Genomic DNA, 105,280 nt, shown 5'->3' with positions numbered 1-105,280 from the left:
GACATGCAAAAAAAAAGCAGAGTTTTGTGCAAACATTATCCAATGTTGACACAAATCGACATTTCAGGAGTGACTGTGTTTAAACTGAGATTTTATGAATCATGATTTTTGATTGAATAATACATGTTGTTGTTTTGTCAACCTTAATGAATTCAACAATCAAGGCAATGGTAGGTGACCTAACCACCGGTTACCCAATGTCACCTCTGATCCAACGCCTATGCTTAAGGGAGCCTGCTCATCTCCACAGCTACAGTAAATAAAGACAGCTGAGCTCTAATTGTAAAGCAATGCTGCCCTCTAGCGCAGATGCTGCGTCCTGCTCCTCCTGCATGCCCTCTACTCCTCTGCTCCTTCCACTAATCCCTCCTCCCCTCCTTCCTTTTTGTCTCCATACCTTCAGGTTATTTTGTCTCTCATCTCTAATGATCACATATCCCAACTGCTCTTCAGTTAACTACTTTATTGTTGTTTGAATGATCCTGATTCATTTATTTGCTTGAGTCTATTAAAAAAATGCTATTTCTAACCCTCCTCCTGACCACTTGCATTGGTGAGAAAGCAATCCATGGAGCAGTGGCATAGAGCAGTGGATAATGTTATTTAATCATAGCCTTACGATGTGTATATTTGTGTAGTCTTATTTGTCATAAACAAGAGCTTACCGGTTATGGGGTGTGTTTGTATACCGGTACTGCCAAGAGGAGGAGAGTAGAGCTGGGACACCGGCGGAGGCCTTGATCTTGGTTTTCGGTCAATGGTGGAAGGCAGAGAGCCTCCATTCTCCCTGTAACAAGTTAGTCATTCATTTAACCATCACAATTACTCCAAACTAAAGCTGTTTAATTAAAAGGGATATTTCACCCAAAATAAAATTTCTACTCACCATCATGCCAAGCATGGACGGCTCCACACCGGGGCTAGGGGGTGCTATAGCCCCGTCAAAAATCTGTTTAGCCCCAGTTAAGCCCCCTCAAGAATTTTATTTCATATTATAATACATGTATATTAAGTTAAAAAACAATTGCAATCATTCCATTGTATATTTTAATATATATATATATTAAGTTTAAAAAATCCAATCCCCGCTTGCCTGTTTCCCATTGATTAGTATAGCCCAGAGTGTAGACGTGTGTGTGAGCGTCTCTTGTCACCATGGATACACGAGCGTTCGGCTAGGCTGGCTAGCTAGTCGCTGCCTGCAATCTCCATGCCTGCAATATGGATCGTTTCCTTATTAAAAAAAAAAGAGTGGTAGAAGAAGATGAAAAAGGAGGAGATAAACCAAAAAATGATTCTGAGGGAGGAACTGCTGCCGCTGAGCCAGAACCTGCAGCACCAGAGCAGTCCATCGCCGCAAGCTGCTCTACCGGCCCTGCCGGCCCTGCCGGCCCTGCCTGCGCCGCTGACACAGGTACCGCTCCCTCTGATCTAAGTCAGTCACCTGCTGAAGAACCAAGGCGGCCTCTTCTCCGGCGTTATCCGGCCACGAAAGTGGGACACCAAGACCGCTACTTCAATCGTAGGTGGTATGACGACTACAAATGGCTGGAGTATTCAATTTCAAAAGATCGTGTTTTCTGCTTTGCCTGCCGCCACTTTCAACGCCCAGGAAACCACGGAGAGAAGGCAGCATTTATTCATGATGGCTACCAGAATTGGAAGAAAGCAACAAGTTCATTCAAGACACACAATGCTGGTGTGGAGCATAAATATGCTATGGCAGCGTGGAATGAGTGGACTATTCATAAAGAGTCTGGCTCAACAATATGCAATGCTCTGAGTGATGGACATGCAAAAATAGTCCAAGAGAATAGAGAGTATATGAGAGCAGTTGTGGAGTCACTGCGTTTCACTGCATACCAGGGGCTTTCACAGAGAGGAGACACAGAGGATGACACGGCTGTCAACCAGGGAAATTTCCTCGAACTTTTACATGTCATAGGGAAATTTGACAAAACAGTTGCACAGAAAATATCAGATAATCCAAGAAATGCGAAGTACACGCATCATGATATACAGAATGAAATCCTGGACATCATGGCAAATATGATTAGAGATCAGATAAGTGGTGAAATACATAATGCTGAATTATTTGCCTTGATGGTTGATGAAAGTAAGGACCTGAGTAAAACAGAACAAGTGTCTGTCGTGGTGCGCTACCTGAAAAATGAAAAGGTTGTGGAAGAATTTCTCCATTTCACACCAGCTGATGGTTTAGATGCTCAGTCACTTTTTGCTACGATCAAAGACACACTCAGTAAATGTAACATTGATCACACCGCCTGTATTGCTCAGTGCTACGACGGCGCTGCCGTAATGTCCGGGGTTCACAACGGAGTCCAAGAGAAATTCAGAGAAGAGGTACCGCAGGCAATATACATTCATTGTCATGCACACCGCCTCAATCTTGTTTTGGTGGACTGTGTCAGAAACGTGAAGACAGCCGGGGATTTTTTTGTTATTGTGCAAGACATGTACAAGTTTTTCTCAGGCTCGTTTGTCCATGCCCATTTCATTAAAAAGCAAAGGGAAATTGAGCCCTCACAGCAGCCAATTGAACTTAAAAAACTGTCTGACACGCGCTGGTCCTGCCAGTACTACTCGTTGTGGGCTGTGCAAAAAACCCTACCCGCCATCATTGCAACCTTAAATGACATTAAAGCGCAACCAAATCCACGCAGAGCCACTGACGCGCGGTCATTACTCTCACTCATTGATGCTGAATTCATCCTCAACCTCATTCTGTTTGAGGATCTTTTTCGTACAGCAAAGTTCATGTCTGACACTCTGCAGTCCCCCAGTCTTTTGCTGGAGACTGCCACTGACCTCGCGCACTCGGTAATCGCGGGCCTAAAAGAAAAGCGCACAGAGGAGTCTTGGAGAGCCATATGGAGCAAGGCAGAGGCCCTGTGCGCCAACGTCGGTGTCGCAAAACCACCAAAGCTCCCACAAGAAAAGAGACAATCCCAAAAACCTCACCACCTGCAGGACTATGTAGTTGAAGCTCCAACTCAAACAAAACATCCATCCATGTCCTCTCCAGAAGAACTGAGAGAATCCTCATTCTACCCTGTCATTGACCGACTAGTGAATGAAATGACACGACGGTTTTCAACAGAGGCAGGTGCAGTTCTAATGGGCACGTCAGCCCTCAACCCGCAAAATGCCACATTCCTCGAAAAGGAAAGCCTTGAACCCATGGCACAGTTATATGGGATCAAAAAGGACAACCTGCTGGCTGAGGTGCACCAAATGCGCCGGCTCTTGCAGAGAAAAAAAGAACAAGGTGAAGCAGTCAGCAGCACAGTGGAATTTCTGTCCATGGTTAAACCTTTCAAAGACTCATTTGAGGACATATATAAACTTTTACGCATAGCTGTTACACTGCCTGTAACGTCCGCTTCATGTGAGCGCAGTTTTTCCTGCATGCGGCGCGTAAAAACCTACCTGAGGAACAGGATGGCAAACCCGCGACTCAGCAACCTGGCCTGCCTGTCCATACACGCAGAACGAACCAAGGCCCTGGATGTCCAGAAGATTATAGACTCATTTGCACTTAACCACAGCAACAGACGCATCGTCCTCTTATAAAACAACTCTGGTGAGTTTTCCCCTGACGTTGCGATACATTTGATGTGATGATGTGAGATTTAATCTGTTACACTGTAACGATTTGCACAGCAGGACGTGCCATGTATTTTTTGTTTGCAGTATGTAATCACCAAGATTGTGATGAGCATGTTCTAAGTGTGTGCTTTGCCAATTTAACAGGCACAGGGTGTTTGTTGTTTCTTCTCGCTGTGGCTATTAGGCCTAATTCCATGTTTTACTGTAGCCTATGTTGTATGAAGTTGTTCTCGTTGCGGCTGCATTTTGTAGCCTTGTTAATTTCGTCCTCTTATAAATCAACTTTGGTGCGTTTTCCCCTGATGTTGCGATACATTTGATGTGATGATGTGATGAAACTGTTCTCGTTGCGGCTGCATTTTGTAGCCTTATTAATTTCACTGTTATTTCATGATGTTGTGATCAAAGACAATATTGCCAATGCACAGTTGTTAGTTTTCATTAAATGCAATGGAATAAATACATTTGTCGCATTTTGGGTAGTCTATTGTTTGGTTATTGGCAGGCGCGTGGTCGCTGTCTAGTGCTGAATCTGTCACCTTTGCAAGTGATGGTCGGCCGCTGTCCGGTGCTGAATCTGTCACTTTTTTACTTTTGTGAAACATTTTTTCCATTGCTTTATTGTGGTCGCTTGTATGAGGCTTAGTTATTTTATTGAATATTCTTTGGCCAGATTCAATTATAAAATACTCCAATATGCTTGTGCTGTGTATCATATACTGCTTTTATTGAAAAAAGAGAACCATAAAGTTACCAATCATGTAAATCGATTATTTTTTTTAGCACCCTCACGTATTGGTCAAGCCCCCCCTTAGCACCGGTAGAAAAAAAATCCTGGCGCCGTCCATGATGCCAAGGAAGGGTTTGGAGAACTGGAGTCATTGGAGTCATCAAAAGGCTTTTGGAGTTCCAGGGGGGTCCGGGCAATGGATTTTCTAATGGTGGCGGATGCTCACTTTTGAATCGTCCTGACACTAGAAACATCCAAATACCTCCATACTGCTCGTCCATACTGACCCAAGTGTCCCGAAGCCGCAACGTGAAAAAGTTGTTCGAAAAAAAAAAAAAAAAGAAAACTCTGTTTTTTTACAGTCTATGGTTTTTAGGCTCTGTTGATGTTTGTGCGCATGCGCAACATTTGCTGCTGCGAAAGTTCTCCAAACCCTTCCTTGGCATGACGGTGAGTAGGAAATTGGTGAATTATCGATTTTGGGTTAAGTATCCCTCTTAAGGTGAAAATATACCATAGTTAAGGTAAAAAAAATCCCGCATAGTTCCTCTTTAAACTGACCTTTGAGTGAACAACCCCACACAGGCTAACCCTCATTAAATAGGTTCGTTGCTATAGCAATGCTAACCCTAGCTAGCTAGCTAGCTAAGGAAATTCGCTATCGGTAATTCACCTTTACTGTGAAAAGCAAAAAGAAAAGCAGGCGTAAAACAAAATGCATATACCGGAGAACAGTCGGCTGTCGTTTTTTATGACCAAACACTAGACGGTTAAAGCAAATAACACTTTGAACCAACTTTGCTGAACTGAAAACACAGAAGGAAAATCACAGGTGAGAAAGACCGCTCCGACAAGCTAGCCGTCTCTCGTTTTCGCGTAGTCAAGCCAGCCGCTCCAACATGTGCGCCCTTATTATAGACTTTATGGCAGATACATGGAGACAGAGCGACAGAGATCGCTCTGCATCATGGATGTATTATATTAAGCTCTGCATGGAGACAATTGGGAAAATCGGCGCTAACTTAAGAGCGTGTGGGAACTTCCGGTTTTCAAAATAAGAACATGGGTGTTAAAATGATTTAAATTTCTTTCAAAAAAGATATCAGAAGTGTTAAAATGTGATGGAAAAAAAAGACGTGCGTCTCATACAACAAGTGTAGCTCTACTATCCTACACTGATTTTGAGCCAATAGGTCACATGGCCTGGAAGTTATTGAGCTATAATGCTCATATTTTCATTATGAAATGTATTAAAAGTTTATAGACCATATGAGAAGTGTTAAAATGTGATAGAAAGAGGTGCGTCTCATACAACAAGTGTAGCTGTCCTACACTGATTCTCCCCCCTCATCTGTTCCTGGATCAAGAACTTTCTAACCAACCGGCCGCTGGTTGTCAAGGTGGGTCAGTTGTAGGCTATTCATCGACCCCGATTAGCATGGGGGCTCCCCCATGGCTGCGTGCTAAGCCCCCTCCTGCACACCCTCTACACCTCTGACTGTACTCCTAATCACCTCCAAAACTCCATCAAGTTCACAGAGGATACTACGGTGGTCGGCTTGATCAGGGGGGGGTGACAAGACAGCCTACAGACAGGAGTGGATGCTGGCCAAGTGGTGCACCAAGAACAACCTGGAGTATACCACCAAGACCAAGGAGATGGTCATTGATTTCAGGAGGAGAGCGTGGAGAGAATGGCCTCCTTTAAGTTCCTGGAGGACGTACCAGGAAGACCTGGACCTGGACAACAAACACAACGGCACTGATCAAGAAGGCCCAGCAGAGACTCCACTTCCTGCGGGTGCTCCGTAGGCACCACCTAGAGGAGAAAGTAATGGTGTCATTCTATCGTGCCACCATTGAGTCTGTGTATTGTGTTACAATGTGGTTTAAAGCAGAAGTAAGCGATCCGGTCGTTTTGGCTAATGCTGCGTTCCAGGCAGGCTTTTGAAACCGTAAATTACAGCTTCAAGTCACAACTTACGACTTTGTAGCGTTCCAGGCAACCCACTCGTGTTTTTCCGACCTGTTTTACCGGTGAAAGTGCACTATAACGGCCACTCGTAACTTCCGACCCGTGAACTCGTACCAGATCGAACTGGTACAACTTCACAGGTCGGAAAAACACGAGTAACGGGCTGCCTTGAACGCACCATAACAGTCCTCGTCCCTACGTCACCACATTCACGGCGTCCCTTGGCTGCACACACAGCCCTGCATGCCGTTCTCTCTCCTCATTGGATAAAAACTGTAGGATACGATAAATGTTTTCTCCTCGGCTCAGAGCAGAGCAGAGGGACTGACAGACCCGTGTTTCGGTCCAAACACTCTATGTAAGTGATTGCTGTCGGAAGATATAACTATTTAAGACTTATATTAACACAAATATATCACTTACTGCTTTAAATCCTACTTGGCTGCAGACAAAAGGGTAACGAGGACTGCAGGAAAGATGATTGGTTGCTCCCTTTTTTAATAAAAATATTTTTAATACATTTCATAATGTAAATATGAGCATAGCTCAATAACTTCCAGGTCATGTGACCTATTGGCTCAAAATCAGTGTAGGACAGTAGAGCTACACTTGTTGTACACCTCTTTTCATACAGTAGCATAGCATTTATAGCATTTTAACACCAAAACCAAAGATATTCAATAAATGGAAAGATACTCCATGAGCGGCTGCTCCAATGATATGAAATGGTATACACTTCCTGTCTCTCTAAATGGGCGTGGCCAACCGTCACCCCACCTCGTCTGTGAACGTGTGTGTGGATTTATACAATTTTTAGGTAGATGAAAGTGAGATATTTATATTTTCTTATGATAACATTAAATATTTACACTACTAACAGTAATATTTAGCATGCCAAAAATAATTTAAATCATTTTCACGGGAGTTCGCGGCCGTTTGTTTGACGTTGCCTAGGAGATCGGTGCCAAATCTCGCGAGAGTGTGTCGTAGAGACAGAGACAGGTCTGGAACAAAGTGGATTTTCTCCGGATCTCTCCGTCTGAAAATTACCATTTTGGTGTCAAACCCGACCATAATCGGTGTTCACATTAAATTGTCCCATAGGAATCAATACACTCCAAGCTGCCTCTGGTCTCTCTAAAGGGGTGTGGCCGTGCAGAAGCCCACGTGACATGCATACAGGAAGCTGACTCGTCATGAAAGGTCTTGGTTTATAAACCGTCTTTGACCAAAACCAAACTCAAATGAATGAATACATAACACCCACGTTTTATTTTGAAGACCGGAAGTTCTCACACGCTCTTGTAAGTTAGCGCTGACATAGACAAATGTATGTCTATGTCACTGACTTTCCCAGTTGTCGCTGTTTGTTTGCCATAAAATCTGTAATAGGGCGCACTTAAAATGTTGGAGCGGCTGGCTTGACTACGCGAAAACGAGAGATGGCTGGCTTGACTGCAGTCGAACACCACACATAGCCACGCCCCCAAATGTACCATTATGGCACTTTATCGCCTGTGTCTTTTAAATAGGACTGCTATTTGAAAAATAAACAACTGACAACTTCAAAGTAAACTAAGGTTTGACACCATAAACTTGTCAGGGAAACAGTGAGCCTACTTTATGGAGCCGCTGGTGTCGCCCCCTGATGGTAATTAGATAAGATACAATCAAAAAAATTAATAAATTACATTTTCCATTAATCTCACAATATTATTAAACTCTTTTACAATTTTTATTCATTAAGTTGAGATGGTGAACTTGTCAGTTGTTGCTTATTTCTACATTTGCAGGTTGGCATTTTATACACCTTGCAAATTCAGTAAGCTATTCCCTCTGTTTATACTCTATTTCTGATCCAAACCAACTCCTGAGTAAGCTGCTCAACGCTGTACCGTTCACCTGTCTGACACATTCCTATTTAGTGTTATTAAAAACGTTTAGTGATAGATAGCTACTTTAATGTTCAGTGCTAAAACAATGATGTCAACTTTTACTCTTTCCAGCCGTTGATTTCCTTGTCCTATTTTCATTGTACATGTAGAAAATGCAGAAAGTATAAGCTATAAAGAACAAGCTCATAAATATCAACATGTGTTTGCAGTAGCACAAATAGGGCAAATGGGCAATACCCTATAAAGTGTTTTATTTTTCTATACAGAATGAACAAATGCATTACCTGATCCATGGACCTCTAGTACTCTCCATGGAGGAAATTAGATGAATAAAGAATTATGGCTTATTTCGCCACAAGAGGGTAGTGTAGAGCTTCATAAGACGCTAACCTGATACACTTCATCTTTTCATTGGTTTACTCCCTGCATATAACATCGACTTCTCAATGTGTCAGTCTAGGTGACAACTGCAGCCCTTAAATCTGATCAGTGTGTATGAACCATCCACAGTCCTGTGGCTGTAGGTCATTGTACACATGTACAATATGATATCACAGGGGATCAGAGCCAGTCTATCTGCAGTGTGTAGGCCTACCTGTTCTGTGATGACATGACTAGGGTGACCACCACATCCCCCAGAAATCACAGAACGGGGTATTGGCACTGAAGAAAAGCATGGTCTTTTTCAGTTATGTGAGTTAAAAGAAATAGAAGGCAATGAAGGCAAACAGGCACAGCAAGGACGTGTAAATACAATACAATACAATACAATACATATTTATTTATATAGCACATTTAAAAATACAACCCAGGTTGTCCAAAGTGCTGTACAATAAAACACACAAGCAAAACTAGTGGCAATACAACTAGATGGGTTACAGGTAATGTAGCTACAATAAAAGCATGCAATAAAACAATAAAACAAGAGTGAAGACATATAAAAATCATATGTAAAGCATAACCTGGACATAGTCTGGCCATTCACTAATTGACCTGATCAAAACAATTGCGTTTTGTTTCGTAATTAGTAAGTATTATTAGAAAGTGTAATGTAAGATTACAGTATGGTGGACCTGAGGGTGCAACACATGCAACTGGGTGGCTCAGTGGGTAATGCCTTTGATTTTGGACTGGAAGGCTGGGGTTTGAATCCCAGTTAGTCCCCCAGTCAGGACTGTATGGCCATAGAGCTAATATTAACTGAGTGAACAGAAGAAGAGTTTATTATTGGGCCAGTTTAGGCCGATGGCTAGCGTCTGGGTTTTGGTCCTTGCAACATGGGTCTGCATGCTAAGGACCTGCCCAAAGAGACAGCAGTCAAGCTGGTGGATAACTAGAGCCGCCGTCTCTGAAGGAGACAGCAGCTGAGGGCTCAACACGTGCAGCTGGATAGGTCAATGGGAAATGCATTGATTTGAGAGAATGGAATACCGGGGTTTGAATCCCAATCAGGGCCATACGGATTAGTATATATTCAACAGAAGAAGAGTTTACTTTTGGGCCAGGAGCAGTAAACCTGTGTGAGTGTCAGGTGCATGAGTGAATGATCTGTGTATCTGTGTGTGTGAATGTGCTGGACTTGACAGTAAAAGTAAAGTAGATGTTCTTAATAACCTGATTTAAAACACCTGTGTGTCAGCCTGCCCTTGGAGGTGGAAATGTACCTCGAGCCCAGGCTTAAATATCCTAATGTATCACACAGATCTACCCCGTGTGTGTGTGTGTGTGTGTGTGTGTGTGTGTGTGTGTGTGTGTGTGTGTGTGTGTGTGTGTGTGTGTGTGTGTGTGTGTGTGTGTGTGTGTGTGTGTGTGTGTGTGTGTGTGTGTGTGTGTGTGTGTGTTGTGTTTCACAAAGATTTCATATAAATGTAGAGGGGAAATGGGGTCAACCTAATTAATGAATGGGTCTCAGCTGTGGTTCTGGCCTGCAACTCAGAGGTTGCAATTTGAGGGGTTACTATGACGAAAGACGGACTCAAGGTAAAGGCATGGCAAAAACGCAGAGAAGGAGGGTCTCCCGAACATGTTGATATGTATTTGGTGTTCCTAGAGTAAATATTTTTGGAAACTCATTGGAGTCTATGGGCAGCCGAAGGGGATCTGACCACACTCAGAGCAGGCTCATAGTTCAAATGTCTCTCTGCTTCTTTGAGCACATTGTGAGAGAGAGATGACAAGTTTGTCAACAACTGTGGAACAAATCTTCTGTGTTGAGTGTAATTTGTAGTGTATAAAGAGAAATATTTTCAAACCCACAACTGTACGCAATATTTTTCACACTTTTAGCATATTAGGCTACATTGTGCGGGACGGCAACATGGTCTCTCAACTAGTTCTACCAGGGACTGAGTGGGATAGCAGATTTAGTTTAGCCTTTACTTTTCCACTTAGGAGTAATTAGTTTCAGATTATTTACCCTGAGTAGAGTTTATCAGTCAGTCTTCTGTCTCTTGTTGCTTCTGTCATGGCCAGACCAACTATCCTCATCTCTCATTTGTTTGAGGAGGCAAACAACAAAACACATTGTTTTTATGTTCAGTGCTTTAAACTGTGTTATCATGTTGGTGTAAGTTTGTATCTTTCTGTCCAGATATCTTCATCCAACAGTGTAATTTCTTGTGTCAGTTTCTCTGTTCTGGTCTCTTTCTGATTAACTTCTCTACAAACAAGAGAGAGTATATAGGAAGAACTAACCACCAAGCAACTGCTCTTTTTGTCTAAAAAAGGAATGCAAATTTCCTATAAAATGTCTAATGAAGAAAAATAATTTCAACAAGCTATTTGTACAGTACCAATCCGGTAATCTAAATAAGGATGAAACTAAGCCCTTTCTTTATTTTATCTCATAAATAATAACAATAATAGCCTAGTGTGTGTGTCGTGTGGGTGTGAAATTCACTCATCAACATTTAGAGTTAACAGTAGCAACATAAATCAGTTGAAATCGTAGCCAGTTTGACGTTATCCTTGTGTACGTGTTTCAGTCGTGACGTGGTTGTCCCCTCCTGCTTCTTTTATTCCCTGTGCTCTTGAGCTAAAGAACCTGATTGGACGACAGGCCGGTCCGTCATCTTTGTGGGCGGGGCTTAAGGAATAACAGTACAGCTCCATCTTTGTAGGATTTGACAGAAGCTTTGACCTGGAGCCGAGGAGGACCGAGAGCCCGGGACCGAAGAAGTACAAGCAGGTTCTCACAATGGTTCTCACAGCAGCTTAGAAACTCGCCTCACAAACAAAGACAGAGGGCTTTCATCCTGTCAGACAAGAAGACTATTCACTCACACGACCCTCAAAGAAAAAAAGAGAACAAAAAAATGTCCAAATTCAGTGCTCTCCCTGGACTGGTGGCAATCCAGCGGAACTAATGGGACACGCGGGCTTAAAATAAATCCTTTTTGGTGAATGACACTGTATCAGAAAGCCTACGTGATAGCGACAGAGAGACACACGGAAGTGCGGACATGGCTGACAGGACTGCTCCCAACTGCCACCTGAGACTGGAGTGGGTGTACGGCTACCGGGGACATCAGTGCCGCAACAACCTGTACTACACCGCCGCCAAGGAGATAGTCTATTTCGTCGCCGGTGTGGGGGTTGTGTACAACACCCGCGAGCACAAGCAGAAATTTTACCTGGGACACAACGATGACATAATCAGGTATGATGATAATAATAACAATAATGAAATAATATTAATAATACACCACACATTCATGTAACAGTTAGTTTCAGCACGTCGGACAGCGCCACACAGACTCATGGTTGGCAGCTGAGCATGAATTGATCCTGTAGTGTTGTCATTGTAGGTGCTGGTGTCACCTTGTGTAAGGTAACATGATATATCCAAGCCCCGCAGGGAGTCAACAGGATCACGAACCTACACAGCAGCATCCATCCCTCATAGTTTCTTAACGGGGTAGCCTACAGTGTCTTGCTCAAGGACACTCCAGCACGGCAGATGCTTTGAACCAGCTCTTCAGATTGAAGCTCCCTCTCTCTCTCTCTCTCTGACTACTGAAGATTACTCTGCTGCCACTCCTCATGCTATCTCTCCTAGTTTTGCAGGGCTGCTTGGTTTTTATAACCAGGCTCATTATTAAACCCATATTAATCATTTAATCTATAAAACTGGAGAAATGCTGCTCATAATCTTCCAGAGGTCAAGGTGATGCCTTAAACTGGATTTTTAAAAATTAGGCTATTTGTAACAACATCACACTGAGCAAAAAGCGGCAAATCTGGTCATCAGAGACTGTGGGCAAAGACAATATTTGTCTATTTTTGGCATAATAATTTTGATAGCTGACTTGACTTAATTCATGAAGTCAATTCAGCTATCAGAATGGTTGATTTTTCATTTTCTGTGGTGTCTAATGATAACTCATTTAGTTTTCCTTTGGTTGCTGGTACAGTACAAGACACGTTTCAATATGTTTTAAAGCTTTCCAAATCTGCAGCCTGCATGTCTCATCCTCCCATGACAACAGGAGCAGTAAAGTACAGATCAGAAAAATGCAATTGAATGTAGCTGTCCTTGATTGGCTCCTTGGATTGGAAAGCAAAAGCGTTAACTCATCTCAGCGTGGCCACACAGACCCGTTCTTTTGATGAAACACGGCAAAGTAACCAGTGTTACATCACACATCTAATGATCCTGCCTTTCAAACTGTTTTCTCAGCATGCCGCACAACAGCGACCTGTGTCCAACGCTCCAGTGCTCGCGTTGACATGTGTGTGTGGGTTGGCCTGGAGATGACTAACATTATATTCTGTGTCGGTAGTCAGCTGGGCTCCTGCTCCATTATTAATCAGACAATAGAGACACTAACCCTCAGCTGCCCTTTGGGTGAAGTGCCTGACTCTTAGCCGGAGGAGTCACTGACTGAACCATAGTATGATATGTCCCTCAAATACACCACATGCATTATGCAAAACTAATAGATATGCAAAAGCACTGAACTGTAAAACAAATTCATCATCTGTGCATCTGTTACATACATCTCCTCTATTTCTGCCCATTGATGTCACATGTTTTTTTTCCTGAATACAAGTGGTTCAAAATACATTAAAAGGCTGTTAGTGCTGACACAGTCATAGTCATACAAGCCATTTTAAAGTCAGATCTCAGTGGAGTGTTTGTGAAGCTCTCATAAACACTTCTTCAGACTTGGAGCTGTAATGGCACCACTAGGAGCAATCCTCAGCAGATTCAGTGCTGAAGAACTGCTGGACTGCTCTCACGTTGCACTAACTCATGTGGAATAGATGCAGCCCCCTCAGATGACACTGCCATTCACATCCCTCTCTCTTCTGCCCGGATGTGTTATTTTTTCTTGGCCTCTCCTCTTTGCTGCTGTATCTTGTTTTTCAGCTGTGTTTTACTTCACGGGTTAATTGCGGTCCTTGTTTTTCACTCTTGGTTTTAACTTGCCCAGCAGCATCTTTGAACTGGTCTCCCAGTCTGACATGGTAGAGCTAATAGCCAGTTTCTCACATGAATGAAAGGCTGGTCCAGTCTGCGTTTCAGTAATTCTTTTTGAGGATTGTAAATGCACATACTGTATCAGGCAACAGCAGAAAAGACAGAGGAGACATTTTATAGCGTGTAATAAAAACACAGTTCACATTGAGACATGTTAGTAAAGTGAGTAGACGATTTGCAATTCTTCCCACACATCTGGTATTTCTCCACACTCCTTTTATTCCTGTGTGAAACTCAAAGAACACATTTCTCCTGCTAAATAGCCTGCAGGTGTTTGTCCTTATAAACCTAATCTCTCCTTTTTGCGGTGATGCTGTCACACAGGAAGCGTACATGCATATTTATGCAAACTTGTATTTTGCAAATACCTCACAAGCTGGAAATGTTTTGTTGTTTTGACAAACGTCAGTGATTAGATGCTTCATTTTGTGCTGTTATTCGAAATCTTGGTTGGTTGTTGTGTTGTGATAGTGAGTGAGACACAGGAATAAAAAGCCTGTCTCATATTACAATATCTTGTTAACTTTATGATGGAGCACAGCCAGAGTTATGGATTATAGATGCCAGTCCGAGGCCGGTCTGGTTTCACTTAGCTTTGAAAGATGCCCTGAATATATTTCTGTTCATATTGTGGAAGAATTTTCATTCAGCTCCTTATAAATTATTTTTTTCACCTCGGAATCAGTGTGAAGTTTCGTAGTGTAAAATGTGTCAGGATTGCAGGCCAATGTCTCGCAGCTGTGCTCTGTGAACTGCACCAGCTGATGGTGTGAACTAACTCTGCATAATAATATGCAAGCTGATGTCTGAAACTGACAACCATGTCGTGTTAAGTCACTCAGCCGTTCACACAATGATTTGGTTGTTTTTATTCATTCCATGAACAAATAACCTTCTATCACCATAATCACAAGGGAAACAGCACGTCATACTAATCACCTCTCCTCTTAGTGACGGTCGACTCTGCTTGCTTTCGTGCCTCACCTTTGCAAACACTTGCAGGTGCTCTGTGCAAAGTGTCAGAGAGATGCTGAGGTCTCAGGTCTCCATCATCACCGCCTGTAGCTGCCAGGCCACTCGCTCTGTGAAAGGCAGCTTGGTCTCTAAAGAGCAGATCTGTCTTCCTCAATTAGGATCCTCCAGAGTTCAGTACAGTTACTTAGCGCCATGGTGTGATTCAGCAGAGTTGGTGCTGGGATATGAAAAGTAAATTCTCACAGGTGTTTTTTTCTTTTTGTGATGGTGCAGTTATGAATGTTTGATGCAGGCGGAGTGGAGGCAGCAAAACATGTGCAGGTCTTTTTGGCGCTTTACCCTGGTGGTGCCAAACTTAGTGCATTTAGAACTTAATAACGATTAAGTACTGCATTATTAATAATGTATGCATTGGTATATTCTGTATTGTGTAAATAGATATAGGTGCTTTCAGGGGTTATTTACACTATTGATTAGAAATGTAGATACAGTGATGAATTATTCATACATATTTTACTAGGAGACAATCAATAAAGGACATAATGCAGCTGTAGCAATTACATTACTGTTTACATTTATCATTTAAAATGTCAAACAATATCCAGCTCCAGTTTCTTAACTGTGAGGATTTCCTGGTTTAAAGTTACAGTAAACTGTAACTATATAGGGTATGTAGGGTTAAAGGTGTGTACTATACATATGAGCTTTAGACTGGAGGAAGAATATGAGCAAACTGAACATGTGTCATTGTTTCTTGACATTTCTAAAACCAAATGATGGATTGATTGCTGTAGGAGATGGGCAGCAGATTAACCAATCATGAAAATTAGCCTTGGAAATACGTTTAAAAAATCTGAGACAATATAGTCAGGTATCAGGAGGATATTATATTTCTAATATTATTTAATTTATCAATAAATCTCCCACTTTTTTGCACAAAAAGACTGTAATCTATAAAATGTCAAATAGTGAAAGATCCTCAAAATCTAAACTTTATTCTCACCCAGTGTTTTTCTCTCATTATATCCCCTCTATTTTTAGTTTCAAGTGCCTGGTCCATGGTTTTTCAGATGGGGTTTGGTTTTGTGAGTAGCTGTATTTAAACACTTTGTGGGGTCCTGGGAAGTATCATGTACCTCAGAAATGTGCTAATCCTCCGCCTTCTTTAAATCCACTGTAGGCGAAGCCAGACAAAAGAAACCACTGCTGTAGAATGCAAATTAAAGTTCAATGTCTCAGTAGCTCGTAATATCGTGAGGAACTGGCGTCATTCTTGCCCATACGCAACCATGAGTCAAAGACAGATTAAGGTGTATTCTTTTCACTTCTTTCTGGCTGAGTCGACCTTGGTCTCCTCCTCCTTGTCTGTATCTCGGCATCTTCACCGTGTGAAATCAGGTCTCCGGGCTATTTATTTACCTCGTATCTACAGGAAAACAGGCTGTTTAATTGCTGCAGTGTTTAGCTAGTTTTGTCCTACACTTTTTGCCAGATGGAAGGCAGCCGCATCAAACAGCCGCAGCCTATATCAAACAGGAGAGCCGTGGTGATGCACTGCAGGCTAAGTCATTAGCGATGGCATTTAGCAGGCTTTTCAGCTGACAGACATGTAAGTGAAACAGCAATCTTGTTTTAGCTGGCTTAAAGGCCACACTGATTTTACCAAGCTGTAACATAGACACATTTTACTTATTAAAGTCATAATGAAAGTGGTTCCAAATAAGTGCCAGTGCTTCCTACACATACTTTTGATGTGTGTCAAACCAGACAGATTTGCTGTGCTATACCTGCTTGTGCCAAAGCAGTTTTCTCTGCTGTGTCTGTCTGCATCTCAAAGTGCTCCAATCATTTTTTTTCTCCTCTTCCTCTGAGTGCTATTATTAGCTCCTTTGCTCTGATTATATAATTCATAAAAAGTCAGATGAGAAATTGTGCCAGGTTGGAGTGAGGTTCAACCAAGAAGGTGGGGAAGCGGACGTGATGAGATAGAACAGGGGGGGGGTGGGTTGGGAGAGGACGAAGTTCGGGCCTGTCACATCGACACCCACCTTCAGCTTTGAGAGATGTTCCACCGCCACAGCTTTGTCAAGTCCACGGTGACGGTGGGGGTTCGAAAAATGCAAATGAGGTGTCAGGAGTCGGAAAACTCAGAAGGGAAAGAAAGTGAAAGAAGGCCACGTCTGTCGTGAGTTGCTTTGACTCGGCAGGTTGACGCCACGCAGCCTGCGAAGCCTCTCTGACCTGCTGTCTGAATACACACCAGGATTAGAAATTCTGGAGAGCAGTTGGCAAAACAGGCAGTCTGATTATAATGGAGGGGAGCTCCATCGCAGCATGAAATATATAGGCCAGGGTGAGGCAGGAAGAAGAAATGCCCAGTGAATCACTCAGGCCTGCCTGGAACGTGACTGGCGGCCGTTGAAAGGATGGAGCAGAGTAGGGTGGGGGGGGGGGGGGGGGCTGGGGGGTGGGTGACAGCTTTGTACAGCAGGCTGTTGCTCAGCTGTAGAGTGGGAAACGCTCGTAGGTGGGGGGAGGTACGAGCGCAGAGGGGAGGTGGGGGAGATTATGTAACAGTGTTACAAACATATGCCTGGTGATGCGAGGAAACCCCAGATGAATTAGAAAAAGGTGAAGGGGGCTGAGAGCGGTCCAAAGGGCTGCTGGGAAAATGAACAAAAGTGGAGAAAAATGGAAGTTCACAGATTCACCAATGGGTGTTTCTTTTTTTTCTTCTTTTTTTTAAAAATATAAACATATTACGTGAACACCCTGTAGGCATGCATGAAGCCAGGCTGCATGTGTGCGTATTTGAGCATGACTGAGTTAATTGAACCATGTCACCTAATCAAGCTGCCCCTCTGCTTCCATACTCAGGCCCATCACTGACTTAATGTGTTCATCTCATCCCAGTGGTTTCTGCCGCCTCTTTGCTCTTAACACACACACACACACAAGCGTGCAAAAATGGTTAATGCTAACCAGATGTTTTTTTCCCTCCCTTTTCACTCTCTCTGTACAGTTTAGCTCTGCATCCGGAGCGTGTGTTGGTGGCCACGGGGCAGGTGGGCAAGGAGCCTTACATCTGTGTGTGGGACTCCTACACCGTGCAGACTGTGTCCATCCTCAAAGATGTGCACACGCACGGCATCGCCTGCTTGGCCTTCGACCTCGAGGGACAGGTACTGTTGAGACCCAATAATACAAAAAAAGTCCTAAGAAAAAGAATATATCACAGAATAAAGTGAGCAGTGCTCTCTTTGTTGAAATCAGCGCTGGTTTCAGAGGATATGAACGGAGATGAAAGCGTCGCAGGAAAAGTCGAGCTTGAGCCACAGCAGCAGCAGCAGCAGCAATCAAAACTCCACTCAAAAAGCTGTGGGCTTTTTGCAGCTCGCCTGCTGGGCCGAGTTTCTGAATGACACATCTGTGATTACTCCAGCAGTATTAGCTGGACAGCTGCACCCAGACATGCTTTGCTTGGGAGATTTTTAAAGGAAAACAGCCACATAAAGTGTTTGCACTAGTGCATCACAGAAGTCAGCAGCACCTGACAGTGTTGTGTGGCGAGACCGGTGTTGAAATACTCAGTGGGACAACAGCGCAGCACATAAAACATTGTTTGTTAATAACCAGAGCCTTATAGGAAAACCTGCTTTTCAGCCTCTCTCTCCTCTTTTTAGCCAGCTCTCTGCAGACCTGCCACCAGTTAGTGTTTACCCATTACAGCCTCCACCTAATAAAAATCGATACTGTGCGGAACCATCTCTAGTTTTTCATCTTTGCATGTCTCTCGCTTCCTCCCGCAGGAGTTTCCAGAGCGGAGTTTTACCTCCTGTATTTCGCAGTAAAAAGACAGGGAGATGACCCTGTGCTATTTTCCTGCTCGGGTAGAGAGCTGGGGATTTAGATGGAATGTGACAGTGTTTAAAGCCAGAGGAGGCTCCATCGCTTCTCAGTTTAGCGGCTCTGTTTATTCTCCATCTCTCCTCTTCCTTGATCAGAGGGAGTCAGAGCTGAACTAAGGACAATCCAGAGGAATCCCTGTTGCTATTACCCCATCTATCTATTAAAGCAATACTGAAAAACACACTGATGTTCGGGACATCTCTTGTAGATATTTCAGTCGGAGATGCACTTGTGGTGTATTATAAAGCTCATGACCTTTGTTTTCACTTTATACTAGTTGTTCTTACTCTTCTAACCAGCTGGGGTTGAGGCCATGTTTTGGATACAGTATCTTTCCGCATGGTTTCTTATGTCTCAATTAAAATATTTCTGCACAAAACTCTCATTAACAAGACAGTGTACTGTATCTGCAGCCAGGCTCTGTGATGCGGTGCTGTGGCATTGTGCCGTGAGCTAAATGCTGCTAACATCCACATGTTGACATGCTCACAGTGACAACTGTAACACACTGATGTTTAGCTGGTATCATCTTTACCCTATGACCCATTTTTGATTTGCGATGTTAGCATGCTAACAACAGATAATTACTCTAGCGCAACACAAAGTCAGGGTGAGACAGATGGAAGTTTTACAAGTCTTTATCATGATGCATCATGGTATTGAACAAAGTTTCAGCTTGAATCTGGTTGATGACCAGTGAATTACTGTCATATACATCAGATTTGCTGCTGAAAATACATTTTGTAGGAATATTATATCTATTATTATGCAATATATTTTCTTACTTTATCTATTTTGCAAGTAAAAAACATGTTAGCACTGTAAGAACCAGCAAAACATCTGCCAAAAATATCCAATCTAAAACAATATGAACTTGTGGCTACTGGATCAATAAACTTTTTAAAATTGATTTCAGGCAACAAAAGCATTGGTTAACATTGGGGAACCTTGGCCAGGGTTAATACTGTAGTTCGGTAGGATGGGAACTTAAAGCAGAAGTGAGTGATATATTTGTGTTAATATAAGTCTTAAATAGTTATATCTTCCGACAGCAATCACTTACATAGAGTGTTTGGACTGAAACACGGGTCTCTCAGTCCCTCTGCTCTGCTCTGAGCCGAGGAGAAAACATTTATCGTATCCTACAGTTTTTATCCAATGAGGAGAGAGAACGGCATGCAGGGCTGTGTGTGCAGCCAAGGAACGCCGTGAATGTGGTGACGTAGCAACGAGGACTGTTATGGTGCGTTCAAGGAAACTCGTATTTTTCCGACCGTGAAGTGGTACCAGTTCGATCTGGTACGAGTTCACCGGTCGGAAGTTACGAGTGGCCGTTATAGTGACTTTCACCGGTAAAACAGGTCGGAAAAACACGAGTGGGTTGCCTGAAACGCTACAAAGTCGTAAGTTGTGACTTGAAGCTGTAATTTACGATTTCAAAAGCCTGCCTGGAACGCAGCATTAGCGAAAACGACCGGACCACTCACTTCTGCTTTAATTTCTAGGAGACAGGATTGCTCATCCTGATGAACGTTAATGTCTGCAACAAATTTCACATCATGGCAGAAAAGCTGACAGACGAACATCACTCGAGCCACATCACAAAAACATGACTTGAGTATTGAAAATACTTCACAAAGCACTTTTCAACACATCGCCCTATAGTTTCACTGGATTTCGTCACACAGGACTTTTTTTTTTTTTTTTTTTTTTACTTATCATTAAAACAGAGACTTTTCAATTTCAAGTTAAAACAGTGCCTCACCAGAGACTTCTTTTCGTACCCAAACATTGATTCAGCAGTAGATCAAAGAGGACATCGTCTAACACGTAAAGCAAGCTGCAGAGTAGAGATGGCTTTCCATAAGAGCTGCTCTCTTCTCTTCTCTTCTCTTCTGCTCCACTGCTGCTGCCGCTGCTGCTGCTGCTGCTTCCTACTCACTCAGTCAGCTATAGGAGGCTCCTCCAGCAAAAGCACTCAAATGTGCTCACTAGAAGAGCCAGGGGCTGGACAACTGTTCTGTTCTGCTCTGTAGCCGTTATTAGCCCTTTTCATCATGGTCTGCCATGCTACAGTGGAGGTAGCTAAGTTTGTTTTGCAGTGATTAGTGCAACAGAGCAGAGTCTGTTCAATCTGTGATGTGCGTCTTTTTTCCTTTGCTCTCTTTGCAGTGTTTGGTGTCCGTGGGCTTGGACTCTAAAAACACAATCTGTGTGTGGGACTGGAGGAGAGGGAAGGTTCTGGCAGCCGCTCCCGGCCATACAGACAGAGTAAACACTTTCTTCCTCCCCTGTCTCCATCACAAGCTCTGTATCGACTGCCTCAATTAGCTACAAACGTAGGATGGACCGCCTGCCCAGAGGGGACGTAAATAAGTTAGGCCTGATTGATTGTGAGCTTTTTCAGAGCCCATCTGAGAGGGTGCACAGCTAATGAAAAGGAATTTTAAAAAGATGAAATACAAGCAGCTGTTAACCACATACATTATAACGCAACCAGTGCAAACACGTGCATATTTTCCTTTTTTAAATTTCCTCCTTTTGCAGCAAAATCGAGACTCCATTTATCACGTTGTTTAGTTTATGTAACAATAAGCCAAGATGTAATGCATTGTCTGTTTTCCTTCCTCAGATATTTGACATATCATGGGATTTGTACCAGCCGAGCAAACTTGTCAGCTGTGGCGTCAAACATATCAAGGTAAGGTCATTTTACACCCTGTAGATTTCAGGCTTCATTAGCATAAATATCTGAATACATTTTTGTTTGTTTTTTGTTAGGTTTAGGGTTTTTTTTCGGGGGGGGGGGGGGTTGAAAATTCTCGTGGCTCCATGACCCTTTCTTCTTTCCCTGCCTTCTCCGCTTTGTCACCATGACCATATCAAAGCCTTAAAATAGATGTATGCAAATTCACTTTATTCCAGAGTCCATGCTTATTAGGCACTTAACATAAGTAGCAGAGGCAATGACTCACAGTCTCTGCTCTCAAACCGGGAGAAAGCTGCACTGCAGAGAGGGAAATGTTCTCTTTTTATTGGGGGACCATGACTCTGCTACTCACTTCCCCCCTCTCAGTTCTCTCCTCCTTCAGCTCAGAAGAAGAAGAAGCCTCCGTTGTACAGACTGCAGCTGTGCTCGCTTCCCTTCACGGGCCTATCTCTAACACTGCTTTTTCACAGAAGAGTGGTGTTCATAAATCTTCAATGAGTTCATGCAGGGTGTCTTCACCAAGCCCTCCCTAGGGATGTGTAGTACTGTAGTGTTCCTTGAGTGGCACGGCCATTAGGAAATCACAAGGAGTTCAGGAAGCTTAGTGTATTTCCCAAACACTGGGAAAAAGAGTGAATCACACTCTGAGAGGAAAAACGTGCCCACTGGTCCTGCGAAGGGGAAAACGTCGCGGCGGCATGCTCAAATGGGTTTGATGCAGTCGTGAGGCTTAGCCTACTGTACGCATTCCCCAGTGGTGTAACGTCTCACTGATGACTCCCTCCTCTCAATCCAGCTTGACCTGCCTCTTCTTGTAGTAATTCCCCCCTGAACTCTTCCCCCATCGCCATGGCACAGATACCCCCCCCTTCAGCCACCGTACCCAACTCCCCCCCCCTACCCTCAGTCCCTGCTGAATCCTCTGGTCTTTCTCCTCCTCCTCCTCTCTTTCCCTCCCTCCTGGTTTTCTGATGCCAAGGCAATCCAGCAATTGTCCCACATAATTCCTCAGCCTTCACCCTGCAGACCATGTGACATCTGCTCCCCGGCCCTGTGCGCGCTCAGCGATTATAGCACTCAGAGCATCCAGGAGATTTAGCCCCGGTAATCCACTCACTAGCAGGCTGAGGAAAACACAGCCTCTATGATGAGGACCGGGGTCGCTGGCAAACGCTGCAGTCCTGACAGGCCTCCTCCTGGCTAATCATATACACATTTGTGTTCCTTTTAGACCACTTAGACCTTAATGTGCTACACACACATACAATCCATCTACAGTACCCGTCATACATCTGCTATCTGACTGTACAAATAAAACTGTTTAAAGGACCGGTGCCACTCATTTTGTATGATTCTCAACATTTTTGTCAACAAATTAATACCTATTAATCATTATTTGCATTTATTGTGATTTTAATTGGTAAGAAGAACATTCAAAAAGGGTTAAACTGAAAAAGTAAACACAATTTTATGAGACAGTATTGTCATGACTTAATATCCTGATAATTATCTCAGGATCCAGCAGATTTTGTGAACTGTCCTGAACCACAGGTTGTGAAACACTACTCTAGCCCATTTACTATAAACCGTGTGTACTCAGTTCACTGTTCATTTTTGCAGATCGTGCTGATGTGTTTCAGAGGTTTGTGTTTATTGTGGAGATAAAACTTGAACACACCCACATGGAAAGAACCTATAGGTTTTAATATAGGTTTGAATATATATGACATACATAAAATTGGCCGTTTTAATATATACGCATATATGCTAATATATATGGTGCATATATGCACAGATAAACTGCATATGGTCCTCTAAGGAAGCTCCCAACACGTGCCGTATGTTGCGTGTGTTTTCTGGACCTCGATGCCACAAACTGCCGGGGACGTGAGCTGGAGTCTGACAGCCGCTCTGAGGCAACAATCTTCCGGCCTCGCCGACATCCAGTCATTTAGATTTCCCCCCAGCGAGCTGCCACTGAGCTGACCTCTGTTAGCAGAGCATTTAAGGCTCTGACACCAGTCAGGGTCATCAGGGTTTGACAGAAGGGATATTATGAGGGAGATAAAGGGGGCGAGGGGCGGGTTCAGTGCAGCATCTCAGCGCAGAGTTACAACCTTTTCTGCATTAATTACATTTAAGAGGTTTCCTCAGAGCCATGGTCGAGGTAACCGAGCTAATGACATACCACTAATCCTGGGTTAAGAGAAGCAGCTTCAACCATGTGAGGGGCCAAATGGGTAACGTGTAAGAAATTGCATTCAGAGGAAACCACAATGTTTACCAGGTCTTGATCTGAACTCAAAGCAGTTTCATTCTCCAGCACATTTCTACCTTTCCACTGTGTCATGACTCTCCCTCTGTGCCTTTCTCCCCTGCGCCTGGCCTCATTATAAACCCTTCCAGCATCCCGTCTCCTCTCAGTAATTCAGCAGCTAAGGGATTAGCGGGCGCCCGCGTCTCACTGCCTTATCAGTTGCGGGCAGGGAGGGCTGTGCAGTCACGCCGCATCCATCCCTGCTGCCTCTGCAACAGGCTGGGCCACAAAAACCTCCCTCCCACCCCTCTCTCTCCCCTCTAACCAACCCCTTACACATACTCAGCACTTGACACACTTCAACCAGCCGACATTTCAGCGCAGCTTCCCAGATTACTCCCTCACCTATGATCTCGGCTGCTGCTTAACCTTCAGCCGCGACCCTGCAAGGAAGCTCACGCACGCACATGCAAATGCTCGCTTTAATAGTTCAGTCAGGGAGCTCAGGATCAAAAAAAAAAAAGTCCTGTTCTGTTGAGGTGCGTACAAGAGGATGTTTGATGGCAGAGCTGTATCTGAGGCTGTGATGTCTGTCTCTGATAATCGATCCCCTCCTGCCAGCGCACAGCAGCCCTATCAGTCAGGAGGATAGGTGTTAGTGAGGCTGTGACAGGCCGTCGCTGTCGAGGAGCTCATTTCTCCTGTCTGCAAGTGACTATCAAGCCAGTGCAGATCAGTTTTTCTGCACATTACCAGCTATGTTTTCTGCCTTTTTTTAGCACACAATCAATACGGTTTAAGGAATCACTAGATCCACCTTTAGGGAGAGGTGGAAAAGGGGCCGTCATTTCTGTCATTTCCCTGCTGCTTGCCAGTGATGAGCGTGTCTCATTTTCACGTGCCGACGCCCTCGTCTCCGCATCCGAGACGCCCTCCGTGAGCTTTCTCCCCCGTGATCTCATCTCCATGCAGACAGAGCGTCGTCTCTCTTTTCGCTCTCTCCTTGGTTTGATGGATTTAGCCCTCAGACGAGGCCGTGCCCATGCATCCCGATGACCTTGTTCATAAATAATGAGCCCGCGCGTATGCGTGTGTGTGTCTGTGTCTGTGCATGTTGATCAGGTGGTTACAGCAGCTGACCCCCAGCAAGAGTTCCCAGTATCACATGCAGAGGAGGTGGGGTGGGCGAATTTGAATTTGACTTTGCTTTTTTCAAGGTCTTTGCCTCTCTGTATGTGTGTGTGTGTGTGTGTGTGTGTTCAATGAACCATAAATTACTTGATGACATTCATTCTGTTGTATACAAATGATACATAATTGTCCATTTACTCTCCCAGGAGAGGATTACGTGGGAGATTATATTAGCCATCATACTCTCTCACTCTTCTTTGTTTGTATTTTGTATTTTTCAGTTTTGGAGCTTATGCGGTAACGCCCTCACGCCCAAACGTGGTGTTTTTGGCAAAACGGGGGACCTTCAAACCATCCTCTGCCTCGCATGCGCCAAGGACGAGATCACGTATTCAGGTGCCTTGAACGGTGACATCTACGTGTGGAAAGGGATCAACCTGATGAGGACGGTGCAAGGAGCCCATGGGGTGAGTTTACCAAATCGAGGGTGTGTTTTTCTGCCCATATTATACCATATACCATATTATAGAGGAGACGCAGCAAAAGCATCCCGTAAACTTACCCAGGGTCGAAGCCATGCATGCTGGCTTCGTTTGATTTCGCTCAGTAGAACAGGATCAGCCTTTTGCTCAACAGGATTAAATGATATCTATGGGATCAACAGCTGGGTGAGGGGATGGGCGGATGGGGGAGGGGATAATAACTACAGTACACGGTTATTCCTGCTTTTTGTACCACCAAATGCCTCACTGGGGTTTCAGCAAGGTGCCTCCCAGGGCATACAGCGTCTCCTAGACAAATTAGGCCATCAGTCAAGCTTTGCAGTAATAACAAAAGAATATGGCACATCCCGTTACCTAGTTCTTCACTATCTTGAGGCCACAGTAGCAGGTTTGTAATTGTGAAAGCCTTGTTAAACAAATGGCAGGCTGAGCAGCAGCAGCAGCAGCAGCAGCAGCGTACCGCGGCCTGTATCTGGGGCTTGTACTGTCGTTGCTCATTTATTGTGTAGATCCTCACTGACAGCCTGTCATTTCCTCCAGTCAGGGATTTTCAGCATGAATGCCTGTGAAGAGGGCTTCGCCACCGGGGGCCGGGACGGCTGCGTCCGGCTGTGGGATCTCAACTTCAAACCAATTACTGTCATTGATCTCAGGGAAACAGATCAAGGATATAAAGGTGATGTCAGATTGTCTCCATCTCTTTTTTTGCTTTTAATATCCGGACAGGAAAGGTTGCAGGCCAAACTGTGGTCTCCTGAGGCACTGGGAGAGTGTATAAAATCCCACAAGAAGAACAAGACGAAAAAGCTTTTCTTTCTGCCATTTCTGTTCTCCTTACTAACATTTTCTTTCTTGTTCTCTATTTTCTCCATCTCCTTTATTTGTAATCTTGGACCTAACAGTAGCTAGAGGTGAAAATAGCCGAGGTGGGTAAAGCCATTGAGGGCGGAGTTAACAACCATGTCAGTCTGTTTGTAACAGTCCCCACATTGTTCTGCTGTTCCTCTTGTTGTTAGTAAGTCCAAGCTCTGTTGCAGATGTCCTGTTCACATGTGTAAACAGCACATGCTTCCTCCATCTTATTCTTGCTGTATTTCCCAGAGTTAGTTGCAGATTGGCTTGACGACGTGTGCTGTCATTGTACTTCCTGTTAAAACCTCCGTCCTAGGTAGCTTGCGGATGGCTATTATCACCTCCTGTTGTTATTATCCCTGTCGTGTCTCTTACAATGACTGTACAAGCATCGGCAAATGTCTGTCTGCTCTCATGTTTACGCATGTTTCCTTGTTCGTTCGCTCATTGCGTTTTGCTTGTTGCTTAATTTGTTATGTGCGTGTTTTCCGACAGGACTGTCTGTGCGGAGCGTGTGTTGGAGGGGAGATCACATCCTGGTGGGCACGCAGGACAGCGAGATCTTCGAGGTGGTGGTCCACGACCGCAACAAGCCTTTTCTCATCATGCAGGGTCACTGTGAGGGGGAGCTGTGGGCGCTGGCCGTGCACCCCACCAAGCCTCTGGCCATGACAGGAAGTGACGACCGCTCAGTCAGGTGAAGCCTGAGAGTGGCGCTGACAGTGGGGGATGAACACATGTGAAACGCTGTCACATCACATTTATTTTATTAAATTGAGGGCATTTGTACTCACTGAGTATCTGAGCATCTTATTACATCAGGACAATAATCTTTTTTTAATGTGTAAAGTAAAAAAATATGTTAGGCTCATCTTCCCTAATTATTTTTTTTAGAAATACTTTGGGAGCTGGAACTGGGAGTATATTGATACCATATTAGGAGTGTGAATTGATTTAAAGGGAGAGTTCAACATTTTGGCAAATTGGCCCGTTGCCATAATCCCTATAGTCATAGCAGTAGGTTTGTTACTTTTATTTGTCGGTGCAAGCTATTTTTAGAACGATGGAGCAGAGCCGCGAGCTGCTCAGAGCTGCGCTGCGGAGGCTCATGGGATTTCTTGGTTTCCCTCATCAGACTCATACACAATCCAACAACTCCAAAACGCTCTCGTGGACAAGTTGTGACCCGAATAATAACGGAACGTTACGAGACGGTGGCTGGGCCAATTTGACAAAATGTTGAACTATCCCTTTAAACATTTAATAATAATTAATTGCATCAGTGTCCATTGCTAATCACAAATAATCACATATTAATTGCACCTTTTTTGATCAAAATGAATGCCGTCTACCAAGAGGGAATAATTTGTTTGACAATGTGCTTGACAAATATGTTGCTTCATGCATATGAAACTTTAACTTTTATAATAACCAAAAACAATGACAGTCATTGGCCAGAAACCATAAAAGGCCTCACTGCAATTATCACAAAAATGAAACAAATAATTAAATAGAATGAATAATAAATGATAACTTGGTGGCACTATTTGAGAAGTAACTGCTGGGTGAGATGGATAATCATAATAGTGGCATTAAAAGGTATTTGCATTATTATCACATTAACTTTGACAGCCCTATTTTTTGTTTTCTTTTTGCAAAAAAATCCACAGTTGTAAATCACATCTAACTGTCGGTGTTCAGGCACAAACCAAATACTCCAGAGGACAGACACCGCAAACATCATCCCCTGTTCAATTTGTACTTGCAGACTTTTCTCTTATTGCATCTGTGCCCTGGTTGTCTGAACCTCTGTAATCTCATCACTGCTTCTTCTCTTCATTTATCCCACTCCTCTGTGCCTAAAGGATATGGAGCCTTATAGATCATGCACTGATAGCTCGCTGTAACATGGAGGAGCCTATCCGCTGTGCCGCTGTGAGCACTGATGGCATTCACCTGGCGCTGGGAATGAAGGATGGCTCATTCACTGTCCTAAGAGTCAGGTGGGAACACAACACAGAGGGGACAGGGGAACATTTCTGATCCTCAACGCTAATTCCATAAAATGAAAGAGCTCCATTCACTCAAACTACATTTGTCTGCTTCCCTTTCAGAGATATGACAGAGGTGGTGCACATCAAGGACAGGAAGGAGGCCATCCATGAGCTGAAGTACTCTCCTGACGGGGCCCATTTGGCCGTCGGCTCCAACGATAACTCGGTGGACATCTACGGCGTGGTCCAGAGGTACAAGAAAGTCGGCGAGTGCATCGGCTCCAACAGCTTCATTACACACATGGACTGGTCCACGGACAGCAAGTACCTGCAGACCAACAACGGCGTCGGCAGGAGGCTTTTCTACAGGATGCCAAGTAAGTCCATGTCAGAAAGAGGAGCGAGTCTTGGATGTAATGTTGCTGCAGAGCTCCATTGTGAGATAAAACCTGTCTGTCCTCTGTTGAGGTGGGAAGGAGGTGACCAACAGGGAAGAGCTGAAGCTGGTGCAGTGGGCTTCATGGACGTGTGTGTTGGGCCCCGAGGTTAATGGAATATGGCCCAAGTACTCAGATATCAATGACATCAACTCGGTGGATGCCAACTTCAACAATCAAGTCTTAGTAACAGCTGACGACTATGGATTGGTCAAACTTTTACGGTATCCATGTGTAAAAAAAGGTAAAGAAAATATCCGTGTATTATAAATTTAAGTAAAGTTGAGTGCACACGCTCTGATATTATCATCTGCTGTGTCATTGATGTGTTTTCCTCTTGATTTTCAGGTGCAAAATTTAAGAAATATTTAGGTCATTCAGCCCACATCACCAACGCTAGATGGTCACATGACTACCAGTGGGTGATTACTATCGGTGGTGCTGATCACTCTGTGTTCCAGTGGAAGTTTGTCCCTGAAAGAAAGTCTAAAGAAGCTCTGCACATAGCACCGCAAGGTGAGACGATCCCACTTCTTATACCATTATTTACTGTGATGTTTGGGGGATTTTACCCCCTGATCAATCCATTTAGGAAAATTGCACGGGTACATTTTGATGCAGCTTCCTGTAGAGGCCGGTGACTTGCATCACTGATATTACTACACAAAAATCTGTGGCTCTTGCCAACAAGACATTATCAAATTAGGCCAAGTGGTGCGCCTTGATGGAAATTTTGATGTCTACTCAATCTCCCACTCTTATAGCGCAGAACAGAGTGTACAGTATAGAACAGAATATTTTTTCTCAGTGAGAGTTAGGTGAGGATGATACCACTTTGACTGCATGTGTGTCATTAATGGAGTTGGAACTAACACTGCTAACACACACTATTATTATTATTGGTCTTGTACTGTATCCATTACTTCAACAGTATTTTTTGTAAAGTCACTGCAATAAGAGAATTAATGTGTCACAGTACATTTCTTAGTTACCTATAAAGAATGGTATAAAGGTGTGTGCACTCATACTGCTCCCAGCGGCCTCATGAACTTGATGTGCTAAACCACCAGAGACAAATCTACTAGATTGTTCCCTGTCCTTCCCGTTCTTTTTTTTTTTTTTTTTTTTCTTAATGAACTATCATTTCTATACAGCTCTACAAAGGAACGGCCATTGCATTAATTAAGACAAATCCAATAAAAGTGAATGAAGCTTGGAAAGTATAATTGCATTGTCATTCCCAAGTCATATTTCTTCCAGCGGCAGAGTGCAGCTGTGCTTTCGGAAATTAAAGCACATCCTAACTGCCTTTCCTTTTAATTTTCCTAATGGGTCTTGTGAGCAGCCGCCCTTAGCTGCCAGTTCTGCTTATTGCCTTGTCTTGGCACGGCTGCACTGTGCTGCGTCAGCATTTTTATACATTCGTCTTCAGCGATGTCACTGTGAAGCACAACTGCCTGATAAATGGGAGATGTCACGGTATTATTACATGATCGACCCTCACTTCTACTGAAATGAGGAGTGGTGTTTTTTTGTTTTTTTTTAGTGTGCATGTGCAGCGGGATATTTGTCTGATTTAGAGGCAGGGGAGGATTTTACACATGAGCTGTGATGCAACCTTGTTTCCACCCACAGAGACCTTGGCAGACTCTAACAGTGAAGAATCGGACTCTGATCAGTCGGACGTGCCCGAGATGGACTCAGAAATTGAGCAGGAGACGCAGCTCACATATCGACGACAGGTTAGTGGCAAAAATCGAAACGTGCTCCCCATCTGCGAAACATCTGTCTGTGGAAATCTTAATTAAAAAAAAAAAATAGAGACAGAGCAAACTTTTTCTACGTGCACCCAGGTGTATAAAGAAGATCTACCTCAGCTCAAAGAGCAGTGCAAAGAGAAGCATCGAGCAACGGCCATGAAGAAGAGAGAGCGTGCACCAGGGAGCGGGGTGAAGCTGCACTTCATCCATGGGTAGGCAGAGTCTGTAACATCACAAGGCCGATATCGGAGATGAATTTGAATTAGCCAAGCCTTTCCAAAACTCTTGCTGCCTTCCTCCCCTCAGTCATTCTACATACATCTTTTTATTTTTGTTTTCAGCTATAGAGGCTACGATTGTAGGAGCAACCTGTTCTACACCCAGACCGGGGAGATCGTCTACCACGTAGCTGCTGTCGGGGTTGTGTACAACAGGCAACAGAATACACAGCGTTTCTACATGGGCCATGACGATGACATCCTCTGTCTGGCTATCCATCCCCTCAAAGACTTCGTAGCAACAGGCCAGGTAGCTGCCCAACACATCTGATTTAGGTTCATCAACATCAAAATTCTAGAGTAAAGTTAAAACATTAAATGTTTTTTTTTCATCTGTCCAGGTTGGCAGAGATTCCTCCATCCACATATGGGACACGGAGACGTTGAAACCCATGTCCGTGTTGAAGGGTTTCCACCAGCTCGGAGTCTGCGCTCTGGACTTTTCCGGTAACAAACTGCTTTCACCTCGCCTATCAAAATCAATTCGATGTAACATATGTTTTCCATTCAGACATGCCCCCGGACATCCTGCTTCCAATTAGGGAACAAAAAAATTTAACGCAACACATAAAAAGAAACGGACAAATTCACAAGACACCCAATTTACCGGCAACCCTGCTGTCTCTCCGTCGCTGCGGTTTGACGGCTTCAAGGTAGAGCCGTTCATCTCGCTTCCCTTAATTGGCCCCAGACAGACACAGAGCGGTGATCTGTATGTCAGTGAATCACCTGCCGTAGATCAAACCCACCGAGGCTGCTTTCATGTTGCTAACAAGGGGCAAACTTCACTGAACCAAAGCGGGGCTCGCTCGCTTTGTGCTGCACTGAACTCTTTTTTTTTTGGGTTTTTCCCTCCACAGCGGATGGCAAGCGGCTGGCCTCGGTGGGCCTGGACGACAGTCACACCATCGTGTTGTGGGACTGGAGGAAGGGGGAGAAGATCTCTGCCATGCGGTAAGTACTGTCATAGCGGCTGCAGGTTGGCCTGTCAGCACACAGCAGCTGCTGTCCCCACATCTGGACAGCTTTGACAAACCCCCCTGTTAATATTAAAGATGGTTGGAGCGCTCTTAGTTTAAATATGGACATTTATAGATGAGGGTTAAATTGAAGCCACTTTGCTGCACAGGGCCGACAGTATGACTGATGGAGAAGAGCAACGAGGGGGAATTACCTTTTAGATTACAAGGCTGCTCCGCTGCAGCACTTAACCCTGACAGAGACTGAATGGTAACAGTGGGATTTTGTGCCATGGCCTCGACTGTAGATTCATAATTAAAGAGAATTATTTTAAATTAACATTTTCCATGGGGATATCCTTGTGATTTCTGGGCTGCTTAATGGATCAGATTTTATTTCCTGAAGAAAAATAACCAGAAAAATGTGCTTTAAAGAGCTCTACAAATAATACATAAAAGCAAATGAGGTGTAAAAAGCAATGAGTGAATAGAGGATAATAGAAAGTAACAGGAAGTAGCGGAAGCAGTCAAACACAGTTTGTCCTGATGGCTGCAACAAATTGGACCATAAAGACTGAGTGCAAGTCTAAAGTCGTTTTGCTTGTAGTGCATTAAAATGAAAGGAGACTTACTTTGAGCCGTATTTGTTGTGAGCACAAGTGTGACAGACTGAGTTCCTGTTCCGTCCAATGAAACAATGATGCAAATGATTGCTGCACACACACGATGTAAGGATACACGTGACAAGATATGGGGCACGCACACACACAAACACACACACACTGGGCATGTGCATCTGATGTAAATGCATTACTGTACCAGACCTGGTTCATGAATTGCTGCATGAGAGGTGCTAATTTGTCCAGAACATAATGTAATGCTCAATTTGCATAATGAATTTCAATTTCATGGCAGATGAAGTTATATAACCTGGACTCCAGAAGGTCCCAAAAGTATCTAACTGGAAAAAACATCTGCATCCAAAAATAGCTTTGCTCTTGCTTTGTTGCTTGATGTTCATATTCAGTATCTACTCCATTGAAACACCCCGTGGCTAGTGTGGAGCAGAGCATTGCGGGTTGCTCTCCTGCGTGTTGTGTGTGCCAGGCTCTCGCTGTAGCTCAGGGACAGAGTGGATCAGAGCTGCACTGATCTCCTTTGCAGACCCTGGTGGGCAGTGCAGTGAGGCGGGCAGAGGGAAATGGGGCCTGACAGTGGCTGGCTTGTACCGCCGCTGCCGTCTCATCCTCAGCTGGATGTGTGGATGCGAGAGGGAGGCCGAAAGAGGGTGCGGGGTCGGACAAATGAAGAGGTGGGAGACGTAATGAGGAAGAGCGAGGCGAGGAAACGGAGAAACAAAGAGGGAGGAGAGAGGGGCGTAATGTTTCTCCAGCTTCACTGAGGATGAGAATAACGCGGCAGCACAAAGGGCAACAATTAGAGAACTTTAAGTGTCAGGCACGGTCCACTGCATCAGACAGGACCAGCCACTGGTCCTTAATGTTCAATTTGTGTGAAATAGCAGGAAGAAACAAGGAGACAGTCACAGCATGCTGGATTCTTCCTCTGGTGTGTTTTGTAGTACGTGACAGGGAGCTCATAAACAGAGGACGGTCATTTTGTTATTATTGTAAGTTCAGTTTCCTGCCTAGTATTTATTTGGAAGCTCACAGAACAGATCATTTTGAATGAAAAATGATGCATCAGTGGGATTTAGTCCATAAAATGCACGCTCATGTTTTTTCCAGTGCCGTGTAAGTCTTTGTTCTTGAAGATCTTTAATAAAATCAACACTTCAGTCCTTTGAGTGTAATTGTGTCTTTGGGGTGCATAGATGAGTCAGACGAGTTGGTTCACTGGGATGCCTGTTCACTTTTGTCATAATAACATACACTGTCTATGTGTTGGATTTATTATCTGAATTCAGTTGTATTCATACGACTCAACAAGGTCTTCATTGCAGAACCAGAGCTGTATTTCTGTAGTGTAGCTTTATATACTTTGAATCGTTGCTTACTGCTACCATATATTCATAAAAATATCCTATGGGTGCTTCAAAAAATGGACAAATTGTTTTTGTTTGTATGTATAGGCCTATTTTGTAATGTGCAACTTGTTATTCCAGGGGGAGCAAGGACAAGATTTTTGTTGTGAAAATAAACCCCTACCTGCCCGACAAGCTCATCACAGCTGGTGTGAAACATATGAAGTTCTGGCATAAAGCCGGTAAGACCCCTGTTCTTTTTTTATGAGCAAGGAGTGACTCTAACAAGCAGAGCCTTGGCTCAGCTGTGACACGTCTCGCTGTGAGCTGACTGTCTGTTCTCCTTTCAGGTGGTGGTCTAATTGGGCGCAAGGGGAACATGGGGAAGACGGAGACTATGATGTGTGCCGTGTACGGCTGGTCAGAGGAGATGGTGTTTTCAGGCACGTGCACGGGGGACATTTGCATCTGGAGGGACATGTTCCTGATGAAGACTGTGAAAGCTCACGACGGACCTGTCTTCAGTGTGCATGCTCTGGAAAAGGTAAGTCACACGGGGGAGTTATCTATCTATCTATCTATCTATCTATCTATCTATCTATCTATCTATCTATCTATCTATCTATCTATCTATCTATCTATCTATCTATCTATCTATCTATCTATCTATCTATCTATCTATCTATCTATCTATCTATCTATCTATCTATGGTAGCTCTATTATGATTCTCTCATGTCAGGTATCAAGTGTATTTTTGTATCCCTTGCAGTTTTTTCCTCATAGCTGATGATGATAATAATAATAATAATAATAATAATAATAATAATAATAATAATAATAATAATTCATTAGATATTATGATTGTATATAAAATACTATTTACTCTTGTTAGTGATGTGTAAATCGTTAACTGTCCTTGTAGGGATTTGTGACTGGAGGAAAGGATGGTATTGTAGCTCTGTGGGATGACACTTTCGAGAGATGCCTCAAGACCTATGCCATCAAGAGAGCAGTCCTCGCTCCAGGCTCTAAAGGTAAAAAGGTCACGCTGTTCCTCTCTGTCCTTGAATCAATCTTATGCCTCTGTGGTTCCACAGATATAATACAACCGTCCGATGCAAATCCATTTAAAACGTTCAATGCTTTTAGCTGAAATGAATATTTCTTCCCGTGTCCTGGTTCAAGTTGAGGTCGCTGACTTTGTGCTATAACTCACTGACGGTGCAGGGTTGCTGCTGGAAGACAACCCCTCCATACGTGCCATATCTTTGGGCCACGGCCACATCCTGGTGGGGACCAAGAACGGTGAGATCCTGGAGGTGGACAAGAGTGGTCCCATCACTCTGCTGGTCCAGGTAAGATGAAGATAACAATAATCTGTAAGCTCCTGTCACACATCTTGTGTAATGTTAGATTATACATCAGATTCAACTTGTGCTCATGAGAAAGTTAAATCTAAGCTTTTTCTATAGTATGTAATAAGCTGACAGCCTATAAAGTGAGAATTGTAGTTGGGTATCTAGTTAGCAAAGTCTTGAAAGGTTGAAAATACAATGTCTGGCACACGTCGTCATAGTGAACAACTCGTTTTGTCTGTTTTTGTCAAAGTAAAACTTTGTCACTAAAGCAGGATTCAAGGCCATGTTGATTGAATTCTTCAGTATTGTGTTTAAATGAAAAGACTGCAGTGCCTGTCAGAGATGTAGAAAATAGACGAGGTGGGATGTCTTCTATCTTTATTGATTTAGATGAGAAGATGTATATGTTGTTCTCTGGAAACAGTCAGCAGTAACAGATGTGAATTTATACGAAAAAATTAACATGTTAAAATAAGCAAATCTATAGTACCAGCTAAAGCCCTGCAGTGTGATTTTCCATTTTACACAGCACCTCAGAATGACCAAGGCGGCAGCTATAAACTGTGATGAATTACTGCTGCTGAATTTAGTTAAGTGGTCCTGCAGTGACTCCCATCCTCTCCTGATTGTAGGCAGACACATCAAATGCTATTGATTGCCCTTTTCAAATGCTTCAAATGCACAAGCACATTCTGATGGACGGGATTTACTGATGACAGCCAAAGATTGTAAAAGGCTAACCCGTGAAAAAGTTACAATATACCTATGTATTATTCATACCATAACCTGTGAGGCAGGAATGGGAGAGTCAGGGGGCACATGTTGAATCTGTCACATCAGGCACATCTGCTGATGATGTCAGGAAGGAGGAAAAAGATTATGTAGATGTTGCTGTAACAACAAATGGGAAACATAATGGTTAATATTCTAAAGAAACATCTTTGACCTTTTTTGTTCTGCTCGAGGTTTCTGCCTCGCCACTGTTGCCATGGGTGCTTGCTCTTGGTGTTATGAAGCGCGGTCTCTACCTTCTCCTTTTCAGATTTCAGATTTTTTTTTTTTTTTTAATGTTAACAGTATATATTGATGAACACTTGTCGTGTAAATAAATAAATGATTGTAGCCAAGTGCCTTGTTGTAAATTGGCTCTAGACAAATACAATTGACTTAACTTGGTCCATGGTGACCATTTGTAGAGTTATGTGGATGTAAATATGTAAGAAACTACAAGAACACTTGTTGATTGAATTGAGGGCAAATATGAAACAATAGAGCACGGGCTCCTAAACCTTTCCACACCAAGAACCCCTGATTAGCATTAGAGACCCTGCAACACTACAGCAAATGTATACAAAAAACAAAAAACAAACACACAACTTTTTTAATTTCCTTATTTCTATCAATACAATAATAATTACATTTACAACTTCTCCTTGTCACAAGCTTGTCCACACTAGTTAGCTACATGCCAGCAAACTTTTTCAGAAGCAGAGCAGGGTGCCAACACTTGTCAATGGCCTGCAGGCAAATACAATGGCAAATTATCTAAAATATATAATAAGACAATTGTCTTTTTTTTCTTCTTCTTCTTTTTACTCATCTTCTGTCCATTTTAGACCCCCAAGTCTTTTCTGGTTGTTCTTTTATATATATTAATAATTGTATTTATATATATATATATATATATATATATATATATATATATATATATATATATATATATATATATATATATATATATATATATATATATATATATATATATATATATATATATACATATATATATATATATATATATATACTGTATATATACATATATATATATATATATATATATATATATATATATTCGCCTTTATTTGATAGTACAGTTGAGAGAGACAGGAAATGGAAGGCAGAGAGGGGGAATGACATGCAGTAAAGGGCCACCCAATGCGGGATTCAAATCGGGGCCGACTGCAGCGAGGACTGTAGCCTCTGCATATGGGGCACCTGCTCAACCCACTGCGCTACACGGCGCCCCGATAAAGATCTAAATTATAAGCAGAATTCTGTTTTCTTTTGTCACCTTAGAGTACGTTGCCGTACTACGAGTGAATCTTTATGCTGTTGTATGTATCTCCAGGGCCACATGGAGGGCGAGGTGTGGGGCCTGGCCACTCATCCCCATCTCCCTCTCTGTGCCACTGTCAGCGATGACAAGACCCTGCGCATATGGGACCTCTCCCCCAGTCACTGCATGCTGGCTGTACGGAAGCTCAGGAAAGGTGAGTCACTGCTTCAACGTCGTGAACAACATATGATTATACTTTCTTTTTCCACATGGATGCCAGCCTGACAAGAAGTGCACCGGCCCCAGGGCTTTAAAAAAACACCTTGTCCTCCACAGGCGGCCGCTGCTGCTGCTTCTCTCCTGATGGCAAAGCCTTGGCGGTGGGCCTGAACGACGGCAGCTTCCTTATTGTGAACGCAGACACCCTGGAGGACCTGGTGTCCTTCCACCACCGCAAGGACATCATATCTGATATCAGATTTTCTCCAGGTCTGTGCTTTACCTCTATATTTCTTTAGCGGTACAAAACTTCCTTCAAATCTGACCTGTGAAGCAAATAAGCCTCCAAAACCTCCGTGCCCTTCAAAGCTCTATGTAGGATGCTGTGCAAAAGTTCTGCAGGTATACATACTTCCCTCCTGCTGTAAGTTGGGGAGATATAGCTGCAGGCCTGACCCAAATTAATGGCTTTCTGTAATAAGGCCAAGCAGAGAGACAGCAAGAGAGGAATGAGGAACAGTGGGGGAGGACAAAGTGAGAACAAGAAACTAAACTCTCTTTCGCCAGGACACTTAACCTTAATCCACATTGCAAGTGATCCTGTTTCTCAACCCAACACCCGTGAACCCCTGAGAGCCTACATCTAAGACTTGTAGTCGTTATGCAGAGAAGTGTTAACGCTAAGCAGTGAACTGGTATTAGTGTGGTTTTAATGCTGAAACTCCTTTTTTAAATTCCTTAACAAAAAAGCAGCTCGTCTGGATTGTAATTAGTTTCAGACTTGGTGCTCTGATGCTGCCTGCTGTGTTGTAGTTTGTAGTAGCTGCTTTTCCAAAGCATTTTCCTAGTTCGTCACGCCAGTTGAGTTCCCATTTTTAGGCTGTAGTGCATCAATGTTAACATGCAAAAACAAGACTGCTGCTGTTTATGGTGCAGTCTGATGATAAATGCACATTAAAGTGTTGCCTGTAATTGCTCTCATCTAAATAAGAACATACATACACACATAGAAACCACAACCAGGAAACCCATCCAGGATTCATGTACTATGAACAAAAGTACGTGAGAAACCAACCTTTGACAAATTTTCGCAAAAAATCTGCAAACTCTAGGATAAGTGAAAATTGTAATGTGCTGGTTCCACTGGAGATTACCACAAACAGCAGGATCCATTTTATGGGTGTCAGGTACGACATTCCTTGGCGATCCGTTCATCCAGAGTTGTTTAAGTATCAGAGATCACAGTGGTGGACCCACCAAACCACCAACCAATTGACTGAGACAGTGACATGACTTGTTGTTTGTCTTGGTTAAAAATCCTCAGTCCTGTTGATACCCGGTTTAGATTATTTATGTGGACGCTGATACGAGGACTCCTCTTCTCTTTTGTCGGCCCAGGTGCAGGGAAGTACCTGGCCGTGGCATCAGGAGACACTTTTGTGGATATTTACAACGTAATGAGCAGCAAAAGAGTGGGAGTCTGCAAAGGGTGCCTCAACTACATTACCCACCTGGACTGGGACAAGAGAGGTAAGCATGCTTCTCTAAAATATTATTATCTCAGAATATCTTTGCAAATTTAATGCTCAAGAGCCAATTATGCATTCAAAATGTCTCCGTTTAAAAGACACCATGCACCTCTGGGCTCTTTCACACGCAGGAAAACTACTTCAAGTCAACACAGGTGCTAAAGAGCAGTTTTTTTTCGAAGCTCCTCGCGGCAAGAGGCAGACCATCCCAGCTACAGAGGTAAGCAGGGAGAAGAGACAACAGGAGCAGCCGTGGTTATGTCGCTGTTGGCCCACATTTTCCCCTTGGGATCAGAAGAGGCCCGGGGAAGGGCAGTGAAGCATTAACACGGCCCACTTTTCACCAGTATCGTTCTAATTTTGGCAGTGGAAGTGGGATAGTGTTTAGGGCCCCTTTTTAATACAGTGAGACATTCAGGCACCTTGCACGGCACACAGGGGCAGGTGGGGGGGGAAATAAGCGTCAGAGATGATAGATGCTGCCGGGTCTAGGCTCGGTGGCACCTCAGATATCTATCTATTACATTTTGCTACTTCGCCTCACCTCATCATGACGCGTTCACTCTCTCGTGCGCGTGATCACACAATCGTCATTAACGAGCTGAGGCGGCAATCTGCTCTCATCTCTGTTTTATCTCCTATGGATTTGCAGCCATTTGGCATTTTAATGTGGTGATCTCAGCAGTCGGCCCGGACTCTATGAGAACCTCAAGCTTTCTCACTTTTAATTAGGTGGAAACAGTATTTATCAGTGGCCATGAGAGGATTCAGTAGACATTTTTTTGAAAATGTTCATCTGGATCATCTGGGTAAGATGAGGAGAGGTTAGGTGTCAGGTTATGACATCTCCACTGAGAGTAGATTATAAAATACAATATAAGGTGTTACCCACTATCTATCAATCTCTCTTTGTTGCCCTAAGTACATTTACTTCATTAATTTGTTCATTTTATTGTGTATCTGTACTTTACGCGATCGTTATTATTGTTCGGAAACTTACATTTCTATGAAGTAGTTCTTGTTTTGCAGCAGAGCTTTTAGTGTGTCCACTAAATTACATTACACATATCTTGAAATCGTGACAGACATTTGTCATCACCACAGGTTAAAAAAAAAACAATCACAGCCACTGTCAGTCTTAACAATACTACGTTAGATAATGAGGCAGAAGAGTCTTCACCAGAGATGAAGATGAAGGTCTGATCTCAAGTCTGTGTTAGAAATAAGAGAAAAAAAGATTAATTTTGTTTACCAAGGCTGAGCTTCAAGAAAATAAATACAAAAATGTCAATGGCTTTGTGGCATTATACACAGTCTTTTTATACTACAGCTTCTACAGTCAGTCAGCGAGTCATTTCTGTAAATGTGGGATAATACAAGGTCACGTAAAAAATGTAAATCAAGTATTCTAACACTTTATCTCATGTAAAATGTAAGGATCTGTACTCTGACTTGAATAATGAGGCTGTGTTCTTGGTCCACTTCTGCTTCTTTATGATGTTTGATACCTTTCCTGTGGAGCACTGTGTTATTTGCTATGTCAACACATCTTTATGGACGTGGCTCAGGTGGAGAAGATCGACTGGAGCACCTGGACATGCGTCCTGGGGACGTCTGTAGAAGGCATCTGGCCTGTGATCAATGAGGTGACGGAGGTGACCGCCGCCTGCCTTAGTAACGACAGGAAGGTGCTGGCAACAGGAGATGATCTGGGATACGTCAAGCTCTTCAGATACCCTGTCAAGGTGAGCCACGATGCACACGTCTCGGTCCGTTGTTGGTTTTTGAAGATCTCAGGTTTAAGGTTTGTGTAAATGTTATGTTAATGTCTGTGTTAACGTCACAAGTGTTACATAAATGTTCACCCTGTGCCGCAGGGGAAGTATGCAAAGTTCAAACGCTACGTGGCCCACAGCGCACACGTTACCAATGTGCGATGGACCCATGACGACAGCCTCTTGGTGACGGTGGGTGGCGGTGACACATGCCTCATGATCTGGGCCCATGAGCCCGAGGGCCATCGGGAATTCAAACAGTGCGATAGCGAGGAGTCAGACATCGAGAGCGAGGATGACGGAGGTGAGAGCCGACTTTCTTCTGAGGTTTTTATGAGACAAACGATTCTCTTACCGTAGAAAAAAAACTCTGTATCGTTCCCATCTTTCATCAGGTTATGACAGCGATGTTACGAGAGAGAACGAGATCAACTACACCATCAAGGCCTTATCCTCCAATATGCGACCCATGACTGGTGTGAAACCCCACTTACAGCTGAAAGAGCCCTCTGTAGATGAAAGGTATTTTGAAATGAAGCGTTGGAGAGGATTTGCAGGTGCTCCTGAGCAGTCACAGGTGGACTTTTAGGGGTCATATTATAAATAATAGGACGTCTGCATCCACATAAAGCCAGTCCTATCTTCTTCAGTCAACATATCTTTTCTTTTCCTGCGTGTAACTCTGTCCCTGCCCTTGGAAGTAACTCGGCCTTCTCTGCTTTTCCTCTTTCCTTTCATGGCTGTCCATCTGTCATTATCCTGCTTCGTTCTTTAATTCCACTTGAAGACAAGGGGTGGTCAGGTAAGCTCTACAAATGTTGGTTTTGCACAGATAAAACATCAGGGAGTAGTGGTTAACACGTGTAACTGCAAACAAAAGGTTGGCTCATCTGACAGCACATTAGAGACCATAAATATGGCATGCTGCTGTTAGGGGTGGGAATCACCAGACGCCCAATGATACAATATTATCACAATATTTAAGTAAAGATACAATATTATTGTGATTGAAAACAATACTCTACCATATTGTGACATATTGCCATGTATTACTTTTTTTGCAACTGCACATTATGTCTTGAAAAAAATGGGATTGTCAAGCAAACAGACGACCAACAAAGCAGTAAGATGTACTATAGTATTTTAGATCTAAGATAAGATAAGATAAGACTTCTTATTGATCCCACACATGGGGAATTTACTTGTTACAGCAGCAGAGGAAAAACGATAAACGGTATAAAAGAAGAGAGAGACATCCTGTACAGTTTTTTACAAGTTATTTAGGGAAGCATATGTAGCTTTGTACAAAATATTAAGAATATATCCAGTGTTGCTTCTACAAAGACTTAAAAAATACTGCCCACCCAGTGTGAAGGGGGTTTCAAGCATTTTTTTTTCCCACTTTGCTGTTTTGGTGTCAATTCATTTTGCTAATGAACTGCTTAAAATGAATTTACTTTAGTGTCCTCTTTAACAGCAAGTTGAACATCATCTGAACATGTTGTGCGAGAAATGGTTTTAATTGTCACTGTGACTCCAGGGAAATGACTTGATTAACATGGATCAAGTTTTAATTTCATACATCAAATCAGAATGAACATTAGGAGTGTACACATCCTCCTTTATTGTCTTTTAAGGAGGTATTGATTGTATGACTGATAGTAAACGCTCTTTCAGGCTTTATCCGATTTCCCATCACTATAGCACGAGTAAAATAATGTCACAGGCTCAAGGTGCCTCAGGTTTATTGATTGGTTTATTGATGACGTCCAGTTTTGTTCTTCTTGCATCTTCTGAGCAGTAGTTGTCATAGAAATGGACTTTGATTGCCATGGTTACACAACGGTCCTGACTCCTGTATTTCATGTCCTCAGTGGCTGTGGTGTTGTGTTACGTGTGTCCAGCAGGCAGCAGCGAACGCTGCAGGAAACCTTTGTTCTAATTGTTGCTTTCTCTTTGTTATTGCTGCGATGAAGAGGGTCGAGGTAAGTCACTTATTGTGTCGTTCATTCATATTCTCCATTATCTTTTTTTTTTGTCTTTATTTGGACATTTGCAGATCTTTGTAGTTTCGACATCCCTGTTATCGACACTCGATAGGGTCTGCCCTCTGCACACACTGACTTGACTGTAAAACAAGATCATCATGTTTACAGTTTGTCCATACAGTCTTTGAATTATTTATTGTTACACACACGTAGTCACTGCAGGCATGTTTTTTTTCCCCCCAAAGGAGTCAGAGAGCCGTAACTTCTCTGATCACTGACTTCAAAACTTTACTGTCTTGTTGTTTATTAACCAGAACACTGACAACTGTATATTTCAGCCCATAATTCTGATATGTTTAATATTATGGATAGGCTTTGAATCTTGTAATGGTACTGACAGTTTGAAGATGTGTGGAAATTACTGACAAATCAGCAAAGACTGATTATGTAGTTGTGATATTTCCTATTTACTGTCAATTATAGTTTTTTACCTTTTTTAAATAACTTATGTTCCTATGTTATTCAAAATTCACATTATATAGACCCTGTACACACTTGTGAGGCAAGAGGTCTTGACATTTAAAAAAAAAAAAAAAAAAAAGTACATAATGAATTTCACTGAATCTTGAGATAAAAGTATTTTTGTCTGGATGTGTTCAGATACTCATGGAGTATTTTACAGGACAGTCCCAATAGTAAACAGTGTGATTTTGTCATCATTATCATCATTATAATCCTCATTATGATAAGCAGTTCCTCAGCCGCCCTCTTACCCCAGCTGTCTGTTGCAGGCCTCCTGTCAGCAGGGCGCTGCCTCAGCCAGAGAAGCTGCAGACCAACAATGTCGGCAAAAAGAAGAGACCAATCGAGGTGAGGTGGACTTGAAATGCTTGGCAACTCACAACAGAACTAATAGATACAGATGGAGTATTTTATGTAAACAGAAGGAAGATCCTAATGGGGTTATTTCAGCTGAAGACGCCCTCTGTCCAGACGGCCTCTCGGGGAACTCTGATGATTCTGTAATCGAATAACGACGTCTGCTTCAGCCACCGGCTTGCTCTCCACATCTCAGTTGACCTTTTACGACTTTCTGGCCGCTCTGTTTCTGACAACTCCTGCAGGACCTGGTGTTGGACCTGGTATTCGGTTACCGTGGCAATGACTGCCGCAACAACGTGCACTACCTGAACGAGGGGGCGGACATCATCTACCACACGGCCTCAGTTGGCATCGTGCTCAACTTGACAACCTGTAAGTAGACATGGTGGTGGGGCAGTCACTCTAGACGACACACACAACACTGGTAACTAGCTGGCAAGTCAACATAACATGTATGAATTTTATCGTGTGTGTGTGTGTGTGTGTTTGTTGGATGTGGTTTTCTTTCAGCCTGCCAAAGTTTCTATGTTGAACACAGCGACGACATTCTGTGCCTGACAATCAATCAACATCCCAAATTCCCCAACGTGGTGGCAACTGGCCAAGTAGGTATGTTTGTGAGAAGTCGACCTCCTCTGTCACCAGCCGCCTTGTTTTCCTCCCCTCCGTCCTGTGTTGTTGGGATTATTACATATGACTGACAGCCGCACACCTCCCACCAGCTTATCTGCACTTTTAAGCAACCTGTGAGAAGAAGCATCGTTTTTTTTTTTTTTTTTTTTTTTTTCCTACAGGGATGGTTGTGGGGTTGTCACCCTGTGCTGCATTTTTTATTTTGTACAAACACTCTACAAAGTGATTAAAAAAAACAGGACAGAGGAATTTACTGACAACTTTACAAATTATGTGTGAAGCCGGCCTATTAATCAGATTTTCTTTAATTACAGGTGATACAGGTGACATGTCAGGTAAGGACACAAGATGACTCCTTGTTTAGAATGAATGAAAATGAACGGTGAAAAAGGAAATGTGTGGTTTACACTCAATTATATTCTTTAAGTTACTGCCATCTAGTGGTCACATGATATGATACATGTCTTTTCCTATGTAAACTTGCTCAATTATAAGTTGTATATATGCTCCTGAAAAATAGATTTGAAAAACTAAACTCCAGGCTGTACTATTTCAGTTCACATTTAGTTTTTATTAATTATTATTAGTTTTAATGTCAAGTAATTAATATCTGTGGGTGGCGTTTGCATGACATGAGAGACGCATTAAAGCAACCAGGAAAAAAGGTTTCATGGTTGTAAAAATACAAACGGCTCTTTTCCTCTTTTTTTTCCTCTTCAGCGACATCTCCATCTATTCATGTGTGGGACGCCATGACAAAGCAGACGCTGTCGGTGCTACGCTGTTTCCACTCGGGTGGGGTTTGTTCTGTCAGCTTCAGTGCCACAGGAAAACTCCTGCTGTCTGTGGGCCTGGACCCTGAACACACCGTCACCATCTGGAAGTGGCAGGAAGGTAAACACATTAAAATCAAGTTCCTTCAACTTTGGGGATCGAGGGGAGGGGATTAGAGAAGCTTTTACTGCACTTTGCTTTGTTTCTTAGGTGCCAAAGTGGCCAGCAGGATGGGTCACACCCAGAGGATCTTTGTGGCCGAGTTTCGACCAGACTCGGACACACACTTTGTGTCTGTGGGGATCAAACACGTGCGTTTCTGGACACTAGCTGGTCGAGCTCTGCTCAGCAAGAAAGGTGTGCTGAGCACCATTGAGGACGCCCGGATGCAGACGATGCTCTCTGTAGCATTTGGAGCTGTAAGTGATTTCCAACCATTGTAAACCACATTATTCAAATATCTAATTGATCCAGTTTTGTGAAATGTTGCATCTTCTCACCACAAATGTATGTTTTACCTCATAATTTGAATCTGCTAACGTTTAAAGTTCATCAGATCCCAAACTGTCTGCTTCACTGTGCTGTCAATTGTTCTTGCATTGCTCGCTCTGCTCTCTTAGGCCACTAGATTAGTGCAGATTTGTTTTCTTTTCAGAATAACTTGACATTTACAGGTACCATAAGTGGGGATGTGTGTGTGTGGAAGGAACACATTCTAGTAAGAATAGTGGCCAAAGCCCATACGGGCCCTGTGTTCACCATGTACACCACACTGAGAGACGGCCTCATCGTCACCGGGGGCAAAGAAAGACCGTGAGTGCTGCTCTGTGTTATTTTCGTGAAGGAAAATCAAAAGTCCAGTTTAATTGATTCCTTTGATTTGCCACTTTCAGTTATTGGCCTTTTTTTTTTTACTTGTTGTATAGTATAGTATTTAAATATATTTAAATATGTATTGAAATAATGTATGCATTAATATGTACCCTTCCTACACCTATCCACAGTTAATTGTACCAGGAATTTGGAGCTTGCTTTAAGTGAAGCTGTAGTTTTCCTCAGACAGTTGATGAAACGGTGAATGTTTTCCTCCACAGGTCAAAGGAGGGAGGAGCTCTGAAGCTCTGGGACCAGGAGCTGAAACGCTGCAGAGCCTTTCGATTAGAAACTGGACAAGTCATAGACTGCGTTCGCTCTGTGTGCAGAGGAAAGGTATTTAAAAAGTTACACAATCAGTTTCTCTGCTCTCATTTTGGACAAAGTCTTTTCGACTAAACCTTTTGTTTCCTCTGTGCCGTATCAGGGTAAAATCCTCGTGGGGACCAGAAACGCAGAGATAATCGAAGTAGGGGAGAAGAATGCAGCGTGCAACATCCTGGTAAACGGACACATGGACGGACCGATCTGGGGCTTGGGAACGCATCCTTCTAGAGACGTGTTTCTGTCTGCAGCAGAGGACGGCACCGTCCGTCTGTGGGACATCCCAGAGAAGGTCAGCCACGTTACCTCCAACCTCACAGCCACGCAGTCTGATGATGACGCAAGTATCGGCACATGTTCACAAATTCAAATTTTAAGATGGTTTGCATTGCCTTGTGGGAAAACAGAAGATGCTGAATAAGGTGAACCTGGGCCACCCGGCGCACACCATCAGCTACAGCCCTGAGGGAGACATGGTGGCCATCGGCATGAAGAATGGCGAGTTCATCATCCTGCTGGTCACCTCGCTCAAAATCTGGGGCAAGAAAAGAGACAGACGCTCTCCTATCCAGGATATTAGGTACTGATAGTAGAGCACTGCAGCACATACTGTATATCAGGGGAAAGTATTATATACATGATATATTTTAATACGTTGAACCAGAACTCACTTTTTATGAAATAACTGATTAGCAGCTCTACATTTATGAAGGATGTTATTCTAAATCGTCTCCTAGACTGTTTTGTTCAACAGCTTCAGACAGTGAGTTCATGTAGGTCTCAGGGATTATAGGTGAATTTGTTGAGTGCTATTATTTGTGTAACCTATGGGGGTAATGTTCAGGTGAGACAATGGCCTAGAGGAGGCTTTAGACTCAGGGAGGAGGGAGTTTTTTTAAAGCTTTATTGTCCCAGTTGAAAGATGTACAGCATAGATTAGAAGCCCAAAATGCAAGAAAGCTTATGTATTTAATACAAAACTCACATTACCTGTTTGGGCAAACACCAGTGAGTCCTCCAGAGAAGCTGCACTCACAGCCAGCTGAGCCCATAAATGAACCCAGCTTTAATCCTGTTTGGGTTGGAGTTGAAATGTTGCTGAGAATCAGGACGCATAATATGTCTCGACGCACGAATATGTATCAAAACTGTAATGTCGCTCTGAAGATGCTATTTTATGATTTGAATTCATCATCAAAAACGATCAAATCCTTTTTCTGTAACTTTGTATTTTTGCACGTCTCCCTCACAGGTTCAGTCCAAATTCTCGTTACCTGGCCGTGGGCTCCACCGAGTGCTCGGTCGACTTCTACGACCTGACGTTCGGACCGCAGCTGAACCGCATCAACTGCTGCAGGGACATCCCCAGCTTCGTGATGCAGATGGACTTTTCTGCCGACAGCACTTACGTCCAGGTACGGACACATCAGATACGTTCACGGTGGGAGGTCGCAGCTGTTTTCAACTCTAATAATAACCTCTTCTTGGCGTCTTGACTCAGATATCCACAGGTGCTTATAAACGACTGGTGTACGAGGTGCCGTCTGGGAAGCAGGTCTCAGAGCAGAGCCACATTGACAGGATTACCTGGGCCAGCTGGACGAGGTGAGACACACACCATCGATACATATGTTAGGAAAGGTAATGATGAAGTGTTGAACGCCAAATGTGATAAATGTGACTCTCTCCCTCTCTCTCTCTGTCCAGCGTCCTTGGGGATGAGGTGGTCGGGATCTGGTCCCGTAACACAGACAAAGCAGACGTCACCTGTGCCTGTGTGTCCCACTCAGGCCTTAACATTGTCACAGGCGACGACTTTGGGATGGTAAAGCTGTTTGACTTTCCATGTCCAGAGAAATTTGTGAGTATGACTTCATCATTTTATTTTTACTGTTTTCAATGTTTTTTAATATATTATGTCAGTGTGTGATGATGAAAATATCACAGAATCGTTTTAAATGTTACATTTTACATTTTTCTGAGCTGAGATCTTAAAGCCACTGTAGGACATGAGCGCCCTCCAGTGGTGGAATAAAGCACTAACCCTAAACAACATGATTGTCTTTTTTCCCCTAATGTAAACTGATCAGAATAATTTAAAAGATGCTACAATCATATAAAAAGTTTTTATATAGTGATTTTGAATTCATTATAATACCGGAAAACCATCATATTTTTCTACTGAGAAAATATAGTGTTCCTAAAATTGTATGATGATTTCCTGCTAGAACTGTCACTTAACCTGAAATGTTTTGTACACTTCAGTGTACTTTAAATGCATCTGTGCTGTAAAACAATAAAACTGTAAATAGCAGCTGTTGAGTGATATAAATACATTCTGTTTTCAGGCCAAACACAAACGCTTTCTGGGTCATTCTGCTCACTTGACAAATGTACGCTTCACAAATGGAGACCGCTTTGTCGTCAGTGCAGGTGGAGACGACAGAAGGTACGACGAGTGTCCACATTAAAACCTGGATTTACAAATGATGTGACAATGAAATATTAAATGGTGGTGGCCTCTTTCTTTTCATCTTGTCCCTAGCCTGTTTGTGTGGAGGTGTGTTCATGCCCCTCACTGAGGATCACACGTGGACCTGGTCCTGGTCCTGCCTCAGAAAGCCCAGGTGTCTCCCAGCACGGCTCTCCAGAGAAAAAGAAACAGCTAAAAGATGCATCTCAAGAAAAAAAAAGGAAAAAAAAGGAGGAAGACAAACCTGGCAGCCTGTAAAATGAGGGAAAAGCAGTAATGAGAATTACTGCCTCAGAAACTAGGTGCATGCATATGTGCAAGGCTCATCTTCATCATAGCATCAGTCCCGATTGTGAACACAGGTGGTGGGCGAACAGCCCTGCTCTCACTGCATCACATCATCTCTCTAACACAGTATGTGCATATCATATCATTTCAGTGATGGATCATATTTTTAGAATGAGTGAATATGTGTAAGTGTCCCAAATGGCAGTTTTTGCCACTTGGCAGGCCTATGAAATCATGTTACTGACAATGCCATTTTTTAAAAACATGTAGCAAACTGAATTAGCCTTAATCTGAGTGTTCAATTTATGAGGGTTTGGATTCTTTTTGTATTCTGTTTGTTTTACTTTTTGGATCATGTAGTCATTTGTTTGTTCTATTTTTACTGGTAATTCCAAATCCTGTGGCCTTCCTCCTGAATGTAACATCCACTGTTATGTTCTGGATGTCAGCATGCCAAAGCATACTATGCACTGTACACCTGACCTGGTCACTGTGTTACCCTGATGGTTCGTTTATGGTTTGTTCATGTGGTTGTGTTGTTGACTGGTTGACCTCAGACCTCCCTCAGCAGTGTTCCCCTCATGACATGTTAATGTGTGCGTACTCGTTTGAGGATCTGTTTGTGGTTAGTGGGTGTGCATGGCTTACTGGATGACAATCTGTCCCAACCAAACTCCTCAGAAAACAAAAACAACAGTTGTGTAAATTGATGTTTCAATGCACTTTTATGCAGTTCTTTCGGTCACTTCTCAGTGTGCTGCTACTGTATGATGTATTATTGTTGCATTTTCATGAATATGAATGGTGTGACTTTTTTCAACAGTAAGTTAATGTTTTGTGTAATCAGATATATTGCTTAAATGGAATGTTTTATCAGAGAAAATATGAAAAGTGCAAAACATTTTGCTCCTTGTATTAAGACTAACTATGAAAAAATGTTGCTGCATATTTTGATTTAGATTACACCAGTGTAAATATCATTTGTAGATATTCTTTTTGTATATTTTTTGTGAGATGTTTCTTAAATTCCACTTTAATAAAAAAGGCAACCATGGACTTGAGCTGTGACTGAGATGTGTTCAGAGCGAAAATAACGTACATAATGATTCATAATGCTGAGGAACAAATGTAACAACACCAGCAGTGCTCAAACTAACCTTTTATCAATTATCAATAAATAGAAATATTTCCTTGCTGCTCTTTCATGATTGTGTGTGAGGAAGTGATTCATGTGAATGCTACTGAAATTACACAACCTCCCATTTCATGATAACTTTGGACATTGACTAGATTTCATATCACAAATAGAAGACTAAACAGAAGAATATTTGATATCCACTCAATTTTATTTGAGAAGACAGGAATATAGCTTAGCTCTTTATATTCATTGATGTGGCCTATATACTGTACATATTTTACACACAAAGGCAAATCTAAGTCGCGAATGGTCCAACACTTCAATTGAGCCTTTGATTCATTCAGTCGTGACAAATTGCAGGTGAATACTGTGAACTGTGATGTCATTGTCTTCAATGATTAATCACCGTCATTGCCACTCATTCAGTTCAAGTCATTTCATTTCACACTCAGAAAAAGTGCAAGATAATCTACCAGTTTTACTGTTGACACAAAACTTAGTAATTTGCAAACTGAATTAGGAATTCAAAATACATCATTTTTTAGATATAACATAATACTCTAAGTTAACAGTTTATTAGGTACACATTTACTGTTAAAGATAATCCAATATTAAACCACTGCAATAAAATCTACCTTCAGTTTTTGTTGAAACTGTATCAGAAAGTTGTTGATTCATCACTATGGTAAATAGTTGTAATATCCTAGGCTGAAATGTTTCTAATAATCTCTTGTATTTTGTACATGTGCACCTGATAAATTGGTAAATCTTGGTATTAAGTGTTATTAATGCAGGTACCAGGGAAGCAGGGTCATAATTTGACAGAGAAGGAGCTGCCACAGGAGCAGCCATGATCAGCTTGAGGATTCTTCAGCACAAGGAAAGTGGAGCGGATCAGCTCCTTGGTGAAGTCCACTGTGGATCCTTTCACAAACTCCAGGCTGTCCTGGTCCACAATGATGCCCACCCCTCCCTGCTCAAACACTCTGAGGAACAGAGACGATAAAAGAGATTTAATAAAGATGCAATGTGGCTAAAACTTATGAGCTAGATTAGCTGCAGTTTACCTGTCATCCTCGTTCCTGTTGCCATCGACAGAAAATTTATACTGGAACCCGGAGCAGCCTCCTCCCTCCACATGTATCCTCAGGTATTCGCCCTTCTCCATGATCTCCCCAAGTCTCTGGATTACAGGGGGGGGACAAGAGCACAATGAATATTACAACACAGCGTCATACATTTGTTGAAAAATGATTGGCAAGTGAATTACACTTTACACGTTACAAGTCAATATGAAAAATATTAAACAACAAAATGATCATGTACTGTCCTTCAACACAGCACACACCAAATGACAACTGGAGGCTGGAGATGTCTGTCTTTGATGAGTCAAAGACAGGTTATCAATGTGGCAGCACCACAGAGGCATTATCATATTATTATTATTAAATCTTTATTTCAGACCCAAGGGGATCCATATCACCATAAAAGCAGAATAAGATAATAAAAACAAAGACAGAATTAAAAAAAAACACAAAATACAAAGTACAGAGCTTTCCCCACTATTCAGTGTAGGCTTGCATACAAACATGTTCTAAAATGGTTCCACAGTCTGGACGAAAATCTTACAGAACTGCGTACAGGATTAACCAACACATTAATAAGTTCATTCTCTGATTCTGACGCCCTACACATAAATCTGTGCATCAGATTGCGCAGAACAGCCGAGCAGGTGGGTACCCCGACACTAACAAACATATGGCTTGCACTGGAGCTTCTTGGGGCTCTCAACAGTAACCTCATGCTGTCATTATAAGCTACTGTGAGCTTTCTTATACTACCTTGTTTGTAGCGGCACCACAGGTGGGCTGTGTACAAAGGTGTGCAATATGCTTTAAACAATGCAATTTTTACAGATACAGAGCACATGCTAAACTTACGACACAGCATGTTTGCTTGTGCATAGAGCTTACGACGCTGCCTGTACATATCTTTATCATCAGACAAGTCATTAACAATAATATGCCCCAAATACTTGATCTCGCTGCACACACTGAGTGCAGTACCAGACAGATGGAAGTCAGGGAAGGTTGACTGTCTGTCTTCTCCGCTTCTAATAATCATAACTTTACTCTTACCAGCATTGTACTTTATGTCAAAGTCAGCACCATACTGTGTGCATGTTCTCAATAGCTGTTGGAGACCAGCACTGTAAGGGCTGAAGATGACCAGGTCGTCTGCATACATAAAGTGATTAATTAGTAGGTCACCAACTCTACAACCTGTACCACATGTATTCAACATCAGAGACAAATCATTCATGTACACATTAAAAAGAAAGGGAAATATGTGTCCAACATCAAACATTTGTTATCTGTGATTCAAGTGTTGCTCACTGTTACTCACATGATTCGGCTTGGTTTGGGCCTTAAGCCTTTCATCACCTACCTGTTAATGTTGATAAAGCCAGTACAGTCGCTGACAGTGTGTGGGAGTCTTTGGTTTCTTTAAGGGCAGATATTTCAGATGTAGAAGACACACTACACAAGAAACGTTTCCCTGACTCCACCTAATCAAAGGCCCTAACGATGTGCCATGGTCTTAATACTACAGCTACTCCACTGTCAACATTGGCTCTAACTGTAGATCTAAACTCTGTCTAATCCCTCATCCCCAAAAAGTACGAATCTCCAATCGTCATCATCTGCTCACCTTCACACATGAGTCAGTCAGAACGACTTTATCTTCATTTGAACCCGACGCCGCTGGTTTCTCCTGGGCTGAAGCGCTATTAAAGCGCTGAAATACGGCTGTAGTGTTTGGGGGCAGCCGGTGCAGCTGCTGGGTCACACCGGGGTTGTTCACAAGAGCAGACGCCCTGCAAAACATAGACACGTTTAGATTATATCGTGTGAAAACAGGACTCGTAGCGATACTGGACTTAGGTAACGTTAACGGTTGCGTTACAGGCTAACTAAGTTAGCTAACCGTCTACCAAAAATTCAACATATATACATTATTGGCGAAAAAGCAGTACATAAAGGTTAAGATTTTGATTAGGTACTCTCCTTGTAATGTGTCAGATGGTCATAAATTAGCGTTACCTTGCCAGTGTCAACAATTTCGACTTTGACGCAGATATCATTGCTGCTCTCACGAATGACATCTTCCATAACAATGTGGGTAAGTCCCACCCTTTTCGGATGATGAAAACATGTCGGCTCTCTCATTGGCTGAAATCGTGTCTGTCAAAATAGACACGCCCATGTTAGCGGAATACGGTTGGTCAGATCACCTGTCAATCATGAAGCATTTAGAACGAAACCGGTCAGATGCATGGAGTTTTTTCACCTTTGCTTTGTCTGCCAGGCACAGTTTTACCAGGCTTTCTGTCTCCCCAACAAGAGCCGCTTAATAAAAACTTTCATTTTGTTAAAGCTCATAGTAAATTTGCCTCGTGTAGTGCTTGAAGTTCATAACTGGCCACTTAAAAAGTAGGAGACAGGAGTTTTAAAATGAGGCCGTCTCCTGACAGACTCTGTTTCGGGAGAAAAAACAACGAATGATTACTCATAGGCGTTCCTTCAATCTCGTGATACGAGGAAATAAAAACTGGTAGGTTACTAGCATTTTCACTTAGGACGCTGACACAAGCCCATCAAAGGTACAGGTTTGTTACTTCAAAAGTACTTCTACTTCTTTATCTATGTTGTTTTGGAGACTCGTGGTGTTTGTGTTGTTCTAACTATTCGTCCAGGTTGTGGAAGAGTATTTGTTCCTCGTTGTGGTGAATCACTGCGTTTCGCGAGATGTGGGGAAACAAACAATCAGTCATATGATTCAACAGTTTCTGCTGACCGCTCGAAGCTAGTCTGGTCTGATAAGTTTGCCTAATGATTTTTCCCTCTCATGTTTAGGGTCACGATTAAAAAAAAAAAAAAAAAAAAAAAGGGAAAAAAAGAAGAAAGAACCATGGCCGTCCGGACTGGTTTCATCGTCGCACTCTGCCTGATTGGGTTCACCTGTGCGGTGCCAGTGAAGTACTTAGACTGTGGTAAGTTTCACTGCAACTTTCTTCTGCTCTAAGTGAATAAAGATGTTTTGTGTTTATGTAAACGGGACTCATTTTAAACGTGTAGATAATCTATGTAGACTGACCTTACTTGTTCTATGACTTTAAAATCAGTAAAAGAGGCATAGTGTCTTCTTCACACAACAATGTTAATTGATGAAACAGAAAATTGTAAGTTATAAGAACTGATCAATTTTCTTTCATTTCTCTTGACCCATGTTTCAGTACTAATTTGCACTTATCACGCCATTGTCATCTGTTCAGAATACAATGTACTCATCATCACACTTTTGTGGAAATAAATACTCACTGGTGCATTGTGCATATTTTCCTCTGTACTCATAGAGGAAATTATACAGCTGACCAGACAAGTACTTCAAGAAAACTGATCTCAAGTCAATGGTGTGACCATTTGACTTTAAGGATTGGGTTGTAGTTTTAAAGTGAAGTTACTTGTGCCATCTCCTAATACATAAATTGAGTCTCTGAAGTAATCTCAAATTACTTTCATATTATTTTATACTTGTCCCACACATACAGCTTTAGTTATACAACATATCAAGAGTGTATTGTATGTATTTGTGTTGGTTTATTTACGAGTCAACCTTAGTGTTTTTAGTGTTGTGTGCAAATAAACTGAGAGAAACTGAAAACTGCAGCTGATTCTGAAATTAAAACATGACCAACCATGTCTATAAAAACCATGTATGAGAGCCTGAGGCGTCATGAGGTTACTATTCCTTTCACTACGTGGGATAAGATGATGATGATGATTATTAACTTGGACCATAATCATGCAGTCCCTGTATATTATATTTCCTACTTAAATGTTGTAGGTTTAAATATGACCTAGAATTATGTGGGTTTTTATTTTGTCTTTTTAAAAACAGACTCTGCTCCTGTGTTTTTTTTTTTTTTTTTTTTTTCAGGCTCCACTTCTGGCAAAGTGACCATAGTGGACATTAGCCCTTGTCCCACTCAGCCATGCCAGCTCCGCAAAGGCCAGTCCTACAGCGTCAATGTGACATTCAGCAGTGGTGGGTGGACTCTTATTGCTCTTGATGTCTTCAAGAGTCACAGCATAAGTGCTTTTTTTTTTTTTTTTGATTGTGTTTTTTATTTTATTTAAAAAGCCTGTAATCTCATGATGCTTTTATCTTGTAGTTGTGGCGAGCCAGACAAGCAAAGCAGTGGTTCATGGTATCATTGCTGGAGTTCCTGTCCCTTTCCCCATCCCCATAGAAGATGGCTGCAAGTCTGGAATCCAGTGTCCCATCCAGAAGCAGCAGAGTTACCACTATGTTAACGCTCTACCTGTGAAGTCTGAGTATCCCTCAGTAAGTACATCTCTGATAATTAAGAGTCTGCAAACGGCTTTTGTCGCTCCAGTCCAATATACCAATTTCCTGTTCCTATACCTCTCAAAATTAAAGCTGGCAGCATGTTATGTGTCAACTCATCTTATGACAAATCTGTATTTACAGTCTTAGAATATCATGTATCAGAAGATAATTTTATAATGTGGTTTGATTTTGATAAAGATGGTCTAATTTGATTTTTTTTTTTAGTAAAGTGGCACCATTGGATTAAAATACACAAGTATAAGTTCTGCAATATTTTGCACATCAGTCTATATTTAGTAGACCAATGTATCATAATCAAATCCTCAAGACCTATGAAATGGTAAAAAGTACTTTCTCGTAATTTGGCATGTCAACAAAAATACTCAAAGTGAAAGTGCAGCTAACACATTGTATGCATGTATCCAGTTGCATGTGACTGTTGGGAAACCAATAGCATTTGCTTGCATTTGCTTACAATCAGCCATGAATGATGAAAGCAATGCAAATGTATGTATTATGTGTTTGTTTTTGAATGGGGTCCATGTTTTGTCAGCTTTGCTTGTTCTTTGTTCTTGAACTGTGTCTTGCTCAAGTGGTAATTTTGCCCTTATACCAGGCATTATAGACATGTTGCACACCTGGTTCACTGACTGACAACTCCTTTTCTTCTTATAGATAAAGCTGGTTGTGGAGTGGGAACTGAGAGACGACGACAAAAAAGACTTGTTCTGCATCAAGTTCCCAGTTCAGATTGTGAGCTAAGTTGGCAACAATACCTCAGACAAACGTGTATTATAAGTCTTTTTTTAAAAAGGGATTAAGCTTTGAGTAGAAAAAAAGGCCAAATGTTAATGATTCTAGTTAAGATCTCATTTTATCCATTCATCAACTGATTTTAAGATGTATGTGTTTCACTAGTTTGCAAGACTATTGCCTCTCACACACAGACTTCTGACATCTTACTGAAACGGACTGGTTGATTTTTTTTGCTGTGATCTACCTTAACGATTGGTTTGTCGAGATGAAATGATGCGGGTTAATGTTTGTGTGAATGGTCCTGGCTCACATTCCACTTCAATGCAAATGTCTTGGCTTACTGGCTGCTGTGTAGTCAGAAAAGGTACACACTGTACTTTTTCTTTACTTCAACTTTTGTAATTTCTTACTGACCTTGTGCTGCCATATGAAAAGTAAATTCTAATAAAGAAATCTAATGTGTACCCAAGTTGCAGTATGTGACTCTCTGTGTTGCTCAAGCATAATTTTAGCAAAAGGACCATCACAGCTGTTAGCTTTTGTTTTGTAGCAGTCAGTCACTTGTTGATGTACCCGGAATGAAGTCTGCTCAGTCTGGCATTGCAACACCTGTTAGTGGTTAAAGTTTTTAGAGAACAAAACCTTAAACTCAACACTTTACTTGGAGAATAAAAACAAAAAAAGCCTTCATATACTTCTGAGATTTTATTAGTCTGAGCAAAGGCCAGCAGCAAGGAATAACAGTTATGTATGCAAAGAGAATGACTTCTAAAGTGTGTTTTGCAAGACTGACATGAAATCCTAACCGGTCACACGTACCTATAATAAACCAACAAGTTGGAGCAGCTCTAGAGGTCCTTCCTGAGCAGAGGCAAATACTGTTTAGGACAAAACTACAACAAAAGCCATATACATAAACCTCCACCTAGTCTGGAATGCAAGCTTGAGATGCAATGCACTGCAGTACGGAGGGGAAACTAATATCCTTCCAGATACAATTAACTTAATACAGTGTCAGTTGATAAGATAATTCTTTTGTTTCTGACTTATCCGTGTGAAATAACAGCCCCACTAAAAGCTTGGTTTTGTTGTACTTTTCCAACCAAAAGTCAGTTTTTAAGGCAATATGAGTTACACAGAGAGAGTACAGCTTTGGCTCTTTCACTGAGACTCCTGCTGAATGAACAAGTATGAGTATGTTTGAGCAGATATCAGTCATCAGGTCACAGCTTTCAGTGCAAGCAGGGCAGAGAGGGAAACAGAATTATAATGCAACTTGCTGCTTCTTTCTCAGATCATTTTCAGTACAAAAGGTGCAGAATTCTTTAACAATGTTCAGTTACGAATTTGTAACATGAAAACTAGAAGATCTTTTCCACAGTTTAAAGTCAACAACACAAATGTTGCAATACAACCCCACACAGTCAAACCCCAGCAGTCACTGAATTGAAGTATCAAACATGGAGTCGATCAATGATATGAAACTCGGGACAAAGCAAAGTTGATAGGGCAGGGTACCCCTTATTGTAGTGGTAGCTAGGCAGGTGGACGTCACATGATAGGCTATAATATTTGACCAAACTTGGTTATTGTTGACTCATAGCCAAATACACCCACATTGTCAGCCCCTGTTTCACATAGATAACTAAAGCAGCATCTTGGTCCCTTTTTTTTTTTTAATTTCTATCGTCCGTTTTGCTTCAGCCTCTCCAGCCGCTGGAGCAAAGCATTCCCAAAGGCTTCTCTGTATCCCGGACTGAGCGTGTCCAGAAGTGAGTAAACAGTCTCATGATACTGGTTGCTCAGATCCTCATCCACTTGATCAAAAGCATGGCCAACCACCTGTTAGGGTAGAAACGAATGTGTTATTGTCTGGGTTTGTTTGGCTTAAGGTCTTTAAAGTGAAAGTGATGAGGAAGAAAATGAAAAGCCATTTTGTTCCAATGTGTCTTACCCTCAGTCCTGCCTCTGTGAGCTCCAGACAATACCGGTTTCCCTCTCTTGTTTCCACATTTATGTACGCCACATCCAGTGCGCTGTTTAGACTGTGTGACACATGCATTTCAGTGACGGCGAAGAGAACGTCGTTGACCACTGCTTCGGCCTCCAATCTCATGTCCTTGACGTCGCCAAGCTGAACACAGTCCTCGTCAAATGAAGAGACAATGGGCTCCTCGGGCTGGCAGTCTATCTCCATCCCCTATGACAGAACATCAACATTACAACGTCCAGATTTTGACTGACATTTCATGACCACATGATTTAAGTAACCCTGTAGATAACTAGGACAGTGTCAGAACAAGCTGTTCTTCACTGCCATGACACGTTCCCCTGTTAACTATTATCTATTCTGAGATGGCATTGCATTTAAACTACAACTGCAACCTGTGGTCATAAATGCTGAAAAGGGTTCCTGAGAGTCAGCAGCTTTGTTCCTTTGCCACGGTTGACTCAGCTGCAGCTCCTGACCATAAACAGAAGTGAAACATCTGACTTCTGACTTCTTTTTTCAAAGTGGACTATTTTAATGGCCAACACCCTCTATGATGTTGGGTATGAAAAAAGGTTAAACCACTTTTAGAGGAACTCAATCACCATGTTGAACCTACTTCTGTATTTTATCAATTCAATTTTCTTTTTTCAGTTGTTTTAAGTGAAATGGAATTACATGAGTGAATAGGAGATAAATGGGTATTTCCCAACGAATTCTTTAAATATTTAACTTACGGACACTGTATTTCCTGCTTGGTTTTCATCAGGTCATGGACAACCCAGCTTTTAGAGCCTAAGCAGACTCTGAGCTATAACTCCCGAAAAAGGGAAGTCAAATTAAGGGTTAAAATACTTCTGTAAAAATAGGAGTGCAGTTCTTGATTTTTAACAGAGTTGCAAAACCCCCCCAAAAAAACAATGGGTTTTAGAGTGTATACTGAGTGGCAAAGTGAAAGTTGTATAATTATCTACAAAACATGGAGTTTGCAAAAAATGTAAAAGGGTTATAAAACTTTCTACTCTTTGAATATAACAAATTGAGGAATAAAAACTCCAACACCCATTCTATTCCTTCACACCCACTATGTGTGCTCTGGTGCATGCATGTTTGTTAAACATGTAGAAACTTGTCATGTCCCACTTACATCAAGGTACATTACCTTCGGCATTCCCGTATGAGCTTTTCCCTGCTTTTTCCCTGCACGTCAAATGAAAGGCAATAGGTCACCTATTGCCTTTCATTTGGCTTTGTCATCATTCATTCTGTTGCCTGGATGCCTTTGGCAATGAACCTTTATTAGGGAGCATTATTTCAACTGTATGTCAAACAGTGCCAAGTTGACAAGATCACCACAAGATCCCACTATGGCAATTTCATGCATTTAATTAGAGAAGGCAGATAAGAACTGAATTTAAGCAGACACATTTATTATTACTTTGCTGTTTAAGGGTTTCTTTTTGGGGGGTTGCCCAAAATGACAACAGTTTTGACTTAAACATCTTGTGGCTGTTTGCCAGTTAAAGAGAAAGACCTACTAACACATTCCAGGGGGTTCTGGTGGAGGCATTTAGACTTTATTATTGTTGTGGTTTTTGTGTAAAATATTAATTTGTAAAATAACTAGTAATTACAGCTACCAAATAAATGTAATAGATAAAGAAAATGCAATTGTAATCGAGTAGGACTATTACGTAGCATTGCATGACGATAAACTCAACGTTGTACTGAAGAACTTAAGCAACTTTGCTGGATTAATTTCTACCATAGCCAGCAGAACACGCGTATAATCACATACAGCCCAGTTCATAACGTTGCTGTGACTTAAATCTTGAACATCACAGCGACATCTTGAGGACTCGGAGCAGCCCTCTTGTTAGCTAGCTGAAGCAAACCAAGTCTGATTACTGCCATTACATACATCATAGTTAGCGCTGAATAAATGAATGAGTTTCATGCAAATGTTATATATTCATATATTTATCAAGACTGGTTCTGTGTAGCTAACTTTGTTGGCAAACATGTGCTGTGTTGAGGGTAAACTATAGGAGAACTAACAGCTAAGTCACAGCTCTGTTCAACGGTGGCTAAATACTCGACCCCTCTGTAAGCCAAAACATCTAAAACACTTCCTTTTCATAATAAAATGCATATAACATAATATTACCAGAGGTAATCTCATTTGAGCAGAGTATGAGGCATAAATTATTTCTAACTAAACTGCGTTCATTTTTCTTACCTCCTCGCTGGTTGTGTTCTTCCGGCTTGTGGAAGCTTCCAACCCACCACGGTCTGTATGTACAAGGTGTGGACAAATGAGCTTCACTTACCGTTGTAGCTCAGATAGTTGTGTTTGCAGCAAATAGACACCAAGAGTAAAAAATAAATAAATAAATAAATAATAACACTTAAACGCACGATGCTCGCCGCTTTTCCGGTTTATATCTGCTGTGTTTTAATACCGATCTAAACTAAAATCTTGACCCAATTAAATAGGGACTACACATTTCCGCTGCGTAGTGACGTCATTGTCTGATCCTTTACCGGAGCGTGTAGGCTTAGTCGGTGCGGAGTCATGAAAGTGTTTGTAAACAAGTCAGACAGAAGGTAACTTCAGAGCTGCATTTACAGCTTCAACTCTGCTCACTAACTTGTGCATGTTGGCATATTTTACTGACATATGTACGTAAATTGTTTTGTCAGTGTGCCTCTGTCGTATGTTGGAGGATAACTTGGTAAATGTCGGCATTTAGGTTAGCTAGCTAACTAGCCGTCTCAGCCTTAGCCGACCGTTAGCCGGCTGTGCTAATGTGTCCTCACTCTGCCCACAGATACAGAGCTCGCTAGCCGGGCTAGTTAGCGTGATGATATGCCTTTGTCTAGCCAGCGATCAGATCGCAGCTCCCGTCTCCTAACTACGATGACAGCTCTGGTTTAGTGAACACAGCTAAGGGTAGCGGATGACTAGCAAGATTATGGCATGCTAACAGCTATTTCGCAAGCGCCTTTTAGCTAGTTTGTACTGGCTCCAGAATGAGGGCAAACGTGCAGTGAGAATAACACTTGACAGTGTGTTACTGGACTGTTTCATAACGCCACTCAGGGGACATTTCAACCTGTCTCTGTCGCAAAGCAACGCAGTAATGGTGCTTGTTGTTTTCAGCTGTCCTGTAAACATGTGTTGAGTCCCATGTTGTGTCAAGTGTCAAATTACAAGGGGGGGCACCATATGTGTGTGTGTTTTCTGTAGGCGCAGCAAACTGGAGTCGGACCAATTCCCACACGCATCCCTGAGTGTCAACACATCCTCAAAAGTGTCCCTAACCTTGGGATATGAAGGATGTTTGAACTCACAATCTCTTGATGTCTTTAAGTCGACAGGATGACACAATTGTAACACCAGTGACTAATTCATAGCTGTTTGAGTAGCTATAGCATTCCAGTTGCAGAGCCTCAAGATCTGTCTTTCATTGCCCGTCTGCTGTGCACCTGTTGAGCTAAAATGCCTTGGCCCTTTTCGGAGTCCATCAAGAAGCGGGCCTGCCGATACCTTTTGCATAGATACCTTGGTAACTTTCTGCAGGAGAAGCTGAGCTTGGATCAGCTCAGCTTAGACCTCTATCAAGGCACTGGATCACTTGCCCAAGTGCCACTGGATAAATGGGTATGTGTGTTACATTTGTAGCAAAAACCAAAGCAAATTAATCTATTCGATTTAAATAGTAAATGTACATGAACTAAAATAAGTAATATGTCTTGTTCCACAGTCTCTTAATGAACTCCTAGAGACAGCAGATGCCCCTTTTGAAGTAACTGCAGGGTTCATCCAGACAATTTCTCTAACCGTACCATGGGCAGCCCTACTGCAGGAAAACTGTGCCCTAGAGGTCAAGGGCTTAGAGATGGTGCTCAGACCGAGGCCGAGAGTCGGTAAGGCCACTGCAACATTATCTGTCAAAGGATGGTTGAGAACATCTGTTGTCATCGTGTCACTCATAAACAAGTTGACAATTTGTATTACTAGAAGGCATATTAATGTGTCACCACTGGCTGTTTTTCCAGCATCTGGCGTTGAGCCCATGTACTGGTCCAGTTTCATGACGAGCAGCATGCAGCTTGCCAAAGAATGTCTGAGTCAGAAACTCACTGATGACATGGGAGAGAGCTTTCAGCCTTTTGAGGGATTGGAGAAGTTTGCAGAAACGATAGAGACAGGTAAAATGATCATAATGTTGAGCAACATTTTGCTTTCGCTAGCATTGCATAAACTGATCTTTTGATTTTCTTTGTCTTGCAGTTCTGAGAAGGGTCAAAGTGACATTTTTAGACACCGTTCTCAGAGTCGAACACATTCCAGAAAATTCTAAAACTGGAATCGCTCTTGAGATACGAATCAACAAGTAAGTTTGTCGAGTCAGCAGGACATCAGTTGACTTTCCATAATATTAGAAACATTTTCAACTATTAGCAACTGAATCCAGGTAGAAATCACAATGATATATTAACTTCCCGTCTTAAAACTAAAATTAAATTAAAGTGACAAATGCAAAAATGCAGATTAGGGGGAGCATGAAAGATGAAATTATGATTTGGAAGTTAAAAAGGATATGCAACTAAGTATATGAAAGATGTCCCCAATATGTGTAATATAAATTAGTTGCTGATACATCAGTCTTCATTGTCATACTGTAGGGTCCCGTCAAGCTAACTGTGCTTTGTGGTTACTTTCAGGATTGTTTACTGCGATGAAACAGGCGAGGAGAGTTCAAGTGTTAATGTGCATCAGCCAACCACGTTTGCCCATAAAAACCTGCAGATGGAGGGGATCACTATATTTTGGGATGAATTTTCAGATGCGTCTCGAGCTGGATGCAAATCTTCACCCACTCCAACGGTTTGTGTAGTGAGTCTTTGGCATTTTGAAATTGTATTTGAAGGTGTATGTATAAGCCTTTTTATAAATGTGTCTCTTTTTATAGGAAACTGAGCCGAAGCTCTCTCCTAGCTGGAATCCCAAAATAATATGTGAGCCTCATCCCCAGTTCACAGAGCCTGTATCCTCTACAACACCCTTTGAACCTGTTCAGGTTGGGAGCCTCGATGGTAGAATTGAGTTGTCCCTCACTCTGAAAAATAACCTAGCTATGCCTGGAGCAAAGGTAATTCAAATTACGAAAATATTATGAAAATGTTTTCTATATATTCTGCATTGAAATGTCAATAATTAGGCTGTCTGACATGTTTTGCTTTTCAGTTGGATGTTGCTGGACATATTGATACACTGATTTTCCTGCTGTCCCCACGGCAAGTTCATCTTCTTCTGGACTTGTTTGGAGCTTTCTCTGGTGGAGGTGAGCATCCATCTGTTGATGGGTGATGATTTAGTCAAGCAGGGTAAAAATGTCCCCACGTTAGATACATTTAGATACGGAGCAAATGGAGGATTTTTTTTTGCTCTTTGTGTGAAGGTGCACGGGAATGGGCTAAGGATAGAAAGAGCCGACCCATACAGCAGGAAGATGAGTATCGGCTCCATATGGAACTGAACCGCTGTCTGAAGAAGGACACGTCTGTGCCAGGAACAGACCCTGACCTCTTTGACAGCCAGACCACCAGAACTGTCTCGAGTCGAGGTTGGACTCAAACACTCAAACGCTGTATTTTCTTACAATTCATATTGTTGTAGTTGCTTCTGTCTATTCTAAACCGTCCCTGTCTTTCTTTTTTTTGCTTGCTAATGTAGATGATGTGTTCTTCTCAATGGCGGACATGGACATGTCTCACAGTTTGTCATCTCTGCCTCCTCTGGGTGAACCACCTACTGTTGACTTGGATTTGTCTCTTAATAGCAACTACTCTGCCTCCCCAGGAGAATCTCCCTCTGGAAACGCAACAGTAAGTCCTGAAGTCATAGAGACGCATTGAAAAATAATGATTTAAATGGTTATTATGATGATCACACGTGTCCTAGTTTTTGTGCTGACAATATCCCAGATGAACTGGAACTTAATCTGGTATCATATCTGTGTTTGCAGGCTCTGTGGGATGATTACATGGATGTCCCACGACAACGAGAAAAGCAGGCTAATGAAACACCCCACCAGTCACGAGATTCACAACTCCCTCAGAAGTTACTGAGGCAGACATGTATGTAACACAATAGAACACTATGTTTTTAAATAATATGTATTTAGTGATAAGTAAATACTAGTCCCTCTGCAGCCATTTGCACTCGAGAGGGAAATGCATTCGTATGTTTTCATTTCAGACAAAGATTATTGAAATTATATAAAGATTATCAGTTTATCTCCCTGACTACTTCCTCGTCTTTAGTTCAAAGTGTGCTAATCAGTGGTTGCAGCTGATTAAGTGTTTCTTTGTTGAAAAGCTACAACTGTTTGAGCCCTGAACGCGTGAAAATGAGTATATCTGCCATTGTTGTATTTCAGCCCATCCTTCCAAAACCCACGGCGACGAGTCGAGGCCAGAGCTGGTGTTAAGGCTGACGCTGAGCAGCCTGGCTGTGTCTGTCCTCCACATCGACCCGCTGCCACCACCAGATGCTGCTCCCAGTCCTCTTGGCCCCATGGCTGCTCATTTCTTCAGCATGGTGGGCCCGGGCCAGCTCGCACCAGCTGCTTTCCTTCAGTCTCGGACAGTGTTTAATCAGGCCTGTCCCCATGACCACCTCAGGTGCACTTTTGTTTTCCGCTCATTCCTGTCGTGAAAGGTTGTATTTGTTGTCTCGTGTGCTGTAGGGAAGGCTAACGATCTGAGCGTGTAAATATTTGTCTGACCTTCATCCACAGGTTTGTGGGTCAGGGTCTGAAGATAAACTACGAGCACTGTCAGGGATCCAGCCTACGGACTTTTAGCACCGACGTCTCCATGAACCAAATGGAATTCCTGGAGTGTCTCTTCCCGTCTGAGACCGTCATTGGTTGCTCCCAAAGAGGCATTCAGTACACTGAGGTTAGAGTTTTAAGCCTGAGCTAAACACTGCTTTAGTTGGTCAAACACTGCATATACGTATACTCGGTTGCAGCTGGCATGGCATTCAGAGGGTTTCTCACTAGTGTCTCTGTCACACCTCAGCTCCTGACATTTGACACCACAGCCAGTGCTGATGCGCCGCTCACCACCTGCCTTCACCTGCTTTACAAACAGGCTGAGCGCAGGGGCCCTCAGGTAACAGCATTTGTTAGTCCAATATGGAACCACAACTCCAGCATCTAATGCACAGAAAAGCTGTTTGTTTGTTTTTTTCTGCGGCATTGCTGCTGTCCTGATCTCAACTCAGTCAGCCCTTTGCTTCTCTGAGCAGGGTGGCCAGGTCCGTCTCAGCACCATTCCCAGGAAAGCAGAGATCCAGGTGGAGCTGGGTCCAGTGCGCTCTGAGCTGGACATCAGCATCGTTGACCGTCTCAACTCACTGCTGCAGCCCCAGAAACTGGCCACCACAGAGATGATGGCCTCACATATGTATACATCCTATAATAAACATGTCAGCTTGGTAAGGTTCACCCAGGAGCTATTAATTTAAGATTAAAGGAATTTCTACAACTATGTATACCTCAAATATAAAATATAATGTCACAGTTATCATTATCATCACTTTAGTACTTATCTACTCTACAGCATTGTATATAAAATATATCTTTGTGTCTGTGTACAGCACAAGGCCTTTACAGAGGTTTTCCTTGATGACAGCCACACTCCAACCAACTGTCACGTATCACTGACTGTCAGTGCTCCAGTGCTGGGCCTTGCGGTCCGATTCCCCATCCCTGACCTGCGCTCAGATCAGGAGAGGGGCCCTTGGTTCAAGAAGTCCCTGCAGAAGGAAGTGCTCTACCTGGAGTTTGAAGACCTGGAAGTAAAAACAGAGTTCATGGGAGGAAGTTGTCCTGACCAAACCAAGATGGAGCTCACCTTCAGGGACCTTATTGGTATGTGGTCCAAACTGCTCTTTAAGGAGTGTTTTTTTTGTTTTTTCCAAACATGGAGCTGCTCCTAAACTAACTGCTCTTTTTTTCTGTATTTCAACAGGGAAGTTCCAGGAGGAGCCAGATCAACCAGCTGCCCGGTTCCTCAGAGTGTCCCACACCATGGATGGAGACATGACAACATCTGAAAGTGTCAAGTTTGACTGGCCAAGGTAAATTCATCCAATCACCTCTCAAACCAACCTGTCCATTCAGAGGAACTTTTCTCTTAAGTTGATTTTCTCTGATTAGGGTTGTACTGAAGATGAACCCCACTGCTGTCCACTCCATCCTTGAGCGTGTGACAGCTGAAGATGATGAGGGGGCTGAAGATCATTCCCTTGAAGAAGAGGAGGAGGAAGGGGCTGCTCATTCGCTGAAGGATGTGTGTGACTTTGGGAAACCAGAGCCATCGCCCTTTTCTTCGCGACGGGTTATGTATGAGAACGAGGAGGTGGGTCATAGCTGGAGGACCACATTCATGATAGATGTTAAAAAGCCAACTACTGTTATTATACTACCAATTTTACATTAACATTTTACATTTCAGTACAATACCTCCCAATTTGAACCATTATCCATCCACACGCGTGCTTGGTAAGAGAAAAGGGCTTTGATTTGATGACCAGAAGAAAATCTATGACCTCATATTTAAAAACATTTCTTCCTAAATTTGCTTAATTTAAGAATTGTTGTTTTAATATTTATGATGGCTGCAGTCCAAAACAGGCAGCCTTCATGCAGGTGCAGGAATTTGCATTCAGGAGCGTGACTATCCTCCAGTTGATGTATTAAAATGTATGGCAGAGGCATCATTATGCAAAAAAGCAACACAAGCACTGCTTTGCATTCCTAACCTGTTTACGGAGCATGTGGTGATGAGCCCATGTTTCTAATTTTTCCGTATGTATTTTTACTCCAGATGGTTATTCCTGGTGATGTGGCTGAGATGACTGAGTTCCAGGAGAAAACCATGAACAACTCTCGCTTCATCCTAGAGTTGTGTTTCCCCAATGTGCAGTTAGCACTACCCAGCAAGGCATTTTATGAAAAACTACACAACAGGTACAGATGTTAAGAAGCAGCATGGCAATACAAACACTGCAGAGCAATTGTTGAATATTAATAATTAATGATGTCTGGGTTGTGTGGTAGGCCACTGTATAAATGTTTCACACTGAAAGTTAGCAGATAATTAATCGATGAAGTGTTTACCTCCCAGGATTTAATCTATACTGTGATCATGATTCAAGATATTTGATCTTCATCTTTTCCACATTTAAAATAATGTTTATAATGTTTTAGGATAAACAATGACTTGCTGCTGTGGGAGCCCACCGCTCCATCACCAGTGGAGACTGTTGAGAGCATGCCCTATGGAGTTGGCCTCTCTGTCGCCAGTCAGCTGATCAACACTTACTCCAAGGACAGCTTCAGCCAGTTTCGCTCTACTGGACCTGAGGGTGAGGCAGCAAAAAACATTTTAACATCATTTTTCAGGTTTTAGATTTGTGACTTGAGTTTATTTTTAAACACCCTGCAGCTTTCGTCATTTTAGATGTGTTTTGTGTTGTGCTTTCAGAGGACACCAGCGGCTCAGAGGAAGAGAACATGCACTACTACTCTCCTGCCACTGACCTGGGCCTCAGGTCACGCAAAAAGAAAAAACCCAAAGCTCAGAGCAAGAACTCCCAGAGTCTGTTCTCTGTCATCCTCAGTGTCAATCACGGCCTGGTGGCTCTTCAGACTAATGCCAAGGTAATCACAGTCTTCTCTAAATAACTAACTGTTCTCACAGGTTTATTTTGGTATCCCTTCCAGCTTCTGTAACACACAGTGGGGTTGAGTTTCCACCTTGTGTGTTTTTTCTATAGAAGGAAGATAAAACCATAATGAAAAACAAGCATGGAGAATTCTGGCTGGAGGTGAAAAACACTGTGCTCTTCAGTGTAACACAGTATGAAGGCTTTAAAGACCAACACTACATCTGCTTCCACACCAGCAGCATTTGCATGTATCACCAAGGTAAACCTCCATCTATTACTCTAATGTTGTTGTGAATATGTGATATCATTTGATAATGTGATGTAAAAATATACAGAATCCCCCTCCACATCTCTGCTGTTACGTCATCTATGTAGCTGTTCTCTTCACTGATGTCCCACTCTGTCAATCTTCTCAGGACTCATGGATGGAGGCCCCTCTGTCTCCGACATCAAGTTGCCTTGCAGGACACATCCCCATTGGCTAGAGCCGACTATCTACCAATCAGAGACGTCCCCTGAGAGGTCCTCGACTCCCTCAGAGGGTATCGGTCTGGAGGCCCGCAGCATGGTGTCTGTCGCTGTCAAGATCTCATCACAGAATGCAGAACGCAATGTCAAGGTAGGACACTGAGATAATCCTACAGGGTGGCTCCACATCATCATATGTGTATTTTTTTGTGCATATAGACTGTTTTGTGTATTACGTACTGTTGTGGTGGTTCTCAGCATTTTTGTTGTATGAAGTAGCCTCAGGATCATATGTTGCATGTTAAGACCCCAAAAAAGCAAATATTAGGGAAAAGCTGGGAAAAATATATTTTATAATTTTGTGTCAGAAACCTTTTTTCTTTCTTTTCTTGTTATAACCCCATGGATTTACCCAGTGACTTCATTTGTGAGAGATGTAATGACTAAGAGTGTGTTGATACTATCTGCTTTGGCTGCAATTACTATTCACTCCAGCTCAGACTCGTTCATGGTCATGTTTGCCCTGCAGATGGGGCTGTAGTCAAAATGGATGTATTTTCCACACTGCAGTCTAAACCTTGACCCTGCCATGTAAGTTCAGAGTAAATAACTGGTGTTTTATAAATGGGGCCCATTGAGTTCTCAGCACCACGCCATAGTAGAAAAATAATAGTCAGCTAAGTCAACATTTTTATGCCGGAAATCACCAGACATGATTATTGAACCAAACCCACACAGTACCACTTGTCTTAATATATATTTCACACATCAGCACATTCAATCAAGCAGCAACTGGTGTTTAAAGTTTATAAGTCAGCTTGCTGTTAGTTTGCTGCTGACTGTGCTGATGTTTGTTAATGCAGGAATTCCTGGTTGCCGTCGGGGTGAGAGGAGCCACGCTACAGCACAGAGTTGTCCCTCCCAGTCTGGGTTGGTACGACCAGGTGAGGCAAAAATGGGTCCACCATTTCACTACCTGTTATTTTACTTTCACATGCAATGTTCAGATGTCACTTGAGGGGAATGTCTTGTCGTAAATTCAGGCATCTGTAATCTTATCGCCAATTTATGTGCAACAGATTGTTGACTTTCTGAATGTTTCTGATGAGCCTGTGTTGGGTTACGCCCCTCCTACATCTGTCACCACCCTACATTTACACCTATGGAGCTGCTCTCTAGACTACAGGTAAAGAACACCTCACAACTCAGACTCATTCAAAAGTTACGTGTCGTCCTTGGATTAATTCTTATGCGGCATGTGCTTTTCTCTTGACAGACCCGTTTACCTGCCACTCAGGTCACTCCTGATTGTGGAGACTTTCAGCATCTCCAGCAGTGTCTCTTTAGATCATTCTTCTTCAACACTCAGGTAATAAACAGTCTACAGCCTCTGTTTTTTTTTTGTCACTGTTATGAACCTAAGCGATGCAGTTGCAACCGAGCTATAGAACAGAAACATTTGCCTTTTCTAAGTAGAGCATGTTGTTTTCAGGATCATTTTGGATGAAGCCGCTCTGTTCCTCTCAGACAAGAGTAATGCAGTCTCAGTTAATCTGGCACGTGGTGAGTTCAATGAGTTTGAATGTACTGTTTATGTTGAAGTGTTTGAAATGCAGCTTTTACCAAGGTGACTTTTGTTTTGTTTTTTTATCACAGACTATGTCCAAGTAGTTGACATGGGGACGCTGGAGCTGAGGATTACAGCTGTCAAACCTGGAGTGGACGGAAAATTGGTAAGAGTCGACTTTGTCTGAATGCTGCTGACGTCTTAGAGTTTTTTTTTATTTTTCAGGAACAAAGATCACACATTTCTTCAAACTTTTTCATTGTCTCTCTGTGTGAAAAGACGGAACCAAGATTTGAGCTGCGATGTTCCAGTGATGTCATTCACATTAGAACGTGTTCGGACTCCTGCGCCGCCCTCATGAACCTCATCCAGTACGTAGCCAGCTATGGTGACTTACTGCCGCATGCAGAACCCGAGGCCAAGCACAGCAGCACCACACAAAGAGCAAAGGTTAGCAGTGACCCCATTCCCCGAGCCAATAACGATATATAGTTATAATAGAGTTTAGTTTCAAGATCTTACCAGTCATACATGCCTAATCTAAGTGTGTTTGTTTGGACAGGCGGAGTTTCCTAGCCGGCCCACATCTCAAGCCCCCCTCCTCGCTGAGACTGAGCAGCAGATGTTGCAGGATCTGATGAGTGAAGCCATGGAGGAGACTGATGGGCAGCACTTACCAGGACCGCAGCAGAATGGTGAGGAGTTTGTTCAGTGAGGATCGTAAGTTGTAAATCCCCGTCTGATTTAACTGTACCTCATTAAATTTTATAAAAAATTCACATCTGCAGGTGCACACGAGGAGAGGAACCACGACCATGACCCACCTCGCTCAGACCTCTTCCTGTTCCCAGATGAGAGCGGCAATTTTAACCAAGACTCAAGCCCCACTTACCCCATGCTTCACTCTCCTCTTATCACTCCTGTTCCGACCCTAGCCCAAGAGACGGACGACTTTTGCATCCTGGAAACACCTGGTTCCAGAGGGGAGGTGGGGATATACTCATTCACAGAGTTTTTTTTGGCGTTGTATCATTATTGTAGAGCTTGTGTTGCCTCACCGTAACAAATATGTGTTTCAGGATCGTGACCAGGAGCCAGTTGTAAAGCAGCTCACTTCAGAGCCAGTGCAAATCAAAGACGATCACTTCAGTCAGCCTCTGGATGGGAGTGATTCCAGTCGTGGAGCCATGAACTTTCCCGTCCCAGAGGTGCGCTACCTCATCAAAGAGATCTCTGTCATCTGGCATCTTTATGGTGGGAAAGACTTTGGGAGTGCGACTTTCACAGTGTCTCCTGCGAGAAGCCGGGGGTGAGTTGTACCATGTGCTGTTAAGTTGCACTGAGACTGAGACAGAGATCTGAAAGTGCTGAGAAAGAGACAGTGTTTTTAATTTTTTACCTGTTATCTCCCTCACAGCTCTACACCTCACAGCTCCCCCTCTCAAACTCCAGTCCGACAGGCCAGGGCCTCAGGCCGGGCAGGAGGTGGAAAGGGAAGGAACCCTGATGTCCTGATGGAAATCCAGCTCAGCAAGGTAAAGTTAATCATCACTTACTCTCAAAAAGCTGAGTCAAATCATATAAATGCCGTGGGTCATTTGTTCACAGTTTAACACTTTTTTCTTTTACCTCAGGTGAGATTTCAACATGAGGTGTACCCACAGGCCCAGGGGGCCTCTGGGCCAGCAGTGGACCAGCCAGTGTCCCGGCAGGTGTTTGTGGTGCAGGACTTGGAGATCAGAGACAGACTGGCTACTTCACAGATGAACAAGTTCCTCTACTTGTACTCTAGCAAAGAGATGCCCCGCAAAGCCCACTCTAACATGGTGAGGAAGGCAACAAACTCAGATTAACCCAGTGTTAAGTGTTGACCTGGTTTAACTTCTTGTTTGCTTTTGCTCATAGTTGACAGTTAAGGCGATGCACATGTGTCCCGAGTCAGGCCAGGCTCCTCAGGAGTGCTGTCTGCGTGTTTCCCTGATGCCTCTTCGTCTTAATATTGATCAGGTACAAGACTTGATGCAGATTGATTTTCCAGTGTTTTGAACACACGGCAAACTCAGTGAGAGTGACAGCATTGTTTTTCTGTTTGAAGGATGCACTATTCTTCTTGAAGGACTTCTTTACTAGTCTCGCCACTGAAGTTGAGTTTTTCTCACCGCCTGCTCAAGAAGGTGAGAAAACTGATCAGTCACATGAGCAACTTTTGTCATGAACCTAATTTTCAGCTCAAAGCACCTGATGATGTTCTGTTTTGCAGCTGTCTGTGTCATGACAAAGAAAACATCTGCCCCGGAAATCTCCTGCAGCTTCTCCAAACAGGCTGGCAGCAGCCAGGACCCAGCTCCCATCATCTCAGTGCCCACTCAGAGACGTTTGAGCCACAATGGTTTCTCCACATCAGGCAGGGAAGAAGTTACTGATGAAGCGTCTGCTCCTCCTTTCACAGACCAGCCGATCTTCTTTAGGTCAGTGTTAAAAGGAACTAAACCTCTTGTAAATGGAGGACAAAGAATGTCATATTTAATAGGTATTAAAAACAGAAATTGTGAATTGAATTAAGAAGTTAAAGCAGAAATAAGCGATATTTTTGTGTTAATATAAGTCTTAAATAGTTATATCTTCCGACAGCAATCACTTACATAGAGTGTTTGGACCGAAACACGGGTCTCTCAGTCCCTCTGCTCTGAGCCGAGGAGAAAACTTTTCTTGTATCCTACAATTTGTATCCAATGAGGAGAGAGAACGGCATGAAGGGCTGTGTGTACAGCCAAGGGATGCGCCTGAATGTGGTGACCCAGGGACGAGGACCAATAGATCCATGACGAGGGCGGGGGCTGCTAACTCCGTCGGCTGACAAGAAGTTATGGTGCGTTCAGGGCAGCCCGTAACTCGTGTTTTTCCGACCTGTGAAGTCGTACCAGTTCGATCTGGTGCGAGTTCACGGGTCGGAAGTTACGAGTGGCCGTTATAGTGCACTTTCACAGGCAACAGGTCGGAGAAACACGAGTTGCGGGTTGCCTGGAACGCTACAAAGTCGTAAGTCGTGACTTGAAGCTGTAACTTACGGTTTCAAAAGCCTGCCTGGAACGCAGCATTAGCCAAAACGACCGGATCACTTACTTCTGCTTTATCTATTCATTCATGTGTAGATACTTCAGATTTAAAAAATGATTTTCCAAAGTAATTTATAAAAACATGTTTCCTCTTCCTAACGACAGGGAGTTTCGGTTTACCTCTGAGGTTCCCATCCGCTTGGATTATCATGGGAAACATGTTTCAATGGAGCAGGTATGTGGTTTAAGTGCATTTTGCATTAATTCCACATCATGTTATTGTTGCTTTATGAATAACAAAACGACTGCTTTGTTTCAGGGAACATTTGCAGGCATCATTATCGGGTTGACACAGCTGAATTGTTCAGAGTTGAAGCTGAGGCGGTTGTGCTACAGACAAGGGTATGTTTACCTCAGTCATATAGCATGTGAGGCTTTGTTGTTTACTGTTTGGCGATATCTTTCACACCACAACGAACATATAACTTACCATTCAGAAAGAGCAAATTGTTGAAACTTGTCTTCCAGATTGTTAGGTGTGGATAAACTATTTTCCTACGCAATAAACGAGTGGCTTAATGACATCAAGAAGAACCAGCTGCCAGGTCTGCTGGGTGGTGTGGGACCCATTCACTCACTGGTACAGCTTGGTGAGTACAACATAAGTTTTCAACTCAGTCATAAACTGTTTTGTATTTTCAGATTCATCTATATTTCAGAATCTACTTTTATTGGTATTAATACATGAGAAAAGCAAAACAGCAAAACCAGTGAGACTGATCTTCTGATGAATGTTTTGTCCAGTTCAGGGATTCAGGGACTTGGTCTGGCTCCCAATCGAGCAGTACAGGAAAGACGGGCGGATAGTCCGCGGGTTTCAGCGCGGCACCGCTTCCTTTGGAACCTCGACTGCTATGGCTGCTCTGGAGCTCACCAACAGGATGGTGCGGACTATACAGGTAAACTGGCTTGTCAGCTGTCACTTAAATGTCTGCATTTGTCAGCACTGCCTCTGTGAAGCATCAAATTCACGCCTTTGTCTTATTTTTAGGCAGCAGCTGAGACAGCATATGACATGGTGTCTCCAGTGCCAGATGAGAGAGACAAGAGGATAAAACGGTTCTCTCATTACGGACTGGCCCATCAGCCTGTGGACCTGAGAGAAGGTGTTGCCAAAGCCTATACTGTGGTAAAAGAGGTAAATGAGCTCACGTCAATGTTTCCACTGCAGCGATATTAATGGGAATAAAAGATCTATGTGTATAATCATACGGTGTGATTACAGGGGATCACAGACACTGCACTGACCATCTATGACACGGCCACCCGGGAGCACGAGCAGCGAGGAATGACAGGGGCGGTGGGCGGGGTCCTCCGACAGCTGCCACCAGCTGTGGTCAAACCACTCATCATGGCCACTGAGGCCACCTCCAATGTTTTGGGCGGGATGAGGAATCAGATTCACCCCGACGCCCGCCAGGAGGAGTCGCAGAAATGGAGACAGGGCGAGGAGTAATTCTTGTTGCCATACGGTACCTGAAGCCATGACTGTGCAGAAGCAAAAGAGCTGATTAATGCGCTGGAGACTTTCACCCGAGCATTTTTTTTTGAAGAGGAACATCTCAGCTGTGCGTTACAGCCCCGATGTAAATAGAAATTCTGCTCATCTTGTGGCAATTTGAGCTACTGTGATTCAGCTTGCGTCAGCTTTCCAGTTCCCTCACAGTGCCTTCATGGTTTTCAGCATAGTCCAACTGTGTGTCTGGTCAAAGGGATGTATGAAAAATGATGAATTATAGAGCCACATATCATCATCTATATGTGGGATTTGCTCTGTTGTAGAATAGATGATGGCATTTTAAATATAAAATACTGAAGAAATACGCTGTTGTCTCATGAGGTGCAAACATTTGCTTCATTTTCAAACAGCTGTTTACAAGTTGTGTGGTTACATTCGCTTATCCTACCTGGTGTTGACGAACACTAATGTTATAGGTGTAATGACCCTTAATTTATATAACATGTACTGTATGTGGGCGTTTGTTATTTACTGTAAATACTCCTAATGTGTAACATTTCATGCAAATATAAGAGCACTAATTTAGAAACTGAATGTGTTACAGCTGTGTAAAGTTCTGTAATCAGCACTTTTAAGTGACTTGAAGGGTTATTTGCCCAAAAATAATGACGGGAGGATTGCCCAAATTTATTATGAAGTTTTATTTTATTTTGAGCTGTGATCAATGTTGTGTAATTTCCACAAAAGCTGCTGTCCTGGAAAGCTGCTTTTACAAAAAGTTTCACATCTTTATTCCTTTTTTTTTTTTGGCCAGTCTGCCACTCACATTTTCAAATTGTAGATACATACTTGTACAAGGAATTGCATCAACTCAAATTCTTCAAGCAAAGTCTTAATATCCTGCTCAATGGATCTATTTTTTCTAAGTGTATGTTTGAATATTGGTTCTTGGTGTGATGTTGTGTCGCAGATATTTGATTTGCTCATTTTCTTGTTTCTGTGGAAAGCACATTTCTTGTACATAAGTGTACAGTTGATCCTTGAATTTGTATTAAAAGCATGAAAGGGAATTAAAATGGTTCAAGTCACCACAACGGAGTGTGGTTCATATGATCTAAATGTAATGGAAGTGCTGTAACCATAGACTGCTTCACACCCATCTTTTTATGGGAGATTTTTGGAGATCCAGTAGTTGAATGGATGGTTTTAATGTTTTGGATTTTGTTCTGATTAAAAAAGATCGTTCTGAAAGCATTGTTGACACACAGTAGCTAACTTATGCTTTTATTCTGAAAATCCACGTTTGCCAGGAGTTGTATTTTGAAATATGGCCCATTAAATCGGAAGTTGCTTTTATTGCTATGGCAACAAGACAACGAAGCAGTACTTTAGTGTTTTAGTGTTAAAAGTAGGCTACGTCTTGTCGGCTTCTATCTCAATATTAGCTCTGCAAAGCGATGGTGGACGTGGCTGCGGATCTGAGCAGTTTTTCGTTTGAGGCCGGACTCACGGAAGACGAGATGAAGTTACTTTACCTTCGTGCACGCGCGGCTGGACTCACTTTTTGCGGGTGCGCGCACGCTCTTTACCTGTGCAAACTCGTTCACTCACTGAGGTAATTTCTCCGCAAGGCTTTGTAGAGGCATCAGGGACACTTATAAAGTAGATTTTACTGCAGTGTTTGAACTCATTTTAACTGATGCAGGTTTCTCATCAGAGGTCAAAGGTCACACACTGACTCAGTGGCATCAGAGGGGGACGGTGACCTCTGTGTGGGGATACTTGGGCTGGGTCACATGGGAAAACAGCTGCTTCTCTCCATCCTGGAAATGACTGCTATCAAACCATCACATGTTAAAGTGTCCACTAGAAGACCAGAGTGTGCAGGTACACTGATATACAGTAAATGGCTGGATCAAGGCTTTTTCAGTTGTTATAATGTAACCTACTAAATTTAGCCAATGTGACTTATGTTGACTAATAAAAAGATACTTCTAAATGCATTATGTTTTATCTTCTTTGAGTATTTATTGCATTTATTGTTAAATTGTCACCTAATCCTAATGCTAATCAAAAAAGGAAGCTGTCATAATGCAAACACATGCTCAGTTTAGTGTTCATCATTCATAACCACAAGATATTCACAGGTTAAATATTAAACAGGACTTTATTTAATTCATTTGCACCTCTGAAACAGTAATATTTACAGACTAACAATACTGTGATACATGTGTTTGTTTTGTTGCCTTTGTGTCTCAGCTGAAATTGTCCAAACCGGGGTGGAGTGCTTCTTTGACAACCGCAGACTGGCAGCATGGGCAGACGTCCTGTTCCTCTGCTGTCTGCCCTCTCACCTCCCCAAAGTCTGCGCTGATCTCCACTCTCACCTGTCAAAACACTGCCTGGTGTACAGCTTCACCTCCGCTGTTCCTGTCACCAGGTATGAAGTCAGACTGATACAAACATACAACTGACACTTTTGTTTTTGTGTTTTGCGGACTGTCATTGAATTTCTGTTTCAGATTAGCTGAACTTCTTGGACACAGCTTCGTTGTAAAACCGCAGTATGCCTTTGTGCGTGGTGACACTGCAGATGTGTGGCTCTCCTGCACTGATCTGTCCACAGCTTTGAGAGATCCTCGGCTGATCGAGGCATCGTGTCCTCTCACAATGAGCGGTGCGTCATGTCATGTTGAATTATTGTAGAACTTGAACTCGTTATGTAAGATGTGAAGGACATGTATAAATTAAGCTGTCTTCTTGTATAGGTGCCATCACTTTGGGTATGAACTGGGTGTGTGCTGTGTTGTACAGCTTGCTGAATATCTGTACCTCTGCTGGTCTGCCATCCAGAGAAGCCCTCTCTTTGATCAACAGCCTCTTCAAGGAGAAACGGACACTCACTGTGCAATTAAATGCACATAGTTTCATCAGTTCATCTTATGCACCCTTTCTTCCTGGGGATGAGTGAGTACAATAGTGTGTGCCCTAAAGGATGCAGTGCTGCTTGTGTTTACCTCTACCAGGATACTGTTACTGCAGTGATAAGCTCTAAACTTATGTGGTGCAGTGTGGTGCAAAGAAAAGAAGAAACTATTACATAAGGAGGGAATAAAGGAGGATAAACAAAAACCCTCATTTAAATTACTGTTGTGTTTTGACTTTGTTTCTCTCAAAGGTCTTTTCCATGGATTTCTCTCACTGATGCCCAGACCAAGGAGACACCACTGCTAAAGTTTCTATCAAGCAATAAATCTATGCAGCAGTGCATCTCTGTGGCATACAAATCACTGCTGCAAACAACAGTATCATCGCACATTTAGACTCATTAAGGAAGACTGTCTCTTATAAAACTGTATCTGAATCTGAATAAAACTGACTTCACACTGTATTTATGTTTTTCATACATAAAAATAGTGTGGTAACATGTATCTGTGGGTGTATTCTCTTATATTGTGTAAATTGCCTTCATAATAAACGCAGATTTTGATGAAAACATATCATAATGATGTCATATCAACCTCCCTATAAATAAAATAAATCTGTCTCTCTCCTCACAGGAGTTTGCTGAATGATATAAATCCATAAGCTGTGGACCACAGCAGAGCAGCAGCCCCTCTCTCTTTACAGTCTGAGCTGCCTCACACTCGACGACTTTCCGAAAATACGGAAGTCTGAAAATTTCGCCTGTGTTTTTTCCTGTCAAGCAGCAGCAGCAGCAGCAGCAGCAGCAACACCGTGGAGAGACCCGTCACATGATTGCAGTGATATGGAGGAGTCCTCTCTCCTCAAGACCTGAGCGAGATTAAAGTCAAACTGCGGCCGGGTTACTCGATCACCAGCGTTGCACCGTGGTAAGATAAGTTTGTGTTTGAGCCTAGTCGGCACTTTTCACTGCTTGTTAACGAGCTAAGGTCGGCTAACGTGCTAGCCAGCAAGCTAATGTCAGTTTGCCGTGATGTGGGCAAGTTAATGAGGCCAGAAACCACCACACATACACACGCAACAGCTGCTTTTTACGGCTTTAGGTGTTAGTTCACATTCACAAGCCTGTGCTGTGGTTAACACGGTGTATCTGTGGCGAGCAGCGGGTTGTTTGGTTAGTGTGAAGCGCGTTAGCAGCAGCAGTGCTGGATGTGGTGTTGTCATCTCCTTCCCTCCCAGTGGTTGGAGGGGCGGGGTTTGATCTTTCAGCCACGCAGGCTGACCGAGGTGTTTGCGTTGTCTTTACAGCCATGGAGAGATTAGATGCTACATCAGAGCTCCAGTCACGGCTGTCATCCCTCTCCTTCTCCTCTTTCCCCGGAATAACATCCAAACACTGCGACAACAGACCGCTGGACAGGTAACCTGTTGCTGGAGAAAGTATTTTTCTGCTGTTTAATGCCAGGACTGATTGGTAAATCCTAGTTTGGTTTATTGTATTTTAATGTCAGCACCTTTATAAAATAGCCTACTGACATTTCTTTTGATGCTGTTCATTTGTTTTCAGGCTGCAGAACACAGATCTTTCACAGGGCTTTGACACATCTGATAACCAGGGTAATATGGATGAAACCAAGGAGGATTCAGGGCAGCGTTCAGAGGTAGTTAATGTTTAAGTGTGTTGGAGAACCTGTCACTTAGTGGCAATGAACAAGGAGGAAGTGTATCTAAAATAAATTTTCTGTTATAATGTTTCTTGTCTATGTGCATTTTGAGGGTAATGAAGAGGCCCCTGCTGAGCCGGCCCCAGGGGAGGCAGTCAAGGAGAACAACAGTGCTGAGAGCTGTCAGCTCTCCTCTGAGATGAAAGGTGAGGACCTGCTGAGTGTGCTATCATGACTGCTGCTTTGTTTTATCTATGATTTTAATCCACGGGTTTCACAAACCAGTTACAAATATGTTTATAGTAAAATAAAAACTAACTAACCCTAATTTTATTAAAATGTCACAAGGATATGAGCTAAGTTGGATAAATAAATAGCTGTGATGCTCTTTGTGAACACTCTGCCATTTGTTCCTCCCGATGGCAGCCCAGATGCCGCCCCTGAATCCTCCAACTACATGGACATCTGCTGCACTGAAGGAGCTCAAGGCGAAGCTGCGACTGGAGAAGGACAGCGTGGTGACAGTGTACCGGGGCGACATCATGACAGTTCACGTGCCCACTGTCCCCGAGGCCAAAAAAGTGTGCTGGGAGTTCGCCACAGACGGTTATGACATTGGCTTTGGAATCTATTTTGACTGGACTCCCGTCACGAACCGGTCTATCACAGTGCACATCAGTGAGTCAAGTGATGATGAAGATGAAGAGGAGGAGCTGGAAGGTTAGTATGATGACGTCTATGAAAAATATATCTAACACACCCTAGTTGTGTTTTTATTGTGTTTTTTCCTGCAGCCGGGGACAAGGCCATGTGTTGACTTTGTGGTTTATATGATTTCTGTTTCAGGGCCAGTCCCTAACGGAGACGTTGAGAAGGGCTCCAAAAGCCAAACCAACTCAAACTTGGTTGAAATCTTACCCGTATATCGGCAGGACAGTCACTTGTCTGTCTTTGGGGGCAGCCATGATTTTCAAGGTGATGGCACCTACCTGCTTAAGTTTGACAACTCCTACTCACTATGGCGAAATAAAACTCTTTACTACAGGGTTTATTACAGTGCCTGAGACGTCAGTCTATTAGGAATGTTATTCTTAATAACAATGGATTATTTTTGATTCCATATTTTGGGGTGGGGGGGATGAAGTTATAATATAAAAGTTAAATATAGGCATATCTATTTTTATCACTACCAGCTTGTGTTGCCACATGTTGAATTCACGTATCGTCAGATAGTTTTGAATGCAGCATTTGCTCCAATGTCTTGCTGATATAGATTTGAAGAAGCCTTGCATAGGTGCCGTGTTCCCATGTATGCACTGTGCTATTTGGTCAAGTGCCCATCATAAAACGTATATTGTCTTCTGCCGTAAGATTTCTATGGTAGCGGTGATCAGGGAAGACCTGCAGAGAATACACTTCACAATGCCAGGTGCTTAATCAGCAGTGCTCTAAAGAGAGGAGGTTTTTGTTGCGTGTGTGTGCGTGCACTTTCTATGATTATGATTGTTCTGTTGCTTTCTTGTTGTCACTTGTATTTATCCTCCACTTCTTCGTGTAAATTATTTTTAATCTGTGCTAAATCAAATCATGTGATACTGGAGAATACAATTATGAAATGCAACCTCTGTGCACAGACATGTCCCCTATCATAGTTGTGTGTTGGTAAAAGATTTTTTTGAATGTACTTAAGCAAGTGGTAGCAGTTTTTTTTCTGAGTGTGCTTTTTATGACACAATTAAAAGCCATCCCTTATCGCATAAAGCTTGTATTATGTAATATAGATTCAATATTGACATTTGCTCCCACCCGCCCATCCTTTTACTTTGCTGTCTCAGCAGTTCTAATGTTTAATCTAAATGTATTTTGTCCACAGCAAGTCTATGTAAGTGAAAGTCAGTGTGTTTGTTTCTGAAAATCCAGTGTGCATCAGGCATACTTTGGATTTGGTTGTGTTGAAGAGCTTCATCCTGTTTTTAAAATCAATGCTTCTACCATGTTCACTTGTGCGCATGTTTCCAAAGATGTCAGATCTGGCTGCTAACACCATTCACAATCTAAAAGCAACAGGTTTAAAGCCTCCCATGTTTGCTGTACTGTACCTTTACTGTAAGTTATGTTGATATTTGTTCCTGAAATTTATATTCCGAAATAAAGAGAAGATTGTCTAGTTATCCTTGTGATTATTTAGAATGAAAACGCTTGTTGTAGATAAACTAAAAACTTTGCAGCATGATTAACTTGAAAAATCTCATTAAGGCTGCTGGTGTGTGTAGTGTCATTTCATAATAGTCTCACTGCAGTTCCAGGATTAGAAAGCGCTTCAGGATGGTCCCTTGTGTTTCCATTAAATTGTGGCAGTAGGGGATTGATGTCATCGTTGCAGAGGGGCTGATGAAACCAGGTTTTATTTTCAGCTCTCCCCAAAGGCCAGTCAGAATGCAGAGTTACACCGCATGTCACTCACATTGTACTGGATTTCTAAGAAGCAGTAAGATTGGCATATTCTTTAATTGTTCTCATATGAACAATTGCTTCTCCGTGTATGTTGTGTTTAAGTTGTAAATTCTCATGTCAACTTTATTGATAACTGAGAAATATGCAATTAAATGATCACTCACACTCTCACGTAAAACTAAAATTTTCCAGATATAGAAAGGTATTTTATATACATTTCATACATTTAATTTGTGTCAGTGGTCCTGATTAAGCTCTGAAGGCTTACAGACAGAATTGTTGTTTTAAACTTGTACATATATCTAAAAAAAAAAAAAAAAAAGGAACAGAATACATAAATGAATTGACAAATTTGTGTATAGAATTTCATGATTTTCCCTCAATAGGTTTTATGCACAGCTCCACTACTTCCTGAAATATGCCAGCTCCTTTATTTCCTGTCTTACATTATTGGACCAATTGATTAATCCAGGTGTGCCTGACCATTGTTGTGAGGTCAGACACACCTGGATTAATCAGTTGGTCCAATAATGTAAAACAGGAAATAAAGGAGCTGGCTTATTTCAGGAAGTAGTGGAGCTGTGCATAAAGCCTATTCCCAATTCAAATGAGACTTTTATCTGTTTAATGATGACTTTTTAATTATTTTTCCAAACATTACACACATTGTTTACAAAAAAAAATCCATAGGAGAAATAAAAAAAGATTTATTTTCAATCATGCTACTTGAAAAATTGAACCACCCAATGCACGCGGACCCCTACACGTTCCAATTAAACCTGCTGTGTTGCAGGTGTGCGTTTTTACAGCGGCCGCGCTCGCCTCAGCCAATCAGAGGCGTTCACCGATGCTCCATGTTTAACCAATTTCTCAGGATTTATACCCCGACGTCTCTGCTAGAGGAGTCGTATACATGTACGAGTCTGCTGCAACATGGGGAAGCTGAATTTTTATGTCCTTTGGTCTCTGCGTGACGCTCCTCGCCAGTTTATCAGGTAGGCCATACTTTTTTTCTTTTTTTTTCTCCCAGAAATCCTTTTCCCCCTAAACACAGACGCTCAAAAACGGTGACCTTATGCTTTTGGCAGCAAGTCGAACCGACGGTGCTTCCAAGTCCACGTCCCGCTGCCTCTGCCCAAACAGCTGGTCATCTTCGGCCTCGGAGAGTGGCCTGGCGATGACACAACAATCTCAGTGGACGTCCTGGTCAGTGCAGAGGTGCAGTCCCAGAAAATTGGTACTCTATCATCTCTTAGAAGGTATGTGGCGAAAAAGCACAAATTACTTCACACAGAACAAGGGCATAACTTCAGACTGCATTTGTGAACTCATATCTGCCCTCAGGTGCCTGACTTGGGAAGGTGACTGGAACATAGACCTGGTCACAGCTGCAGCAGAGAGGGGCCGGAGAGGAGTTTATGGCAAGATTGTGCTCACAGTATGTGGAGAGGTATGAGTTCCCAGTAAATGACCTATCCTCTGCTAATGTTTACATTGGGAAAACACCCAAACTTTGCCTTCCAGCTCATAAATCTGATCACAGTACTTACCAATATTGGTTATACTGTTTGGTTTCATGCAATGATTTGTGACCGGACACAGGACAAGGGCGCCGTCTTCAGCAGTACTCCTCTGGTTCAGAGGAAATGTCTGTTCCCAGAGCAGCACAATGCAACTGATCTTGGCAGTACAGTATTGCATGAAAGTGCTGTAAATGAAACGGTAAGTTAACAGGGTTGAAGTAGTTTTGGAGTTCTCTCTGCTTTTGTTTCAAACTGTCATCGTTGTCCTGTCTTGCAGAGGACTCCCAATACCTCACAATTGGGTGACAGTGTTTGCTTTAGTGAGATCCAAGTGAATAAAATCGACACCAGTGATTCCACTATGGGAAATAAACCCACAGTTTGGCCTCGGGTAAGGGAGATGCTGGGAAAAAAACTTAACATTACCTTATAACGTTAATGTCTACATGTGGCATATGTAATCGAGTGTGTCACTCATGCAGGACAAGACACCAAGGCACACAGTTGCCGGTAAGAGAGGCCACCTTACATGGAGCTCTGAGGACTTGGACAGTCTCAATGAGGACATAGACCAGGCTTCAACCCCGAAGAGAAAGAGGCTGTCCAGGATGAACAGTCAAGAAGAAATGATGGTGCAGATAAAGAATGACAACAGAGAAGGTGAGGAACAAAAACACAAGATCTGTCTTTTAGTCGCATCTGAATACACAAAATGGGTCTCGATTAAAGATCTGGATGTAGTTTCAGCGTGTCCATCTGCTCGCTGGAGCCACACGATGTGTCTGAGCGACCCTGACACAGCCATCCTTATTGGAGGGGAGACGGCAGATCAAAGCTACTGCAAAGACTCCCTGTGGAAGCTTGAGTTAGGTCGGTGGAAATGGTTAAATCACTTGTTTTGTCATCATTGAAGTCTAAAGCATGTCACAGAGAATTCAGAAGGACACAAAATACCTGTTTACATTGAATACATTTCCACTAGCTTTTGTCATATATGGTGACCTGACCTTTTCCCAGACAGTGACTTCTGGTTCCCCATGAACTCCTCTGTGTCTGAACCTGTACCACTGTGTGCTCGAGGACACTCCGCCACCTATGACCCAGAGTCCAAGTCGGTCTTTGTTTACGGTGGCCTGAGGGACGGTCAGCGCTACAGCGAGCTGTACATCCTCAACACCCTGACCTGGAAGTGGAAGCTTGTCACTGTGGGTTTGTTTGTTGCAGGTTTACCAACATATCATCGTTTATTCTTATTAAATACATAATTAAGTACATTGTTTTCATGGATTTAACCCCTGTAGGCAAAAGGGAATATTCCAACATTGGCGTATCACTCTGCAGTGTTTTATAAGAAAGAGCTGTTTGTGTTTGGCGGCGTCCAGCCGGGCCTCTCCTCTGGGGATAAATCCTGCAGTAATGCTTTGTTCATCTTCAACCCAGAGTTTGAACTCTGGTACCAGCCCATTGTGGAGGGAGACAGACCTCTGCCTCGGTTTGGGTCAGTGCCCTTTTGAAAATGGCTGCAGTAAATTTATAATAACTTTGCTGCTGCTGTAAGAACATGTTTTTATTGTTTGTATTGAACAGACATTCGGCCACACTTCTCTCACAGAGGCTGGTAATATTTGGCGGCCGGAAGACTGTGACCTACCTTAATGATCTCCATGTCCTAGATCTGGGTAAGCACCAGTTTCCTTGGCTGCTCTGGTAGTAGTAAATTTTGTGTCCATCTTTACACTGATATTTATTTTTTCTCTCCTTAATGCGTGAAGGATTCATGGAGTACACAGCTGTGAAGTCTGGGAACATGCCACCATTGCCTCGAGGGTGAGTGCAAAGCTAATCAACCTTGAGAAATGTCATTGATGTGCCCATCTGGTTTTATTATTTTTATGTCTTAGACAGAAAAGCATTTGAATTTAATGACTTTTAACACCCAATATCATCTTTCACTCTTTAGTGACAGGTTATACCATTGCCCAACATCGTTTCAGATATTATTTTCTAGCTAAACATGAAATGATACAAATAAGTGGTTAGTTTTAAGACTAGCAGTAGAAGAATAATGGTTTAAATAAAACCCTCTTCAGGTTTCATGCAGCACTTCCAGTTTCAGACAACAGGATTTTAATCAGTGGAGGCTGCAGTGCAATTGGGGCCCTGAAAGATGTACATATCTTCAGCACTGGTGAGTATTGATCATTTCACTCTTATGTCATTTATGCCAATCTGATCAATTCAATCCATTAAATAAAGCACTGTATCAGTATAATCCAATATGGTCCAGAATTGTTAAATGAGGTTGGTGTTTAAAATGCTAAAACTGATGATTTAATATTGTTTCATACAGTGAATCCCCCCGTCTTTATTTCTCCTCAGACACCAACATGTGGAGTTCAGTGGTGTCTCCTTTGCTCTGCGCCAAACCTCGTGCCGGACACAGCATGATCAGTTTGGGCTCCTCCTTCCCGACGGACAATCAGAAACATGAACAGAGCGGGAATGTCAAACTCTGCTGCACATTACTGGTGTTCGGTGGGTCAGACTGCTCTGGTACCTTCTACAACGACACAGTCAGGTGCAAAGTGGAGGTTCCTGGTGACAAGTGATGGAGTCTTCTTCTAATGGAGGATGATGCTTTCTTCTAGTATGTCCTAGTTTATATGTCTTAATCGATATTTTTCCACTTGCCTTTCTCTCTTTATGTTATATAATTGTGGCTCAGACTGCAGCTTTATTTTTATTGATTTTATTTTCAATAGCATCCATGCTTGCAGCAAGTGTTGGGTACTTTGCATAACAAATCTCTTATCTGCATGGTTGACTTTATGTGCTTTACATCTTCCTGACATATTAGTACAGTAAATATTTGACAGTCAAGTTCCAGACTGGGCAAATTTTTTAGAAATGCTAATAAATATTTTAAGATCAAAGTCTCCATGCCCCTTGAAGTTATTTGAAATAACAGCACTTAAATGAGATTGTTTTCAAAGTGTTTATTTAAGAATGTATAAAGTGGTATTACAGCTGCTCAGTTACACTATGTACGCAGATCGGCAGGTGTGTCTGGTTGGCAAGACGGGTGGCTCGCTTTGAAAGCCTCAATCTCAAGTAAGGTTTGATTTAACCTTTTGATAGTTGGATACTGCCCGACGTCCACTTTGAACCTGTGGAGATTAAAGACATGTAGGGGTCATTCATTCTTTTTTTTATAGGATTTTAAAGGGGATTTAAAGTTCAGCAGGGTTTAAATATCCAGGGTACATCGTGTAAACAGAGGAATAATGTCTATAAACATAAGCATGAAATGTCATAACATTCATGTTTCTTTTCATGTTCAGGGTGACTTTACCTCTCTGCATTGTAGACTTGAGGGACCAAACAGATGTCTGCCATGGATATCTAAAACGTATGAAATGGGTCAAATGAAAAGTGTGCTGTGCTGTGTGCCACACGTTATCATGCTTAAATACAACCAGGCTCTTACCTCATCACCTACACAGTACTTTCCTGCTGTTTGCTTTAAAATGGGCTCCAAAGCTGGAACAGAGCAAAGTAATGCGAGTAATGTTGTAAACTTTGTCAAAAGAGGAACTTGTGGAATGTGTTGTCATAAAAATGATCTTCCACCAACCTTGGAAACCGCGGTCAATGAAGTGCTGAGCCCACTGCATCTTCTCTGCTCCAATTTTCTGTATTACATACAAATTCTGAAAAACATCCAGGGTCAAGTTAATATTGTTTGTTTAGTGTATCCATGTTGTGTCATCTGGTGATTAATATTATTTCATGGCTGAGCCCACTCACCTGCAGAGGCTGGATCCCAGAGGCAATGAGATCACTTATCATCCGAGCCTGGGCACGTTTCTTTGGGTCGGCTGGAAGGAGGCGAGGTCCCGGCCTGGTCTCGTCGATGTACTGGATCACTGCCAACTGTGTGAGCAGAAACATCAGTGTTACAGCTGCTTGCATCAGGTACAGTGTCAGTATAAGGCTGGGTGAAGAGTTCAGGGACTCACTGACTGAGAGAGGATGATGCCATCCATTTCCACCGCAGGCACTTGTTGCATGGGGTTTAATGTTTTATACTGTTGGGTCAACTTGAGCACACAGAGAGCTTTTGTGAGACTAATACATTTAGTCTAAACTTGGACATGGATTGCTGATATAATGTAATTTCATCATGTACAGAAAACGCTACAATACATTACTGAGATGTATCTCATGCCATAAATTTGTAAAGTATGTCACAGACACATCAGTATGGATTGTGAATTAGTATATCGTACCTGCTGACCTCCATCTTTGATTAGATTTACTGGAGTCTGGTCATATTCAATACCTTTAAGAGCAAAAGCTGGTGCACAAAAAGTAAATTATTATCTTAACATCCAATGACGTAAACACAAGCTGAGGCAGACAAATGCTGTGGCATCACTTACCAATGCGAACCCTCCAGGAGCAGGAGCTTCTGAAGTATCCATGAAGAACAGGCTGTAAACAGAAAGCCACAAGAAAACACTCAGTCCACTTGGAAACACATCATCACACCTCCCCCCTGACTAAGTTATATTCCAACTTTACTAGCTACTTCACCTTGGTTTGTGTTGCCATGTCTTTGCCTCTAGTTTTTCCACACACTTTCTTTGACTATTGCAGTTACTTTTTCTACAAAGTCGACCACATCCCCATCATCCTGCAGCAGCCAATGGGATGAGCTCCCAGAACCCCCTCCTACTTACTCTTTGGTCCATGACTAGGCAATAATTGGGGTTTCATATGGTTCACATTAGAGACCTGCTGCGCACACGCACACACACACACACACACACACACACACACAGCTAACAGTGTTATTACAGTACCTTGGCGAGGCAAACTAAGGACAAGTGCATTGTTGTGGTTGTGATAACGATAGCACTTTTATTTTTTAGGATTAGCTGTGCTTGCTCAGAGGGTCGTCGATGGTGTCCTGTCCATTTCACGGTTTCAAAGTCCTACTTGTTGTCCTTGTGGTCCTAAACAGCGTCATGTAGACACAGCTAGGCTAAAACACAACACTTTGGGCCTGGGCTCCAGTGATTTGCAGCTGGGCTGAGAGCTCTGGTCACAGTTCAGCTCCTGGTTGCATAACTTCCTGTTCTGTATGTGAGGAAGACGGCCAAGTTGCTTTATCCAATCGTTAGTTGACTTTTTACAGTCAAGGCGGGATCATGTAAAATACTCACTAGGGATTGGCTAGCGAGCCTCCACAGCAGACCAATCAGGATGCGCTAATTTGGGGAGTGCGACAGCGCAGCGAATAGCAGGCCGAGGATTAGTCCAGAGCCCGCCCCCAGGTGATACATCTCTGTGAGGTGGAAAGCTGAATGCTGTCTTCTGCTGGCCACCGTCCTACTTGCGGAGTTGGTCAAATCAAGTCGGCCCAGCACAATAAAACATTTCCACCATGGCGTCAACAGCATTAAGATCAGTGCTAAGGACGAAGGTAAGATTTGAAGGTTTTAAAACCTTAATAACCCCAAATTATTAAAATGCAAATAACGCAGGCAGGTTTGACAGCTCACATTGTTTACAAAGTACCAGGGGTCATGTGCTGCAGGATTTAGCTGCTCTGGCTTATTTTTTTTTATCACAAAAATGGGATTGACTGTAGTTGTTTCCTCTATTCACTGGATATTTGATGCATTTTATGTATGCAATGATTGTTCCAGTCCACTCCAGCCTGCTTGACTTTGTCCCCTTCAGACCCCCTCATAACTCACACTGTAGTTGCTGATTAATCTTGTAGGCCTTCAAGCTGCAGCTGGAACGAACTGGTTGTGTGCATGTAGATATTCTCCAAAATGAATAAACCAAACCTTCAGCTATAAAGATTTATAATATATTGATCATATTTATTTCATTTGATGATTTCAGACTCTGCTGTGTTTCTTCCTCAGGTCCCACTTAAAGTTGGCCGAATGTGCTACTCCTCTTCTGTGGTGAGTTGAAACAGTGCAATCTTATTGTCAGCCTGCTGTTACAGTTTACATCAAATGTCACTTGTGGATGCCGATGTAACATAATGTGTCTCCTCACAGCCCACCACCAAGCTGTTTATCGATGGGAAGTTTGTTGAATCCAAGACTTCTGAGTGGCTGGATATTCACAATCCTGTAAGTATTCTGTTTAGGGCCCACGCATATATAGTACGTAGTTGGGATTAGGAACACTTAGATAATACTACACTGACTTGGCTGATAACAACAAAGCCTACAAAGTTGCCTGACCTGTTAAATAAATAATTGAGCCTCCAAACTGGTTTCTGTGAACATCTTACCGCACCTCTGCTCACCTCTGCTTACCTTATCTTAAGTCAATGTAAATGTTTTGGTTGGCATTGAACCTCAGCAACACTTGTTTTATCATAATGTTACAGTCATAAATGTGTCCAGTGTGGAAATCTGTTATTTGCCTCTGATAAACTCTGAACTACATATTTATGAAAGCCCACATATCTCTGTTACACACCTGCATGGACGCACCTGTTACTTAACTTTTACTGTCCTAAAATGCCTTCCTGATTGGTAAAAGTAGTTTATCTTCAGTGTTGAAGTTGTAAATTGATACTGATGTTTTCTTTTCCTTCTTTTTCTCTGCAGGCTACCAATGAAGTGATCGCCCGCGTTCCCAAAGCCACTCAAGAGGAGATGTTGGCCGCCGCGGACTCCTGCTCCCGAGCCTTTCACTCATGGTCTGAGTCCTCCATCTTGGCTCGGCAGCAGGTCTTTCTCCGCTATCAGCAGCTTATCAAGGACAACATTGTAAGTCAAAGGGTCAGAGAGTGTAAGGTGCAACTGAAAACCACACTTTCTTTTTCAGCACTGTCCAAATTCATTTTTATTGATTTATATTCCACACTTATCACACATTACTTTGGAGCCTTCTGTTTACTTTCAAAGTTCAAAGCTTCAGTTTATATTGAACCTGACGTTGATAACAAAGGATTGTGTATGTTTTGCATTGCAGAAAGAACTTGCCAAGTCCATCACAGTGGAACAGGGAAAGACCCTCGCAGATGCAGAGGGGGATGTGTTTAGAGGATTGCGTAAGTTTCAGTCGCTCACACGCACAGAGACACCTTTAAAAAGGGCAGCAAATAGGTAAATGTTTGCATGTGGACTCTTACTTTGTGGTTGGGGGAATGGTTAATGAGTTATGCTAGTTATGTATCTGGATAAACCGGAACAAAGGGCGGGTTACCTCATGAGCCCTTTGAAAGATCAACACTGATTATCACAGCAGTACAATTACTGCCTTGTGGAGAATCTCATTTTGTCATTTAGTCAAGCTTTTATTCTGAAAATAAACACGATGATGTTTATCTTCCTCAATTAAATTAAATTTTTCTCTTTCTGATTATCATTATTATTTTTTCTTGGAACGGTTTCTTTGCCAGAGGTTGACACGTCTGCAAAAACCTAAATTAAGTTGTGGGTTGCACTCTGTGTTTTTCCTCTGCAGAGGTTGTGGAGCACGCCTGCAGCATCACCTCTCTGATGCTGGGTGAAACACTCCCCTCCATCACCAAGGACATGGACACCTACACCTACCGCCTGCCTCTCGGGGTGTGTGCAGGCATCGCCCCCTTCAACTTCCCGGCTATGATCCCTCTGTGGATGTTCCCCATGGGCATGGTGTGTGGCAACACCTACCTGCTGAAGCCTTCAGAGCGAGTGCCAGGCTGCACCATGCTGCTGGCCAAGATGCTGCAGGATGCTGGGGCTCCAGACGGGACGCTCAACATCATCCACGGCCAACACGCTGGTAAGAGCTGGTCTCTGTGACCTTTGGCCAGAGACTGGTGGTGGTGTTTTCTGACACATAATATGAAAATTTTCGATGTCTAAAGCTAACTATTAACTGACAATTAATCTTTTTGTAGATAGATAGAAAATACTTATCATAATGGGAGCGGTTTAAGAACACATCATGAAACTACTAATCAAGTTAGAGTTCAGTGATGGGGTTAGGGCTAAAAAAAAAGAGGAATAATGCCCTTTTGCAACATTTTGCAAGAGTTCAGGGATTCATCCTAAACATCATGTGAAAGAGGAAGTTCATATCAGTATCAATGAACATTAGAATTTAGTTTGTGACTCTGAACTGACAGTAATCAATAACAATGGCAACTGATTTCTTTCATTTCTTGGGTTAATTTCATAATATTCTGTGACATACATGTGCCACACACAGTGTTTGACATTGACATGTCTTTGTTTTTCTGCCACAGCTGTCAATTTCATCTGTGACCATCCAGCCATCAAGGCGATCAGCTTTGTTGGCTCAAATCAAGCTGGGGAGTATATTTACGAGAGGGGCTCTAAAAATGGCAAGAGGGTCCAGTCCAACATGGTGAGTATCAAATGATAATGTGACATTGTGGGTTTAATGCCCGAGACTGGCTGAAAATGTCCAGCAGGTGGCAGCATTGGCCAATAGATTGTTGTGATTGTTCAGGGGAGAAGACAAGGCAAAACAAAAAACTAATGTCTGTGCATCACTGGGCCCGAACTGTGGATTATAAATGTTCCATCTGTTTATTTATATTTGTGTCCAGCAGTAGTTTTCTGTCACATGGTTTTTAAATATGGGAGGGTTACTACGTGAAATTTGTAGAGTACAACTCCCTGATATTACAGTTAACCGCCTGTTGCTGTAATTTGGAGATCAAACTGCAGAAGCCCTAAAACCACTCCTCATGTGACTGCAGGGAGCCAAGAACCATGGTGTGGTGATGCCCGATGCCAATAAGGAGAACACTCTGAACCAGCTCGTGGGCGCAGCGTTCGGGGCAGCAGGACAGCGCTGCATGGCTCTGTCCACAGCCATCCTGGTAGGCGAGGCCCGGAGCTGGCTGCCCGAGCTGGTGGAGCGCTCCAAGGCTCTGCGAGTGAATGCAGGTACCGCGCCCCGTCACCCCACCCCACCCTTCACTTCTGTCTCTCCTGAGTCCCCTCTATTCTCCCTTGGGCCTTTTGGGTTTAGTCATCTCGGGGGCCACCCACGCCGCCATAACCACACCTCTCGCCTTTTGGCCTGTTGTAACTTCACATTGGGAGTCAGCTGGGAGAGAGAGGGCTTGTTGAGTCAGCCATGCTGCAAATTTGTGGCCAGATCTGCGGCCTAGACGTAAATAGCGGTTCGGAGCATCAAATCCTTTAGAGAAGGGAAGCTGGTGTGAGGGTAAAATAGAGGATGATTCTCCCTCTTCGCTAATTTGCGCAGTACACAGGAAAAACCCAAAAGTATCAATTTTTTAAGGGAGTGCCTCAGGGTGCCCCTCATCCAGGCTTTTGCGTTTGTGGCAAGAAAGAAGCGTTCGGATGTCTGTGCCCTTGATGTTGTGTGCAGAATCATGCGACTGCCACAGCGTGTAACCTTATAGCTTGTTGTTTCTGGGGCCCCCGCTTAGGAGACCAGCCTGGTGCAGATGTGGGGCCTCTGATCTCTCCCCAGGCCAAGGAGAGAGTCTGCAGTCTGATCCAGAGCGGCGTGGACCAGGGAGCCCAGCTGCTCCTTGATGGACGAAACGTTAAAGTGAAGGGATACGAGAACGGCAACTTTGTGGCTCCCACCATCATTGGCGGTGTCACAGTATGTGGTTTCTTTTTGTTGTTGTTGTATATTTTCACAACAGCGTTGCATCAAAAAGAAACAAAAGTACTGTACCAACGGGCGTTGCTCTGTGCTCTTACAGCCTCAGATGAAGTGCTACGCCGAGGAGATCTTCGGGCCTGTGTTGGTTGTTCTGGAGGCAGACACTCTGGATGATGCCATCAGCATGATTAACGGGAACCCCTATGGCAACGGTACAGCTATCTTCACCACAAATGGCGCCACTGCACGCAAATTCACTCACGAGGTGGACGTGGGCCAGGTGAGTGGCTGCAGCCCCCAAATGTGTTCCTCTGTTTTGGGAGAATGGAGACATTCACATCCCTCTGTCATGTCTATGCAGCATCTGTAGCAGGCAGCACATCACGTTTCTGTATGAAAACCTCATTACACTAAAAACAACAACAATTATTTTCCATGTCAAGTATAGCCTTGTTTGCCCCTGACCTAAAATACACACATTTTGCAGCCCCCTTCCCCTCCAGTCAAGACTACAAATAGCCACAGCAAATATGTGTGTTGAGTGGAAACAGGGGGACATAGAAACATTTTTACGGGTAGTATTCGAGGAGGGGAAATCTTAAATTAATCTCAGAAGGGATTCCTAGGATCCTGTTCAACGTTAAGGCATAAATATGGCCTGCTTTCTTCGCTGTTTGTTTGCCTGTGGAGCCTAGTTATGCCCTGTGTTTGCTGTTCACATGTCGGGGAATGCTGTGCAGGCCATGTGCTATACTCCTCTCCAAACCTCGATGCAACAAACATCTACTTTTCTTTTTTTTTTCTCCCCCCGCACCTTCACCAAAAGGCCTTAGTGTGTCCAAACTTACTCTCGCTGTTTCAAACACTCTAAACCAGCCACGCCATGCCTCTATTGCCTTCATAACAAAATGTTTTATTTAGTTTTTTCCTTCCCTTTCATGAAAACCGTGCTTTGCTTTCAAAACTGCAGATATAAGCCGCAGGTTTAGCTGTGTTTATTACGTTCATGTAAGCTTGTTTTTTAAACAACGCAGATGTCCCACATCTCTCATCGGCCACATCTTACTCATGCTAGCAATTTGGGATTCCGGGGAATCGCTCTACAAAACTGACACTTATGGAAATGAAAGGGACGACCCGTTTTGTTTTGTTTTTCCTGCAGGTTGGAGTTAATGTCCCCATCCCCGTCCCGCTGCCAATGTTCTCCTTCACTGGTTCAAGAGGCTCCTTCAGAGGGGACATGAACTTCTATGGAAAACAAGTAAGTATTGCACAGACGGCAACACAAACCGATCTCAGTTTTGATGTAAATATTATAAATTCTGTCTCTCTCTCTGCAGGGCATCAACTTCTACACACAGATCAAAACTGTAACCTCACAATGGAAAGCTGAAGATGCCACCTTGAAGAGCCCTGCAGTTACCATGCCTACCATGGGACGCTAAATACTCCATACAAAGTCTACTGTTCAATCCGATTAACCAGAACACCTTAATAACCCATGCACAAAACAGACCTACATTCACTGTGAATAGTTAATTAATACTTAATACTCCCCCCTTTGGAAGATTTTATTTTAGATGTGTGTGTGTGTGTATATATAGATATTCTTATATAAAACCACTATGGCCAAGATTTTAACAATGCAATAGATCTGTACAGATTAGGCAATGTTTGTATGGATCTCTGTCACTTCCTCAAATGCAATGTTGTCAAATTTGTTGCAGCGTTTTCTTCCACTGAGATCTTGTTCATCATCTGGGACATATTTTGGTGTCAACTCTGTCATGAGTTTTGAATAGAGTAAAATGATCCTTTGCATGGGTCATGTGTTAAAATAAGCTTCGAATATGAAAGAAAGAACTCGAAAGCCATATATGTGTATAACATGATATATATAATGAGCACAAACAAACTTCAGTGCACATGACTGACACTCTGTGGGAAGCCCACAGAGCGGAGGCAAAACAATCCAGAGTGCGATATGCAATGCAGAGGCCACGCAGAGGTCATGTGTTGTGTATATCCGGCAGGCTGTTTGGGTTCGAAGGCAGAATGGACTCAGGCGCCTGGGTGATGAAGGTGGCCGGGGAGCGCTCCTCTCTAATTCTGGAAGACAGTATTCATTATGCAACACTAAAACGCAGTCGTCTTGATAAATCACATGTAGGCATTCATGTTCTCACAGCCAATGCTTTCTCTGCTAAACACGGAATGTGGGACCAGTAAATCTGCACAGGCTTCGTAATTGCAAGGGTGAGGTACAACTTTTATTCTAGTACATTCCTTTCAGTGTCTTACCCGGCAGCATCACTGTCAGTGGAGTTCTTCTTCTCAGAGGAGGCAGTCAGAGCCAGCTGGTGGCTGACTTTCCTATCAGGACGAAGCAGAGTTACAGTTAAATACAACCACTTGTAGTGTAAAAGCCATGTTTTAGCAGCACACAGTCGCCTCTTCACTCAGGCCTTCAGTCTGTCTTGGAAAAAGGGTTACTCTGGGTCAACACGATGCACATGGACTTGGATGCTGGTAACTGACTCCAGTCTCCAAATGTTCTGTGTGCGCCCGCCGGACTAGGTGCCAGACCACTGTTGACATGAATATACATCTCGTCTTGCCTGCTATACCCCCATACATCCAGATCCCCTGCGTACTCCGTTCTGAAAATCATGTTACCAGCTGCTCTTTGACCACAAGTGTTCAAAGAACAAAATAAACTTGCTAGTGCACGTGAAGAGGGGCCAATAGGCTGAAAGCAAATCGACGTGACCAGATGTTTGTTTCCAAGCACACGACTCTGCGGCTGGGCCTATTTTTACTATTGTGCCCAGACTCTTTCTTCATTCTTTTTAAGCAGCTGGATGGAAAAGAAAATTGGTTGAAGCCTAACTGATGTTTTATGGTATCCTCTTCTGCTGAGAAAATGGCTGTTTAAAACATTAAAAAGAGGGAGGAGTCACCAGAGGTTCAGCCTGAACTACTGCTCGGTGTCACTGCACTTTGTTCTTCGGAGTTAATTGATGCAAAAGTTTAAGTTCATTTTAGGGGATTATTAATGGGTTTAATGTATTGCCTTGGAAAGTCAATGAGTGAGGAACAAGCAACCAGACCAGAGCTTTTTAAGTCAAACATAAACAATTGGTGGAGAGTTTTATTACCTTTCCCTTTGTCCATTCATTTTAGCAAACAGAAGCCTGAGCACTTGTTCCCTCTGCTCCCAAGTCAGATCGGAGATTTCAACTTTGCTGCCTGGTTGATGTGTCCTACAAAAACAGGATGACAGAATCCAAATATCAACCTCCGCTCTTGCAGAAATTCATTCACACATACAGGCTGTAAGAAAATGAACCTGGAGTATTGATGTTTGATGACCACTGACTGATCTGCAGGTGACTTGGCACTAATAAACATGGATTTAAAAATATCACAAAAACATACAGTTGTCATGGAAGTGATGGGAAGTGGACCTACCACGTTGCAGCTGCCTCCATGTCTGAATAGACAGAGTTGGTACTGTGGGAGCTTTTGTGGAAGGTGCGGATGGGTGGGAATTTTTGATTCCCTGCCATGGCTTCGTTCAGTCTGCAGCGATAAGCCTGCAGCGCCTCCTTCTTGTATTTCATCCTGCTCGTCGTGATCTCCTGCTTCACCTCAGCCAGTGACTCGTGGAAGAACTGCTCCAGCTCTGTGCGCTGCTCCACAACGGTGCTCGCTAGCCGCTTGATGTGTCCTAGTTCTTTCTCTCGCATGGTGAGCACCTTCTGCAGCTTCTCCAGCTCTACCTGGCTGGCCTGGCTTCTGACCAGCATCTCCTCCTTCTCCTTCTTGACCTCTCGCTCAGGTGCCTTAGCCTTTTGCTCCAGGGCCTGCTCCAGGGAAACTATCTTGGCTTTGAGTTTAGATAGCTCACTTTTTTGGGCCTCAATCTGAGCTGCGTTCTTCTTTACCATCAACTCAAAGGTGTTCTGGATGAGTAGAGAGAAGAGCACAGTGGTAAAATGGATGACCACCCCATCATCTAGCTATCTTTGGAAAATCATTTCATTTTTCATGCCAATATAGACGTAGAACAGATAATGATTTGTGTGCTAGCCTGTGCTGCTGAGTGAGTGGCCAAAGCGTCAACAAGGAGGGTTTACTCCCTTGATTGACTGTCATCATCATTGGTAAGATTAATGTGCCCGATATTTATTTATCTTAAAGAATCAGCGCCAGAAACCTGTGAAGGAGAAGCCACTGAATTTGAACCCATACACCAGTGGAAACTCACCACAACCACTGACCACTGAGAGGCTGGGTAGTAGTCAGGAGGTGTGGGGGGGGGGGGATAGGAGTAGGACCACAAGGAAAATACACAAGGTCAGCACAAGTAAACAACACAAGGGAAAAACCACCTGAAATATATTCTGGACAGATCTGACAAGTGTTTCATAACTGAAATGATTGAAAATGACTTCATGGAGATGAATGCTCTCTGTCCAAGGTGTGCTGCCTGCCGCCTAATAGTAACGTTGCTGTTTGCTGTCCTATGGTTCAAACATACCTTATCCACTGCCAACGAGGCGTTTTCCTTTGCCAGTGAGGCTGACAATTTCTGCAGGTCCTCCGCTTCCTTTATGTGATATTTCAGTGCTTCATTGAGACGGACGTTCTCCTTGAACACAGAGCGCGAGGCATCGTCCAACTGCCTAAATAGTTTACAGAACAAACAAATGAGCCACTGCGAAATTTGTCTCTAATTATGACCACGCCATTATAAATCTGAATTTTGCGCCTGACAGCATTCGCACACAGGCCGGTTTTATTTTAACCTGCACAGAGTGTCCCAAGTACAGTAAAACAAATGCTGTATGTAATATTTTAAGACTGTTTATTAGTCAGTGTAGTAATGGCTTTTAAAGTGAGGGGACCATGTTGAGCGTATCGCACGTTTTCGCTCTCACTTTCTTGGTTCTTACACAGGAACCTGAATTAACTGAGTCACTGTGCTATAGTTTCACGACCTAAGCATTTTCAAAAAGAAAATCAATTACTGACACTGAGACGAAAGGGACAGGACCACACCAGTATCAATGTTGGTGTTTTATGAGCTGTACAAAAATAACTAAACATAGCAGAGGTGAAATATACATCCCATGGCCTCAAAAGTAATAAACTATGGCCTTCCACATACGCTTTATACTCCCCTCCCTTCAGGACACTCTGGGACGGCTGAGGATGTGATCATTGGCTTAGGTGATGTACACTATAATGAACATGACAAACCGGTGCGGTCAGGAAAATAACATTAGTTCTAGTTATATATATTTACGGTATACATATACATAGTTATATGAGTAAATTATTTTTTCTTTTCTCCATGAGCACATCAAAGTGCAGTTTAAAGAATAAAATTAGATCGTAAAGACACAGTGGAAACACACTCACACAACGGCTTCATTGTGGGCCCTGTTCACCACCAGAGCTATCTTTCGCTCAGCTTCCTTCTCCAGGCGAGCCTGCGGGGATTTTTTATAAAAGTCATTCACTGTTCCATCGGAGCAGATCTATGTCACAACAATTTCACCACATCCTCTGTCATCATCTTATCATAACTACTTGGGTAGGACTGGGATCATTTTAGATACCTTTTCTTTGAAGAATTTGTATTCCATTTTGTTTAGGTTTTCCCTGTGCTCCTTTTCAGCAAATTCCATGCTTTGTCTTATCTGCAGAATAAAAAAAGTCATGTGGTAGCATTTTAACTCCTGGACAAAAAGCATAACCACTGCTCAATAGGCGTACTCACATCATTGAGCTCCTGCTCCATCTGGGCTTTCTTCTTCTGAAACACCTTAATTTTCCTCATTCCGTCCTGGATCATGTCAAAGTCGCTGGATTTCTTTCTGAACAGTTCTTTCATCTCGTTGATTTGGAGTTTGTAATCTTCAACCTGTCGAAACCAACCTTATAATTAGAAGCACAAAATGAAACACATTCCACATATTAAATGCAGACCAAGATTGTAAAAATGCATCCACTAATCTATATAATAGAGCTGCTGCAAACTTCCCATAAGTGCAGCTTGTATCAGTCTAAGGAAAGAGGATTTTTGTCCCAAAGTTCACATTGGTCACGCTTCTTTGCAAACCAACTTTAGGCACAGATCAGTCAACCTAAATACCTCAAGATGCTACTGTGAAGAAGCTACTCTGAGCAAAAATGTGACAAAGTGACCAAAGTCATGAGAAACTAGCAAAACATGCACCCACAAACATGCACATGATGACTAAATGAGAGGTTATCGACCATCTGATTACAACTTTGGTCCTAATCGTTATTCTTCAGATATCCCTGTATACGTTCATCTACATCAGTGCTCTTCTCTGCAGTATTTACACAAGTTAGTTTGCATCATATGCACTTTTCACTCTCCGTGGTTTATCGAATCATGAGCTTAAAAATATATCCACCCGTTTTAAGTCAACAATGATTAGTGATGCCGCTTGATCCTCTCGCTGTGAAGTTACTGTTTTGGGAAGTTTTTTTTATAGAGCGGAGATTTGGATCACTAAATATCTCAACACTAAAGACTTTCATCATGCCTCTCCTTAGACAAAAGCCAGCCACCACTTCTCTGATGGAGTAGTTTCCATTAGCTAAGTCCATTTTGAAGATGAACGACTTTATCCCCTCAAAATGAGAAACATGTCTTGAATTCACATATTTAGAGTCAACCACAGGACAGTATTTTTCCCCCTAAGTGGTCATATGTCGCAGTTCATGTCATACATGTCTAAAATTGGGATGTTTCAAGTTGGTCCAGACCATGCCTCTTATTCCTTCATCAGACACTTATTGGACTCTGTTTTACCAGCATGAAGTAAGAGCTGGAAGATTGAAAACAGCTGCTAGCAAAAGAAGCACACGTTTTTTGTACCTTTTTTGTCCAGTCAAGATTCTTGGATTTCGTCATGTCAGTTTGATAGCTTGATCTTTAGGGATCAATGCCAGAGGTGAGGGCAGGAGTAACAATAAGATCATTTGGTGTATCTTATGTAACTTTAACTGGTTTTTCAGAGTAAAGCTCTTTGTGACATGTGAGTATGGTGATTGGTGAACACATCAGAATCAGCAGTGCCACTGCCTGTTCCCGGACCAGGCTCTTTTAAATAATGTTTTTTTTTCTGTGGCCACTGACATGGATTAAAATAACGTTAGACCATGTAACTCGGAATGTGAGGTTTTTTTTTTTGTTTTGTTTTATGGTCGCTTTGTTTGGTTGTTGTTTTCTTACATAATAAATGTCAACATAATTACACACACAGGACAGCTGTTAAAACACAGCGCAGCACATTTCTGAGATGCTACAGGTTACACTCAGTAAATCACACTATGGCCTCGTGTTGTATTTTACTATGAACACGCTAGCTGGCGCATGTGTTGTGGGCCTAGTGTTGCTTTTCTTTTCTTGAGGCTGTGTTTTAAATGAACTCACCAGTTTGTTTTGCTCCTCACGTGCAAGTGCCTCTTGACTTTGAAGGCTTTTCTGTAGCATATTGATCTGTTAAAAGAAGTGACAGCTTGTTAAAGGAAAACAAAGACAAAACTGACCAGGCCTGTCAATCTCTTCTCATCCAGACCTTTACAAACTACCTAGAGCCAGCCCAAGGCATAAGCCAACTAAACACCTGCTTAGGGCCCTGTGACCATTGGGGCTCCCAAGGGCAATTCACTTTTTTTTAACCTGTAGTGCCTAACATCTGTAGACCCATAGAGAAATCTTCATAATTACAAAAATCTTTAGTTGTTATTGTTGCACTTCAAATTGTTGCTGCACATTGCTGTTGCAGTTTTTAAAAAACCAAAATAGAAAAGCAGATGATGTGTTTACAATAAATGCATTGTCTATTGGTTTATTTTTGTTACTTGTGACATTCAGTATCCCACTCAGTACTATATCAATTTGAATATGAAGTGTAAATCAACCCCAAGTTGCACTTGCACTAGCTGAATTTGGTACCATTTCACATAAAACCATACATGGGTAAAAACATGCCAGGCTATGATGATTGGCTTGACAATAACAATTGACAGATTAGAGAAAAAAAAGAAGTTTGTAGGTTAGTAAACAATCCATAATCAGTATTATTGGCAGTAATAGATGGCCCCAAAATAAATAAAAAGTGCATAAGCCCCGTGGAGGCTTGTGCTGGCTCTGAAGCTACCTCTCGCTGACCTTCTCCTCTTTGACTGCGCCATTTCTCTTCAGAAACTCAGTTACATCGATGGTGTCCTTCTCCGCGCGGTACAGCTGGGTGGTCAGCTCCTCGTTGACGCGCGACAACTTCCGGCAAGAGTCGCGGTACTGACCGAGCGACCGGTCGGTGACCTGTAACCTCAGCTCCCACAGCGCAGCGTTGGCCTTGGCCTTCTCCATGTCCGACTCCTTGTCCAGTTTTGACTCCTGCTTGCCATCCTTTTTGCCTTTCCTGGAGGTCAAACCGTGGCACGTTATTTGGACGTCACAGGGCAACACAAACAACTTGTAAACAAAATATGTCGGAGCAGAGCACTCACCCAGGCTTCGGCTTCTTCACCTTGGTCACTTTCTTTTTCGGCATCGCTGCTGCTTCGACCGGCTGAAAGATACGACGGAGAGCGAGTCTATGGTGCAACAAGGAGACGGACGAGCATGGTAATTTCTTAAAAGTTGGCTAAAGCTAACGACAGCAAGCTAGTGAAGCTGCCCTGCTGTCGGTGTTTGTGTAGTGCTGTTTCCATAGTTACAGTTCAAATAGTTACTAAGGACAGGTCACATTTCTCTGGTAGGCGCAGGACATATGGCAGCTACTGTATATTTTATACACACACAGCGCTCTAGGAGGATTATGTATTATGTGGTTAAAGCCCCAAACAACAACATCAACAACACAACTACTTATTACTTACAACCACTAGTGAACTATATGCATGACACTTTAAGAAATACATCAACATTAGTAGTCTATGTGCCCCTGTTATTTCTCCAGACACTATCCAGCAGGCCTAGTCTAGAACTAAAGTGATTGGTTATTTCATCAGTCAAATCAGCAGCTTGTCAATAGTTGGGTTACAATGAAACACATTTGAGCTTATGGGTTATAAGTTAACATGAAAAACTGCAGGGTAGCTAACAGTCCACTCACCTGAATTTAGAGCCGTCCACCTGTGATCAGATCATCTGAGGTGGGATGTCAATGCCAGGTCTGAACAAGGGACCCATGTCTTTAAGTCTGGGAGTTAGTGACCAGTCAGATAATATTACGCGTTAGTGCAAGTTCACACTGCTGTATTTGTAGTATTAATATTGTAATTGAGTATTGGGAATAACTGTGCAGTGACTCTTAATAAACTGCATAAACTCTATGAGAAGAGTGATGTACAGTAAGGTAAAACTTTTTCTTTTAAATTAAATAAAAAAGGATGTTTTGCTGATAGATGATGTCACTAATATTTTGAGCATTTGCTTTTGCAAATGCTCAAAATATTCAAAGCAAGTTTATTCCAAATGCACAACAGCACAGGTGTGGCCTAACAAAGCCTTCACAACACCAGCACCCTGAGACTGGGGCAGTTAAATTTAATTCAGGCATTGTTAGCTTCATTATTTACTCTTGTGCATTTTGTTATACTGATATCAAATATTCAGCATCACACAGTTAAAAGCTTAAACGTAATAAACAGCTGCTCCTTTTTAAAAGAACATAATATATTCAAAATCTGCCTTTTTCCAGTCAAGAAAAATATCAGAAAATTATACAAGGTGAGGTCCAACCAAGAGTCCAAAACTGCCATACAGTATAACTTATGTCATTTTCAGCAATATTAACTGTGGACAAACATCCTTACATTTTAGATTAGATCAATCGTTTAACATAACGTGTTATGTTTTTCTGTCTGTTGGCTAATTGATTAATTAACTCAGAACATTCAGAATATTGTTGGTCTGGAATTCAAGACCAACATTATTCTCACTCAATGGAAAATTATCACCAATAATGCAACAGTTTTTTTTAACTGATACCCTTTTCCTTATTGCCATTTATTTTCATAACATTACATTTACTCATTTGACAGATATTTTTATCGAAAGTAAGTTACAAGGGAGGGACATCACAAAAGTTTACCGACTGGTGGCTGTTGCTTCTTTTAACGCTTGGTGGCAGTTTTGTGTTATAATTGATAAACAAATTATAAGACACAGATGTCTGTTCATGCTCAACAACCTCTGGACTGACACAGAACGGCTGTATTTGTCACTTGTCTTGTAATTACAGCCTTCTTATGCTGGGCTCTATCAAACGGGATCTGTTTGCACATGATCTCCTCCCACATGATGACATGAGATACATTTGGCTCTTGTCAGCAGTATTGTCCATGTTGTCCTGAAAAGAACTATGTGTTACTTGCTGCCATGCCCACAGTTGTTTTCTGCTGTAGTTATGGGAAAACCACTAAGATCAACGTAAATGCAGTTGGCTTACATCCTCGAAGAAGCTCATCCAACCGAAACAATGTAAAGTTAGCTCAGGTCATGATTCAAGCTCCAAAACCACTAAATTCTACCCATCATCTTGTTCAGCTTTCTGCAGGAGCCTGGCCATGTAGATTGTTCATCAAACAAAAACGTAGATATCGCAAAAGTGTTGGGTGTAGCTACTGTAAACTGAATCATATAGGGTCGCTCTCTGCACTGGCATCACGAACAGAGTTTGAAGACTAAATTTAAAGGTAATTACTATGACAGTGAGGAGAGAAAACTGAAATAACCCTGAGCTTTTCAAAGCTGTCATTATCACTGGAATTGTAATGACAAGGTTTGGGTCTCTTCAATGGACTTTTTGGGGTAGGACACCCACAAACACGGCATTCCTGAGGGTAACATTGCAGCATATTAATGATATATTGGACAGTGTAGATTACAAAGCTGGGGTCCCTTCTCATGCTTTACGGTTTCAGTTAACTTGAAACAAAATACCAAACCTTGTCTTGAAACTACTTCTTGTTTAAAGACATTGTGCTTGTAATATGCTGTGTCATGTCACACAGGGACAGTTTACATGGTAGAGCTACACATTCTTATATCATTGATACAAGAAACATAGCCTATAGTATTTCAGTGAGTTGTTTTTGTTGCATGTTCTTAGTAAACATTCACAATGTGTAAAAGATATTCTGTAAAATCTAGATTCAAATGAAACTTTAGTTGCAGTCACCAATGCCATTGCATCATGTCATGATGTCAGAATAAAATAGGTTGAAAACATGATTCATGCACCAAATGTCCTTATTGCATAAAGCTGCCCAAACACTGAGCATTACCTGTATTAACTGCTACATTAACCTCAGCTTTGCATGTGTCACTCTGGACAGCACCAGCAAGAAAATAACCAACCAATTTCAAATTGAACACACACAGAACTTGTCTTCCTTAAAATTTCTTGTTGGACATTTTTTTTATTCAGATTTTATTAGTCACATTATCACACTGTTAACATGTAACCAAGACATGTATGGGCACTAGTCAGTCAGAGGTCCTGCACATACGCTTTGATAGGGGATAAAGGACCATTCTGGTGAGCCACAGGATTGAAAAAAGTAGCCACAGTATTTTGAAAAAAGGAAGGAGGAAAGAAAGTCCAATATTTTTAGTCCAAATTACAGTGTTGGAACAGTGCTTTGCACAGTCGAGTGTCCTGGGAGTGGAGTGGCATGGTGGGTGGACGCTGGTGCCAAGCCCCACCCTCCTCACATTGTCCTCTCTGTGGACTTCCTGCACTTTCTTGTGCCTGTCTGCAGGACCTCTGTCCTCCTCCTACCCTCCTGGATGGGCAGACCGTCAGCTCGCTTTCTGCCTCCATCGCCTCCTGCATGAGATGAAACGGTCTCATGTGAGCTCATGATAAGTCAAGGTTGGGACGGGGTCAGTTCCCCAGGGATGCCTGAATTGCTAGACTACCAGCGCCTCCTGTTTCAGATCTCTGTCGTCTTTCTGTTGATCCAAAGTGGGTGAAAAATATCACAGCCCAGTACAAATCTCAGTTCATGTAAGGTCTCTGACTTGATGTGCCTCCGTGCTCCACTGCTGTTGGATGTCTCTGCATCCTGCAGTCAAAGCTGGTGACTCTGAACATGACATGAGAAAGCATTAACTGATACATTACAGCATGGTTTATGATGCCGTGCCAACCACCCACCTAAAGCAGAGAAACAGCCACTCATGCTTTTCATGCATTCTCTCGTGAAACGTGCCTTGCTGCCCAAATATTTTTCCCTTGGAAAGCCTGTGGTTAACACAGGGATGAGTGGGAGTGAGATGATTGCTAACATTCTTTTAACTTTTATGCCAGCTGGAGTGCAGGTCACATTTGCATTTTTTAAGGTTGGTGAAACTACTGCAGTGGATTTAATGCTGTGATTATTGCAGGATCATGAAGAGGAGGTTGAAAGGATATTTTTTTTTATTATACATGCACCATTCATTCAAACTACTGAACATGAGTTGTTAGTAGAGGTGGTAATCATACTCTCTTTTATAAGCCCCAAGACCGAACTCTTTTTGAGGTTCTGTCTCGGTGTATCCCGAAAAATGAGCACCAGCGATTGTTGACCGGCACCAGTAAAGGTTCACTCCATCTGAAGACACTGGAAAATTGTAATATTTAAGTTGCCACTTATAAAGCCGCAGTAATTAATTTCAAAACTCTACAAACGTGCCTTTATAACAGCTGAGAAGAAACTTACATGACTCCTAATT

The 105,280-nt window shown here is 42.6% G+C and overlaps 11 protein-coding genes across 14 annotated transcripts; 7 read left to right on the top strand and 4 right to left on the bottom strand.

Annotated features, from left to right (window-relative positions):
- Positions 1-11,691: 11,691 nt before the first annotated feature.
- On the top strand, positions 11,692-48,455 carry eml5 (EMAP like 5; the record flags this gene model as incomplete). 2 transcript variants are annotated; one of them, XM_083998181.1, is made up of 42 exons in its annotated part: positions 11,692-11,888; positions 17,710-17,869; positions 20,769-20,867; positions 21,229-21,297; positions 24,976-25,161; positions 25,738-25,873; positions 26,545-26,746; positions 27,915-28,052; positions 28,164-28,420; positions 28,512-28,724; positions 28,829-28,996; positions 30,116-30,222; positions 30,334-30,452; positions 30,582-30,768; positions 30,860-30,965; positions 31,379-31,472; positions 33,603-33,703; positions 33,812-34,005; positions 34,385-34,496; positions 34,690-34,817; positions 36,949-37,090; positions 37,213-37,365; positions 38,494-38,625; positions 38,756-38,844; positions 40,193-40,369; positions 40,502-40,703; positions 40,795-40,921; positions 43,179-43,257; positions 43,512-43,641; positions 43,780-43,878; positions 44,217-44,237; positions 44,623-44,796; positions 44,887-45,095; positions 45,332-45,489; positions 45,771-45,885; positions 45,977-46,165; positions 46,281-46,453; positions 47,126-47,288; positions 47,375-47,478; positions 47,581-47,734; positions 48,222-48,322; positions 48,419-48,455. In XM_083998181.1, the coding sequence occupies 42 exons, from the start codon at positions 11,692-11,694 to the stop codon at positions 48,453-48,455; spliced, it is 5,901 nt and encodes a 1,966-aa protein (XP_083854307.1). The 2 variants fall into 2 exon arrangements, with proteins under 2 accessions (XP_083854307.1, XP_083854306.1); XM_083998180.1 differs by having other exon boundaries at positions 43,149-43,257.
- Positions 48,456-50,115: 1,660 nt separating this feature from the next.
- isca2 (iron-sulfur cluster assembly 2) lies at positions 50,116-52,944 on the bottom strand. The gene is made up of 4 exons (XM_083998045.1): positions 52,877-52,944; positions 52,485-52,650; positions 50,840-50,955; positions 50,116-50,758 (listed from the first exon to the last, which is right to left on the bottom strand). The coding sequence occupies exons 1-4, from the start codon at positions 52,936-52,938 to the stop codon at positions 50,584-50,586; spliced, it is 519 nt and encodes a 172-aa protein (XP_083854171.1). The 5' UTR covers positions 52,939-52,944; the 3' UTR covers positions 50,116-50,583.
- Positions 52,945-53,384: 440 nt separating this feature from the next.
- LOC311005723 (NPC intracellular cholesterol transporter 2-like) lies at positions 53,385-56,407 on the top strand. 2 transcript variants are annotated; one of them, XM_083998258.1, is made up of 5 exons: positions 53,385-53,442; positions 53,690-53,826; positions 54,774-54,881; positions 55,009-55,181; positions 55,863-56,407. In XM_083998258.1, the coding sequence occupies exons 2-5, from the start codon at positions 53,745-53,747 to the stop codon at positions 55,947-55,949; spliced, it is 450 nt and encodes a 149-aa protein (XP_083854384.1). In that variant the 5' UTR covers positions 53,385-53,442; positions 53,690-53,744; the 3' UTR covers positions 55,950-56,407. The 2 variants fall into 2 exon arrangements, with proteins under 2 accessions (XP_083854384.1, XP_083854383.1); XM_083998257.1 differs by having other exon boundaries at positions 53,386-53,436.
- A 238-nt stretch (positions 56,408-56,645) lies between these two features.
- On the bottom strand, positions 56,646-60,301 carry gskip (gsk3b interacting protein). The gene is made up of 3 exons (XM_083998718.1): positions 60,173-60,301; positions 57,898-58,143; positions 56,646-57,785 (listed from the first exon to the last, which is right to left on the bottom strand). Exons 2-3 carry the CDS (start codon positions 58,138-58,140, stop codon positions 57,627-57,629), a joined length of 402 nt encoding a protein of 133 aa, XP_083854844.1. The 5' UTR covers positions 58,141-58,143; positions 60,173-60,301; the 3' UTR covers positions 56,646-57,626.
- Positions 60,302-60,460: 159 nt separating this feature from the next.
- atg2b (autophagy related 2B) lies at positions 60,461-75,549 on the top strand. The gene is made up of 43 exons (XM_083998717.1): positions 60,461-60,540; positions 61,184-61,597; positions 61,701-61,863; positions 61,996-62,148; positions 62,231-62,333; positions 62,665-62,827; positions 62,913-63,092; positions 63,188-63,284; positions 63,402-63,566; positions 63,677-63,828; positions 63,969-64,080; positions 64,383-64,626; positions 64,743-64,905; positions 65,029-65,121; positions 65,258-65,446; positions 65,609-65,882; positions 65,983-66,091; positions 66,171-66,372; positions 66,841-66,983; positions 67,224-67,381; positions 67,501-67,676; positions 67,793-67,943; positions 68,101-68,303; positions 69,016-69,096; positions 69,232-69,338; positions 69,429-69,521; positions 69,645-69,715; positions 69,809-69,885; positions 69,999-70,169; positions 70,282-70,414; positions 70,508-70,707; positions 70,799-71,028; positions 71,137-71,254; positions 71,354-71,545; positions 71,625-71,726; positions 71,815-71,893; positions 71,980-72,187; positions 72,941-73,010; positions 73,095-73,177; positions 73,304-73,425; positions 73,580-73,734; positions 73,827-73,973; positions 74,061-75,549. The coding sequence occupies exons 2-43, from the start codon at positions 61,436-61,438 to the stop codon at positions 74,289-74,291; spliced, it is 6,225 nt and encodes a 2,074-aa protein (XP_083854843.1). The 5' UTR covers positions 60,461-60,540; positions 61,184-61,435; the 3' UTR covers positions 74,292-75,549.
- Positions 75,550-75,751: 202 nt separating this feature from the next.
- Positions 75,752-77,617, top strand: noxred1 (NADP-dependent oxidoreductase domain containing 1; the record flags this gene model as incomplete). Its single annotated transcript, XM_083997593.1, has 6 exons — positions 75,752-75,909; positions 76,000-76,181; positions 76,554-76,734; positions 76,817-76,971; positions 77,063-77,261; positions 77,473-77,617. The coding sequence occupies 6 exons, from the start codon at positions 75,752-75,754 to the stop codon at positions 77,615-77,617; spliced, it is 1,020 nt and encodes a 339-aa protein (XP_083853719.1).
- A 391-nt stretch (positions 77,618-78,008) lies between these two features.
- Positions 78,009-81,048, top strand: tmed8 (transmembrane p24 trafficking protein 8). The gene is made up of 6 exons (XM_083997542.1): positions 78,009-78,148; positions 78,528-78,639; positions 78,787-78,880; positions 78,996-79,089; positions 79,310-79,603; positions 79,730-81,048. The coding sequence occupies exons 2-6, from the start codon at positions 78,530-78,532 to the stop codon at positions 79,945-79,947; spliced, it is 810 nt and encodes a 269-aa protein (XP_083853668.1). The 5' UTR covers positions 78,009-78,148; positions 78,528-78,529; the 3' UTR covers positions 79,948-81,048.
- Positions 81,049-82,270: 1,222 nt separating this feature from the next.
- LOC311005236 (uncharacterized protein) lies at positions 82,271-85,469 on the top strand (the record flags this gene model as incomplete). The annotated part of the gene is made up of 11 exons (XM_083997592.1): positions 82,271-82,332; positions 82,426-82,596; positions 82,682-82,787; positions 83,343-83,520; positions 83,602-83,730; positions 83,878-84,065; positions 84,162-84,358; positions 84,448-84,539; positions 84,633-84,687; positions 84,951-85,048; positions 85,240-85,469. The coding sequence occupies 11 exons, from the start codon at positions 82,271-82,273 to the stop codon at positions 85,467-85,469; spliced, it is 1,506 nt and encodes a 501-aa protein (XP_083853718.1).
- Positions 85,470-85,841: 372 nt separating this feature from the next.
- gstz1 (glutathione S-transferase zeta 1) lies at positions 85,842-87,981 on the bottom strand. Of its 2 annotated transcripts, none has more exons than XM_083997811.1 (9): positions 87,726-87,981; positions 87,303-87,354; positions 87,150-87,217; positions 86,880-86,960; positions 86,668-86,793; positions 86,495-86,570; positions 86,348-86,400; positions 86,213-86,262; positions 85,842-86,027 (listed from the first exon to the last, which is right to left on the bottom strand). In XM_083997811.1, exons 1-9 carry the CDS (start codon positions 87,753-87,755, stop codon positions 85,901-85,903), a joined length of 663 nt encoding a protein of 220 aa, XP_083853937.1. In that variant the 5' UTR covers positions 87,756-87,981; the 3' UTR covers positions 85,842-85,900. The 2 variants fall into 2 exon arrangements, with proteins under 2 accessions (XP_083853937.1, XP_083853938.1); XM_083997812.1 differs by lacking the exon at positions 87,726-87,981 and adding an exon at positions 87,457-87,585.
- Positions 87,982-88,202: 221 nt separating this feature from the next.
- On the top strand, positions 88,203-94,223 carry aldh6a1 (aldehyde dehydrogenase 6 family, member A1). The gene is made up of 12 exons (XM_083997808.1): positions 88,203-88,348; positions 88,803-88,844; positions 88,944-89,018; positions 89,505-89,666; positions 89,872-89,950; positions 90,367-90,669; positions 91,136-91,257; positions 91,616-91,805; positions 92,318-92,499; positions 92,603-92,782; positions 93,665-93,763; positions 93,843-94,223. The coding sequence occupies exons 1-12, from the start codon at positions 88,310-88,312 to the stop codon at positions 93,945-93,947; spliced, it is 1,578 nt and encodes a 525-aa protein (XP_083853934.1). The 5' UTR covers positions 88,203-88,309; the 3' UTR covers positions 93,948-94,223.
- A 149-nt stretch (positions 94,224-94,372) lies between these two features.
- Positions 94,373-101,105, bottom strand: LOC311005410 (basal body-orientation factor 1-like; the record flags this gene model as incomplete). Its single annotated transcript, XM_083997809.1, has 11 exons — positions 94,373-94,611; positions 94,804-94,875; positions 95,661-95,765; positions 95,974-96,467; positions 97,046-97,190; positions 97,930-98,000; positions 98,130-98,210; positions 98,291-98,434; positions 99,980-100,045; positions 100,721-100,973; positions 101,062-101,105. 11 exons carry the CDS (start codon positions 101,103-101,105, stop codon positions 94,512-94,514), a joined length of 1,575 nt encoding a protein of 524 aa, XP_083853935.1. The 3' UTR covers positions 94,373-94,511.
- Positions 101,106-105,280: the final 4,175 nt, after the last annotated feature.

The sequence above is a fragment of the Trachurus trachurus genome (genome assembly GCF_905171665.1).
Source record: "Trachurus trachurus genome assembly, chromosome: 22".
Lineage (NCBI taxonomy): Eukaryota > Metazoa > Chordata > Actinopteri > Carangiformes > Carangidae > Trachurus > Trachurus trachurus.
Note: the sequence above shows the minus strand (reverse complement) of the source record. Positions and strands in the feature narration are given on the sequence as shown.

Coding starts and splice junctions, on each gene's coding strand:
- isca2 (XM_083998045.1), bottom strand. CDS start 52,938: ATGTCATTCGTGAGAGCAGCAATGATATCTGCGTCAAAGTCGAAATTG. Junction 50,956..52,484: donor TGACTGACTCATGTGTGAAG/GTGAGCAGATGA, acceptor CCTGTAATCCAG/AGACTTGGGGAGATCATGGA. Junction 50,759..50,839: donor AACAGGAACGAGGATGACAG/GTAAACTGCAGC, acceptor TCTGTTCCTCAG/AGTGTTTGAGCAGGGAGGGG.
- LOC311005723 (XM_083998258.1), top strand. CDS start 53,745: ATGGCCGTCCGGACTGGTTTCATCGTCGCACTCTGCCTGATTGGGTTC. Junction 53,827..54,773: donor AGTGAAGTACTTAGACTGTG/GTAAGTTTCACT, acceptor TTTTTTTTTCAG/GCTCCACTTCTGGCAAAGTG. Junction 54,882..55,008: donor CAATGTGACATTCAGCAGTG/GTGGGTGGACTC, acceptor TTTATCTTGTAG/TTGTGGCGAGCCAGACAAGC.
- gskip (XM_083998718.1), bottom strand. CDS start 58,140: ATGGAGATAGACTGCCAGCCCGAGGAGCCCATTGTCTCTTCATTTGAC. Junction 57,786..57,897: donor TCACAGAGGCAGGACTGAGG/GTAAGACACATT, acceptor CTACCCTAACAG/GTGGTTGGCCATGCTTTTGA.
- atg2b (XM_083998717.1), top strand. CDS start 61,436: ATGCCTTGGCCCTTTTCGGAGTCCATCAAGAAGCGGGCCTGCCGATAC. Junction 65,122..65,257: donor CTGAGCGCAGGGGCCCTCAG/GTAACAGCATTT, acceptor TTCTCTGAGCAG/GGTGGCCAGGTCCGTCTCAG. Junction 71,546..71,624: donor GCAAAGCCCACTCTAACATG/GTGAGGAAGGCA, acceptor TTTTGCTCATAG/TTGACAGTTAAGGCGATGCA.
- tmed8 (XM_083997542.1), top strand. CDS start 78,530: ATGGAGAGATTAGATGCTACATCAGAGCTCCAGTCACGGCTGTCATCC. Junction 78,881..78,995: donor ATTCAGGGCAGCGTTCAGAG/GTAGTTAATGTT, acceptor GTGCATTTTGAG/GGTAATGAAGAGGCCCCTGC. Junction 79,090..79,309: donor GCTCTCCTCTGAGATGAAAG/GTGAGGACCTGC, acceptor TCCCGATGGCAG/CCCAGATGCCGCCCCTGAAT.
- gstz1 (XM_083997811.1), bottom strand. CDS start 87,755: ATGCACTTGTCCTTAGTTTGCCTCGCCAAG. Junction 87,355..87,725: donor CCTTAGTTTGCCTCGCCAAG/GTACTGTAATAA, acceptor TTCTGTTTACAG/CCTGTTCTTCATGGATACTT. Junction 86,028..86,212: donor CAAGTCTACAATGCAGAGAG/GTAAAGTCACCC, acceptor TAATCTCCACAG/GTTCAAAGTGGACGTCGGGC.
- aldh6a1 (XM_083997808.1), top strand. CDS start 88,310: ATGGCGTCAACAGCATTAAGATCAGTGCTAAGGACGAAG. Junction 89,951..90,366: donor GGATGTGTTTAGAGGATTGC/GTAAGTTTCAGT, acceptor TTTCCTCTGCAG/AGGTTGTGGAGCACGCCTGC. Junction 91,258..91,615: donor AGAGGGTCCAGTCCAACATG/GTGAGTATCAAA, acceptor ATGTGACTGCAG/GGAGCCAAGAACCATGGTGT.